Genomic DNA, 126,440 nt, shown 5'->3' with positions numbered 1-126,440 from the left:
GAGCACTCAGATCCCTCATGTTGCTCCTCTAAACCTTCTGCTGCCCCATTTTCACTGCGCTGTGATGCCCCGTCCCCTCCCTGCCCTCTCTGGCCCTGTGGCTGGCCAGCCATGCCGGCCCAAAACCAGGCACAGGGTGACAGCTCCTCTGTTGTGACACAAATATCCCCATGAAATCCCCCAGCCCCGAGCAACTGGCCTCCACCAGCGCTGGAGGGACAGACGTGTTTTGGCAGATGTGCAGACACCAGGCACTGACGCTGTAAAAAATGCAAGTCCAGAGGAGGGCAACGAAGCTGGTGAGGGGTCCAGAGAACAAGTCTTCATAAGGAGCGGCTGAGGGAGCTGGGGGTGTTCAGCCTGGAGAAGAGGAGGCTGAGGGGAGACCTTATCGCTCTCTGCAACTGCCTGAAAGGAGGTTGTAGCCAGGTGGGGGTTGGTCTCTTCTCCCAAGTAACAGGCGACAGGACAAGAGGAAACGGCCTCAAGTTGCGCCAGGGGAGGTTTAGGATGGATATTAGGAAAAAATTCTTCAACGAAAGGGTTATCAAGCACTGGAACAGGCTGCCCAGGGAAGTGGTGGAGTCACCATCCCTGGAGGTATTTAAAAGATGGGTAGACATGGTGCCGAGGGACATGGTTTAGCGGTGGTTTTGTCAGTGTTAGGTTGATGACTGGACTTGATGATCTGAAAGGTCCCTTCCAACCTAGATAACTCTATGATTCTAAAACCCACAATTTTCAGAGCTGCTGTGCCCGAGGCGGCAGTATGCACCCATGGCGCCAGCCTCAGGAAGGACAGACATTGTCACAACAGGGAAGGGGACGAGATACGGGTTTGTGTCTCTGGAGAAGAGGAGTGGCCACATTCTGTGGCCCTCGCCCTCATCTGCAGTGCCAGTGTGATGTCCCTTGCTGGGGTTTTTAAACTCTGGATAGGTGAACTTCTAGGAAAGGTTTTTCAAAGAGTCGATGCCACCATGGAGCAGAGAATGGGCCCGGCAGCGGTGCTCCATCTGGGTGAGTCCAGCTCCGTCTTCTCCAGTTCACAGACACAGCTGAATGCACCCGATCATACACCCTGAAGAATGAACTTCTCCAACTACAAACAGATAAAAGCTATACATAACCTTGGAGAAACTACTTTTTGTTTCACAAAACCTCAAGATGGCACTACATAACAAGATTTGAAGCTCCAAATCTGGTTGATTTTTGCAGCCAGCCTGTCACGGCCGCCCCGTGAGACACTTCATCGGACAACACCGGTGCATGGTGTAAATTAGTTTTACTCTTGTGAAGTCTTATTTTCTCAAGAAGGTTGAACTGATTTTACTTACGCTGAGTTTTGTCTAACTCCATCAAAAATAACAAAAGGCGGTGCAGGGAGCGATTACTTTGCGCTTGATTGCAGTTATTCTAAAATAAACTGAAAAAAACCCAGCTTTGATGTGTGAAAAAAACCAAAACGCAGCCTAAGTTCAACAGATAAAACATTGTTTTATTGACAGCACATACTATGGCTTGGGCCACAGCTCATTTTCTGCCTCTGACGTACGTTTTCTCTCTGCCCTGCCTGCAGACAGGAGCTCCAAGGTTACAGCCCAGCATGGCCTCCACTGCCGCCCTCCCCATGCCCTCCTCTTCCCCGGTGTTGTGGACCTGTGCTGTGCCTTTGGGTCATGCCCAATCCTGGCTGCGGTGTACAGCTGACATCATTTTGGGAAGTGATTTTCTCTTTTTAGAGTCCACTAGGATATAAAAGCTCTACCCACTAAGTAAGTCCTTTGCAACTGCTATTGGGAGCAGAGTTTTCTGCCATTTAAAGCTTTTGAGACAGGTGAGCAATCTAAAATCAGTGTTTCTAATTTGGACTATTCATTGACAGTGAATGGAAACGCTTCTCACTCTAAATGGCCAGCAGAGGTGCGAAAGGCTGGTCTCACAATCACATCCTTCTCATTTCACTCCACTAGAAAATAAGGTAGAGGGTTGTTTTTGATAGTGTTTTAACATTTGAACTCTAGCCCCACTGCACAGGATTTTAATATTTTAATGTGTGTTTAATAACATATCTTCTATGCATTTTGTTACCATATACAGATGTAAATCAAAATAGGTAGTTAAAAATATACTTTAATTCAGCTAAAACATGGACGTTTTGCTGTGTGGATTTTATAGTTTGCTAAAACCCCTGGTTTCAAGGAGTGGTTCTGAGATCAAACATAAGGGATCAGCTTTTGTGCTCTTCTTAGGAAGAGTAAAGTACTTTCTGTGAGAAAATACTTATAATGAGCAGAAGAAATGTAGCCATCTGAGTGTCTCTTGTTTGACTCATGCATTTCTTTATCTGTTTTCCCATCCTTCTCTTTCCCCTTTGTGTTAATGTTTCTGTTGCATCAGCTTCTTTTTCTCCCCCAAATGACCCAAATCCTATACATTCTCCACCCATGCGTGTTTCCCAGAACTGGATTTCTTGCCCTGGCGCAGCAAGCCTGAACAATCCCAGCAATAAGCCTTCAAGGGAATAAACTTTGATCCTTGAAAGGCAACTAAAAGGCAACTAAAAGCAGTGTACGGCTCCCATCAGACACCTAGGTAGCCTGATTGATGAGATTGCTGCTGCTGGGACTGAACTACACCCGGTCCCCCAGACCAGCCATGGCTGCCCTTATCAAGCTCAGCAGCTCCTTGTGCGGCTCTGATCCTACTGCCCGTGTAGGGCATGGCTGATACCCTGGTGCCCTGCTGATCCTTGCCAGCCCTGCTTTCACCCACAGCTCTCTGGCCGGCTCCTCGGCACTTCTCCGAAAGTCTGTCAGCTCGCTGACGAGTTTGCGAAGGGCATCTGGTAGTGGTGGCCACTTCTCTGCCGGCCAGTGTAGGCTCCCAATATAACAGACAACTCAAGAGAGCAATTTATCTCAAACTAAAACGGATGCCTGGGATAGGCCAGATGCCTGAAGTGATTTGAGATTACGCCCAGTGTTATGCATCTTTGGTATCTTCATCTCTTACCCCCTGGCTGAGGCTTAGACCATATGTGGATGGGAGCTGGATTCAGCCCTGACTCATACCCGTTCAGTGGCAGGGCTGGGTGAACATCTCATACACAACTGCTGTGAAGCCTCCTGACAACTCTTTTGGACATTCCTTCTTCCCTTACAGGTTTTCTGGTTTTGTTTTTGTTCGTTTTTTTTTCCTCTCACCAGATCTGAGCAAAATCCGGACCCTAAGCAAACCCACAACTTTTTTGGGAGTGTGAGTGAAAGCCTGAGCTGCAAACCCCCCTTCCCTCACTGACATTTATGCATTCCTTTCACCGTTTCCTCTTGGGGAATCTGTAGAAAATGGGATAGTAATGATGCGCCAGTTACCCGCAAAGTCCAACAGGGAGAGCCTGGCTTGGGGAGTGAACTGGAATGCTCAGCAGTTTTCTTTTTCATCAGCAAAAGTTTGCTTGATGATGAGTGAGACCCAGCAAGATTAATTACTTTTCCTACAGTTAAGCCTCAGAGGCAAATTCATTAGCTTTGCAGCTTCCAGGTTGGTTATCCTGGGCGGTGGGCTCCTTGCATACAGCATCGCAGGTTGCTAGCCCCTGGCCCAGGGTTCGTAGAGGCTAATGGGCGAGCAGGAAAGGTTTGTGCTTGGTTCTGAGGTGTGTCAGAGCCACAATTCATACATGGCAATCTGGAGCAGTCGCCCCTGCTGACACTGGTACCATGCAAGATAATATTTATTGTGGAAACACACATACACATGCATTTTCAGTCTACGCACTGCTGTAAAGAGAGCAACACAAAAGTATTTTTTACAGGTCACAGCTACCTCTGGGAGTGATTTATAACAAAATAATCTTTCAGCATCAAATACTCCCTGACAATTTCTAGAGGACCAGTGTGGTCTTGCAGTGCAGGGACAGAGAGAGGGTGTTTTGTACAAGGATGACATTAAGCGCAAGTATTGCTGGGGAGAAAAGAAGGCAAGGTGTGCTCTGGGGCTTCGCAGCTCCGTTCACTAGTGGGTATTCTTCCAAGGAAAGGGAGGAAAGGAGAGCGTTTGCAAATAATGAATGTGGAGGGGGGCAGATGTTACGTTAGGTAGTTAGTAAAGTGTCCAGCGCTTTTCAGTGTAAGGAGTATTGCATTGCACTTTCCCACCTGTACAAAGAGAGCAACTGATTTTAAAGCAGATGTAGGGGAAGGCAGGGGGTGCCGCCATACCCCTGTGATGGACGTAGCTGTTCAGTAGCACAGACAAAGCACTGAACTGATGATGGCATTCTGAGAAGATGAAGGTGATAAAAAGGTGTTATTCTGAAACCCAATGGCAAAGAAATGTCAGTCCTCCATTTCGGTCTCTGCTTCTGAGATAGATGGAGGCTTAACTTCAAACTCCCATACAGAGCAGTCTTCTGTCATTTCAGAGCCTCTCAGGACCAGCCAAAACTGCTTACTCATCAGGATAAGGACAAAACCCTACAGGTTTAGTATCTGCCAGAGAGAACACGATTCACTACCCCCCCTGAGCACTTTATTACAGAATTAGGTCTAAATTCACAGTTAACCCAGAACAAAATAACCAAAAATAGAAATGGTTTTTCAACATCATCCCACTTAAAGTTAATGAACTGCAGCTCAGGTCTGCCCTCACTGCTCTTGGACATTCATCATTGCTAAAAGTAATAAATCTTCCTGGCCAAATACAGGCTTTACAAGCAGGCAGATTGCATGCTCAATTAGTCCAAGGAAATTGGTCACTTTGCTTAACCCCTGCCGTTTGAAATGTGGAGCCCCGCTGCTGCACCGTCCTGCCAGAGCAGATCATGTCTCTTCTACTGACGGAGCAGCTGGGGAGGGGAAATCCTCCGTCCCAAGCCAGGGACACAGCCGTCCCCACCATGACTCACCTTGCGTGGAACAGAGGAGCTTCCCTGGCTCAGAGGCTGATGCAGCAGGATTTGCCTGCTCTGGCCAGTGTGGCCATTGGTTTCTGAGCCCCGAACACTTTTGCTTATATTCTCTACTAAATAACAGCCCATTTCTGAATTCTCAAATATGATCTCCCCAGAAGAAGAGTTTCCCCTCAGAAGATGTTTCAAGGGCAGGAGCGCAGGAACAGATGAGGGCAAGCAGCGTTTTGATGTTTTGACAGTGTGCTGTGTTTTTTAAGCATAGCCAGTAAAATACATCTTCTGGCTCCCCCAGCACACTGCAGTAAGCCCAGCCTAGCCCACCATCTGAACAACTCCTGCGCAGACTAGGGAGAAATCTAGGTTTATCCTTCAGTTCATGAAAAATGCCTCTTGAAAGTCATTGTTTTCTTGACACTATAGCTTCACTTTTCCCTGTCTTCCTCATGAAGCTGAATTTCTTCTCACTTTGCTTGACCCCTGTTTAATCCCTGCTTAGCCATTTCTATTTTTGGTTACTTTGTTCTGAGTTAACTGTGCATTTAGACCAAATTCTTCACACAGCATCTTCTCATTACAGAGACATCCTGGCTCACCCTAGTCCCAGTGGCTTCTGAGGCCCCTGCTCTTTATGCAAAGCTAAATGATGAATTGTGTTCCCACTAAACACCCTTCCCACCAGGCTGCCTCCTTTGCCCCTATCTTGGTCCCCTCCATGACTTAGCGAAGGTGTGACTTTGCCTTGGTGTTGCAGATCAAGCTCAGGTACGGCCTTTTGGCTGCCCTCCTTTTCCATGCTGCTTTCCCTGCCTTGGGATCGACAGATGACGGCCCTGCAGAAGCTTGGTTATTGTTGTTATTCCCTCTTATGGCAAGTCCCCCGTGTGCCAGATGTCAGCAAAACTGCTCTGGGCTGAACCTCTAAAGGTCACCTAAGCTCTGAAGAGCATCTTGTGTTTTCACATGACAGACTGTCACCCAGAAGGAAGAACTAAAATGAATTGCTGGCCAGGGAAGAGCTTAGACATGCTATAAATACCTGTTTATGCTCCAAACAATGGTGATGTTTTTCTTACCTATCAAGCCCTTTTATCACATACTTCACGGATTGTGGGCCTCCTATACTCAAAAACTTTCTATTGCTTTAAGAACTGGAAAAAAGGATGAATGATATTGTCAGCATTCACTAAAGTACCAGACATGCAAATGTAATATGAATGGGGTACTGACCTGGAGCAGATGGGCACTGCAGGTACAGGGAGTATTTCGGACAGCTTTAACCCAGGCGGTAGGATAGTTGTAGTGCAATAGCACGGGGCTGATTGCAGACTGCAACACATGCCTCAAAAAGTAAATCCTGGATCCATCAGTCCCAGGACAGCATTTAGCTCCCTTGTTCAAAGCTACGCCCACAATCTCTGCCTTGAGTGCCATGAGGATGTTTCCACACTGGAGAGAAGCAATGAATTCCTTCAACAGATACACGGCAGAAGCTTTGAGTAACAGTAGCAGGGTGGTGAAGATCTATGTTTGCCCTCCTCCCTTGCTGCAGATGAAGAAGGTGATACACAAAAATGTGGATGGCAGCACTGAAGAAAAGGTGTGTTTGCTGTGCTGGCGTGCATAGTACTGACACGATGCGGAAAACTGAGCTGCACAGTGATGTGGTGGATCACAACGTGAGGGAGCTACCCTGCCACCAAGGGACATGGCTGGTGCTCGGCTTGGGGACAGGCCAGCACCTGGGACCCTGCGTGCCATGAAGCAACTGCTGTGATGAGGCAGCATCTGCCCTATCCGTGAAGGAGAAGGAGTTCAGGCTTCCCAGTAACCGGCTGGTCAGAGAGCTTTTCCTTTTGAATGGGAATGGGATTTCATCTGCTGCACATGGAGGAAAAAGCTGTTGGATGAGGAACAGTGGAAGTCAAAGCTGAAATAAACCCAGTAACGGCTGTCAGACTGAAATGGGGAGGAGGAGGGGAAATTGTTAGGGAATAATTCTTGGAAATACTCTCATCTTTGGTCCTGAGTGCCCACATTTTGGCTTAAAGGTGGCTGCTGGGGTGGTATATTCTACATCGCTCTGCTGGTAAATACCCCATTTCTATTGGTGCAGCCAGCTGGTTTTGAGTCAGTTCCTACTGTAGAGAAAATATGACTTAGACTGACTTTCATACTTTGAAAAATTAAATCTTATATCTCCCTAGCTGCCTTTCTGCCGTGTGAGAAGCTGGCAAATACTCATTTAGTGAATAATTTCTGTGGTGGCAGGAAGAGGGGAGCCTGCGTGTGGTGCTTGGTTTCAGGATCGCTATCTCACTGTCTCGGTTTAACAATGTATGTTGAGCAGCTCAAATTTTTAGCATGTCCGTTTACTATAAAGGCAGATTGCAAGAGTTGTGGGAAGGAGGGAGAAGTTTTCAGAAGTGAAAAAAACAGTAGAAACACTTTAAAAGTGGTGCAGGTTGAGCTGAAGCAAAACATGGGAGAAAAAGAGGGTGGGTGGAAGAGAGGAATCATTACCACTAGCCTTCTTCAGTTTCCATCGCAGGCGTGTGCTATATATTACTAATTTAGCTGCATGAGGGAGCCACAATTTCTTTAAAACATGCCAGGACTCCGGTTGGTCTCTCAGCCTGTAGTATCCAAACAACAAATTGTGTCCCAGCTGGGCTGTGTTTATCAGCTTAAAAGGAACTGATTTTCTCTTCCACAGTCAGGAGGAAAGACTTGTCTGACAACAAGAACTGAGATCGACTCTTTCTCTCAAACTCCCTGTAAATGGGCAATTTCAACCATTTGGTTGTCCATGTGCCGATTTCGGCTCTGCTGGCTTTGTGACCTGTAACTGGTGGCACATCCCTATCGTCCAGTCCCATCCTCATTGTCCATCCCTGTCCTCGTCCCCATCATCCATTCCACCAGCAGGGTCCATCATCCCCTTTTATTCACCACCACCATCTTCTGCACAACTAATTACGCTTTGACCTCTTTGCCCAGATGCACTGGCTTAAGTGAAAATGACTCTAAGCTGATTTGAACTGCACTTAAACAGGCAAGCAGGAAGCCTTGGCTCAAATAACTAGGTTTAGCCTTTTTTTTGTGCTTGTTCTTGCCTATTGTCTTTCAGGTCGGTTTTCATGGACTGCTAACTATTAAAGCACAGTGATTTGTACAATACTTCCACTAGTCTTGCTATTATATGTGGGTAAGAATAAGATACTGTATCTAATCACAAGTATTTATTTATCCAATTATATAACATATTTACTTGTGTGGCTATATAACATATAATTTAATTTGTTCTATGAAAATAGTGAGCCTTGCTTACTAGATTTGCGTCAAACCATCTGAACATAAATTGGAATTCAAATAAAAAATCACATTACTTTAAAGTATTCTTATTTAACTATTGATAAAATTGCTCAGATGGGCACAGTGTAAATGACAGTAAAATTGGCATTTACAACAGACCTATTAGACAGAAGGGAATTGGACTGAGAAAAACAAATCGATTTTTTTCTACACTGTGCTTGAAGTGAAAACTGCATACAGAAGGGTTCTACTCATTTAAAAAAATCTCGGTCAGTTGATTGGGGGACAAATGTTTGCTTTTTCTCTCTGTCTCTCCCCCTGGGGGTAATCTCCCAGGTGAGGGCTGGGGTGGAAAGTGGCCTCCAGCCCTCCCCAAGGCCCCTGTTTGACCTGATGTCCCCAGCTTTGGGATGATGGCCCTCAGTCCCACTGAAGTGACCCCTACATGCCACTGCCGGGAACACACTCAGCAGCATTTTCAGTGCTGCCCGGCGGCTCCTGGTGCTGCAATGTGCACCCACCTTGTCGTCTGCTCACAGTGAGCTGCTGCCGAGGGCTGGGGAAACAGCCCTGGGACCGTCTGCATGAAAATCTGCACGAGAGTGTCTGAAGAGCAGCTCCTCATGGCTTAAATACAAAGCATTTTTATTTTTGGAAAGCCCCTGTCCTTACAGGTGTGGAAGCGCAGGCTCCCCTCCCGTTCTGCTGTTCTAACTCCGAGGGCTACAGACGTTTGGTGTTTCCAACCCACAGCCGTGACCCACAGCCCCGGGATGCTCGGGGTTCCCAGAGAGCCGCGAGGCAGCTGCCGGCTGCAGAGCTCTCTGCAGGTGGCTGGCTGGCCTGCAGGATTCCTCCTCCATGGGATTGTATCTCCTGGCCAACTTTTTGGGTTGTGGAGCTTCATGGTGCGCTCACCCTGGCTGGCAGCAGGCAGCCTGTGCCCCCATGAGCTGTCACGCCGGCCCTGCTTGCTGGAAAACAGGAGGTTGTTGACTTCAGATCTCTTTGGCAAGACAACTATTGAGTGCCCCCTTTTCCCTCCTGCCTTAACTGGTAAGATTTGATATAAATGAGTTGCCACGCAGAGCTATATACAAAAGGATATTATATGATAGGGAAAAGGCAAAGCCAAGCATTTGGCTGAGTTTAGGCTGTTCTGTGCTTTTCCAAGCACGATAAAATTAACAGTATTATCTCTGTGTGTGCTAGCACTTGTGGAACACTAATGGTGTCAAAACAGCAAAAGAAAATGAGAACAGGTTTGGGAAGACAGCAGAGTGTTATCCCTAGAAGAGAAGATTTGTGGTTTAATTTGAATAGCATCATCTTGGAAAGACTCTGCCCTGGATGGAGAGTAAGTTATTCTGAGAGAGGAACTCTCCTGCCCATTTCTATCTGTAGGAAGAGATTAAGGAGGACAGCGGCAAGGATGCTGCTGGAAAGCAGCACATGGGGACCTGAAGTTGCTTAGCGGTGAATATTTCCTCACTTTTATTTAGCTCCGGGGCATGGGTGATCTCTATCCCTCTCTGCCCACCACACCCGTCTCAATCTGCCAAATACATTTAGCTCTTCTGTGAGCATAAACAAACAAATAAAACCAATGTAAATATCCACGGCAACAGTTTGGTTTCATTCATGGATGCTTTTAGCAGAGAAGAAATAAATTGGATGCTGTCTATCCAGGTTTCTTGCTCAAATCTGGATTTTCTGGTGAACTGCATCTGGATGAATCTTGATTTCTGCAAAATGGAAACACAGTAGAAATTTTGTCGTTTGCAAAGCCATAGCCAGCTCTGACCTCCCTCCTGATGGCTCCCACCACAGATTCTCATGGTTGACATGAGGCACCCCCACTGAGTTACAGCAGTTTTTGTGCTCTTGAGCACCGAATTTCATCCTTCTCTCATTCTCTGGGCTGGCCTTCACCGCCACTTCCATCATCAACTACGCTACAACATCAACTATGACATGTCAAACAAGAAGGTGGGATAAATATCCCAAAGCTGCTTTTGGCTTTGAGGCTTGGCAGCCCTTACAATTACCGTGACTTGTGAGGAACAGGGGGGATCATGAGCTATACAGTAAGAAAACAATGCAGCGGGGTACCATTTCAGTGCCAAATTTTCATGGGTTGGATGACACAATCATCTCAGCAAGGCAGAAGCGTGAGAGCCACAGAAACCCAAAAATGCAAGAGAAAGCACTATGCCACAGCACTAACTGCTGGGAAATGCTGTTCCTGTATACGCAGCAGCAGAACTCCATTAGAGCACGCCGACCCCACTCCAAGAGGAATAACCTCGGGTTAAACAGCTGTGAAGTGTAGATAACCTGGGGTTAGCTTCGTCTGTGGAGGGTGCTGCTGCTGGGTGCTGGTTACTTAATCAAGATAAAGTTCAGTTGATGGTGACTGCTCTGTTAGGCTGGCTGACATGAACTACCCCAGGCCAGCTGCCTTGGGGGAGAAGTCTTTTTTTCCCCAGCACTGGTTTCTTTGTGCTGGGTCCCTGAACATCTCACCCCATGTGGGCTGCTACGCAGCCACGAGCCCATCGGTGCTTTGGAGCAGTGTCTGCCATGCCCACATTTGGAATGATAGCTCAGCTGCCAAAAATCCTGATAATAATGTTCTTTGATCATTCCTTTCCCCATCATTCCTCTCATGTCATCTCTGTGGGGAGGTATCTCAAATGATGAAAGGTTTATAGGCAGAGGTGATATTTCTGATCTGAACAAAGGATGCAGTTGGGAAAACCAGGCGGACTTTGGGCCAAGCCCCTCTCCATGCTGCTGTGCAGCATGGGGCAGTGGCGGCTGCTGAGGGAGGCCAGCAGTCCCAAAACTCCTCCGTCTACTTTAAAACGCGGCAGCGGGTGCAGTGGAGGGTATCACCTCTCCCTGCACATCTGGTCTTGCTTTTGGGAGGGCAGGAGCGTGTTCAAAAGACAGAGCCCAAGCAGAGGCAGGATCCTTCCCACAGCCGCCTGCATTCCCGGGGCCGGAGGAGCCTGGCCGGGGGCTCAGGGCGGCTGGAGGGACACTCTCCTGCTGGGGGTCTGCGCCAGGGCACGCCGCCCTGCTCCCCCTTGGAAGGCTGAGCAGGATGGGGCTGCCACCCTGCTGGGGCACCAGTGCCATCTCCCTCCCTGGCACTGCGACGTGGCTTCTGGGAGACCAAGTTTGTCATTCTTTTTTTCCTCCTTTTAAGTCTTCCAAACAAGAACTTATGTGCAGCCTAAGCAAAAAGTCCTGAGGCTGCACCTAGCAGAGAAAAGAGCTACAATGACTGTATACGTTTAATGGCGGATCATAAATGACTGGTGATATGTCAGCTGGAGGTCTTCGGCAGAGCAAGTCTTGATCTCAAAATGGTAGCTGCCACCCGTTATCTGCAATGAAACGAATGGAAATACTTTTGTGTCTTTGCTTGATGGCTTTTTTATGTCCCAGGTTTGGAGATTTTCCTTGTTCCTGTGAAGCAGGAACTTGTGCTGACAAAAAGGAAAACCGCTTGCAGCCGGCTTCTGTGAGGTGACTCCCAGCTGCCGGTGCAGCCTGAACGCTCCCAGGCTGCTTCCCAGGGCTTGCTCTCAGCTCGGCGTCTGCTGCCCTGCTCCCACTGCGGTCAGGAAAGGCAAGGGCCTAAAGACAGAGAGGCAAGCTCGTTCGCATCTTCCTCCTTCTTCACCTCTTGCTCCTTCGTAACTCCTTGTGCGGACAGTACAGTCGCAAGGGGACAGCACTGGCCGACAGCCTGGTTCAACCAAACACAGGTACTGGCAACGGCGTCTGCTGTGACCTCCGTCAGACCAGGTTATCTCTGTTCCCTTTATTTGCCTTCCTGCCTTTGACCTTATCCACCTAGATTTGCGCTCGTAAAGAAGAGAGTGATTCCTTACTGCGTGGTTTCTCTTCTGCAGTCTGTGGAGGCATACAGGCAGTGCATTTTCTGACCAAGTCGGGAAAAAAGATGTAGTTCAGATCAATCCAGGTTGTTTTGGCTGGGACAGCCCCTCGTGGCTTGGAGTTATTTCACCCTTTCTAAAAAAAATCCATCTATAGCCAATGCAGCAACAACTAAAAATATGTTTTGAAGAAAAATCAAAATATTTTGATGCTTTCCCGTTTGCTCTGTCACTGTGAATGCTCTGTAAGTGTCATACGAGTATCTTGGGACTGTAGACACTTATTTCTCGGGTGCTGGTTTTGGGGTGGTGTCTGTCTGGCGCAGGTCCCTGGCTCGGCAGCCAGCGCCCGCTCCCGGCACAGCCCAGGATGGGATCTGCGGGCAGGAGGCTTTGGGGGGGTGTGGGACACCCCAGCACGGCTGCCCCTGCGCAGCCCTGCTGCACATGCATTCTCGGGGCAGAGCTGAAGATGGCAGCAGGAATTTGGTTTCCCTGCCTGCATTTTGTCCCCGTGGGAAGCGCCGCTGCACTAGGGGCTGCTGCCGAGTGCAAATGGGGCTGTGATAAGGGCTTAATTACATTGCTCCTGGGGTCACTGCGGGGAAAGACAGACTCTTCTCCCCTTGCATTTAACCCTACTTCGTGCATGAAGAACACTGAGGAAACCCAGAAATCTCCATGTGGTGATCGCCTTTCCTAGGGAACCCCCATCTGGTGCGGGGACCATGGGCTGTACCCCCAGGCCCACGAGCTGCCTGCTCGCCCGTGCTCCCGGATGGAGTGACATCTCCATGCGACCTCCGATGGCTTTCAGGAACAGGCACCACGCGGGTTTGCAGTGTGCAGCTAGAAAAAGAAAAAAAAGGTCAAGATAAATATGCATTTTGCATGCCGGACGCCTTGCTCGCAGGGGCTGGTTGCAGAGGGGGCTGGCCACAGGTGGCCGGAGAGGGGGCACTGCCAAGAGCCCTGGACGCTGGGGTTTTGCTGCTTTACCAAAGGAGGATCGTGGCATGAGATCTACCCATTTTATAGCAGTAGGCAAGGGAGGGATGCCTGGTGCTGTGCCAAGTATTGCAGTCGTGAGCGCTGGACTCTCGAGCCAAGGAGAGAGAGGCCAAGGAAGACAGCAGGAACTTTATTCTGCATCTTAATTTATAGATGTTTCCTTAATCCTCTCACAGTCCTCATCTGTTTGAGAAATCAGGTTCATATGTCATCTGTAATGTCTCCTTCCAGACAAATAGCACCACAGGATCTGCAATTTCCATAAGTGTGTTGCACTTTGGAGACGGAGATACATGGGACGCTTCAGCATAGCTTGCTTTTAAGTGCCGCAGGATTTGCCTCATCAACATGAAGGTCTATTCGCTGTTCAGTGCGTGCCGCCGGTAATAGTTTCAAGTTGCTCAGGTGCATCAAGAGCAGAAGAGCCCGTTGCTCCAGGAAGGCACTGTCTGCTGATGCATTGCCCAGATCCTCATTTAGAAGGCAGAAATTGAGAGGAGGCCTCAAAAAAGAAAAAAAAAATAAAAGGCAAAGCAAAAAAAAAAAGAAGCAACCCCATAAACTTTACATAATTTCCTGGGTTTCATTCATTTTGCTGTAATTTTACACATCTTCACATTAAGTGCTTATATTGTCAGAGAAGCACTCAGGATAAGTAATGTCACTCAGCGAGTCACAAATGGAAGCCATGTCAGCTGGCGTTGCAAAATGGATCTATAACTGGCTTTTTGTCCCTCAATTTGAGATGATCTAATTCGATTTCTGTGATTTACGGCTAGGAGGAGGATGCTCACCATCCTCCCGCTCCCTCCATGCACCCGGGCTTGATGTCTTCCCCTCTTCTGAATATCCCAGGTTTTGGAGCTAATTAGCCTCTGAGAGGGGAGCGCAATTATTTCCTGCCTAAACTGATTTGTACACCACTAACTGGAAGAGGGAATTTTTTTCCCTGTCCTTGCTGACATCCCAGGATAACAAGTATCACTCATGCCAGCCCTGAATTTGGAGATCCTGGTGAAAATGCATTTGTAAGAAAAACGAGCGAGGCGTTTGGGGTGAGTTATGGAGACCTGCAAAAATTTACCGCCGCAACATGGAGCTGCCAGTGACGGCAGCGGCGCCCGGCGCCAGCCCAGGCGGCTGCTGCTGCTCAGCCGCCTCCTCTCCACGTGTTTATTTACTCGCTGTAGCTCTGACACAAAACCTCCCGCATCCACCGGGCTTCAGTGGGTTTCAGCGGGCTTCAGATCAGAGCTGTGACATATAAAAATAAACCCTCTATAAAATCTCACAAGCTACTACTCTGGCAAAGGAAGAATCGTCGCTTAACGTGCTATGTCTGATTTATCAGAAGAGGTGTTGCATTTCAGTATCAAATACGACTGGTACTGAGATAACCATGGACATAGGGCAGAGGGCCAACGCATTCATCTTTGTGGACAAAGTATGTTGAGGTCCCCGCAGCCCGCTCTCGCTGGCAGTGGAGCAGTGGCGACCCTGCAGACCTGAAAGCCGGGGCTCTTCCCAGCTCACCCCGACCAGAAGCCGCAGCATCAACGTATGAAACCCGTTTGCTTGAGCAGCACGTCCTCCCCTGTGCCCGTGCCAGCCGCTGCACTTTCCCATCCCCAGTATGGGGGCAATGTGTGAATGAATGAATGAGCTATGCGGAGTCTCTGGCTGCTGGGCTGCGAGGCCAGCATCGGCCGTGCCGTGGCTGCTTGCAGGCGCTGTGTGTGCCCGGTGTGCTGGGCAGGGGGTCAGTCGCAGGCACGCAGGGGCTCTGCGCTCGCCTGGGCACTGCTGTAAGTCACGCACGTCTACACGTGTGCACAGGTGTGCACGCACGCACCGCCCCGACAGACTGACCCCATTGGGAGCCGACCTGCTGGAGAGCAGCTCTGTGGAAAGAGACCTGGGAGTCCCGGTGGACAACAGGATGACCATGAGCCAGCAATGTGGCCCCAAGGGCATCCTGGGGTGCATCAAGAAGAGTGTGGCCAGCAGGTCGAGGGAGGTCATCCTCCCCCTCTACTCTGCCTTGGGGAGGCCGCACCTGGAGTACTGTGTCCAGTTCTGGGCTCCCCGGTTCAAGAAGGACAGGGAACTGCTGGAAAGGGTGCAGCAAAGGGCTACCAAGATGATTAGGGGACTGGAAGACCTCTCTTATGAAGAAAGACTGAGGGATTTGGGTCTCTTCAGACTGGAAAAAAGACGGCTGAGGGGGGATCTTATCAACACTTACAAATCATTAAAGGGTGGGTGTCAGGAGGATGGGGCCAGGCTCTTTTCAGTGGTGCCCGGCAAAAGGACAAGGGGTAATGGGCACAAACTTGAGCATAGGAAGTTCCACCTAAACATGAGGAGGAACTTCTTTACCCTGAGGGTGGCAGAGCACTGGAAGAGGCTGCCCAGAGAGGTGGTGGAGTCTCCGTCTCTGGAGACATTCCAAACCCGCCTGGACACGTTCCTGTGCAACTTGCTCTAGATGAGCCTGCTCTGGCAGGGGGCTTGGACTAGATGATCTCCAGAGGTCCCTTCCAACCCCTGCCATTCTGTGATTCTGTGACCCCAGTGATGGCACTGTGGGGGTAAATCCACTCTGCCAACCCAAAGCCTCTCTTAATATTCACAATATGCAGTGCTCTCTCTCACCAGTGCTGACCTGTGGAGGGTGTGGGTACGAGCTGCTGAACTACCTGCAGGGTCCCAGCGACAGCGGTTTGGGCACGAAAGGACCTCCCAGAGCCACCGTGGTGGAAGGTGCCATATGAAATGGAAGATGGTCACCCCTCGACTTGCTCATCCCATGGATGCGCATGTCGTAGCTCTGTGAGCAGCCCTAGGTAAGCTCCGCCCTGACCTTGTGAGCCAGGATTTTGGGAAGAAAAGACGCGGGGCTGCCTTTGTGCACCCTGTGCCCCAGGCCCCCACGCCACGCTCCCCTAAAATTCAGGCAAAATTTACTGCTGGTGGTCGGCGGTGGCAGGACAGACAGACTCCTGCCACAACCCTGGCGGGTCGCTCACGGCGTCCCGGCACCCTCTTCCCTTGCTGCGTCGTGCTCAAGTCATGAATATATGTATTAACTACAGAATAGTCTTAAGCAAACATTTATCTTGCAGAGCAATGGCTGTTGTTAAAGACTCCGGGGATGGATGTTTAGGAAAACAAGCCCATTCGAGCGCAGCGCTGGAAATGAGGATGTTCTCACAATAATTTTTTCCTCAGGTTAACAGTTTCCAAATAAGCAGGTGAAATGGTCTGAGGTGATTAAAGCAATAGAGAAGATTAGTTTTGTTATATATAATCACCTTTGCTTCTCTTTTATGTGTGGAGTGATTTTCTCAGCAGGGTGCCTTATCTATTTTAGGGAACGTTAGACTTTTTTTTCTTCTTTTTTTTTTAAAAATGTAAATCAGGTTTTTAATCTTTCTGTGTCAATTTGATAGACTGTAATAGCAATTCTGTTTGGTAGTAGTTTCCCCCCTTTCCCAAGCACTTCTTTGCCTTTAATTGCCTTAATCGTTCTAATTTAAATAAATCCGGGATCACACCTTGACTGGTGGAAATTTGCTGAGGATCTGTGGTGTTTGGCGTGGAGCTGCTCCTTCAGAGCTCTCTGTCAGCTCTCCTGGGGTGTGGGGGTAGGTGGGAACCCAGGCGGTGCCTGATCTCGGCAAAAAGAGGGTGCAAATGCTGGACCTCCTCTAGGATGGGTTATGGCTTCATCTCAACTCTATTTCACTCCTGCTCCTAGAGGGAGCAGACACCTCCTGCCTCCTGGCTGCCCCCATCTTCTCAGAGAGATGAAGTTTTAGGTCAAAAGAAGGCAACTCTTGAAATTCACGTGTGCTTTTTTTGACCGTTGCAACTTTTTCTAGTGGTAGATGCAGTGCTGGGGCACTCGCTTCTGCCAGATTTCCTCTCCCTGTGCCTCAGAGGAAGGCACCGGTTTTAAATCCTGACTTTATGTGATGCAAGGCAGCAGCAGCCTTTTTCGGCAGAGCTCGTCTCTGCCACCCTCAGCCCTCTCCTCATTTTGGGGGGAGGACGCGGCTGCACGTAAGGGGATGCTGCCATCCGAACCCCTGTGCTCCTCGCTGCCTGGGGGAGCTGCAGACCCTCAGCTGCCTCTCCGCTTCGGATTACCGCCAGAAAGAAGGGAAAAGTGTAATTTGGCATCCTCACGCATTTTATTGGTGAGCCAAGATAATTTCACCCTGGTAAAACACGTCCATCCATCAGTCCCTGGGCCTCGGTGGGGCATTCTCGCTGAAAGACGCGACGTGGAGAGATGCCTCCGTCAGTCCGGGATGTGTTCATGGTGGCGCGTGAGCCGACACAGCCTGTCAGGTACACGACAGGGCGCAGAAGAGCCTGAGAAATGATTTCATATAGACCACTTGGAAAACAGTCCCCGGAGCAGCCTGGATGAGAAGGGATCCCTCAGGAGCGCTGGGAAATGAGCCTTCATCTGTCAGGGACATCTTTAGGAGAAGGTGGAGACGGCCGTGGGCTGCCTCCTGCGCTCCCCGGCTCTGACGGGGGGACCTGCGGATGGGGACGGGTCCCTGTGTTTGGGATGCTGCCTGCACTGGGAACCTCCTAAATTGAAGAGGAGGTAGAGAGGGGATTTATTTCCAAGGAAATTGTGTCCAGAAGGCGCAGGGCCACCCAGAGACTCAGCCCTCCTCCCTCAGCCCTTCTCCCCGTGGCCCCCAACCCAAAAGCTGTCGAGATGAGGCGGGGGGATGTCTTTTGATTAAGCCAGCATGGGAGCACTCGCTAGCTCTGGGGTCACCACCTGCTTTTGTAGAAAAGTTAAGTGTTATTGGGAAATAAAGAAGGAAAATGCTAGATGATTATCAGGGAGGAAAAAAAGGTTACAGTAAAAAAAGGAATTAAGAGAAAAATAACAAGTGGACCATTATTAGGGAGGGAGATGCAAAGAGATAAGGGGCGGGGGGGACACACAAACAGCTAGTACAGTATATTAGACTTTGGTGCGGATGTAAGTATAAAATGCTCCACAAGTCCTGTAATTGAGAAAATCCATCAAATGTCCTGACAGCTGTTCCAGCATTTCCAGAAGCGATAAAACTTGAATTTATTTCACTTCTGGAAAAGGGGCAGTATCACCTTCTGGCGGCTTTAATGAAATGCCATAAAATTCGAGGAAAAACTGTGCTGTAAAGTAATAAAAAAGGGCAGTCAGCAGCAGGTTGTTTGCTGAAACACTGTCGGAGGGGACGGGCAGACCTGCTCCTGATGGCCGCGGCACCTAACCCGCTGGCCCTGGGGGATGCTGCGTGCCCCGGACCCACTCCCTGCAGCTGGCATATCTGCAAGCGGCCGGAACGGAGCCGAGCACGGATGGGTCTTGGCCCTGGCTGGGATGTGCTGAGGTCACGGAATAACCAGCGTGTCCAAAGCTCAGGCAGGGCTGCAGAGGACCCAGGACAGGCGTGTGTGGCTTCCACCTGCTGCCGGACGGTCTGGCACCTGGGCCAGCTGGGAGCAGAGGAGGGCTGCCAGTGCAAGCACCGAGGAAATTGTTGTAATTTTGCTTTTTTGTGTGTTTTTTTTTTTTTTAACTGTGTCATTTGGTGACAGGAGAAAATGTCGTTGCTGCAAAACACCTCCCCTTGTGTGATACCTGCTAGGCAGTGTGCTTGTTTTCCTATTTAATTTGTTAATTGAAACTAAATTTGTAATACAACATTTAACTTATTTGAAGACTCCCAGACTCTGTAATTTAGCCCTAATTTTTTGGCAGGAGAGCACACCTTTTGCATACATCTTTCTTTTTGGCTCCCCATCATCTCTCACATAATTGCTGAGACGGTTTCCTTCCATTGCCTAATTTTGTGTAAATGCCGCAGGCACCTTGGGAGCCAGCGTTACTACCCCCAGCTGGCAAATATTATGGATCTAGGTAATATGTTTAAACAAGAGTGGGAGGAGACGTCTAAAAATAGAAGAGAGGGAAGGAGGGGTGCTGGCCGTGCAGAGGGAGCCCTCTCCTCCTCTCGCCGCTGGCAGGGGTCAGGAGCAGGGGCTGCTGGTCACACCTTGTCTTCCCCAGGTGACACAAGGCGAAAGTGGCCAGGAAAGCAGAGCGAGAGCCACTGTTTTGCTCCCAATGAGGGCTTAGCAATGTCAAATCCTCCATGCCAAACAAAAAGCTCAGGGTAAGGCCATAAGAACAACCTGGCTAACGCGTGCCCCAGTTGTCACGAGCAGTAAAACACTCTGTGTGATGCTGGTTTCTGCTCCGGGACCCCCCATGGCCATGGCCACTGCTGTGCTTCTGTCCGCATCTCTCACTCCCAGACACCTCCTCTGGCTGGTGAACCTATGGGGAGTAACTGGGACAGCTGTACGGGGTGAGAGGTCTGCACTTTGGTCAGGCTGTGGTTTCCAGTAGCTTGGGTGGAGGATGGACCGCAGGAATCATGTGGGAGTGGGAGTCTGCCGGAGGGGGATCAAATCGCGAGGGGCATCTCATTGCCGGGGTGCACGAGGTGGGGCCGCTCGTGCGCTGCAGCACGGCAAGCGCTTCCCACCACACACCAGAAAACAAAGACAGACACAAAAAGGTGTTTCTGTGAAAGGGCTACAGAATTCCTAAGTGGGCTTGTCTTTTCCCATGCACCGGTGTATATTGGTCAAATCGGAGAGGCTGAGCCCTGCTGACAAATGCCCGTGCTGTTCGCTCTGCGTTCCCAGCCCGAGTCCCCGCTGCTCGCAAGGGTGTTGAAATGAGCCAGGGAATGATTGCCTTCAGCTGGCGATGGGAATTCGGAGCCTTTTTTCCCCGATAGGTGAAATGCAGGTTGTGGCTTTGGCTCTCTTTCCGCACGCTAAAATCCTGTCAGCGTGTGTGGGGGGAGGCAGGGCCAGCCTGTGGTGTCCGACTGGGAGTCACAGCCTTTCCTAGACTGCTCCTGGAAAAGAGCTTTTCCCACAATAAGTAGTCTGAGACATCCCATGACTTCCAGTAGGAATTATTTGAGTGTCAGGGAGGGGATTTCCCAAGACTTCGGTGACAGCGTATTAGGGGCTGATAGTAAAATCCCCCCGGGCACGAGCAGGGCAGAGCTAACCCCCTCAGCGAGGATCGGTGCCAAGCTGGCATGGCACCGGCAGAAAATCCGGCTCCTGCCCAGCCGTGGGAAGGATCCTTCTGATTAACGCAAAGTCCAGTTTTCTGCGTGAAGGTTCCCATGGCAACCAGGCTGCGAAGATTAAATATTTAAAAATATGGAAGCGATGCCGGCATGCGAGGTGAATGCAAGAACTTTGGGGCAAGCGGCGTCTCCGTGCTCCATCCACGCGGCCGGGTTGTGGTCCACACCGGTGTCCTGCAGCCCTGACACTGCCACTGCCCTGCCCATCGCCCTGCCCATCGCCCTGCCCATCGCCCTGCCCGCCAGCAGCGCTGCCCACAGCCTCCGTGGGGCACGTCCCCCCTCTTCACATGATTTCCCACAACAGAAACTGCAGGGCACGAGGCCACCCCCTTTCGGGAATTGCTCCCCTTGATACCAGTGGTCCTTAGCAAAGGAGGGGGGAAAATGCAATTTAAACCAAGACCAAACCTTCCCCAGGCCTCTGCCCAGGGAAACGTCATTTGTGGAGAACTTCAAAGCGGTTCCTGATAATTTGGGGTGGGGAGAGCAGACCGAAGAGCGCTCCTGATTTGCCTTCATTTTACAGCGCTGCTGTTGGAAAGCGCTGTTAAGTGAAATGCAAATACTCTGTGGGAAGTGATCAGTTTAATGATATTTTGATGGAAGGTTTCTAATCCACTAGAAATGAGAAATCTGTTCTGACCTCCTTGTTTTGTTTCTGACATCCTGCTTTACCCGAAGTGCATCGCGCGGGTGGCACTGGCACTGCTCACCGCGCCAAGACCATTCTTCCAACTGGAACGGTACCCATCCCACAGTGAACCACAAAATACCGCTTACAGCAACGCAGGATCTTCACTGGGAGTCGCACATTTCAAGCTTAAGGTAGTCACCTCTCTTCCCACCAGTCAACATTAATTTACGGATACAGCGATTGAATAATAGTGGTAAAACTAAAGGAAAGCAGTGCCAGCATCCGGGCATCCGCAGAGAGGTACAGATGGCCTCTCCAGACACGGTGGAGCTTTAATGGCACCACAGGTTCAGCTCCCATCTCTGGAAAAGAGATACCTCATTTCTGAAATCACTGGAAAGTTAGGGAAGTTGCGTTTTTAACGGCACCCGCCACACCTATATCCACGTTTAACGTTTCAGCCTTGTCTCTAAGGTAAGGAAAAGTGAGGCTCATTAGAGGCTCTTTTTCTAATTAGCTGCTGCAAACAGATTTTCTTTTATAAATGCCTGAATGTAAAGTTATTTGTGTACCTAATTTCTTTTTTATGTTACATTTATTTTTAAGTGTAATTCACTAAGGCTTAACATTTGTAATTCTTGCAGGGGCATTACAACCAACGATGCACATTTATTACAACCCCTTAAATTGCCGCATTTTATTTCCATATGCTTTTGAATTGCTATTGAGCTTGTTTTGTGCTCTTCCCATCGTTAAAGTGTATTATTTTATTGTACATAAATGGTAAATAATTGATACCTGCCATCTGGTGCTAATCATCCTGCCAGCCCTATGTCTCCACCCTGTCCTTCCATCCCTTGCTAGCTCTCCCCCATCAGCTCTTCCCCTTTCTTTCCCAGTTTTCTCCATGTCTTCACCCCTTTGCTCCCCAGAGGTGCTTGCAGTGATGTGCTGCTGAGAAATGCGCTGCCCTTCATCTCTGCTCAGCCCAAACCCTCCTCTTCCTCCCCTACCCCTCTCAGGGGAGGTGATTCCCCTGGGGATGCTCATCCCACCCTCTCTGCCCAAGCTCCCATCATTCCCATGGTCCGGCCAGTCCCATCACCCAGGGACCACTGGTGACCCCTGGCTGGAGCCGCTCTGCCCTGACACTGCTGGGCTCTGCTGCGTGACTCCTGCGGCACCCACGTGCCTCTTTACTCTTCCAGAGGAGGCCTCCTTGCCTGTATTTTCTCCTGCGTTAGCAGCCATGTGTACAAACCCGCAGGATACACCAACACCTGATTGCGGCCCTGGGTTTCTATCGGTATAGGCTGTGCTGGAAAAAGCAACTGGGCATTACGGTGCTTAATGGCAGCAAACGTCAAGTGCTGGTGGCTCCAGAGAGAAGCAACAAGCCAGAAGCCATGGTGACAAGGTGCAGTGACCACCTCCTAAGGGAACAACACGAAGTCCCTCCAAACCCTGAGGTTGCTCAGTGGTGAGGTACAATGGGCTACCTACACTAAAAAACACATTTGCAAAGCATCCAGTTGCCGAAGGCAAAGAAGGAAAAGCCCAGAGCTGCCTACAACCAGAGTGCGCTTTCTATAAGTGAAGCAATTTTGTCTCTTAGCCTGAATGAAATCTTTCCAGACATAAACCCCTCCCTTGGAGGCAGGTTGTGAGGATGGAGAATTTCTGTCTAAATGGATAAAAGTTTGTCAACGCTGTGAGTGACCAAAAGCAAGGTTTTATAATGGGAAGAGCTGGGGAAAATTAGTAGCCAGCATTATTACCAGCCCAGCCGATAATAACAGCTTGCGCTGTGCAGATACGCGACCATCCGTGCTGAGCTAATTGTTGATAAAATCCTAGGGGTTATAATTAGCCCCGGTGGGACTCCTCGTGCTGCTGAGCCGAAGTGCGTACCTCCCTCTCTGCAGGGGGGAGCCGCAGGGCAGGGCGGTGGCCCAGCGCCCTGGGGGGCAGGATGCAACCTGGTGGAGCAGCCGCCGCCAGGCAGCACCGGCCCTGGAAGAGGGAAGGACAGGGGCGCTTGGGAATAGACGAGCCAGTGCTTCACCCCGTCCCCTCTTTCCCACCTTTCCACATGGTGGCCGAAATGGGCTGTTAATGACAATTTTCCATTCCGTCCTTGCCAGAGCACGAGCCCTCCTGCTGCCTTTACTGCCTGAGGGACAAGGAGGTGTCGGGATGCTGTACCTGTCCATCTGTCCGTCTGTCCACCCTGGGCACTGTATGCCGGGCACAGATGCGCAACTGCTCCTCTCTGCTCTGCGCAGCATCGCGGGTGCAGGCGTGAAGCTGCACGTGGTGCCCGACCCTTCCCGCAGCCCCCGGCACAGCCCTGGCAGTGTCCCTGGGGATGGGGTAGAGGTGGCCTTGGTCCCCTGGCAGAGCAGGTACCAATGGCACCTCGGTGGGTGGTGGGCTTTCTGCGTCTCCCTCAGTGCATGTGTGTGGGCAAGTCAGGCCAATCCTCCGGTGAAACCAAAGTCTCTGCGTGGCCGCAGTGGGTGCCAGCCTGCAGGGACCGCCGGGGGATGGGGCTCTGTGGGCTTCTGAGGTGGCAGAAGAAGGGGAGAGAGGTGGGGAAGGTCTGTGTGCCAGCGCTGGGGCTCAGGTAGCCCCAGCTCTGTGAAGGGGAGGTCACTGCTGGCCGTGGGTCAGAGGCAGCAATCTGCCTCTGAATATTGATGACCGACGGTCCTAGGAGATGGGAAATAGGCTGAAGGCTAAAGGCATCCCTCCTGATGGACTGATGCCTGCAGTGTGTTCAGTAATGAACCGAGCTCCTTTCCATACCGCCTGTATTTTAGTGCACAGGGAACAGCCCTACCAAACGTGCCTCGAGCAACCGACTCCCGGAGAGATGCAGATGGGCTTTACTCTGCCCTGAACACCCTTTTTGGCAATCTTGTTTCACTGGGGGACCAATCGATCAATAATTAAAACATGGGATCATTAAAATCTCATGGAAACCTTCTCTGAGTCCTCACAGTGAAATATATCAGCTTCTCTACTAACTACACCGCTTGTCCTGGTTTTGTGATGTCCCTCAAGCACGGTGATCCGACCACAGCATCTTGCTGCTGTGGAGAGACGGAGACGACAGCCTCCAGGAGCACCAGTTGCTGGCGGCTCCCTCCGGGGCCCTGATGCATTTCCAGCATCGGTTGCATCATTTGCAGAGCGGCTGCGTGCGGGGATGTGCTCAGATAACGTGCATGCCGGCTTTCGTTTGGAAAACAGGGCGGTTTTAGTTACTTACATCCACCAGAAACTGGAAGTCCCAGGTCCCCTCACAGCTGAGCAATGCACCCACTGCAAGCCACCCAATGAGCAAGAGCCACCGTGACAGCCCGAAGTCCAGTGAAATCCCACCACGGCGGAGGAGAATTAAAGGCATTTTACCTGTTTGCTGCCAGGTAAAAGATGGCCTTGTAAGAGTTGAACCTGTAAGCTGGGCCCTTTTTTCTGTATTCAATAAATCTAGTGATGACAATAAGATGGCAGTTTTCCTACAGAAAACACAGACTTTTCCCAGGCGTCTAAATGTCAAAACACACCACACAGACTTTGAACCCAGAGTGCCCCCCCCGGCTCCTTCTGGCAGAACAGAGCCCCTCTGCCCAGGGACACTTTCCTGGGCGCACTCAGGCCTCTGAAACACTCTAGCTAAATGGCATTCATTAGTTCAGGGGAATTTCTTTAGAGGAAAAAACCCTGTACTGGAGCCAGGCGCCACCAACCTGTGATTAATAGCAAGTGGTGGGGTCTGCACTCGCCAGCGGGGGGGGGGGCAAAATGCTCTTTCACTCCCAAATGTCTTTGGCACGAGCCTTGGCAGCTCTTTCTAAGCTTTTCCTGAAAACTAGCTGTCTTGCGGGATTAAAAGATGCTGCTGCGTCAACAGCTGTGCTTACGGGAGCAGGTGAGACGCAGCCCTGACGTTCCCAGGTTGTCCGAGCAAGACAGTTCCTGACCGTAGCTTTGCCTGGATGCTAATATTGGCTGCCGTACCACATCCTCTCCATCCCCTGGGAATGCAGGGGAGCAAGCTGCAGGGCAGGGAATACCACCCTCCTCCAGCCACACGGCCACAAGCCCACCCCTGCAGGTCCCCGCCGTGGGAGCCCGTGTCCCCGGGTCCCCGTCTGCGCCGCCCTGCAGCCTCTGCATCCCTGTGGGCCACGAGCATCCGAAGAAACGGCAGCCGCTACCAAGGCTGCCGGTGCCCAGAGCTGGCACCGAGGCCGTGGACGCGTCCAATCCCTCCCACGCCCCCGGCGAGGCATCGATGCTGGCAGCGGTACCCGCCGGCATCGCAGCGCGCCGCGGCGACGTTGGCAGGGGCTAGTGTGGCAGCTCCCGGACCTGAATTTTCTCACTTGTGTCTGATGGGCTAATTATTATTGATTGACATTTTTGGAGTTTTTGGGGCACTTTGGGGGGGAAGAGCAGAGTGTGGGAAGAGGAATATGTTGACAACTTTTTCACATAATCCTTTCCAGCCCCCTCATTTTTCAGTCAGCCATGGAACGTGTCCAAATATCTGGGATTTTAATAAAATAAAAAGCAAGCGCATACTAACTCCTTTGAAAAATACAAGAAAACTCACAAACAGCCGTTTCCCTCCTCTCCGGCTCCCGTGCCGCGTGGCTGGGATGGGTGTCCAGGGGGGTCTGGTGGTGATGTGGGGAGGCTGCCACGCCAGGGCAGCTCTCCTGGCCCTGTGGCCACCCTGCTTGGGTGCTCAGGTGGTGTTTGGTGTGAGCACCTTCCCCTCCCTCCACAGCCACCGGGCCCCACGACAAGGAGTATTTATACGACCGTCCTCTGCCCACACCAGGAGCTGCATGGCATCCTTGGTCCTTTTACGAGGGAGGGAACTGGTGGTTTTGGAGCAGCAGCCCTGCGTGCCCAGCTGCCTAAAGCAACGTTTTGAGAGCCATAGCTGCTGGCGTGTATTTATCCTCAGCCCCGCGTGGAACCCCGCCAGGAGCTGCACCTCAGCACACACCATTCAGGATCCCCAACGGGCTTCAAGCAGGTTTGTCACAGGAGAAAAAAAAAAATAAAATAGCTCTTTGTATTAATAAGCAACAACCTACTTCAGCTTAACTGAACCGAAGCAAGCAATTGGTATTGCACGTGCTATAAAGATGTAGTTAAAGGTGGTTACAAGGGACAAATGATTGTGTAGTGGATACACGAGCATCGGCATACGCGATATCTACCTCAGCTGCTTTAAATGCATTTGCCCATGTTAAACCACTGCTGCTGGAGATTTTATTTCATTATTATTAATTACTACTATTCTATTATTAGTAATTATAACTGTCATATTACCTTTTCTAGGATGCAAACTTGTGTACGGTAAATACCTAACTAGACAGCTGGATTTTAAACTGGCATCAAATTTTCCTTGGAAATGGCAACCCGAACTGCCTGCGTGGCTGGGAGGCATCGCTGCGTCCTCCCTGCCACGGCTGCTGGCACGGCAACGTCTCCCAAAGATGCTCCCTTTGCGTGCTAATACCGCGAAGGTACAATCCAGACACAGCTGGAGCCCTGGCTCCTACGAGATATTCAAACCTCAGCCTGCAAACACACACTCTTTGTATTTCCCCCGGGCAGCTTGCTTAGCCTTTAGGCTCCCTGGGTTTTGAATTGACTCTGCCTTTTGAGTGGGAGTTTTAAGAAAAAGAAAAAAACCCCAGCAGGTTGAAAGCAAAGGAGCCGGCTGTGCTGACTAACCATTTTGATTTAAGGCGAAAGTGGGAAATACGGAGAGAAGAAGTGAAGCCCCTGCTTTGTGAGCAGCGCATCGGCAGTCAGCGGCAGCACGTGCTTAAAATGGATCCCGAAACCCGCTGTCCTCAGTTAAAGATTATTAATGTTACTTAACCTAAACAAGACCGGACGGGAAGATTTTCCCCCAGCATGGATTAGTCAGTCAGGAGAAAAACGAAATTCAGCAGAAATCCTCTTAGTCATTTTTATCAGGGGTAGATTTTCACATCTGAATCTCAGCTGCCAATTTGCATGGATAATCTCAGATTAGCTTCAGTCCGTGGTTTATTTTTTCCCCCCTTCCTAAATAAACGCACTTTTGCAGTGACAAAGGAGACGAACAATTCTGTAGGAGAACGGCTGTGACATCTAAATAACAATGATAACAAAAGTCCATCTAAAAGCGAGCGGCCAGGGGCTTTTGGCTCCCCCCCCCCACTATGCATTATTCATAGTAGACAACAGGACCAAATGTGTACGCTCCCTGCGCAATTACCAGGAGAACATATTCAAAGACATATGCTGGTGCCTCTTAGTGAAAGGAGATGTGCAAGTACCCATTATTTACTAGGCACTGTTATAAAATCTGCAAGTTTGACTCCAAGGCTGCCGCTTAATTGACTCCCCCTGGTAGCTCTTGTCATCCATCTAATTCAAGCCATGCGAAAGCCTGGTTGTTGTTTTGTGTGCGTACAATACGCTGGCTGCTTTGGCACACGCTGCTGGAAAGAAATGTGGTTTGCATCAATTAGCCTTTTTTATAGCAAGGCAAGTGGCTGAATGACAGGGCATCTGAGAAGTACGTAAAACTTCAGCGCTTCACTCAAAGCAAATCATGGCTGGGGTCGTCCGTGTTATCATCACGGCTGCCTTTGGCCCTGCTCCTCCTGAGCACAGAAGCCTCGATAAGGATCATCTGCTCAGCTTACTGCCTTCCTGATCCACTAAATATATTTCCTGTGAGAAAAGCCTTCTGTGGGATTTATTAAAATCAGCCTCCTCAAATTCATCTCTGCAAACTTCCTTCCTCTTCCTCCCGCACTGGTTCTCTCTGTGTGCCGTAAGCTGCAAGGATCTCTGCACTGATTCCTTTCCGTATCCCCTTTCTGGGCAGGCAGTAACCTCTGCGCACGTGGAAATAATCTTCCTCCAGTCATCCAGACCAGTCCAGCTGTTTTTCTCCCAAAGCGCATCCCCTGGAGATGCACGCCCCTTCAGAAACGACGTACCGATGGGTGGTGGCATAGAAGCACCACCAAAAGCACCAGAGGAGGATACTTTCCTCCATCCCCCTTCACAGCTGACATGAAGAAATCTGGGGTTAAATGACACCTCGGTGTAATTTATGCGTGTCTCCTCTCAGCCTTGCCCTCCCATTCAGCCTTGCACCAAACGGTGTTTCCCCCGGGCTGCCGTCTGTCGGGAGCGCTGACCTCCAGCCACGCTGGTGCGGCAGAGGCCAGGTAGCCCACGGCACCCGGCTCTCCCCGGAGGGACCCTAGAAAAAATCAGCAGCAGACGCGCTGAGGATGCACAGGTATGGCAAGGTGGCACCTCTTTCCTTTTAAAGTGGGAATGCCCTAAAAAAGGAAGGTCAACAGTTAAACCAAGTTTTGTGATGACAGTATAGTACTGTTCCTTAGCTGGTCAAATAAATATAAAAATCTGTACGGAAGCGCTCATCCTCACTTTGAATAAGAAGAAATTCAATTAAATCAGCATATTTTTGAGAATTCATGTGAAATACACGTGCTTTTTTTTAAGCAGCCCTGCTCTCTGCAATGCTTTGGGAGGTAAAGCATCACTCCCGGCTTGCCTAGGCTGGGAGGAGCGACAGAAGCGGCGATCTGGTGTGCTTTCCACGCGAATCCTTAATGTAGACATGCTGCAGCACCGCAAAAGGGAATTGACTTCACTGCAAATGAAGCAAAGCCTTAAGTGCTTTGTTGAACAGCAGCCGAGCTCTTTGGTAATGAACAACAGTGACAAAAGAAATAAAGAAGCAAGCCATGATAGCCTGATGTGGTTGCAGTGGAGAACCTGTTGTGGTGGTTGCTGGCGTGCGGGGTGACATGTGAATACAGTCTATCGCCACACGTTGCTGCAGTCTTTCACCAGAGGCTATTTTAAAAACCTTGAAGACTTGGCAATTAAGAGGACCTCTAATTGAAACAGAACAACGGTAGCATTTTAATTGCCATGCAGCCCCCCCTTCAGAGCATCGTGGTCTAGCAGAAACCCAAGGTTTCTACAAGCAGGTTTTTTAAATCGTACAGAAGCCGTGTCATGCATGTGCTTTGCCTCAAGAGCGGTTTGTGTCCGCGGGGGAGGGACGAGTTACTCCACAACACCAGGGCCACACATAGGGGTAGAAAAGACACACTGCTTCCATGGGTGACACTCGCCCTGGAAACCACCGCGTTGGAGGACAGGGAAACCAACTGCAACCGCTGGGCGATTTAAAATGCGTTAAGACATGTTCTGGAGGCCAGAGTTGAGCCTCCTTAAAACAGACCATTGGCTGCTAATGATTAGCAGCCGGACAGGGTTAGGGAAAACCCACCGGTGTTGCACAAACTGGGACGGTGGTTGCACAAACTGGGACGGTGGTGTTCTGATGTGCCCTATGGTGGTGCTGCACAAGTTGAAGTCGCACCAAAGAGATGAACAGAACCAGAGGTCAGGATATTCCTTCCCACTACCCGGGTTATCCTTCGGCTTGGTGACACCGACACAGAGCTCTTCAAGGAAGGGGAGACGTTCATTCCTCCTATGGCTGGGAAGAGGAACACCCTAGGTAACATGCAGAGTGATAATAAGTGGGGTTCTTTACTTCGGGGGTGGCAGAGCACTGGAGAGGCTGCCCAGAGAGGTGGCGGAGTCTCCGTCTCTGGAGACATTCATGGACACGTTCCTGTGCAGCCTGCTCTAGGTGACCCTGCTCTGGCAGGGGGCTTGGACTAGATGATCTCCAGAGATCCCTTCCAACCCTACCATTCTGTGATTCTGTGATTCTGTTTCGGCAGCAGTCTCACCCCAGCACAGAGACATGGCAACGCTGCGAGGACGGGGACCCTTCAGGGGAGGAGGGCGATGCTGGAGGCACCGGGAGCAGTACCAGTGTCCCCTGTGGCGTGTGCCAGGGCCCGCGCTGGGCAGGAGCTGCTGGCAAATATATGTTGTAATATATTAATATACTTTTATAATTCCTTTCATTTCCGGGAGCCCCAAGACATGCCGCAGCAGATAATCCTGCTGATTAGCCGAATCAAAGCTTTGTGAGCAAAAACTGCACGCTATTTAGGGAGCTGCGCAATACGAAATCGATGTATTGAAAGAGCGCTCTCCCCAGCTGCTGTTCCACAGCCCCCCTCCGCTACCCATTTCAAGGTACAGTGACATCCAAAGAACGGTCGCGGTGGTGTTTTCCATTGCTAATTATTTGCTGGTTCTGGGCTGGATGGCGCTCAAGACATAAAAGACACCGTCCCTTCCCCGAGGAGATGAAGACCCAACGCATGGAGGGAAAACAAGGGCCAGGAGAGGAGGTTTCTGCTGCAAGACACCACACCTGGGCTGAAGCCGCAAATGCTTTTCAGGAACAAGTTTGCAAAAAACGGCGAGCAGGTGCCTGGCACGAGGGGGGAGAGAAAACACAGAACAGTGGATGAAGAATAGAGATGTTTTCCTCTACCCAAAAGCTGTATCAGGAGTCTTAATCGAAAACCAGCCGAAGCCAAACCCCTTGCTGCGACCTTGGGATTCGCCCCTTGTTTCTGCAGAAAAATCCCAACGTTGGGTGCTCCCATCTGCAGGTGGTTTCCCCTGCGCGTTTCAAAACTAGGTCCTGGTCCTCCTCAAGGGGAAGCAGATGGCAACAGTGGTGTCGGGGGGAGCAGCACCCCGCAGGACCCCCCACACAGCCTTTGCAGCACCCATGGGGGGGCACCCCCAGCACCCTTGTTTTCATCCCCTCTCGCCCCGGCAGCACCGCGGGAGCCTGATGCTCCGCCGCGGGAAGGACCTATTAGATAATTGACTGTATCCCCTGCCAAGGCAGGAGGCAGTCTCCTGACAGAGGCTGTAACAGATATTAAACATACTGCTCTTGATCGCAGCAAAAAAAAGGCCACTGGAGTAATTTTTTTTTTTAACCCACTAAGTAAAAGCTTTCTAGCTAATATTAATAGGTTTTATCTGATGAAAACGGTACATTCATGAGGGAAGGGCTTTTCTTTTTTTTCTCCTCCATTAAACTTTCGAAGAAATGTTTTAATTTTTTTAAGCTGTCATTGATTTTTTTTGTAAGCAAAAATGGACATGTTCAAGCAGAAAAAAAATCCATTTCATTGTAAACCAATTTTCATTTAGGAAAACATTTCAACATACAATTTCCAATTTGGTCTTGTCGCATCCTCCTTGTCCTGCTGTTACACAGGTCAAAGCGTTACTGCAGATTGATAAAGGTGCAAAAAAGTGAACTTCTTTTAGTGATAATCGGAACATTTATATTTGTTTCCAGACAGTTTTATCTTCCTGCTTTCCTCTTTTTTCGTCAGCCCAAGAGACTAACGCCCTCATGTAGCTGCACAGTGGTGCCAAACCCATCACGGGGATGTTTGTCCCTCTCCCTCTGCCCATTTCTAAATGACCTCCTCAAGCAGACACGGAGCAAGACCTGTATTTGGGTGAGCAGGCACCAGCACCACCACTGCGGGTGATGACCAGCAAACAATTCCCCTGGTGAAACCAATCCCCTTGCTGAAACGCTGCCTGTCCCATGGTCACAAAAGCCACGGTCCCCTCAGCCTTGCCTGGCGGGGGGCATGTGGGATGTGGAGCCGGACAGGGGGGCAGCGGGGGGCAGAACCCCGGCGGGGTCCTGCTCTCTCCAGCCCAGAAACATGGGATCACCAGCATGGCAAGTCACTCTATTCACCTGGATAACGTGACCTGCTGGGCTTTCAGGCACGGCAATAAATAATAACAAATAAATTAATAATTATTATCAATAATAACAATAATTTTAAAGTAATAAAGTAAATACCAGCATTGCCGGCGGTGCCAGCACTGCACCTTTTAGCCCTGTGCACCTTGTGGCCTCATTAGCCCCAAATTATGTACAGCCAGGGCCATGTACGATCCAGTCTCCAGCAGCCAGGGCTTCCCGCAGCCTGCAGCCTTGGATGTATTTTGCAGTTATCTCCGTTTGGTACCAACTGAAGGAAAAGAGGGAAAAGGTGAAAAGCAAGGAAGCGGGCTCCCGCATTGTTCGTCTCCGAAGGCGGGAGGGAAGCTGCAGCTACAGCCCGCAGGGGCACCGTCTGCCGTGAGTCAGCAACCAGCCAGATTTACTGCCGATTGATTAAATTAACATTTGTTATAAGCCAGGGAAGGGAGGAAGGGCGGGGGGAGAAATCCTCTTCACGGCTCTTGAATTATTTATGCCCTGGAAGCCTCCACACCGTGCTCCGGGCAGGCGGCAGCGACACAAGCTGCAAGTCCCCACGCGTGGGACAGGCTGGTCTCCCGCAGGACCTCCCGTCCCCTGACGAATTACAGCAACATGGGCTGGTATGGGGTGTGCAAGATGTGCTGCTCCAGAGGGCATTTTCCTCCCGTTATTTTGGCTAGGAGCTCTGTTTTCCCAACCATGGCGTGAAGGTTGATGGTAAAGCACCTCTGGGTTTCTAACCCAGTCTTCACTGAGTGGCGCAAGAGGGAGGGCAGGTTTGTGTGGGCAGGGGCAGGCATGGGGGAAAAACTCAAGCTGAATTCCCACCAATTCGATGTGATGTTTTTTTCCCAGGTGCCAATAGCGAATCTGGATGGAGTCAGCTGGATGCTCTCAGATGTCAGCGACAGCTGCCTCCCTGTGCAGCGTGTGCCCCGCGAGGTGCTGATTTCGGGACTGGGCTCCTGTTGCTCTGTGGGGGCTGTCCGGGCTCAGCACGTGCCTGGCGGGGAGGGGGAGAGAACGTGGCAGCACTGGCGAGAGACGTGTTACACAGGCAGTGCCTGAGCGGGATGGCCCTGCCGGGAGAGAACGTCCATGCAAATCTGGGCGCTCCAGCCACCAAGCCAGCCAGGAGCGGGGACCACAGGTCTTTTGTTCTCGTGGCTCACGCCGGGTTTCAGAGCCAGCCCCGACGCAAGACCATAGCCCTGATCACAGTGGCCATCTATCTGCAGGGTTGGTGGCTGGCCTGAGTGAGAATCACAGAATCATAGAATGGTTTGGGTTGGACGGGACCTTAAGGATCATCCAGTTCCAACTCCCTGCCATGGGCAGGGACACCTCCCACTAGACCAGGCTGCTCAAGGCCCCGTCCAGCCTGGCCTTGAACACCTCCAGGGATGGGGCACCCACAGCTTCTCTGGGCAACCTGTTCCAGTGCCTCACCAGCCTCACGGTAATGAATTTCTTCCTAATATCCAATCTAAATCTCCCCTCTTTCAGTTTGAAACTGTTACCCCTCATCCTATCTTTGCACCCCCTGATAAAGAGTCCCTCCCCAGCTTTCCTGGAGGCCCCCTTCAGGTACTGGAAGGCTGCTGTAAGGTCTCCCCAGAGCCTTCTCTTCTCCAGGCTGAACCACCCCAACTCTCTCAGCCTGTCCTCACAGTGAGGTGCTCCAGCCCTCTGACCATCTTCATGGCCCTCCGCTGGACCCGTTCCAACAGAGAAATAAGGCAACTCTTCCCTTTCTGCTACAGACTAACATCCTCCGTGCAAACACCATCAGGATGCGTTTCCTTTCCGCCGTCTGACCCGCCCAACGGGGAGGATGCCATAAGTCCCTCATCCCCTGCAGGGTGACAGGCAAGAAGCACGCTCCCCACAGGGATGGGGACACATGGCGGGGACAGGAGAGCAGAGGACGGAAAGGAAGAGCCACCAAGGTGGGAAGGCAGCAGCAAAGGTGACCCCGGGAGCAGTGCCACCTCCTGTCCTCACCAAGCCTTCCCGAAGCCCAGCCACTGTCTGTGCCTTTGCGTGGTCTCACCCCACAGCCCACATTGGCATGTGGGGGCTCCCTGGCCCCCCGTAGCCCCGGACAGCCCTCCCAGCTCTCCAGAGCCCCAGGCTGCCATGCAGCTCCCCGGCATCAGCAGGGCATCCAGCGCACCTGTACCGGCGAATAAATTTAGGTATTTAAACTCCTCGTTACGGTCGGCCATCAAATATTCATAGTAACAGATAAACGAGGAGAGGAGGGGTGAGCCTATTGCACAAGGGCTGAAAAGGGAAATAACTTTTTACAACCAGCCAATTAAGTTATAAATCTGGATACGTCCAGGATTTATTTAACGTGCTCTCTAGATGTAAGCACGCCACAGTTGCTGGGGGAAGCCACAGCTGCAAGCGAGGGCAGGAGGCGTGCGGTTTGTCCAGCCCTGGGCGAGAGCTGGAGGGGACGGTAAGAGGAGGGGGGGGTCAAGGAGGAGAGGAGCCTGGTGTGGGGTATGGGCAGAAGTCAGCGAGGAAACTGAGGAAAGCCCCCTCCACAGCCTGCAAGGGGACATGGGGGTGCATGGTGGGGGGATGGCAGCAGGGCTGATGCCTGCTGAGCCGGGGCACCAGGCAGGTCTCTCCTCTCCCACTGCCCAGCTTCATCCAACCTGCAGGACGCTATAATCCTACCTGCTGGGATTTAAGTTGAGGGGTCTATTTGCTACTGCGGCACAAGATGAAGAAGGTAGCAAAAGCAGAGAGATTAGCTCAGGCCACCTGGCCCCTTCCCACAGATGCCCAAAGGGCCATTGCCCAAGGACTGGTCTCTCTCCCCAACAGCCCTGCCATCCTGGTTTGCAGTGGTGTGGCTTGAAATACTGCAGGGAAAAAGCCACATCCTTGACGTGAAGGGATGAGACGTGGCACTAGGGAGGGACCACATCTGCTGGCACCAGCCAGAGGATGCCCGGGCAGCCCCTTCGGCCCTGACTGCACCGCGGGGGCGGTTTGGGACTCCCTTCTCCTCTGAGCAGCTGCTCTGCCTGAGCTCAACCTCCAGTGCCTGGAAAGACACCGGCAAGAAGCTGTTTCAGATTTTCAGTTACCAGAGAGAGGGCGGCGCACGGAGGGAGGTGCCGCTGCCCTGCTCCCTGAACGGCTGGCAGGCACCGGCACCCGGCAGGTACGCAGCAGCCCCGGAGGTCATCAGCAGATTTTCCTCCATCACTGGAAAGGGGTGGACGGGGTGGGAAGGCTGTTCTCTCGCTGCACACCCCTTCCCCGGAGCCCTCTCCCCATCCCCGCTTTCCCCAGGTGGCTGTGCCCACTTTTCCCACCGGCCGGTGCAGAAGCCCCGCAGCGAGGGGGAGCCTTGGCGAAGCTCATTTCTGTGCAAGGATTTTCCCTCAGCCAGGCCAGGATTTTCCTAACCCCCAAAGGCCCAGCATTGTAAAGGTCAAGGCGTATCTCAGCAGCGCAGCGCATCCGGCAGGACGAGCGGATGCCTGGACCCCTCTCCAGTGGCCGGCACAGATTCCCAGACAATATCGCTTCGTGAAGCTCCAGGTTTTCTGCATCCCAGGGAGCAGAGCTGGCAGGGAGGGTCAGAGGCACGCCAAGGGGCGGTCAGTCAGTGATGAAGTTTCCAGTCATATTCTATTTTAATGTTGAGATCCTCCATTTGTTCAATTCTTAAAGGTGACCCACAAAGGAAAGTACAATTTGGGCTCATGCCCAGTGTTCGCTTCCCTGTGCTGAATAAAAAGACCTGGAAGTAAGTATTTTTATAAAGCTACTTTTTGGCATTAGAAATGTGGATCCTTGCTCTACCTCAAGACTCTGGGGAGGCAAAAGGACTCGCATATGGTGCAGTTACAGAAACGATAACGATGTGAGCTGAGTGGCTGAGAGGTGACCAGAGCAGGCTGTTTGCTGCCCGGTGTTTCTGTTTGTTTTGTTATTAACATCACTTAATTTCAATGGCCAACTGACATTTTGGATAAAAAGCCTTTGTTAAAGCTGTAGCATCCTTCTCACTACTATGGTAGGCTTTCCACAGCCTCGTCCTCCATCTGCTTCAGCAAAACATATTGACTATCACTTCCATCAGCTAAAAAAGCAAACAGGAAAAATTTTTAATAGCTTTTCCCCTCCATGACTTTCATCATACAGAAAAGACACCTATGATACAGCAACACACAGAAGAAAAACCCCATTCCAGACCCCAGGTGACCCCAGGGCCGCCCCGGCTGTGCCGGGCTCTTTGTTCTTCCATGAGCCACGGGCGAAGGCGAGTGCGGTCCTCCCATGAACACATCCCTTCCACAGCACAGGCACCCCCTGAACCCTGTTCTGGGGCAGGATTTGTGGGTATCATCCCATCAGAGGCCACTGGCATGAAGCCTGTACTTCTCTGTGCAGGCTTTTGTCTTGATCTGCATGCGTGTCCTTGGAGCCACATCCCCACCACCCCTGCAGGGACACCCCCACCCCCCTCCTCTCGCCTTTCTCTTATTTCCAGAGCCACTGTTAAGAGCCGGTGTAATTTCTGACCCCGTGTGTATGCCTATACAGTTGGCAGTAAAAACTCTCAGAGAATTTAATCGCTAATAGAAATCCACTCCCTGTGGGGCTGACACCGCTCTTTGGTGCATTAAGGTTTTTCTTGTGCTGCCCCCACCTTTTCCAGTCCCTGCTGCTGGGCCAAGGCTACTGCCAGCCCTGAAGTGCTTGCCCCGGGTGTAGTGTGCCAGGCGCGCGGGCAGGCAGGGGGAGGGCAGCGGCGCAGGGCTGGGGACGCTGCTGCAGCTCTGCCTCTGCTGACTCACGCCCGCCGGACGCTCCTGCAAATCCCTCTGTTTCCTATGCCGCTGGAAAGGTACCAAGAGCATTAGCATTGCCAGACCAATCTCTGCAAAATAAGACAGCCTGATCCTTGCAGTAGCTCCTGTTACAGCCCACGGCTCCCTTCCCCGTGTCCTCCAGCCACCCGTCTCGCCCGGGCCAGGCAGCCTCCCTTCAGTGTGTGCTGTGCGCCCGATGTTCAAAGCAATATCCTTGGACCTTCTCCAAAAAAAGGCCTCCAGACCTGGTAAGCCGCTGCCATAGCTTCTTTACAGCCTGTTGTTGCCCCTCCCATGCTCCTGTCCTCCAGCGAGTGATGGCTCCTGCCTGTTTGACCCATCCCATGGCACTGCCTGGCCATGGGCATCACTATGTCCATGCAAGGACCAGACAGACAGCAAAGTGGCCTTCAGCAACACCAGAGACTCGGACGTTGGCCTTTTGTTGACACTTGCAAGCATAGGGAAGGCGAAGGCTGGCCTGTCCTGCACCCCGGGAGGCTCACATCCCACGAGCTCCCCTTCCCTTCAGCCGCAGGCAAGTGATTTATGGCCTCTGTGCCTCCGTTTCCCTGCCTGGGACCCAGACACGCATCCCTCCCTCTCCAGGCTGCTGTGACGGTGGCTGTGTTTAAAGTCTGAAGTTCCTGGACACTATGGCAACGGGTTCATACAAATACTTAGGGCTGAGCCACCCTTTGTTTGGGGTTTCTGGAGCTCTGGTGTGACTGATGAGCTCTCACCAGACCAAAACCATCTCGAGCAAACACTGCCGGGGCCAGGCTCCTCTTGACGTCAGTAGGATTTGGACCAGGGCCCATCTTTCAGAGGAGGCGAAGCCAAAGCTGCTTTTAAACCGCACTGCTTCTGCTGACGGCAGTGAGGACAGAGCGGGGTGCAGGTCCACAGTGGCCCTGGTGGGGTCCTCCAGGGATGGAGCTTGACCAGATCCACTCACTTTAGTTCACTCCAGCATGACAGATGGCTGCTGGGACCACTACCTTTCCCCAGGTCTACTGGCTTGGGCAGAGCATCCAGCACTCTCCCTGGCCTGAGAGCCTCAACTGTTGCTTGGGAAGATGGGGCTTCCTCTGCCCAGCTCCTCAAGCATCGCCCATCATCCTTGCCTGACTTCTGTTCCACCAAGGTTTCCTGAGGGGACAAGGTTACTGCCACCAGGGTCTGCTGACACCTGGGGACTGAGGGGGACTGAGAGTCTACAGAACCAGCTCTGGTTGGCATTTGCACTGTGGGAGACACCAGAGAGACCAACCACAAGACCCCATGGTCCCAGAGGTCTCTGAGTCAATACTGCAAATGCCAAATAACCAGCAGGCTGGGCTCTCCCAGGGTGTCTCCCCTTCCTGTTGGGCATCCAAGCATCTCCCTCCCAGTCTCAGTCCATGCTACAGCGTCAGAGACACGGTGAAGGTCTGTGGACAGAAAGCAATTCCTTCATTGCCTCTTGTGTCTCCTCCGCAGCCTGCCCTCCCCATGCCCCAGGGCTGAGCTGCTCCTGGCTCTGGCTCCTGCTCTCCAGTGTTTGGTTTATACAGCGGCCTCCCTGTGGTCTCCCTCATCCAGAGGCTCCTAGGGCCTCCAAGCCACCAGCCCATCCCTCAGGCTGCCAGAGGGGCAGTGGGTGTCCAGGAAGGGCCCCGACCTGCAGCAGGAAGCCCAGTATCAGTGTGTCATGGGAAGGGAGCGCTCCTCTCCCAGCAAGGCAGCGTTCCCAAAGAAGCACACGTCCATATGCCTGGTGCTCACTTTTGCTGTCCCCCAGCAGCAGGACCCCTGTCCTGGAGGTGCTGGGGCTCAGCGCACCTCGGTCCCCTGCCGCCTGGGCAGAGACCACGCCAGCCGCAGTGTCCAGCAGTCAGGATCCAGCCAGGACAGGCGCGCAGAGCCAGGCTTCGGGCACGCTCCCCCTGCCCTGGGACAGGCAGAGCCTTTGCTGATGCTCCAGCCCCACTGCTCCAGGTGCTGGCCATGGACTGGTGGTGGTGTTGCTCTGGGCATGGCTTCCCAGCACCCGCTGCACGGGCTGATGGCTTTGGCTCCGGGCTTGCCACGTGCCTGGGGTACTGCTCCAGGCTGGAGGTTCCCGGGCAGGATGGCAGCGTAATTAACTGCTAATCTTCCTCCTCCCTGGATTTGTTCAGCTCCGCTAGGTCTCCCTGCTGCTGCTTCCAGGCATTTCATTGTCTCCCGGCTCCTTCCTGCTCACCCTCTTCTGTCCCAGGGCTGCTCTCCAAATCCACCAAAGCTGCTCCTTGGGTCTTACACTAATTTTAACAAAGGCTCTTCCTTACCCTGGGGATTTTGCTAGTGTCTCTGTCAAAGCTGCCTTTGAAAGCCCCGCTACTCACGCTCACTAATAATTTAGTGTTTGGCTTCTGCATGGCTTCCTACTGTTCTCCTGGCTCCACCGGTCTCCCTCCTGCTTCACTCGTCTTCTTCCTCACGCAGGTTGGGAGCAGGAACCAGTTAATATTTGATTTCCCCCATGACTGCTGTGTCTGGGAGGCATCGAGGGATCAGCGACAGCCGCCCAAGGAGGGAGCGTGAGCCCCCCTAGAGCTATTCGCAGCCCTCCCAGATGTCTCACTTCACCTCCTTTGTGCCTCGTGATGTCCTGTCCCCCCGTCCCTCCCCACACCCACCCCCCCAAGGTCTGTTCTCCCTGTTGGTAATTCATTATCTACATTTAATGCCTTGCTGACGTCCTCCCCTTTGTCTGATGGTGAAACTCCGACCAGATGTGAAGCTTCTTCTGTTACTAATGGCAAATCCTTTTGCAATAGCTGGTTGGAAAATGGGGAAACCATTTTCCTGAAATAAAAACTGAAACGCTGGACTCATTTTCATTCTGCGGGTCTCACAAAGGAACAGGTTTTGTTTGGCATTATCTCTACCTTTTTTCAGAAAATCACTCTTTGAACTGTGGTTCAGAAGATGGGTTTGTATTGTCAGTACTTGTGTTGCAAAACGTTTCTCTTGCTGTCCCGGTCTAGTTACTATTGCTCTCATGGTCCACTTTGCCTCTGAAAAAAAAAGAAAAGGGGGCGATAGAGAGGGAAGAAAAAAGTGCAAATGCTCTGTTATGTGTTCAGACCTCAGAAAACTGGGGTCACTGGTAACATTCCCCAAAACACCATTTCCCTCTGTGCTGAGCACGCCCGGGGGGATGCGTCGATGGGCTCCAGGAAGGGGGTGAAGCGCGGCTGAGAGGAAGGTTTCTGGTTAGGCCTCAAATTGTGTTTTTATCATTTGGCATCATTTCCAGAGTGCTTCTGCAAGCTTCCTTGCTGCCATATCCTTGCTTTGGGTGCTGCACCTGGGGAGGAATAACCCCATGCACCAGAACAGGTTGGGGGCTGACCTGCTGGAGAGCAGCTCGGTGGAAAGAGACCTGGGAGTCCTGGTGGACTACAGGATGACCATGAGCCAGCAATGTGCCCTTGTGGCCAAAAAGGCCAATGGCATCCTGGGCTGCATCAAGAAGAGTGTGGCCAGCAGGTCGAGGGAGGTCATCCTCCCCCTCTACTCTGCCTTGGTGAGGCCGCACCTGGAGTACTGTGTCCACTTCTGGGCTCCCCAGTTCAAGAAGGACAGGGAACTGCTGGAGAGGGTGCAGCAAAGGGCTACCAAGATGATTAGGGGACTGGAACACCTCTCTTAGGAAGAAAGGCTGAGGGATTTGGGTCTCTTCAGTCTGGAAAAAAAGACGGCTGAGGGGGGACCTTATCAACACTTATAAATACTTAAAGGGTGGGTGTCAGGAGGATGGGGCCAGGCTCTTTTCAGTGGTGCCCTGGGACAGGACAAGAGGTAATGGGCACAAACTTGAGCATAGGAAGTTCCACCTAAACATGAGGAGGAACTTCTTTACCCCGAGGGTGGCAGAGCACTGGAAGAGGCTGCCCAGAGAGGTGGTGGAGTCTCTGTCCCTGGAGACATTCCAAACCCGCCTGGACACGTTCCTGTGCAACCTGCTCTAGGTGACCCTGCTCTGGCAGGGGGGTTGGACTAGATGATCTCCAGAGGTCCCTTCCAACCCTATGGTTCTATAATTCTATAATAAGGTGTTAGCTTGTCCCATAGTGCCACCCCCACTCAAAGTCACCCTCAGCCAAATTATTGTCAAAATACAGCAGCACCGGACGCTACTCAGTGGCAGAGCTTTACAGCAGCAGCAGCAGAGCTGCGGTACCCAAACAAAGGCCTTGAGAGCCTGCAGCCGGAGCCACGCCACACCGGGCCAGCATCTGAACGGCGACTCTGGAGCTGGAGGGATGCAGATAAGGTGTCAGCATGTGCCCCTTTCTGGCGAGCCAGCACAGACTGCACTTTCGTCTTGCATTTGGGCCCTGTGTGCTGGGATCTGCACCATCCTTTTCACTGAGACAGGTGGTAAGAGGAGATCCTGGACGGCAGGAATCCTGAGCACTGCCAGCAAGCTGGGAGAGAACCGTCCTCCCGACCAAATGCTTATTCTCATCACTACAGATGTGCCTATCTATGTTTTTCCTTCAGATGCAAGCATTCATTTTTGCAGCTAGTCAGAAATACACTGACAAATGCCAGCCTGAAATGTTTAATCTCCTGTTCAATGAACTGTCACTGAACCAAAAAAAAAGATCTGCAAGGACATGCCTGGGCTCCTGGTGGATCTGCTCAGAGCCAGGATTTGAGGAGCCTCCCAGACTTGGTCGTGATATTCTTCCAGTTGACAGGAAATCTAGCTAGTTTTTAATTTTCAGTCTAATTCAGAAGGATTTTTGCTTTTAATTTCTGGATATGATGCCATATCCTGTGAACTGGAAAGCCTGTGCACCAGCAAAGCTGTGCATTAGGCCAGGGGAGGTTCTTCTGTCCCGTCACTTGGGATGAAAAAGTCAAGGAACTTATTCGATACCCCAAAGAGCTGAAACAATAAACAGAATATGCAAACCGCAGCCACGCAAGGCGGGATGAACACCTATGCTGCCCGAGAGATGCCATGGGAGCGGGTGCAGCAAGGACACTGGGTCACCACCATGAGATGGTCTGGGGTGGGAAGAGCAGGCAGACAGAAAAGCTGCGAGGGACGGCTGTGGGGAAGCGCGAGAGGAAGTGTCTGACAGGGGCTGAGAAGAAGGGAAGAGAGGGAGAGATGCGGGACCATGCACCAGCAAAAACAACCCTGCAGTCATGAGCAAAGACATTTTTCCTCATATGATTTTTTCCATGTGCAAGGAAATGTTTCTTTGTGAAGGCAGAGATTGTCAGCAAAGGCACTTCCCTTTTTTTTTCCCTTTGCCATCACTGTCTCTTTTGAAGGTCTGGAGCCTGCCAGGCAACGCCTTTTCTGCTCACCACCACCACCACCAAGGAGAGGTGGCCATACAAGGAGCGACTGACCGCAATGAAGCCGTGGTTCATTGAACTGCCCGACTCAAGACTTTTGACCTGGGAGGAAAAAAGCCCTGGAAACAGTGACAGCATCTTTACCTAGCTTTTACCCTGAAGCTGAAGGCAACAGCAAGGAGCACAGTGACAGGAACAACCAGGGCAGCCTCTCCTGGGCCTTCCGTCCCCTCACCTTGGCTCACAGATGTATTTTGCTCTTAAGAGCAGGGCTGGTGGGTCTCATGGGGTGAGATGGGCACTGCTGAGTGGACGGTGGCAGCAGGAGATGCTCTCTGCTCCCCTCTTTTTTTTCCTTCCCATTCTTTTTTTTTTCCTGGAAGCCTTTGCTGCTGAAGTGCCATCCTGGTCAGCAGGGGCAGAGCCGTCCTGTGTGCAGAGGTGCCACCGGCACGGGGCATGTGCCAGGCATTGCTCCTCCACTGTGCAGTGAAATAAAAGTAGGTCAGGAAACTAGGTTTGGCAGAGCTGAGGACTGGACTGTCACCTCACTTGCCATGGCTGTGGGAAGGGAAAACTGCCAGCGCCAGCCACCAAGCAGTCAGAGCGGGCAGCCCCTGCCCTCCCGAAGCCACGGCACCATGTACAGCCCTGCTGCTGCACCCGCCTCTGGCAAAGGATGAAGATCTCTGCAGGGACACTTCAGGTCTTGCAGGTTCCCCAGCCACCAGCTGCATTTGCCTGATTGATAATTGAAGCAAACTCCCAAGCACAGGGTGAAGGCACTAATTGCAAATGCCCACTGCCTCCCCCAGAGTGGCACGGCATGCCCCGCAAGCCAGCACCACGCTCCTCTTCATCGGAGGGGTCTGCCACTGGCCACAGATAGGGGAACAGAAATCACCGCATGGGGCCCCCAAATATTCGACTTTGCCCTGTTAGTGAGGCAGAAAATCACCCATGAGGCTGCTGCCTCCCACAGCCGAAGGAGCACTCCTTTGTTTAAGACACTGTGCAGAGCCACCACGTGTGTTTCTGTGATGCCCACTCCAAAAGTCCCCTGAACATCTGGGGGCCTCAGGATGCTGGGCTCCGGGATGGGACTGGACTTTGCGGGTCAGGGCAGCAGAGAGGATTTCTAACTGAGGAGGATTTTCATCCGGGGACTGCAGGCAGAAGGGCTGGTGTTGGCACATGGTGAGTTTCTGGGAAGAGAAGTTACCTGTGATAAACCCCTCGTAAGGGAGGGAAGATTCAGACCTTGTCACCTGCAAAGCAACTCAACCTATGGAGACTGTGGCTGCATTTTGGCAAGCGAGGCCCTTCTGCGTCAGGTGGGGGTGGCAGCAGCTGGGGTTGGGCAGGGAGGAGCGGGACAAAGCCCCCGCTCCCCACAGCAGCTGGGGCAGGCAGCCAGAGAAACACGGACATGGCCGGCACCTATTGAAACCCCCATCCCCAGCTGCCCCCCAATCCGTGGCTCCCCCTGTGCAGTCGCCCATGGAACTTTTCAAGGGGCTAAAACCGGTGCCGCTCCCTCCTCGCCCCCGGCTAATTGCTTTAATGCATCCCGAGGTGGCCGCCCTGCCTCCCTCCCACCAGCGGCTCATCATTTATTCACAGGGCTGAAACCCCCCGAGCAGCATCCCGCTGGCCGTCACGCTGTGGGGGGCTGATGCGGGGCGGCTGGCCGGCCATGGAGAAGGATGACATCATTTTTGTGCCGGGAGCGAGGCGCGCGGGGCCCCAGGAAAGGCTTAGCCCACTTATCTTCCGACGTACACCTACAATTTTCCCTTTCAATCTCCTTCCAATCTGGCTACTCCCACGTGAGTTACTAATATAGGACACGCAACGGGGCTTCTCCCCGCCTGGTCTATCCTCATCTATTTGACTAATTAGCTCAGTTTCGCTTGGGGGGGCGTGGGGGTAGAGGAGGGGAGAGGGGAAGGAAAAGGAGGGGGGGATCTTGTCCAAAATCCACCCTTCTGCTGCATCTTCCCTAAGCCTAGGCTGGTGGAGCCGAGCATGGTTCTGCTGACGCCAGCCAGCAGGACCCGCTGCGGGGCTGGTGCTCGGTGGCTCTAATGCCACATCCAATGCCCTGCAAAACGGAGGGACACATTGGCCCCTTCCCACCCACCCTGCCAAAACACCTGCCCACAGCAGCAGCCCTGCAGGTGCTGGGGCAATACTGTCCTTGCCCTGGGGACATTACAGACCCTGGCTGGTTGGTGAGGCAGGGCAGGAGGGGAGCAAACAGCAGAGGGGTACTAATTTGTTTTCCTCCTGCCCTCTCCTGCAGCCTGTCCCCATGGCAGGTCAGGGACAGACAGAGGGTTTTGGGGGCTGTCCCCTGCCCTGGCAGGGAGTCCCTGACCGGCCAGCGCCAGGACCCACCAGCACCAAAACTACCTGCAGCCAGACCTGTGGCACGTGAGAAGCTTTATGAGTCATTTGTCGGGGAACGAGTGGTTAATTACCATGTGCCACCGCTGTTAACCTCTGCAAATAAGTCTAATTATCACAGATTAATGAACAGAGCACAGCCACATCCGAGGAGCCGTCGCTGAGGGTCTTTCCAGGGCCATATTTCATTATCTTTCTGAGCGCTGCCGTCCTGCCTCCCCCGCTGTCCCCCCCCAGCCATGCGCCCTACTGATGCTTCAGCTGGTCCCTGAGAAATGTGGCCCCACGGCTCCCGCGCTGCCACAGCAGTGGAGAGACCCCCAGGGGGGTACCAGGGAAGACACAAAATCAGAGGCCCTGACGGCTCCCAGAGCTTGTCCCACGGATGTCAGCATGGACCTGCAAGGATGCTCGCATATCAGGGCCATCTCCTCACACCGAGTTATGGGGAGCACCGTGATGTTTGGATTATGCCTACCCCAGAGGCCCCAGCTCTTGCGGGTAAATAATCAGATGAGATCCTCCTATCTCATCTGGGAAAGAAAAAAAAAAACCAAAAAACCTTAAGTGTGTCATTAGCTCTCGTGGTTGCAGGGAAAAGCTCAAGCGAATCTCACGAGCTGAGAAAGCAGACAAAGGAAAAAGAGACCAGGGTTATTGACTTGTTTTTTTTTAAAAGCCCACTCCTTCCCCACCACCACCTTACGAGAGCCCGTGGCCAGGCAGAGGGGAGTCCTGGCCCCCGCCGAGGGACAGGCAGCGGCACAGGCAGACACCTCGCAGGGCACAGCTGCAGGACCAGGCTCAAGGCGGCAGGAACGGCAGAAGGCTGGGGATGGGTTGGGATGCAGCCTCGAAGAGAGGGGCATTAATAAATGATCAGATTTTACGATCATGTCAGGAAAGCTTACACTTCCAGCATTAAAATAAATAATGAAACATATTTTTTTTAGCTATTCTGGCTTATTTTCAGCACTTGCTGAATGGCTGATGCTTTGTTATGGTTGCTTACCCAGCACTCAAGAGCATCCTTTCAGATTTGAACCAATTAGCCCACGCTCACCTCCACGAGCGCTGCTACAACACACGCACACAACTGCCGTACTGAGGCTCCTGCACCAGCAAATCAATGGAGCCTTTTCTTGTTACCCTGCCTGAATTTAAGACGTCTCTAGCCCCATCTTCACGTGGTCTGAAGCCCCATCTTCACGTGGTCTGAAGCCCCATCTTCACGTGGTCTGACACTGGGGGGGTTTGCCAGCGGAGAAAGGAATTCTGCGCATGGGGATGTGCTGCCTTTGCAACCAGCATCTTACTGCCCCGCAGAAGAGCCCTGCTGGCCTCGTCCACGTCGGGATTGAACGTGTCCCATCACCTCCCTCTTGGTGGTTTTGCTGCCGAGCAGCGCAAATGCGTCCCCGGCTTCAACACGCTGTCACGGGGAGGAAACCAGCAGATGCAGAGGAAGCTGAATGGGCAAATGAATGTTAAAATAATTGGAACCACCATTTCAGACTTGATGAATATGTTGCTCAAATTACAGCTCTGCCTTGAAAACAAAACAAAACAAAAGCCCCGATGAATGTAACATTAATTTAATAATAGTGAAATTTGTAAATAACGTAACACTCATTTAAATGGTTGCTCATGCAAGATCTCTCGAGAGGAGAGTAAGGGACTTTATAATTTTGGGGCTGGGATGACACATGTTCTGTAAAACGTGATGTTTTATTCATCAGGTCCCCCAGGAGTTGGCAGGGCAGTGGGGCCGGTGGGGCTGGGACTGAGACACTCACAGGCAGCCCCCAGCCCTGCCACCGGCCCCACGTGAGCCCCCTCCTCCTCGCTCGTCCCTTGGGTTTACCAGGCACCGTCCCTGCCCGTGTCCGGGTGCTGCCGACTCCTCTGGGGCTCCCCCATCCCCAGTCCCGTCTCCCCCATCCCGTGGGCAGCTACAACACCCACACATCTCAGACGTCTCTCCTCCCTTCGCTACAGCATTTATTTAAATGTTTTTCTTCACCCTCCACCACGAGGTGGAATTAAATTCACAGAAAAACAAGAAATGCAGTCCAGGGCCAAGCTAGTAATTACTATCAAACCCAGAGAAAACCAGAGCAAAGATACTCACTTCGACTCTTTGTCCCTTCCATTTTTTTAAGTTGCCCTTTTTTATCCTTTTACTGCTGTGAGAGCCTATTACCAGCATCTACAACTTCCTTTCACCAAGGACCTCTGGGTTTTTCCCTGCCTGCTTCCTCTGCTTTATTTATTGACATATTCAATAATTCAGAGAAATCTTATTTTAAATGCAGAGGGCAGAACTCGCCCCCAGGTTTAAAAAACAAATCCTGTCACGTTTGGCAAACAGCTGCACACAGAAGGCAGACATCAAACATATATATCCAAATATGTAAATTCAAAGAATCAATAGATACAGCATATTCTTTATTTTCATTTTTTATCCAGAAATAAAAGCTCACGCGTAACATTATCATAATATTGCCGTATTGATTTCCTTGCGGTAAGGAGCATCCTATGAGATGTGCCCCCGGCATAAGCTTTCTTCCCAGAGTGAAGGTCAGCCTGCAGCCACGGGGACTATTCTTATGTGACCGAAAATGCTTGACAGAGAGCTGATTTGCAGGGCTGGGCTCTAACCTAGCGCAACCAGCCTTCCTCCTCCTCCTCAACCCAGGAGGCACCTAAGTGCCAGCTCAGGGAAGCCCTTACGCACGGGGTTTTCAGTGCGATCCCATGGCACCCAGGTGCTTCCCCAGCGGAGACCTGAGGTCTGAGGTGGTGACACGAGGGCTGAAGCCTGCAGATCGGCACCCACCGTTCATTTGCCCCCCAGTCTATATTGATCCTGTGCACTAAATTTATTCTGCCCCAATATGCTATTCAGAACCTCTCCTCTTTTATAGCCTGTAGTATACTTATTTTTCACTTCCCTGGTGCCCACCACGTTACACAAACTCACAGTTGACCAGCGCTCTCCAGCCATCACCTGCCATGTAACTGCCCAGGGCTGTTTGTAGATAATTGAGAAAGAAATGTAAAAGCACTGAGACGATTAAGATATACACAGCTGGTGTCACGAGGAACAGGAAAAAGGAGCAAGCACTGAGTACGTAGGAGAGAGCAGCCTGTGCTGTTTCATACTGACTCATCCAGGACCGTTTGCCTCCAGATGATGCCAAAGGCAAAGAGGCTGCACTGCAAAACCACCGGGCTGTGCCTCTGGGATTTCTTCATGCATTATCATTTTCATCTTGCTGCTGTCGGTTATAAAATAAACGTGTACATCGATACAGTAGTGGCAAGCAAGCGTCTGTTTTGAAGAGATGTTGGCATTGTCTTATAAATGTCAGCAGCTGAACAGCAGCAGGCTCCGTCACCTGCTACCACTTCTATCGCTTCCCTTTTATTAAAAATACATATTGACAATAAAAGCTCCAGCTAAAAAAAAAAAAAAAGCCCCTCCCTCCCCAGAAAAAAGACCTTGCGCTGCTCTTCTTGGAAAATCTTTAAACATGTGCCCTGCAAAATGACCTTACACATCTTCTCCCCTCCTATGAATGCCATTGAAGTACGCTTTTAAAACCAGGCAGTAAAAAGTGGGGCTGCTGTAAGCAGTTTAATAGCGGTGCTTCTCACAGCCGCTGCCGCAGCAAATGTTTGAGCTTTCTAAAATATTGCACTTTGTCCAAGCCGCCATGGTCCTGGCCATGCCGTGCTGTGCTGTGCCGTGCCGTGCTGTGCCATACCATTCCGTGCTGTACCATACCATGCTTGTGCTCTGCCATGCTGTGCCGTGCTGTGCCATACCATGCCGTGCTGTGCCATGCATGCACATGCGGTCAGTCCCTGCCCCATCCCTGCAAGCGCTGCAGTGGTACTGGGCACGCACGGGGCTTGTGCCAGAGGCGGCAGGGATGGACACGGCCTGACACCAACGCCTGATGCTTCTTGCTGAAATTCAGGGGCGCTGAGCGCGGAGAGCTATGCTACCCCTGGCAGATGGGAGCCGGGCTGGAGCTGCTCCTGCAAGGCTGTCGCTCACTTCTCTGGGTGCCGGTGGCAAGGAGAGGTCGGAAGCTGACCAAAGCACTGTGGATGGCACTGTTATATTTTTACTACTGTACGGGTTTAAATTATTTTTTCCTTTTTGGTAGGTGAATTAATTTTTAATTGAAAATTATTTTTAAAAGTGGGAATCCCTCTCCTTTCTAGGTAATACAGGAGAGAGATTTTAGAGTAGCATCCCATGAAAGTAAATGGGCTTTATTTCAACAGTCCCTGCCTAAAGCCTCACTGTTTGAGTTTCTGTCTCTTCTTTAGTGCTTTCCTTCACCAGGTGTCTTGAGGAAAGAAGGCCAGCAATGTTTTAGGAGGGCAGCTTACTGTACACAGCCCACTGGGCGCTTCAGGCTCTCACGCATATCTCAAGTTTCCAGTGGAGATGCTGTTAAACAATGGTCATGCCTGCAGTTTGCATCCCTTTACACCTCTGTAAAGTCCCAAAGCCTTCACAGAAACCCTAAAGAAAATACATTGTTCAGGAACATGAGCACGTGAACACCGCCACATAAATGTCAATCACCACGAATCCTAAACATCGGCCATTTATAAACTATCCAACTGCAAGTCAAATTGTTTTATGGTTAGAGGAGCATTTAATATCCTATGAACAGTTTAAAGTTAGCATTTCGTATTCAGTGATTAATGGCACCATATTGTATTTCAATTACTATGAGATACTTCCCCGTAATAAACGATGACAATAATATTCACATTAAGTCAATAAAAAGCATCTTGAAAGTGTGATGTATAAGTGCCATTATCACAGCTCAATGTGAAAGCATCACACAACAAGTTAGCAACACTGATACAGAAACCCCAGCACCCAAAGGTAGATGTTTGTGTGAAGCAGAGGTATTGCCCTCTAGCTCGGGAAGCCCTACCAGCTTCCTCACTTCATAACACTTCATGAACTCCAGCCTGGTACAACTTCGTAAACTCCAGCCTGGGAGCTGATGAGATGGGCATGGCAAGCACAGACATCCTACAGTCATTTCCTAGGCACTTACGGCTGATAAGAGCTACACAACAGGTCACTCCAAAGCCCTTCATTCTCTCCTTCCACGTGAAACCTCAATAACTGAAAAGAGAAATTATTTTTGCTCATATTGTTTTAACCTGCTTGCTTGCTTTTTAATTGCTAACACTGATTTAACTTGAGTACCCAAGAGCACACCGACAGGAAACAGCTGCTTTCCACAGCCTCACACCTAGAATATAGTTGCATTCCCCATCAAGGAGTGGAAAACTGAAAAAAATAAATAAATGAAAAGCCAAGAAAACATTCAATTTCAATAAACAATGAATTGTTTTTGTCTTGGCATCTTAATTTGTTTCATTTGACTAAAATAAAAAGACACTTGGCTTAGATGTCAAAACACAACAGCATATATCAAAAATTAGATACAACATTAAATGCAATCTAGAAAAAGATAATGATAAATTAATAACTGTTATGAACCATGTATTTATAGCTAGCAGAAAATGTAGTAAAATGAGAAGGTGGAAGTAAAACATTTTTGCATCATGGAAATGACAATTCTGTCTCTGTCAAAAAAAGACATTTCACCATTATCAAAACAAAACAGAAAAGCCCAAATTATTCACTTTGACTTTCCTGTTGAAAACTACATCCAGATTGGCACATTCTCATGAAATGCCTGAATTTCAAATAAAGCTGCATGTTCTTCAGATGAAAATTCACTTCTGCTGGAAACCTTTGCAGCCACCCCTGCTGAAGGGCATGGGAGAGCAGGAGCCTCTGGTCACACTTGGCACCTCTGTCCCTCCGGTTAAGGATTCGGACACCCTGACTGAGACCCACACACTCCCTCTGCTCAGTGGAGGCTGGACTCAACAGTCCCCCTGTTTCTAAGGTACAATATAAGCAAATTTGTCTCCCCATTCCACAAAAAAGCAAGGCTCACCCATTGGTGCTACCACTAAGAAGCAAAGAGCAACACACCAGTAACAGTGATATTTCATAAAACTCTACATGGACTTTTTCTTTAAAAAAAGAAAAAAGAAAAGAGAGAGAGAAAATAAAACATTTTTCTTTGCAGGTCAGCTTTAATGCACCTGGTGCGGGGATTGCAGGAGAGCGCAGAAATCTCGGAGGGAGCCATTATCCGTAGATCACCGCCGGGGCAGACCATAACGGCCTCTCCCGAGCTATTAGAGGCAATTGTTTCAATAAGCATTCATCCTGCAATCAATGGTAAGACAAATGGTGATGCCCCTCCAGACTCCCGCCAGTCTAGTGGGGAGGACACAGCCCTCGGGCAGCGGGTCCCCAGCGTATGGGAGTGCCTGGCCTCACCATGGTGGCCTGGCTGGTGAGGACCATGGCAGTGCTTGCCACGCAGGTGGACCTGCGGTGGCTGGTGCCCTTCTGAGGCTGGGCAGCTGTAGCTGCCCACCATGGCCATGGGCGTGCTGCTTCTGCATGGAGGCGCCTCCACCAACGTGCTCTGCAAAAGCACTGCTGAGATATGCGGTACCCTGCACCATGACCACGCAGCTGCAGCCCTGCATACAGACTGCCTCAGTGCTGTTTTATAAATCCCTGACGTTATGACCAGTGGCTTTTATTAAAACAAATACTTAGACAACTTAGACCTGGCTAGAGACCCCAGCACTGCCTCCTGGTGCCGCAGCAACCAAGGTCTGCATTGGTCCTGCACAGACACATGTGGTGACCACGTGGGCTAAGCTGAGGACCCCATTGTGTTGAAACCCTCCCATGGTGCCTGCTCATTCTGGGACTCGGGGATCTTCACCCAGTTTCCTGCAGCCAGCAAGCACTACGCCTGGGGACATGCACTGTGTCAGCCATAAGGATCAACTCACCACAGTAACATCAATGTAACTTTATTAACTGCCTACTCTGCTTTGAACGGGAAAATACCAGCTGCTTCAACAAGCCTGTATTTAAGCTTTTCCTTCCAAAGACGGCTCTATTTTGTATTCCTACACTTCTCTACCAGCCTGTCCAAAGCAGTAACAAAACATGCACGACAAATACAGGGGCCGTGTGCCCTGACACACACTCTGTCCAAGCCCAATTTAAAGTGGAAATTACCCGTAGAAAACAAAGAAACCTCCATAGTTTATCAGTCCTAATCCAATCAATGCTGATAATGTAGATTACTAATAATAGTACGTAGCTCCCTTCAACACAAATCAAACTTGTACTGCTTACTGTACAGATGAGAGATGGAGGCCGACGTAGCAGTGAAATACAAATTGAGTCTCCAGGTCAAACCAGGCCATGTCCTGATCATACTGCTCCTTGCTTTTCAAGTTTCGTATTATTTATTTCTTGAAACACATGCTCCTACTTAAGCCAATGGGAAATTTGCCATTGACTTCAAAGGGACCCGGAGCGAACTCCTGCAGCAGTCACTCTCCTTAAGGAGAAGGACTGTGCATCCCCAGTTTTGGCACTGCACAAGCAATCCCGCCGGCTTATAAAGCCATGGTCAGACTTAACACCACAAGTGCTGGGTGAAAGTTTTTGCAGGATTACTCTGCTAACCTTCATCATGGCAATTTACAAAAAACACACCCAAATTTGTGCAGAATTCAGTGAACAGATTCATAAAAATGATTAAAAAAAAAATATGCATGCTGTAGTGGCTCTGCCCAGAAAGGGATGAGTCACAGTTTCTCAGGGCACTCTCTGCAGCAGGACTACATGCTTGAAAAACGCAAGAGGGCAGAGGTTCAGCCCCCACAGTCAGTGTCCCCAGCAGCCCCTGGTGAACTGAGGTCTACCCAGGGCGGAGGAGATGAAGGGTGGGGAGTTTGTGGCCAGGGCTTTTCCTTCTCATACGAACAGGGGAGGGCTCATTCCCCAGCAGAGTTGTACTGGCAGCAGGGGCAAGGCAGCACTGTATGTCACCCGTCCAGCCCATGCAAGCCCTTGTGATTCCCCTGTCAAAAACCCAGTGATGTCTTTGCGTGATGCCATGGAGAAAAAGTGATGTCAGAGAGTGAGGAGGCCGCTGAGCCTGCTCGCCTGCTTCCAAGAATCTGCAAGAGTTTCTGGAGAGACATATGTCTCCCTCTTCCTTTGCTCCTCCAAGGCTCTGCCTCTCTGTCTCTCAATTCCTGGTTTCAGAAATCAGCATGGATCTACCAGGCATGGTGGGCATCTGCCTTCTGCTTGGCAAAGCTCTGGCAGGAATGATGACATCCAGCACCTCTACCCTCGGCCACCCACAAACCAGGTCCCAAGGCAGGGAGTTGTAGACCAAGACTCTGATGTCCTCACCTACCACTTATCACACGTGACCTTTTCATTTCCTTCCTCAGAAAGAACAACCTCCCAGCTTGCCTTCTGCAGGTATTTACCTCCCATTAAAAAGGAGAAGGGAGGTTGTGTTGGTGACTTCCACTTTATAAAATGATTTCTCCCACCCCTTATAAAATAATCTTATAATATTCCCTGTGGCTTTAATAGTAACAGCCAATTACTCACTGGTGGCAGGCATTGCTACAGGTAGAAAGGACAGGGATGACAAACTGCTGGCTACCCTGCTGAGCACTGCCCCAGAGGAAAGGACAGTTCAGCCAAACTCCTCGAATTCCCAAATCAAGGTGGGCAGCCAGGAGTCTTCTCCAGCCATGGAGGGCTCTGAGGGAGCAGGTACAATAGCTACAGGCCAGTCCCTGAGCATTAATCTGCAATTTGAGAGGATACTGGGTTTATTCTGTGTTCTGACTTGCTTTGTGACTTTGGGCTAAGCTTTGTCTCTCTCACATTTAACCTGTGAGCTCATTTTGTGCAACCAACACCCCTGGATGAATGGAGCACTCTCGGTGTACTGCTTTTCTACCAGCAGCCAGGTATCCATCTGACCCAGTGATGCAGCGTGCAACATGGACTGAACAGGTATGAGATGCTCCACTGAGTGCTGCTCAGGCTACAGATAGAGCCATGCAGACCCTCAAGGGAAATCAAAGCCAAGGAACAAAGACTGTGGTGGGAGAGAGACCCAAAGATAACTCTCCCTCTTGAACAACATCCATTTTCCTTTCAGCAGGCCAGAGTTGCCCAGCAGAAGAGGGTTAAGCCCCCAAGACAGCTCAGTTGTGAGCAATTTTTTTTACAGAGTATGTCTGCAGGACCTTCTTCAAAGGTCTGTCTTTAAGCAGGGTGAAGGCTGAGAGAGGGAGAAGCTCTGGAAGCACAGCTGGTGTTGGGACGGGATGGGGCTGCCCAAGGGAAAAGCTGTTTCCACCTTTTTTTGTACAACAGCAGTCCCTGAAGAGATGCTCTTTACAGGGGGAAATGCTGCAATACCCAGGTGATGCCCCTGGGTCACACCAGCAGAGCCCAGATAAACCAGAGCAGGGACCCTGGCCCAGGGCTGAGTTTGGCTCCAGTCTCTTTGTATGAAGCCTGGCCACTGCTGTGGGGTTTGTGTATGCTTGTGCCAAGTTAGGTATTTTATTCTTCATGCACCTCTGTTGGGGAACATGAAAAGCAGCAGGCAAGCACCGCCAGCATACCTGCATGCACCCAGCACAACTCACTCTGGCAGGCGAGCTCGGAGCCTCAGCTTGCTTCCCTGCACTCCAGCATTTCCTTACTAATTCCCACACCCGTGTTTGCCTGAGAGTGCCACATCTTCAGCAGCTTCTCATAAGGAACACCACTAAGAGAGAAACCGCAAGAGGATGTGCAAACAGCACACTAAGAGAGTCTTGCAGCTTTCAGCCGAAGACAGGCTTTGCTTTCAATGCACTGCATTTCCCTCATCTGTGAAAAAGTTAAGGGAACAAAACCCAGCGATGCTGCTCTAACTCCTGCTTTCTGGAGAGCCCTCTCCTTCCTGCAGGCACCAAGTGCCACAGGTGTTTGCTGCAGCACTGGAGGAGAGCCATGCACAATAAGCCACCCATGCTGCACGTGCTACCTGTGCTGCAATGCCAGCTCTTCTTAAAAGGGCTCTTGCTGGCTAAAGCCAAGACAAACCAACGCTTTATCCAGAGTAATGTGTGTAATAACACAAGCCATTCCCTGCTCACTATCTGCTGAACCATGCCACCGGTATCTTCCTACTCTATTGTAAGGTTTCCTACAAATTACCTGAGCACAATCCAACTCGGTCATTAAAAGGCCACCAACCCAGAGATACAACACAGAAACATGTCTTTCTCATGTCTGCTGACAGCCACACAGCATCTCCCAAGGCTGCTGGGACACCATTCCCAGGCCACTCTCTTCAGCAGCATTACTTCACTGCCAGCAGGAGTGTCTACAAAGTGGACACCTTGGGTGGAAGCTGCAAGAGTCCAGCCTGAGACTCAGAAGTCTTCCTTGCAGCTCATTATTATTTATTATTTGTACTGTAGAAGTACCTGAGAGCCTACTAATATGATCAGAGACTGTTTATGTCAGATACTGAACACTGACAGAATAGCAATGGTAACTGCCCTTGCCAAGAAGTTCAGAAACATACAGATCACTTTGGGCAGAAGCAAGGGACTCAAAAGACAGCAGAGGGACAATTAGATCCAGATGGGTTCAGACCTCTCGGCAGGACCCAAAGGAGATCACATTTCCCACCAGTAACACCGGAGTTGTACCTATCTGTCTCTGGGAGCTTTGACCCATCACCATACCGCTGTGAGCGTAGCTGCAGTGCTCTCCTGGACAGCGCTGCTTTGCATTTAGGCTTTGAAAACTGGGAGACAGAGACCAATCCTAATGCTAACAGCCACAGCCATAAGATAAAAATGATTACAAGAAATACGAACACCCTACAGCACATGAACAAACCACAGAAGATGAAAACTCCTTCCCCCAAGTGGAAATTCAATCCTGTTACATGCTGTATGTGCTCGGTGCCTTTTCAGATCGAGGGGTCAAAAGCCTCCAGGACAGATCCAGATCAGGCCCTTCAACTATGATTTCTAACTTTCCCTTGAAGCATCAGGCTTTGTTTTTTGTTCCAGTCCAGAGGATTTAGCTGAATAGTTTCTGCTGCAGGATGGCACATTCTGCTTTCCCACCAAACACCTTCTGTGTCTGGCTGCACAGTCAGCCTGCACAGTCCACTGAGACTTTTTGATGCCCTGAACTATGATTATGGGTTAAACACATTCATCCCTAATCCGGGAGGGTGCTCGTTAGCTGCTCTGCAATTAAACTCATTGCAATGTCCGCAGAGCACTGATTTGAAAGGGAAGAGGAGCCAAATGGTGCCTGTTTTTAGGAAGGAGGGGAGGCATGGGAACCTGCTGTGTCACACTCTGGTCCCCCCTTCCATTGCCACAGACCTGAGGAGTGGCTGGTGGCTCACTGGAGGCCAGGAGGCACCTCCACCCAGGCAGGCCCAGCATCGAGATCCCCCAGCCGGCTTCACAGCAAGTCCCATCCAGGCAGAGCCAAGTGCCATCAAGGCTGATGGCTGCAAGCTATGGCAGGATGCTAGCAGCCATGCTGCTTCCCAAGATGGAGACGGGAAGGGAAATCATCTCCACACCCTGTGCCCTTGGGATGCTGTTTCTGGGCTCCACCTGCCAGGAGGCGGCGTAAAATGCTGAACTACCCTCCAGGTCACTGAAATGCTCCTGTGCAGGGACAGGAGAAGGATGTGGGGCCAACAGCAGAGGCCTTTCTCCAGGAAACTGAGGTCTGAGGAGGTGGCGAGAGGCTGGGAGGACGGGAGGTATTCGACTGCAGGAGGAACAGGGGATGTCTGGGGCCTGCAGAGGGATGCTTCATGCTGGGAAAGGAAGTTGTCTCTCTTTTGGCTGCTTGATGTTGATTGGGATTTTGGTTCTCATCAGCGGTGGACATGGACGCAGATGCACAGACACATTTGGGTATCGGAAAGCAGCAACTCTGAACAGCAGGGTGGCTTCTGAGCTTTCCCGCTGTGCTTCTGGCAGCCTTTTTCCAGCCACACCACCTGGCCATAAACCACCACCACAAGTCCTTCACTCTCCCACCAATAGCTTTCTGCATCCACTCTTGGAGAGGGTGCAGCTGCAAATCCAGGCACACTCCAGTGGGCTTCTCAGTGCTCTTCCTGCCCTTTGCTCTTTGCAAGGCTTTACAACCAGTGGCAACCCCAACCCTACCAACCTGCAGACACAGCCTCTTCCTCTCCAGGAGGGACACTGACTGAAGAACCAACACCTTTGAACACCCCTGTCACAGGTTTCAAGCACAAGGAAAGCTGTATTTGTTCACAATTTGAGATGGGGAAAGGAAGAGATGCAGCTGGCAACGTAACATGCAGAAGTGATGGTAGAAGAAACTGATAGCCTAGACACCCGGAGAAAGTGCTTTAGCACTTTTGTTGACTACGGAGAAGACCACGGGCTTTAAGATGAGCTGCATACAGGGGATCTCACTGTAGCTATTTCATTGGTACCAAACGGAGTGTATCCAGTGAAATATTTAAACTATAAATTGATATACTACCTGATTGCTTTACGGCACCTTGTCACTACCCAAACCAGAGCAATGAAACACAAACCCAACACCCTAAAGTCCCCAGCAAATCAGCCTTCCCTGTTGGGTCCCCACTATCCACCCCTGGCCATTGCTCCTGGGGGCAGCAGGGCTGGAAATATCACAAGGGCAAGCAACCAGTGTGACAAAATTGTGATTCTGTGCACACCAGCAGCTTGCAGAGACCCAGCCAAGCACAGGGGGTGATTCTGTGCTCCCAACTTGGAGAGGGCAGAAGAGGTTGTTGCCAGAGGTCCTGGGGCAGACAATGAGAAATTCATGCTCTTCCCAGAAAACAGTGAAGTTACCTCTTCTCCTTCTCTAAAAGAGCAGAAGGAACAAGGAAATGTTTTCTTTCCTTTCACTAGGACTAACCACTCCCATTGCCCCCGATGCCAGAAAAACAACCCCTTTTTCTCAGGTGCCAAGACACATTGGCACTATTGCACAACCAGCTGTACTACCTGCCTGCATCTTCCCGACCTTACAGCAAGTCACAGGGACGATGAAATTTGGGGTTGCCTAAAAAATCCTCTCCCTGTCCAGGCTATGCTCTTTACCCATTACGGGACGAATCTCTGCTACGGCCAAAATGCCTGTCTTTACTCCCTGCAGGTCCAGCCTGCACCCTTTGCCTGAATTTTTATGTAGTCCTCTGTGCCCTTGAGCCCAGCTGTGCAGCAGTGGGGAGGTATTGCTCCTCCTCCACCTCTGATTGTGTTGCTCTCCGTGATGGGTGGTGTGGTTGGTCTGGAGCAGGGAAAGTGGCTATCTGCCAAGAGTAAGGTCAGCACAGCCTGGGAAACGAAAGAGAGCTGGATAGAAAGTGCCTTCCATCACCTCTGGGTCAGAACAGGTAGATGCTACCTCAGGTGCTGGACCGATAGCATTACACCCAGCATATCACCACATTCATTTTTTGTCTAGACTTTTCTACTTCTGCCAAGTGACAACCCCGTTCTGCTTTCTCGACTGACCTCCAAAGCAGAATACCCAAGGCAATAAAAATGCAATGTCTGCCTGGAAACCACCCAGGCAAGCAGCCAGATCTGTAGCCCAGCTCTTCACCTCAAGGCTCACAGCCAAAATCCTGCCCTTAAACACGAGTCCCCCTGAAGCCAGCCAGAGCAGCAGACCAGTATCTGCTCACTGGATCCGGCCACCAGTTACAGTGCAACCTGGGCACAGGCTGGGAACTTAGCTGGTGTAAAGCAGCTGAGCTCCACAACTGAGAACAACCTTCACCCTGAGGGTGAAAGAGTGGCTGTTCCGATAGGACATGCATTCAGCAGAAAATTCAAGATAAGACAGACACGTAGAAAGATTTTAATTGACTCAAATGAGAGTTACTCAATAGCAAGCAGAGGTGACTATCAAGGCAGAGGGGACTCCTGGACTGACTGCGTACACCGAGCTTTGCAATAAACTAGAGCATGAGCAACCCACATGTTGCACAGACCAGGTCTCCTCTCACACCAGCGTTAGAGGGGAGCTTGGGCATCATAGCACTAAGCTTTCTACACATTAAAATGGTAGTTATGCTAAACAAGGCCAGAAGTATAGCACCAAAATGTTTTTCAGCCACAGGAATTACAGAATTTGTAGGGAAAAAAAAAGTATGTTTAGGTAGCTCGCACCACAAACCTTCACTGCTTTTGTCCTCTATTTCCTTGCCTAGGTCAGAAAACGCCTCTGCATATGCATATGGCCTTGTTCTGACAAGCTCTTCAGGATAAATGCTTATCAAAAGCTTTTTCTAAAACAGATCTTTCAGAACTTGCTCAGTAAAGGAGCTGTGTTATGATACCCAAGTGCTGCTTCTTTCCAGATCCACCTACCTTAGTCCAGCTTTCTCCTCTCCTGTCTTTACGTTTTCCCTTCCCAAGGTGCTCAGGAAAGGCACTGCTTTCCCAGATCAAGGCATGCTTGGAATTGGTAACGACGATCTGTAAGGCTTCTCCAGCAGTGCTCACTGCACTAACCTTCCCTCTCATCTTCCCACTAACACATACATTTACACATTTATGGGTATATTTACGAGAAAGAGCAGTTTATTATTCACATCCAGTCTCACACCTGGCTTTTCTGCTAAGCTAAAGGTGCCAGAGACGGTCCTGTTTGAGACAGCCTGCAATTCCCTAGGTGAAAGGTGGGAAACAGGCATCGTTTTCACAAGCAGCCCACAGGAGACATCCACCTTCCAGTGAGCTGCCCCCAGACCATCCAGACCTGCAGCCTCAGGGTTAAACCCTGAGCAACAGCTCCCACGAGCCATCTCACTGCTTCTGCAATGCAAGCACACAAACTATAAGTGGTCTTGCAGAGGTGAGACCATTTATTTGAGAAAATTGCCTAAGTCCAGTCTCTCTCATTTACCGCAGTCCCTTCAGCTACAACTTCATTTCCCCCTTTCCCTCTAGATTTTGACTCAAACTGGAGTGCAATGTTTACTCTGCATTATTCTAAAGTTCTGACAGTGTTGCTTGTGCCAGCACCTACAAGAATTTGTGGTTGGTGCAGCCATTATCTGAGCTTTCTTTAGAGGTTTATTCTGAGAAGCTTTCTTCAAAATGGCTTTCAAAATCATTATCATGGAAGAGGGAATTTGTCTTCATCACACAGAAAGAAAACATACCATGAACTAATTAACACTGATGAGTTTTGCTGCCTCATACTTTCACATCAATCTGAGTGGGACACCCGGGATGAGACATGTGTGTACTAGTGGCATTGCACCAATTTACACCAGCTGAGGCCTGGGCCAGGCACTCTTCTGGTTGCAGAAGGAAGACAATAGCAAGCGGAGACATCTTAGTCACTTAGGGCAAGAGAAGTGTGATGCAACTGCTCTAAAACCAGATAGCTTAACAACCCCTGGCAGCATCTGCTTGCCCCGATACCCAATCCAACTCACACAGCTGACAGCCCACCACAAAAGGGCCCCAGAAGGATGTCTGTCCAGCACACTGGTGGCTAGACATGGCCCTGGCAATGCAACTGATGGGACTACAGGGCCTTCCAAATTTGAGAACAAAAAGAACACATTTCTTCTACTACTGGACAGCCACCCTCCCACCCCCAACCATCTTTAAATGAGCACACTCAGTTCTGCAATCCTTCCAAAAGCAGAAATGCAACTGTGCCCAGTGCCAGAGTAATTTTGCGGAAGCCCTGCACCACACTAACCATTTAAGGTCAAACAGCTCATTAGCCAAGCCCAACTAGCACTCAAACAGGGCTCAGCTCACAGTTAAGCCTGGCTAAATGGCACAATAGATGTCTTATTAAACACACAAGCATTTTTGGATAGCCTGGCCAGATTAACACTCAGCACTGCCTCACAGGCCAGGCTGCTGCCATCTCCACACAGGCACCAGGCACCATGCGCTCCTCACACCGCCTGCTCCTGCTCAGGGTATATTCCCACTCTGCCTCCTTCCAACACCCTCATCAGCTGCGCATTTTCTCCTAGCCATCTGTGACTGAGAAGGAAAACAGTGCTTTTCCCTGTGTGGCCACCCTCGGCCCCTAGGGACTCAAGCGCTAGTGGCTGCTCCGTAGGCACGACTGCTCGGCCCTGTCCCCTTCCATCCCCTCCGGTGCCGGCGGCGGGGAGAGGGGCAGCCCCCAACCGCCACCCAGCCTGTCGCCGGCAGCGGTTTAACGGCCGACACGGGCAACAGCGCCAAGCCAGGGCGCAGCACCACCCCTCACCGCGCCGCACTCTACCGCTGCCGCGCGCCCCGACGCCCCCTTATATAGCGCCCTAAAAATAGCTCGCCGCGCACCGCCCCACGGGCCGCGGGGAGGAAGGCGGGAGCCGCCCCGCCGGCCAATCGGACGCCGTCGCCGGCACCCCGGCACCGCCCCCCGCGCCGCGAGCGGCGCCGCCATTGGGTGACAGTGACTTCAGGCGCGCCGCGGGCCCGCCCTCCCCGCCCCGCTGTTTACCCTACATGGTCACGCGCTGCCTGAGTGGGCCGCGCGGCTGCGTGAGGGGAGGGGGGCCGGCCGTGAGGCGGTGGCGGCGGCGGCGGCGGCGGCAGCGGCAGCGGGGGGGGGCCGGGCCGGGTTTGCCGAGGGAGGGTGAGAGGAAAACCGGGGGGTGGGGGATGTGGTCTCCCGAAAATAAAGAGGGGAGGGGGCGGGGAGGGCGGGCGCGAACGCGCATAGCCGCGGCGCGGTGCGCGGCGGCGGGGACGTGCCCCGGTGCGGCGGCCGCGGGGTGCTCGGTGCGCGCCGGCGCCGCTCGTCCTCCTCGGCCCGGCCCCCGGCCCTCGCCGTCCCTCCGCGCTGATCTCTCTCTCTCTCTTCTCTCTCTTTTTTTTAAAGTGTGACTGAAACAAAACAAAGCCAAAGGGACGCTGGATCTATCATTGGTTGATTTTCCTCCTTCTTTTTTTTTTTTTTTTATGATCAAAAACATCCCCCCACCCGATCAAACAAACACACACAAAAGCAGAAAGAAAGGGTCTTGCTCAGCAGCAGCATGGATGTCTTGGCTAGTTATAGTATATTCCAGGAACTCCAGCTTGTCCACGACACCGGCTACTTCTCAGCTTTGCCATCCTTGGAGGAAAACTGGCAGCAGGTGAATCATTTAAATTACTCCTGTAAATCTCTTAAGTGCAGACAGTTGATGCATTGGGGCTGCGTTTCTGACTTTATTTTATTTTTGTTCTTTAATTCAGGGTTGGGGTTTTTTTGGTGTGTGGTTTTTTTTTTTTTTTTTTCGGCATGGGTAGACTATTAAATCTCTATATTTTTTACCATGACAAACTGAGCAGTCCATTCAAATCTGTCTGCCTTCAGTCCTTTCTGAGCACGCCTGGCAGCACCTGAGATCCGGTGGCATTCTTTAGGGTTTTGTTTTTGTGATGACTACTATTTTTATTTTATTTTTGAGTTTAGATTTTTTTTTTTGTTCCTTTAAACAAGGCTGATCACTTCCAGCCAGTGCTGACAACTGGCAGCTGGTGGAAACAGTATAGATCATTCTTATTTTCAGGTAATTAGTGTATGTCAATAAAAATCGTAGCTTAAATCTGAGATGGGGGGTGGGCAGGTGTGTGGAAGCACTAGCAAAAGCTTTTAAGCTAAATTTTATAACTAGGGAGGTGACTTATTTTTCATTCTTTTTTTTCTTTCTTTTTTTTTTTTTTTTAGAAGATCGGGAGAAGCACATACTTCTTGCTGTATCTTAAAACAATGACGCCGTAGGCTGGTTCCAGTAAACCAGTGTGTTTTGAGGCACTGTGGGGTTAATATGCAGACAGAATGAGGATACTTTTAAAGATGGAAATCAAGTATTATGAATACATTAAAATGATGACTGGTGGCGTGAATAAATAAGACCAAGGAGAAGAGTAGGTTACAGAGAAAAGAGTTGTATAAAATGAACTATGAGCCCAAATGCCTAGATCTATAAATAGTTATTGGCTGGGATACTGAGGGAAAAGGAAAGACAGGACATTGTGAGACAATCCTGTTTCTTGATGTGATTTTCTGGCAGAGGTGATACACCAGGCAAAATTCTGGAAACTAGTGTCTCTTTAAATGAAAAAAAAATCTGCTGGTGAGTAGGAATAGTGAAGTGTGGCTGGGATGACATGTGGTGCTAATGCAGCGCATGGACCCGTGGCACTATTGGTGTAAGAATAACAAGCTGCTGGATTTCATCTTGCCAGCATTCACCTTAGTCTTGGATAGCGCAAGGATAGCATGTGTTAGGTCTCCAGTAAGTGACAGCTTGGGATGTTCATTTAATTTTTCCTTAGAAGTGCGTATAGGGAGAAATGTGGACAGTAAGGCTTCAGGGGAGCACTCGGGCTGTAGCTTTGTCATCCATCTGGACCAGGTCTGGATCTTTAAAGGTTTACCCTAGTAAAATTGTTTTGGCTTCAGCTGTGTGTGCATATGTGCACACACACGAGAGGTTTATTGTCAGCTACAGTGTGAACACATTCAGGGTTTAATTTGCAAAATGACCGATCCAACTTTGCTTTATCCTCTGAGGGGGAGGGGATGGTTTTTGTTATTAATATTCAGCTCGCACGTCCATGATGGTCACATCTGCTTTCCTTTTATATTTTTTAACATGCTAATTAAACTGAAGAGGTTAATATAATTTGATTAAAAAAATTAATTTCATAGCACCGTTGTTGTTGGATCACTTGCATATTCAGTTGCATATTAGTAACAGTCAGACAGTCCAAAGCGAGATAATCTGTTGACATAGCCAGCATGCTTTAGGCAGTACTGTGTGTGATACTCTGTCTCCTGCTGCTGCCTTTTATGCGTGGAAGAGCAGCAGTTTCTTTTGTACAGTACAATGTACCTACCCAAGCCCGCTGCTACTATTGTGAAATTTAAACTCACACTTTTCTTGGTTAAACCCCACAGATTCTCCACATATGTTTGAAAAGAGAAGTTGAAAATAATTTATTACATTTTCCTTTATTTCCCCTCAAATCCTCCAACCAATGCCTGATGTTTCATAAGACATCCTGTATTTACAGTTTGTTTTTATTCCACTGTTGCTGCCTGGACTCTCCTTGCAAACAACGGGGAGGAAAACTGATGTATCAGTGGTGGGAGCAGCTGAAGCTGGCTTTACAGAGCATGCTGTCACGCAGGCTTGGCAGACCCACTGACACAGAGACCCCAATTTCATTCTTCTGAATCACTTGCAAATGTAGCCAGGTCTTCGGGATTTATTTATTTTAGGGAAACTGTAGCAACTTTGGGACATGGGATGTGTGTGCCTGTGTATGTGTTTCTAAAGGTATCCCTTAGAACTGTCAGGCTGCAGTCTGAGACCCCAGGGAAGACAGCTGACAGGGCAGTTACTGATCCCTGCAGGAAGCGTCGGGATTGGGAAGCAGCAGCTTTAATTTTGAGTGAAAACAGTTGAATGGTTTTGCCTCTGCTCTCATGAAGAGCTCCAGTGCCATACCCGAGCTCCACAGAGCTGTGCTTCTCCCAGCAGCAAAGCAGCACCCTGGGAGATTACTGCAGTCTCTTAAAGGGGGGGAAGTAGTTGTGTGGGTCAAGAGCAGGCTTCCTTACCGTGTCATGAGCTCCATTTGTTTTGTGATTAGCAGCTACTTGTGCTTGATGTGGAGAAGTTAGTCCGAGCCAGTTCCTGCTCCTAGAAATGGTGTCTACTGTGGTAACCTGAAAGATGCACTTGGAGCATGCCTTGGGGTGAAAGTGTTGACACAAGTCCTCTCTTCCTTTTCTCCTGAGTCTGGACCGCACTTTTGTAGCTGCTGGCTGAGGACTACATAGCTGGGGCAGTTGCTCGTGTTTCGGATTGTGAAACACCCATCACTCACGGAGGGCACTGACAGCACAGGCAGGTTGCTAAATGCTTGCACACAGTCACCTGATCTTCTCTTCCTTTTTTCCTTCCCACTGCAAGAGAAATGTGAGCAAGTTTAGTATCTGTGCTTTTGAAAATTAGCATTGGAGTTGAATGAGAGCAACCCAGCAATATGTACAAAACAAGCAGATTTTGTGTAGGAAGAGATTGTCATCTCATGTGTAGGTTTCTTTTGTAGGAGGAAAAAATACAAACAAAAAAAAACCCCACTTCGCCCTGAACATAGTTTACGTTGTAAAAGTGGAAATACCTGAAGTGGAAGCTGGAGCCGAATCCAAGATGTGTTTTGCGTTATTTTAAAATACATGTTTGGAAGAGAAGGCTTGGTTCTAGGAGCAAAAGCTTAGCTTCAGTATGTCAGCTTTGGGTATACTACTTCAGGCAAAACCACTTTTGAGGTCAGGAAGGTTTTTTCTTGGAGTGGGGAGGTCAGGATCTAGCGAGTAATTCATAGCACAACTTCATCAGGAGAGTGAAGACTTTGTTTAGTCTTTGTTTAGCTTTTCTAGCAGCCGTGAGCCACCATGGCACTGAGGGAGATTAAAGGAAGAGGTGGTCTCTGTGCATTGGAAAACGAGGCATTTGCTGTACTCAGCTGGCTGTTATCTCAGCATCTGTATGTTTCTGCCTGATGCATCCTCCTGGCTCTGATTGAACTGTCCTAGTTGCTCTCTGTCCCTGTGAGCTGACTCTGCAATTCAGGACCAGAGTGGGGGGAGATTTCAGCACCTGCGTGGCTGCTGTGATGCAGTGGGAGGACCTCTGGCCACATATGCCGTTGCTCCGGGGTAGCTGTCTGATGTGGCATCCCCGAGATTGGAACCAGACTTCTAGGAGAGATAGCACGAGGCCGAAGAGTGCCTCGTTACTCTGCAGAGGAAGGAAGTGGGTAGGAGGCTGTTTTTGAGGGAGGCGACTGTGAGGAGCTTAGCCCGTGCAGCTGCATGTGGCCACACTCTCATTCAGTGTGTCAGGCTGCAAAGACGGGGAGAGCAGTGCTGAGAGTTGGGAAGGGCTGGACATGGGGCTTCAGTCTGTTCTTCCTGCTGGGCCTTTACAATGTCATTTAGGGGGTCATTAAAAGATCAGTGTGCAGAAGACATCTTTTGTAGTCAGATACGTCTCTTTGTAGGGGTACCATTTCAAACCACCCCTGTTATCCTTCTCTGTGGGCCCCTTGGGGGACTCAACTCACCATCCTTGTGTGGAGAAGGAGTCTGATCAGGAGACATTTTGGGGCTCTCTTCATATTCTATGTGGGCCATAGGGCAGCCTCTAGCATGGCAATTCCCATAATATCAGAGCACAGGAGCACAAAGAGCAGGTAGATGCACAGGGTCACTGTGCGTGTAGCTGACGCAAGTATATAAAATCAGCATGACTTAGGGGCCAAACCCTGGTTTATTCTAAAAAAGCCAGCCTTTCCCACGTATGTCATTGGGCAGAATAGGTCTAATTGGCTGGCAGAAGTGGAAATAGCATTATATCATTTGCCTGATAACCATTGCCCGATAACATTTCCTTTTGCCTTGGCTGACCCTGTTGCTCTCAGCTGCAGCAAACAATGATCATTCCAAGGGAGATGCACGTTTCCGGTAAAGCATAGGATCAAGGAAGCCTTTGTTTCACTCTTGACTCTCATAGAGCCTTCTTTGCATATTTTTAATCAAGTTTTCAAGCCTCAGTTTCCCACTTTCTGAAGTGACTGATGACAACAATGCTGAGGCATGGTCTTTGTGGGACTGGGAGGCTGAGTTTTGACCCGGTCTGGCAAAGCGCTTTGAGATCCCTGTGCTGTGTGAGAGCAGAGAATCCCGAGGTGACTAATCTAGCAGAACTCTTACATCTTAATGCTGACTTCTGTTTGGCAGACAGGGTCATTTTCAGGCCTATAGGAAAAATTTCCACTGCTACTGGAAAGGAATAAATCACACTGGAGAACATTCCTACCTCCCCATTGTCTCCATTGTTCTAGTTTAATGGCGTAGTTGGCCACTACATAAACTAAACCATCTCTTTTAATATTGCTATTTCATCTTGGTTCCAGTCACAGTGTAACACATTTCTTAAGTGCTTATAGTACATCATGCCTCTTGAGAATAACTTGCAGAAATGGTTGACTTCCAAGAACGGTCACATGTGTAATGCAGTGTATTTCAGACTCTGAGCACTGGTCCATTTATACCTTCAGGCTCTCTGCTTGCTCCATGTGCTGAAACCATGCTCGGAGAAAGAGAGGAAAGACAAACTTGAAATTGCTGTCTCTATTGTTTCATGATTCCTTAATTACAGAATCTGTTGCTATAAGTGATTATTTCTTGGCATTATGAAAGTGTAGAGCCCCACAATCCACATTACGGGTCTTAAACATCTGATTATGTGTGTGACTTGTGTCAAGTGATTTTGAAATGAGGTAAATACCTTTAAGCAATGCTCACTCATAATGTGGGTACTCAACTAGAAAATATTTTCTCTTATTTGTTTGGGATGCTTTAACCTCCCCTCCCCCAAACTCACACTTTTCTGTATGTCCTATTGACTTGGCAATGCATAGGTTAGAGTAGGCTACATAAAAATCATGATATACAGCTAGCCTGCAATATGATACTTCCATGTGGAAATGGCAGAATGTCTTCAATTCCAGGCAGTAATTTCACACTTAAGCTCTCCAGGATGTAGCCAAGGGATATCTTCTGGATATTGTCGTATTTTTTGAGACTTTGTCAAATGATTCTCCACTGAGAAACATCCAGTGTGTTGCTTCTTCATTCTGCATTAGGGAACATGTTATAGGGAAGTGAGAAGGAAGCTGCTTCTGTTTGACTCTGTAGCTGCATATGAACAACCTTGATTGCAGTTGTCCTTATAAAACAAAGGGGGTTTACTCACTGTCTGAGCAGCATTGGTGTTCAGTACATTAAGCAATGGGGTGATAGTATACCTCATCTCCTATGAAGTTTGTGACATTCTACAGAGGGGAAGAAAAATTGTAGGCTTTTGATCACCATGCTCAAAACCTCATAAAAAGTTATTCACAGGTATATTGGTGGCGGTTTTCATGTTTGATGGTAAACCTGAATTCTGGAGAGTTAATAAAGGTGTTTTCAAGAATGGTGCTGAGTCCCTCTTACTTTCCCTTCTGTTTCCCTGGACTCTCAAGTGCCTCCTGCACATTGCCGTACATATTCCTCTACAAAGTCCCCACCACTTCCAAACTCCCAGCAACACTCAGGGGCTGGGAGTGCCATTTTTGTGGTGTCTTTCAGGCTCAAGTTGCAGGAACCCACCTGAATTGCTGAATTTCTTTTCCACGCAGGTTCTCTTTGTGTTATTGGGTGCTTCTGCCTTGGTTCAAATGAATCTGGATTCACTTGAACTGTGGGATTCAGCTGATTCTGTAGCAAACAAGCAAAAAAAACCTGCCAGGGAAAGAGCCTGCCCCCCTCCCAAATTTTCCTGAGTAGGGAACAGGTTTGGAGTATAGATGTTACACAGGTATATTCCCCAGCCTGATGCTGTTGTATTTGAGCGTGTCCTAGTTTTCTTTCATTGGCTTCAGTCTGTGACAAGCACTATGTGTGTTTTGAGTGTCTGAGTTTGGTGCTCTTTTGGCTTTGTCTCCTTTCCAGCATTGCCACTTTGAGTTAAAAAATCATGTGCCTGATTCCCAAGACACTGAGATTGTCTTCAAAGTCACAGACTTTTTATTTTTTAATTTTATGTTCTTTTTATTTTCTTCTGAGCCGCTGAAGATTTGTTTTATTGTCTTTGATTCTCAAAAATAAAAAAAGCTGGAATTTCCAACAGTTACTTAATTCCATCAGCATTAAGAAAATGCCACTGTTGTGGCATTTTGAGAGCTGTCAGTACAGAGATAGGTGTGTATGTCAGGAATAGCTCGCGTATCACTGTGTTCACCAGGATGTATTTGCCATCCCTGCTCTGGCAGCAGCTGGCAAGGAAGTCTGCCTGGCTATTGAGGTGGTTAGGCTGCCTGTGAGAGCAGGGTTCATGTCTTATTTCCCATCTTAGAAGAAATCATTTCAGCCTTTACGCTTAAAGATAGTTAGACATCTTGGATTTCATCAGGACACCAAACCTTTGCCTCTCAGTTCTTCAGCTACAAGATGAGTTGGCAGCTCTTTTGTTCTCATAGGGCAGCAGCGAGGATTCCTATTAGGATTTTGTGGTGCTTGGACACAGGGACTGGGGCAGGAGGGGGCTGTGCCAGGCTATGGGGAGAGGGGCAGCCAGCCCCTCTGAAGCTGCTGGCCCAAATCCTGCCACACTGGCCGGCGGGTGCTGAAAGTGCAGGACAGCTCCTGCACAGGGAGCCCTCAGTGGGGTGCGGCATTGCCTCTCTGAAAAAACTGAAAATAAGGATGCGAAAGGTAAGCTTAAATCCCCCTTCCCAGAGGTCTGTGTTGTCTTTGAGGCAACCTTTGCGCATCACTAATTTGACCTCTAGGTTTTTAAAAGTGTTAGGTGTAGGAAGCTTGGACAGGAAGGTATGATTTTTTTTTGTTTAAAAGGTTTAACATATCAGCTCTGCTGTATTAAGCTGCTATGATGCTCTTAATCCTTTAAAGCAGGTACCCGTCCTCTCCCTGTTTTTACACATGAAGGATACTTCCCCATTTCTGCTTAGTGCAACTGTGTATTCATTACGTGTCTTACTGTTTGGAGAACTATTAAGATGCATGTGGTATACTTTACAATGTACACTAAAGAATCTGAGTCATTTATGCACAGATTGTGTATTAATGCTTGCTGAAAGTCCAGCAGGCATACTCATTTAAGTGTCATAACAGTTTTGAACATGGTGCTTATAGACCATGTCTCACATGTCTTAATCCTCTTGATTATTTCCCAGCATTGTGGGAATGGGGAAGTACAAAGCTGGCTTTTAAATCATGTGGGGGTCAGCAGTGCCTACTCTGCAAGGGATAGAGAAGTAGGCAGTGACACAGGCAAGCTTAGGAGACAGTATGATTGATGGGGAGGGTTGCAAAGGAGAAGGACACTGGCTTGTGAGAGGCTCTTCTGAGACATTCCAATTAGTGTCCTGATTTACAAATCCTGCCCTTAAACCTGCAGCCTCCCAAGGTCGGTTTTAAAGGGACAATGGCATAGGGCTGATGTTTGACCATGATGGACCTTTGTAAACCAACGTGTTCGGACAGAAACTGTGTTCAATGGAATTATCTCCATCTACATAATTTAAAAAACCTTGGAAGCAGGGTTTGTGGTTTTTGGACAGGATTGTCTTGCCCACCTGCTGCCTTTGCAGCTCTCACGCTGCAGCGTTCTTCCTGTGTAACTGAAGTGAAGTGACTGGAAATCAAAGTGAAAATGACTGTTTGTTTGGATTGTGCGGTGGGGAAAAATGCATGCAGCATGACAAGTAAATTAGATTTTAAAAATGCTTTCACTACTAACAGGCTACTATGCCGTTAGGCATTTGGTTTTAATCCTGACTCTGGAGTGGCCAAAGTTCATTTTCAAGCATAAGGAAAGTTCTTGGGTTTGTAAACATTTGCAATTTCTGCTGACTTGTCTTCACTCCAGCCCAGGAGGGGAATCAGCATTGCGCTGAATTGCTTTGTGCTGTTGGGGGTGAAGTAAGGGACTGCCTTTAATTGCCTGTCTGTATTCTCCATCAGGGCTGCATGGAAAACAAAGATTCCAGTGAGCAAAGGCTGTAGTGAAAAATGGTCAGTGGGTGGAAGAGTAGAAGGGGGTGAGAGTTGCTCCTCTCTGCTTGCTTTGTACACCCGAAATGGACATTGGCTACATCACAGCACTTAGCTGTGATGTTAGAGACCAGATTTGAGTTGCTGCTTTACTTGATTCAGGTCTGCCCTTCCAGATTACATCTTGGATGTGAAATTTCATTGGATGATGTGGTGGCTCCAAAATGAATATATTCCAATAAAACACTTTAGATTGGACAAAAATGTAATTTATTTTTTTTAGAATATTTGGTTGAAATGTTTTAACCAGTTCTACTTTCTAGAAGTTTTCCTGAGGGCCTGGACCTGTTTTTGGTGTGGGAGACTTGGTTTGGCTAGCATCTTCAGCTTTGTTGCCAATTTTAGCCTTCCATTTCAGGGCTTGCGCCCCTGATGCTTGATTCATTTTTCCCAGCTATTAGCTATTTGGCTAGTAAAAGTTATCTATCCTGTGACTCTCTTGCATCTTTGGAGAACTGCAGCCACAACGCTACATGATGCTGTAAGCAATGTCAGGTTACTTCCGGTCTCTGACCTGGGCTCTTGCTCTCTCTCCCTCTGGGCAAGGGTCTGGCAAGGTGTGTTGATGCACAAGATGCACAAGGGCAGTGCAGTCATATGTTTTCCTCAGCTCCTTGCAACTGCTGGTCACTTCTCTGCTCAGCTGCTGCTGCTGGCAAGGTGCTGTGCCGGTTTGTTGGCGAGGAATCAGTGCACTCACCCTCCCTTGGCACCTCTGGCTCACCGCTGGGGCTGAGGTGCCCTACATCCCAGGGTGCAGTGTGAGGTGAGCAGCTCAGGGGCTTTGTTCTTTTCCTATGTCTGCACAGCGGTTTTAAGGGTGCCAGCCCTGCAGAGCTTGCTGCCTGCTTCAAACTGGTGAAAAGTACTAAACAATCCTGGTTTGGGGTTTGTTTTTTTCTTTTCTTTCTTTTGGCTTCCCCTGTCAGCCTAGAAAATTTATGCTGCTCCGAAGAAAACGTTTCACTCATCTGCAACCTACTACAGCTGCCGTGTGAGTAATAAAGTATGGAAAAGAGGAAGGGAAAAGGGAGAAGAAAGATGGGAGCTGGTGTTTCATATGGAAAGCATCAGCCCAGAAGTGGCTTTGTTTCTTACACGTGGACAGTGGAGAGGCTGCGATTGCTGCTCAATGGAAAATCTGTGCCGGTTAAAAGAAACCTCCCTCATTAGTGACTAGATCAGATAGGGAGGGACTTTGGTGTCTCTTGCTTTTATTATTAAATTTGTCTGCATTTTAAAATAATAAGATAGAAGCAAAGGACGCTGGACTGACTTGATTTGAGAATACAGACAGTTTAGGCAAAATATCTCTTTTCTGTTTCCATCTGACACTGCTGTCCCAGTTCACTCTGGTGGTGTCACAGCCCTCCTTCAGCTGTTCATAAGCTGTGCTGACACCTCAGAGTGTATGTGAACATCTGAAGGTTGTTCTACATCAGGTTCTTAGCAAGGTGCATGTTCCTTCTGTTTGTTTTTGGTTTCTGATCTTTCAGGATAGTGTAGAGTCATGTTTGTAGCCTTTCCTGCACAGTCAAGGAAACCAGGATCTTGGTGTTGGTCCTGAGAAAGGTGGTTCTGATATAACCAGAAGGCTCTGAGAGTTGTGCCTGTAAGAAACGTGGGGATTGCAGTCAAATAGTGAGAGTAAGGGGTATTTCTGTCTGATCAGACCATGCACAGGTGAAGGAAGCACGCACAGGTGAAGGATGCACGCACAGTTTCAGAGGTCTCCAGTAACTTGAAGGCAGAGACAGACTGCTGTAAGGGCTGACATGACCCAGTGGAAGAGCTTGTAAGGTGCTTCTCTAGCAGGTTTGAGAATTTCAGGGTAAATGGATGTCATGTGTGGTAGTTTGCTACTGTCTACTGCAGGAAAACAGCGTAGTTTTATCTTATCAGCGCATCCTTTAGCTCTCCTGTGATTTTAAAATAAAGATTGTTGTATACAACATTTGAAAATGGTAGGGCCTGGTTTAATCTGTGAGTTTTTTTCTAGAGCGAATAAGTCTTTTGGTGTTTGATTGTATAGTTAAGGTCAGGAGGAGCTTTGCTGTTTCCTCCATTGATTACAGGATGAAACTTTCCAGACACAGGCTGAAATGTCTTCCTCCAGTGCTTCCCTAGATGAAGATGTTTGCTTCAATCAGTGCCTCAGGAGCTGGGGTGATTTTGGGGTTAAAGAAGGTAATGTGGGGGCCTTGGTCTGCTCAGTTTGCGTGCCTCCATGACAGCCTGGTCCCATAGCACCACACTGTACTTCTGAGTTGGCTGCAAAGCTCATGTTCTCTCTTCAGGCAGCCCTGATTTTCTGCTCTCTCAAGACAGTTTTGTGTTTTCCGAGAGTGACTCCTTTATTAATCTTTCTTGGATGGTGGCAAACGAGTTTCAGGGTACACAGTTTAAATACTCTTTATTGAGTATGCCTAGCTTGTCTTGGGCTTTCTGAGCTTCAGTGGTTTATTTAAAACATGAATAAGCCCCAGTTGTTTGATACAGAACAGAAGTATGCCAGTGCAGTGTTACTGTCTGGTGTGAAGGACTTGGTAAATGGGTGACTTCCCAACATAGTTTCTCAGTGCTGAGAAGAATACCAGAAGGTGCACAGAGCCCTGCAAAGGCTGCATTGGGATTTCTTTTTCTGACATGAGAAAATCATGTTACATTTCTTTGAAGAACACATTTGAGGAAGAGCAAGGGAAGCAAGGCGTGGGTGGCTTCTTACTCCCAAATACCTCCAGAGCATGTGACTTTCAGAAAATGTTGAATGCTTATCTTCCAAGTCTTGAGTGCCTGTCAAGCTGGACACTGAGTGGATATCCGAGGTTGAAGACTCCTCCTCACTGGGACTGTCTCACATGGATTATCTTCATGCAGTGAAAGCTATACCAGCTGCAAGGCCTGGTAATTCAGTCAGTATTTTGTTTCAGCAAGCTGTATCTCTCGTCAGGTGTTATTGCACTGTGGTATAAAATGGGAATTTCTGTCTCCTTTCCATTTCTTTATGTTTAAGTAGGAAAGGTTAAGGAAACCTTTGACATTCAGTTCTGAATGCTTTTTGTTTTTGTAAATGGGAAGAATAGTACCCACGTCACGTTGGGGATTTCAGATCAGTCAGTGAGTCAGATCCTGGACTGATGCAAACTGATGCAGATCTACCAAAGTCACAGTGGCGATATGTGGATTTACACTGACCCAGTGTCCACTAAGTCACTTGACACCTTGCAGGAGAATGGTCTCTACAAATCCCGAGTCTTGTCAGGATGTGGAATAAATATCAGGATGTGAGCAAAAAAACGCACACCCGTTTTAATGATTTGATTAAAACAACATTGCTGCTCTATGGCTCTCATAAATGTATTTCCACTGGTGTCAGGGGGAGGAGATATTCTCAAGTGCTGTAATGAGAGATTACATTTTTTAAAATGTTGCACAATAGGCCACTAAGTTGTGCTCTCGCTGTATTGGTTTATTTCAGTTTTATAGTGAGCATGGCCTTAGGCATCCTATAAATACCATTTCTCCCCCCACCTTCAGCTAATAAATAATGGAAACTCTACTGGAAAGAAATTTTCTTTCCATGAAAGAGTGGGAGGTCCCGAGCTGCCCTCTATAAAACAAAGAATGTAGCATGATTTGTTATCTTTGGTTTTTCAAATGAAGAAAATGTGGAGGTGGGAGGGAAAGAGAAGATGTTTCTAAGCGCTAAATGTGTTCCCCCCCCAATACTGCAAGGTAGGACGATGTCTGGTGTGGGCATTTCTTCCCCCAGGACAGTAATACCCATCTGTGAAATGAAGACAGATGACAGAGGTTTCCGAACACTCAGTGCAGAGTAAGAAAGAAGGATCCCATTCTCATTTACCCTCGGGCTTTCATATCCAGCAGTGGAAACCAACCTGAAAGTGGGTGGAAATGAGTGTCTAAAGGAGCCCTTTCTGTAATTCAGTTGGCTGTGTGGTCCAGGGGTCAGACTAAATTATCAGAATGGCCCTTTTTGACCTTAAAATCCACTCTGTAAGTCTATCTTCTTCTAGACTTTTTTGCTCTGTTTTAATGATGTCAAAAGCTGTAGTGTAAATGTGAGTCATGAAGGGTCCCTGCATGTGCACATACGGGTGGCCAGACATGTTTGATTTTGAGAATCCATCACATGCGTACTGTGTGTCAGGTTGAAAATGTTTCTGTCTCAGAGGAGAGACCAGGTTTGTGGAGGTGGGGGCTTCCTCCTGTGCTGACTAGAATCAAAAGCGAGACCATGTCATGTCACGTCATGTCATGTCATTCACGTCATGTCACAGAGAGGGTGTGAGGCCACATTCTGACTGCAGCTTGACCTCTAAGGTTAGAGAAAGGTCGTGGAAGACCTTGTGTTCAGCAAGGGGGTCTTGCTGGCTAATTTTGAAGGTAAATGAGATTCAAGAGCAGAGTGCACGTGACGAAAAGGCATTTTCAGTCACTGCCTTCATCCAGCAGCAATAAACTGTGCATATAAGCAGATATGGTCCAGAAACAAATAAGCTCAGAAATCAGCACTGTTAGATCATGAAATTCTTCTGCCCAGGTGCTATTTCTTATTGTATGCCTCAGTGGTGCTTTCCAGTCTCATTTGAAATCCACCTTGCCTGAGGCCCTGCCTTCCTTGGAAGCATGTGCTAAAACCTAGTTTAGGGGAGGAATGTCTAACAGCCTGTTCTCTCTCCTGCCTGGGTCTAATTCTTCCCCCTCCCATATTATCTCTTTTCTCCATGAGCAAGTCCATTGCTTTGTTTGGGTTCACCCTGTTTATAGCTGCACGGTCTGTGACGCTTTCCCCATCTTTATTAACTCTTTCAAGGATTTTTATCTAAATGTGAAGTGAGACCCCTGCCCATTGACTGGAGATTATAACACTGACTGTGGAACAGACATGATAAATAGTAATAAATGTGCATGTCCCTTTCAATTTTGTCATACTTTCCATCTCTGTGTTCCTTCCAATTTTTCTGTCTATCAGATGCTAAGAATGTGTCCTCGAAGCTATATTGGTCTTCTCTGTTTCTTATCTATTCTAGGTCTCTTTTCAGCCTTACTGGATCTCTGCTTTGTATTGAGCGTGCATGTTGTTTTGCTGTTTCTTCCATAAATGCATTAATTTGTCTTTTTCCAAATTCAGTCTCAAGGATTTATTTCCTGCCCCTGCGTGAGTTTCTTTATATACTGCCTCTCTCTGCTGGCATCACAAAAAATTTCCTCCTTAAGTCCTTTTCCCTGCTTTTCTTCACAATGAAAGCTTTTTATCAGCTTCCTTAGTTTTTTTATTTGTTTTTATTAAGCATGTTTTTATAGTGAGGGCTGCGATCCATCAAAGTAAACGGAAACAAAAAAAATTGATGCCAAATTTTTGTTTGTTTAATGAAACAGATCAGACTTTAAATGAGATAAAGTCAAATTGATGCTGATGACGACTTGATGGTAGCTGGTTCCAACTTGTAGTTATTGACAGCAAGTCGTGGAAGATCTCAGCATTTTGAAGAGCCTAAAAACACAAATACAACTGTGGGGTTGAAAATCACGTGGCAGGGTTGCTGTGAGTTTGCTGCCCTTTGTTTGGGAAACAGTAGGCTGGTTAGCTGGTTAGTTGAAGACCACCGGTTTTGTTGTTGATGGGAGTGAGGTGGGTGTTAAATCTGGATCATGGTTAAAGGATAAAGTCCCCTTGAATTTCGGTGCCCACCCAGCATATCTGCCCTTCTCTTCAGCAAAGGGAGCTGTTCCGATGCGGACAGGGACCAGGCCTGCCCGAAACGCAGTGAGTTCAGCAGCGGGGTCCCACCACTGTCCCTCTGGAGGGCCCCCCCCTCTGCAACCACCCACTGGGGTGGGTGGCTGTGGTGGCTTCGAGCAGGGTGGCTCCCTGCCACCCTGGCCCCGCCACCTTAAAGGAGGATTTGCCAAAGCAGCTCGTGTAAGGCAAAGAAGCTTACCTGAGCTGAGGGGAGCGTTAGCCACTCTGGACTGCAAGGCACTCTTTGGTTGGCTTGGTGGGTAACCCCGGACTCTGCACCTTCCTGCTATGCTTGTCCACTGTGCTGCTTTTAACCATCTCTGCTCCTTTGAGTCAGCTTGGGCCACTCGCACAGCAAAGAAATACTTTCCTGGTGTTTCAGAAGATGGGCGATTCCCTTTCCTTCCTGTGGAGGAAAGCTGCTCACCCCATACAGGGTCTGATATGGTTATAACAAAACAGTGGGGCCTTGCCAGATAGCAATGAGGTGCACAGCTGGCTGTGGGCAGCAGGGCTGTGCTGGGTTTTGCTTGGTTCTGCCTCTGTGAAAACTTCTCACAGGAACTGTCATCTTTCTCCCCTTTTTTCAGCATGCTCTTAGGCTGTGGGTATCCCTGAGGGGTTTTTGTGTGGAACGCGAGGACTGTGAAGAAACAGGTCCTAAACCATGTGCTATTCCTAATGCAGTCCAGCATCCAAAAGGCCAAATGTTTTAACAGAAATTAAGGAGTGAAAACAAAGAAGGGACCTGCTACAATGAGCACCACGTGTCACCATCCTTATGACTTGATGGTGTGATTGCACTGGTCTACATCCTGGGTGTGTTCTTCCATCTAATGACTTCCTGGAAGAGTTGAAAACAGAGGGGGATGCAGAAAATCCACTGTCTACCTGGATGTTAATCAGTACAAAAGTCGAAGTTCAGAAATAAAATATGAATGAGAAAATTGTGGGAAAGCTGTACTCTCATTGCCTGCCTCTATTTCAGTACCGGGGACTGTGCCACCAAATTTGTATAGTCTGGAGCAGCAAAATTCCTTAGCAGTACCCCATTATATCAGAGGACCTGACACCTACAGTCCTGGAGGCAAAACTTGCAAGTTGCCTTTTTGAGGCTCAAATTTTCCAAGAGTAATGGCAGAGCGGTTTCAGCAGAGAAAAATACACACTCTTTCATCCAAGACCCAGAAGTTTAGAGCATTCAGATTTGATGTTTGATTTGATGGTTGGGCTTTGAATAGATAAGGTGCTTCACAGCCATTGCCCTTAGAGAGCAGGGAAGCTGTAGCATGCCCATTTTACAGGCCGGGAAACTGGGACACCCAAGCGTTTTGTTGTTGGAGAGAGGAAGTCACAAACGGAGCTTGAAAAGGATACCAGCTCCCTGATCTCCATTTTAATTAAATTCTTTCTGCAATTGTCTTCCCTGGCAGTTTAACTGGTGGAATGTGGTCTAGCGGAGGAATTTTTGGCTGCAAACTTGACAGGAATATTTTTCTGGGCCAGATCCTTGCTTAGTGTAAATTAAGATGACTCCACTAGCTACAGTTAACGGCACTAGCGATTTACTCCTCCCTCTGAGAATCTGGCCCTGGTTTGCAGACAGTGGGCAGTGTCATATAATTTGTTCTTTTTAATTTTAGTCTGTCTAGACACTTTTGCAGCACCCCTTTCTGGGAGGACTTTGTGCCAGCAGCTCTGGAGCAGCACCACACTCCTCTGGTGCAAAACGCTTAGCAGACACAGTGTGGAGGTGGCCTGGTGTGCTCAAACTCAGCATTTCACCTCCCTGCTGCAGGGTTTGGCTTTGATAGTCTCTGTGTTTTTTGGTGGAGAGAGAGGTGGCAGAGGGGGTTCATGGCAGGATTTCTGTGGAGTGAGAGCGAGTCTGTTGTTTTCCTCATTTTTGACAATGTTGTCCCAGCTGAATGCTGGAGAAAGATGGCTGGTGCTGATGCAGCATTTCTGTGGTAGTTTTTCTTTCCAGCAATGGATGACACACCTCTCTTTGCGGGTAAGAAGGTCTTTCTCCTGGTTTTAAAGGTCAATTGCTGGTCTTGTGTTTATTATTACAGTCAGTCCTTCCTCCCATGCGATCAGTATTTACCACTCAGCCTTTAGCTTCTCTGCTGTTTTCTTCCACACTAAGTTACCTGGCATAGGGGTCGTACCTCTCTAGCGTTCTTCAAACTCATCAGGAGGTGCACACAGGACCTAGTTTTCACAAAATCCTCAGATTTGCTGTCTGTGGTTAAGCAGGTGATTAGCTAGGACTGTTTTTCTTCCCCTTCCATTCTCTTGCCAATTCCCAAGTTACTGACAAGGATTGCCTATAACTGTGTTTGTCAAGAGCCAAATACAGAAGGGCCATGACTCTGGGTGGGGCTTAGGATCCGCGGTGATACATACCCTTTTACTACAATTCTGCTTGAACCCAAATGCACTTAACCCCTAATCCTCATAATCATTTTACAAAATTTTCTAATCATAAACCTTCTGGTAACAACCTTCTCTTGTTAACCACCTACATTTATGTGTCTGTATCCAGTCCCCAAAAGGAAGGGTCTTCATGGTTGCAGAAAAAAGCCTGGAGACAGGGATCCTAAAGTCATTAAAAACAAAATTTCTTTTTGAGAAAACCATAAAGCACACACTATTTCTGGAATTCCACCTGAGCTTGATCAATACAAATGAAGCAGAGCTCTCCCAAAAAGGCAGCTTGCATGGAAATGGCTAAGAGATTCTTTGTGCGATCTTAATGATTTTGAGAGAGACATTTCCCCTGTGAATTGCTGTAGGAGTTTGCACCCCTTCCCCCATGCTCAGCAGAGGCAAGAACATATGACTATCCTCATGTAAGGTAGCGCAGTGTTAATAACGCTGCTGTATTGATCAAATTGGGCTGCTTTGTCACCAGGGACATCTGAGACGATTTATTCTGACTCCTAAGGCTGTGTGCATTTTCCAGTCCTTTCAGTAGGCGAAGGGTGTGTTGTGCTTTTTGTCTTAGCTTGCAGGAGCGATGCTTTCAAAAGATTGCATGGTGTCCCACCATACACTGCCTCTATCATTTCAGCTCTCAGGGCTCCCACCTCACTCCCACTCAGAGCTGGACGTGTTTGAAGTTCAAAAATGCGTTGCAGCGACATCCAGTTGTTTGCCCTTGGAGAGCGCCTGGAGGAGCAGCCGCTGGCTGCTGGAATGTGGATAAACACGGGGTGACGGGAACAGGAGAGGCTTCCTCTTTGCTTAGAAAGTGACCAAAACATCAGTAAGAAAGCAGCATAGAAGGAAAAACATGTGCAGGGTGGTTTTGTTCCCTTCCCCCCCCACCACCCAGGCTGATATTCATGACCTTGTTAAAAAGATCAGTCTGCATTAGAGACAGCACGTGGTCATTTTTAAGCGTAGGGAGAACCGAATGTGGCTTTTATTTTTCCATCTGATAAAATGACAATTGCAGGTTTTACTTACAGAAAGCTCTGAGTAGTCTGAGGAGAACACGTTCACCTTGATATTATATTTATGAGTAAAAATGGTACAAGGCAAAGAAAGCTCTTAGCTCAGATGTAAAGAAGACTTTTAATGCAGTTTTTGCTTCCAGAAATGCACCATTACTCTTGGGGCAGGGTCACATTAGCAGGCTTGACAGGGAGGACTGAAATGCCTAGGATCACGCAGGGGCTTGCAGAGGCAATTTGACATGATGCTTCTTTGATAGGTGTCACGATCTCGCTGCTGGGTGGTGATGGGACATTTGCAGAGCAGGGAAGGGGTAGAGACATTTGAAACGGAGGAAAACCCCTGAGCCTTGCTCTGGTGATGATGGGAGCACCATGGACGGGACTCACGTGTTCAGAAGTGCTGCGTTGTTTTCTGCAAGGGCTCAGGATGGTGAACCAAGTCATGAGTTGTGCCTGGAAAATTGTGTCCTGAATGAGTAGGCCGGCATAGTGCTGGCTATAGCTAAAGCAGCACACTTTGAGTGCATTTCTCTCCCTTTCTGAGTCCCAGTTTGTGGACTGCTGGGACTGAAGCAGATTCCTCCAGCAGCTCCGGCCACCACAAGGCATTTTGGCTCTTGCTTCAGCTCTGATATCATGCAACCACTTTTGAAGCACAACTGCTTGGAAAGCACAACCACTTGGGAAACAGAGCCGGCTGGAGGCAAAGCAGCAAAGTGCTCCCAGGAATGTTCCGTGCAGAGCGGAGGCTCAGCCTGTGGTCTCTTGTGTGGCTCCTCCTCTCCTGGCATAAAGGTTACCTTTGTATGTTTATAACCAAAATAAAATTGCAGCTCCTGAAAGCTATAATTTGTACTTGAGGGAACATAATGTTTGTGTTTAGCTATTGCAGGGATTGTACCAAAGCATGGTGACAGAGGTCTGGAAGTGTTTGGGATGATGATAGCTGGCAACAGGCTCCACCTTTGGGGGCTACTAAAACCAGCTTTAGTTAAGCATATCGATGATAAACAAAATGCCACGGAGCACTGGTTGTACCATGAGGAAGAGGACCCCCCTCCTGCAGTGGGAGAGGCTGTCCTTCCTCAGTTGCTGCTCTTCCCCTTCCCACAAACTGAGCCAAGAGAGCCTGGCTGCGGTCTTCCAAGCCGTGACATTGGAGACTTCCATCACATCTCAGAAAAGACAATAGAGGGAAGGAATGGCATACAGCCAACCCACAAAAGCAGGCTTATCTTGTGAGATGCTACATAGGCTTAAATAGATGTCAAAAAGGGAAATTGGGGAAAATAGGACACTTAAGGTAAACTAACTACATTTTTTTAAATGTCTGAGTTGGAAATATGCCAGGTAACATGTCCACTGTTGGGATTATAATGACTACAAATGTTTCCTCTTTTCCTTGTTGGTAAGTGGGGTTTTGTTTCCTTTCTGGAGGGTGGTGAGGGACTGCAGTTCCCTGCACTGCATGTTCAGTAGTGAGCTGGAACAGTCTATGGCAGTTTAATGGGTAAGGCTGCAGCGCTGTCGATGTGACATCTTCCAATTCCTGGCATTATTATTTGGGTCTTTTCATCTCAGGAAAAGATGCATTTTTGAGTTTCATTTGGTTTACTCAAAGGGATACTTAGGGATGGGGCCGGGAAGCTGAAGGCCTCACAGCAATGTAGGTTCAGGCAGACAGGATGCTAAAAGCCTTGCCAGCAGAGAGATACCTTCATCTGGTATCATCTCCGCATGCTGGTGCTGAGCGTCGTGTTTGGTGTTGTACCTGGAACTAATTTGGGAACCCTCCTGGTTAATTTTGGGGGGAAAGATGCCAACATAAACTTGAGGCAGGGTCTGGCAGTTTTGCACAGTATTCTCCAATACGTTTCCAAGGATATTTTGCCAGGAGAAAAGAAGGTTTAAGAGAGAGCATGAAAAGGGACAGTGTCTTGCCTTGACTGTGAGGCTCCTGCCCAAGTAAAGAGTATTGCTGAGGAGATGCAGCGTGAAGAAACAAGGGATGGAGAGGGTGCTCGTAGGGAAGAGAAGCTGAAGAGAAGAGTCTCTTTGAGGTCCTGGAGCCAGACGGATTTCTGAGCAGGGCTTAAACAGCTCCTATCGCATCGTCCACCTTCAGAAAGAGTAGAGCTTCTCCTGGCCTCTGTTTCTGCTGATGCTTCACCACAGTGGTCAGCCTCTGGTTTTCACCAGCGTGCTTAAAGTAAGAGAGTACCATTCTTTGGGCCTTTCTGCATTATAGTCTCTGCAGACCTGGAGTCTGCAGGTACCCATACAGGGCATTTCTATGAAGGCACATCATAACGGTTTATCATATAGTTAGCTACTCTAACAAAAGAGAGTCCTGTGTACAGAAGCATCTTGAATTAACCATGGTGGCTGCTTAGATGCTGGGAAGTCACCGTATCTTCCAGGAATACCAAAACATCGCATTCCTTCTGGGCTATTTTCTGGCTGCTGTGCTATTAATAACTTTGTCCTGAAATAGCACTTTCATATTGCAGCATATTAAAATCCATAACAACTGGGTGGGTGTCCACAGTCAACAGACCGAAGAAGGCGAGCCAGCACGAGAGCCGTGGTTGTGTAAATTGGCTCACAGAGGTGTGCTGACTCTGAGCAGCTGGTGATCTGACCTGCCGAGCTTTCTCAAGTCAATAAATGGCAGGGCTCTTAATGGGATCGGTTTCCCATGCCGTGCTGCAGCCGGTAGCCGTACGGCCTGCTGGAAACCACGCTGACATGAGACTGATCTCGTGATCCTTTCATGAGGAGTGAGCAGTGCCTCGACCAATTCTGACAGCGCACCTTGAGTTACTAATGATATCCACAAAAGGCGCTGCCAGATCAAACATAGATGTTTGATCTAATGCATTTTGGGGATACAGGTCTCCTCAGATGCCTGTGGGCAGCTGCCTGGGTTGCTGCTGAACAGTTGGGGCAATACCAGCAGGCACTTCACCAATGTCCTCTGGCAGATTGCTTTTAAAGAAGACCATGCTGCTTTTATCACAGTGCGTAGCAGCCCAAGTGTACTGCCTGTGAGATTTGAGGCTGATCAAAATCGCTGGTGGCCGGAGTTTTGGAACAAGCACCTTGGCAGAGCAGTGTAGAAAAGAAAAGCAATGGAAAAACACCCTTGGCTGTAAGGGAGCATCCTTTAGAGGGCATCTGGCTTTTGAGTAAGAGGCAAGTTTATCTGCAGTGGGAAGTTCAAGGGTGAAGGCTGTTGTTCCTGTGCATAAATGATGAAAACTGGCCTAAAAGTGGCAGAAACCAGTTTGTGAATACCTTGATATAGACCGCACAAATTAAAAAAAAAAAAAAAAGAAAAGAAACAAATCCAAGCATCAGGATGCCTGAAGTTGCTGTTGTTTTTAAATTTTTCCTATTTTTCCATTTGGGTCACATTGTTCCTAATAAAGTAGACAGGATTTGTAATATAAAATAACCATCTCCAGCCGTCAAAGAACATGTCAAATTCTGCTTCACGTAAGCCACAAAGTTAAATGGCGCTAATCAAGAGCAGAATTTTCATGGAGTTTGAGTGTTGGCAAGGTCCTCAGCTGATGTAAACAGGAACCATGAAATCAGGGCTGCTCTGTGCTGATTTACCCCAGCTGAGAATCCGGTTGTGCTTCCCATCGCTTTGTTTCTAGTCTGAGTTTTTTTTCCTCAGTGTGATGGTGAAACTCAAGTCTGTTGTCTTCTCTTTTCCTTGCCCAGACTGGCATATTTATCGTGGTGGCACATACATGTTGTTCTTGTAAGATAACAAATTGCCCAAATGATTTAAAAAAAAAAAAAATCAAAGAAAAAAGCAGCAAATGGATTTTTGTAAATGTGCTTGAACAGTTGCTGTGCTCACAGTAAAGTTTAAACTTCAGCCAAACAGCCTACTGCTCCCTGCGTGGCTGGAGGCAAGCTTTGGTCCTATATGTTTATTATCATTTAGAAATGGTATAAATGCTCTTTTATTCTTTTTTGTTCTGACCTTATTCTACAACACATTCCCCTCCTTCCTCCTGCTTCCTGTTTCTCAGACGGGTCCCCACCTCTTCCTCCCCACAGCCAAAAATAATACAAAAGGGAACATACAAAAGGTTTTTTGAGCCATGAGATGTGATAATGAATGGGCATCATGTACAGGGTAGATACAGTAGTCCCACTGCAAAAATATTGAACACGCACAGTCTAGATGAGGAATTGCATGTTTTGGGGTTAGAAATTCAGTGTTATGCATCCTGTTGTTTAATATGTTTTTAGGTCAGAGCAGAAGAGGTGGCTCGCAACCCAGGACTCTTATGAAATGTAGCATATATTGAGTGTATTGATCACATCTCTTCTCCAGGTTTGATTTAATAAGCTAATAGTGAAGAATTGTGCTTATGAATATGCTGTTGCCTGAAAGTGTGAGAACACAACTGGTGTATACGTCTGTGTCAGCTCCTGAGAAGGAAACGTTAAGCTATCTCTGGATGTTAGTGGAACATCTCTAAAGAGTACATTTTTTCATTCATGATCCTATCCAGAGTAATTACAAGGAATCCAATTCTGCTGTGTAACCCCACTGCAGTACTTTGTAAGGATGAATCTTAATTGAGGATCGAGACTTAAAATATTGCTCTGGTTTGTAGGTTCCACAGCCGTCAGCATTTGCTCTTGCATATCCATTTCCTGTGAGAAGTTTACCACACTCTGGGACATGCTTTGAACCTGATCCTTTGATTTCAGCAGGAGTTAGGGCTGGCAATTCAAGGAGCTAATTGTGCCTTTTTGCTATTTATAATGCTAAATTAAAGCTGCTTCCAAACCGGACGGCAACAGGTTAAATACACACTTGATGAAGTTTGGAGAAAAGTTTGCAGTGAGGGCTACTAGCCAGCTCACTCAAAGCCATCCAGCGTTGTTATATAAATAAATGTTCTCTTCAGAAAGATTTTGAAACACACTTACATTGCATATATATAATTTCTCAAATGGTCATTGTATGTCACTCTGCTGTCCGGATTGCATGGCAGCACGCAGGGCATGCGCTGGTGTACAAGCACACGAGTTTTATCATATTTCGATACTAGCACAGTGGGCTGCCTGCACTTTTGAATTCTTGATTTGGCTATCCTTAATCCTTTGCTGACACTGATGCTATTTTTTGTTGTTGTGACTGGTTGCAGATATTTTTTCTGTCTTTATTAAACAGTCAAAAAACAACAAAAGGCCTCCAAAGCCCTGGTTCAGTGTTTGCAGATTTCTTTCATCCTTTTTTTTTTTTTTATCTAGATGCCTATCAAATTCAGCACGCTTAGCTGCAGTCCTTTGTTCAATGTCTCACAACTAGTGCACTGAAATTATCTATGCTTAGAGCCCAAATACCACAGATTTTTAGTGAACAAATTTGGCTTGTCCATTTAAAAGAATACTTGTTAGATAAGATATATTTCATTATCACTGAATTTGGGGACAAATCTTGATTTTGACTCCTTGGTTAGAGAACGGGTTCAGACTTTTTTTCTGTTTGAGTAATTTGTTTTACCACCTATTTCTGCTGGTGAAAATTGCTAATTTATGGCAAAAATGGTTTTGATCCTTTGAGCTTTAGAGGCTGATCAAAGTCTTTGATAACCCTGGTTACATCATGCCCCAGAGCAACAGGAAAATGGCTTGTGATTCTGTCCGTTAAGTAAATCCGCAGTATTTTTTACATTAAAATGTATCTTTGCTGAATGTGGTTGAGGCTTCTGATTTCAACATCTTTTATGCTCTGAAGAAAAATGCTGTGGAGAACATCCAGGGAGAAAGCTGTCCGGGTCGTGGTAGGAGAGTGTTTCTTGAGAGTGATGTGCGTGAATAACAGTGGATGGGCTGGTTTGGCTAAATACATTTCCTTAAAAGGTTCAGTCTTTGGGCTGAGAGCAAGGGGGAAAATGGGCACAGGCCATTATTATATTGAAGAAATTTGCAACCAGAGTCTTGAGTCCTGGGTAGTGTAGTCAAGAGTTAACAGACTTGTCCATTGCAGACTGTGGTGGCTAGTGAGAACCATTCAGCTGGTGTTAAGAGAGGACTAGCCTGATGGCTCAGGCATATGGTGAAGTTACCACAGGAAAGCAAGTCTTTGCATATAAAGTGATCTTTGCTGACTATGTGTGTGCCTGCTTTTTGCTCTTGGCAAAAGCCTGTTTCTTGGGCGTACAGTTCACTTGATTTGCTTCACATGTACAAGGGATTAAGAACATGCATGCAGATATTTACTATGAGTTAGCTGTCATTACATGTCTTATTGTTGTACTTGAAAAGTGGTTTTAGCTGTCTTTTTTTTCAATGAACTATATAATACGTGGGCGAGATGTGCTGGCACATACATAGCACCCATTTTTAAAAAGGGCAGAAAGGAGGATCCTGGCAACTGCTGACCTGTCAGCCTCACGTCTGTGCCTGGGAAGATCATGGAACAGATCCTCCTAGAAGCTAAGCTAAGGCACATGGAGGACAGGGAGGTGATTCAAGACAACCAGCATGGCTTCACCAGGGGCAAGTTCCGCCTGACCAACTGTCCTGGTTTGGGTGACACAGGATTAATTTCTCTTTCAGTAATTTGACTTTTCAGTAAGGTCTCTTCTAATGCTTGGGAAAACTGCATTTCTAGAAGACTCCAGTGTCTGAATTTGTGAAAATATTTACTTTATAGCTAGCTATGGTATGCAGGTTTCAAGGTCTCAGTGTTTCTGAGCTAGCCAGGTGCGGGGACAAGGAGGAACGAGACCTGGGCATTTGACCCAAGCTGGCCAATAGTATTATTTCATACCATGAATGTCACATTCAATATAAATTAGAAAATTTGATGAGGAGTTTTTCTCTTTGGCTGCAATCCTAAGAACTTCGTGCCCTGGCCTGGACCCCTGAGGCCTTCCCTTCCTCCCGAAGCTGTAGCGCTCACGGTGTCCGACGTTTGCTGTCCACTGCCGGGAGTGCACAGCCTCCTGCTGATAGAATTGGCTGAGCATAATCCTCATATATCTTATATTAGTATCATGATCAATATTGATTCTTTAGTATTATTAATGTTAATTATTTAGTATTATTCTATTAAATCTGTTTATATTTCAACCCTTGGGTTTCCTTGTTTTTCCACTTCCCCTTCTTGGGCAGGGAGGCCTCATCAGGTCATAGAATAATTGTCTAAACAACAATAAATTGTTGTGGGTTCTTCAAACCATAACGCCAACCTAGTGGCCTTCTGTGATGGGGTGGCTACATCAGTGGACAAAGGAAGAGCTACAGATGTCGTATATCTGGACTTCTCTAAGGTCTTTGACACGGTCCCCCACAACATCCAGCTCTCTAAATTAGATAGGTATGGATTTGATGGGTGGACTGTTCAGAGGAATTGGTCGCATCTAGAGGGTTGGTCAATGGCTCAATGTCTAGATGGAGATTGGTGACAAGTGGTGTCCCTCAGGGGTCCGTATTGGGACCAGTACTAATATCTTCATCAATGACTTAGACAGTGGAATAAAGTGCACCCTCAGCAAGTTTGCCTGTGACACCAGGCTGGGTGCTGCAGCTGACATGCCTGAGGGACGGGATGCCGTCCAGAGGGACCTGGACAGGGTCGAGAAGTGGGCCCCTGTGAACCTCATGAGGTTCAAGGCCAAGTGCAGGGTCCTGCAGCTGGGCTGGGGCAAACCCTGGTATCAGTACAGTCTTGGGGAGAAAGGGATAGAGAGTAGCCCTGACGAGAAGGACTTGGGGGTACTGATGGATGAAAAGCTGGACATGAGTTGACAACGTGTGCTCACAGCCCAGAAGGCCAAGTGTATCCTGGGCTGCATCAAAAGAAGCGTGGCCAGCAGGTTGAGGGAGGTGATTCTGCCCCTCTGCTCTGGTGAGACATCCCCTGGAGTACTGCATCCAGCTCTGGCGCCCTCAGCACAGGAAAGACATGGACCTGTTGGAGCAGGTCCAGAGGAGGGCCACAAAAATAATCAGAGGGCTGGAGCACCTCTGCTATGAGGACAGGCTGAGAGAGTTGGGGTTGTTCAGCCTGGAGAAGAGAAGACCCTGGGGAGACCTCAGTACTTAAAGGGGGCTTATAAGAAACATGGGAACAGACTTTTTAGTAGGGGCTGTTGTGATAGGAGAAGGGGTAATTGTTTAAACTGAAAAAAGGAAGATTTAGGCTAGATATAAGGAAGAATTTTTTTACAATGAGGGTGGTGAAACACTGGCACAGGTTTCCCAGAGAGGTGGTAGATGCCCCATCCCTGGTTCAAGCTCAGGTTGGATGGGGCTCTGAGCAACCCTGTTGAAGATGTCCCTGCTCATTGCAGAGGGTTTGGACTAGATGACCTTTAAAGGTCCCTTCCAACCAAGACTATTCTATGATTCTGTGACTAGGAGTTTTATCTTAAACTCTTTGCAATAGAAATGATTTGGTATTGCCTGAAACTTGTTCTTTTCGTTCATTTCAGGCTGTGGTTTTCCCATTTTCCCAAGTGTATTTTGCAAAACTACTTATTTTAATACTAAAATTCTGTTTATTTTATGCTGTCCCAAATGTTAAGCTTCTGATGTGCTGCAGCTTTTTGACAACTAGCAACTGCCCAGTAGAGGTTGCCAAGAGGAAAAGCTGGAGGTTTTGGCAGCTGGCTGGGAACAGATGACAATCTTGGAATAGATGGGCAAGAGTATTGCGTTTTGTTGTTGTTCAGGAAGTAATGAAGGCTTTTGGCAGTGGAAAGAAGATGCACCTTTGAAACCTTGTTTTAGTGTTACGGACAAAATAGCATGGCGTTTCAGGGAAGGCAGGTGAGTTTTGAATTTCTTATTCCTCTTAACTTCAGGGCTGCTCCATAACATCCAGTTCAATATTTGCCGCTGGCATCAGCAACACAAGTGCCACCATAGTTCAAAGCTTTTGCTGTTCTGCTGGAGAATGAAATACTGACACCGGGCACTGGACCTGGTGCTGCTGTTTCTTCTGAGCTTGAGTGAACTGTGGTGGCACTGGCCTTACAGTTACTGTTTTGGGTTGCCTTCAGGTTGAGGATGCTTTCCGTTCCTTTGCAGTCTTGAGACTTTCACAATTATTTAAAGTTAGAGATGAGGCCCCTTTTTTGTGTGCCAGTGGGAAGCAACGGGTTCACGATGGAAGTTGGAATTTGACCTTGACTACTACATATATAATTCTGCTTTGCTCGTATAAATTATTCTGCAAAGAGAATCCTTTCAAGTATTGTAAACAGAGCTAGTAGATCAGACCTGCTTGTCAACCACATTCAACATTTTCATTCTCTGTCACAGCCTGATCTAAGTATCCAACTTCTTAATTAGGTTTTGGATCACTTCCAAGATTAGTGCTTGATGTCCAATTATATCTGCAGTAAAATGGTATTTAGAAATAACTAGCACTTCCAGAAAAGAACTTCCCATGATTTGCTAGAAATTTTCAAAATCAAGATGTTATAAAATACTTCAGCATCAATAAAACAAAGGAACCTCGTGAACATGTTGATAAGTTGTCTTCCCAGACTTCTTGTCCTCAAATAATTTTAGGTGTTTGGGCTTTGTTTTACCCCTGACAGAACTTTACTGTTGCCACATTGTTCTGTCTCTACGTGTGCAAAATGCCCAGGAGTTTGAGTGCTTTAAAGATTTCACAGCATAGGCAGGTGCTTCTGAAGCGACCTGTGATTTTTCAAGAGCTTGTATGTGTGGGTCAAATTCTGATAAACAACATGGCTGACAATTGAAACCAGTTGTTTGCAATTCATTGGAGCAAGTTTAGATTTATACCCTGTGAACTGAGAGTTAGTTTTGGGTCATGATTTGGAATTGGTTTTCCAGAGCTGTCTGGACCTGAACCCAGATGCCAAACTTGTGTCCCTGCAGAGGCCCCTAGCCAATGCGCATGTCTCTCCCCCATCATTCTCTAAAGAGGAGACAGACACATCAGGTAGCTATGCTGCCGTGAGGCTTGGCACATTGATGATGGCGGTCGTCCCAGCTAGAGCCTTCCTGCTGGTTGCTCTCTGGGGTAGAGTGATGAAGTCAAACATCAGCATCGTGAGTGATGACTCCAGCTCCTTCATATCTGGATTTTGAATGTTCTGGGTTGCACTTTAACCTGCACAGCTGACAAGCACCCTAAAACTTAGTCTGTCTGAGCCAAACCGAGTATCTGCAAGTCGGGGAGGGATTGGAAAGTCTGTGGTTTGTCTTGTTGTTGCAGTTAGTAGCAAACTGTCTTGATTTCTGCTGTCTGCAGAATTAGGTGAGTGCTGAGCTCTGCTGAAAATTGTACACATGTATCACACCTCTACTATGAGAGGCACATGCTGGGTTTCTCTTGTGTTTTATTTCATAGTGGTGAGCATACTCAATGTGTTTGATAAATAATCTTTAGCAGTAGATGAGCTTTAGGTGAGCTCCAGAGGTAAGAATACAGGTAGATTAGAGGTCATACCTTTCTGAATTGACGGACGTACTGAACACGGAATTTTCCTGGATCACTGCTACTACAAATTCTGAAAGGACAAACAAAAAGTAGGTCCTTACCAGCCACAGGACAGCACAACAGTGGCTGTCTTGTACAGTCTGAAGGATCTGGTATCACATGTGGAAGTGTCATGGTGTGCAGTTTTCGTGTACTCTGCTGCTATACATGCCCCAGAGGTTGAGGTCATAGTATAATGTGTGGAGCAAAGACATGAGTTACTGGTGTGTAGTCAGGAAAGACAGAGTTTCTTGCAGGTGATGGAAATGTGCCTCTGATGGGAAAGTGAGCCTTTTTGCAATTGCATACAAAATTGAAAAATCAGACTGAGGCCTTGTTAGGGTTGTCTGCATGCCAGGCTGCCATCCTGTTCTAGCTGGCTTCCTGCAAGTACATGGGGTCTCGTGAAGTCACATCCTATTATTTGTCAGCCATGAATCATCATTTGTTTTAACTCGCTAAATTGAGGAGCAAGGTGCAAGGAGAATGACCCTTGTTAATCAGGGCAGATGCATTGAAATAGTGGGTCACTTTTTATCCCTAGCCTGCAAAACCAGCTTGACAGCAAACAGCAGTGTTACGGATCTTCTTCTTGTGTTCCTGAAGGGAGCCATCTTCCTCTTCCCATTGCAATTTTTGAAGTCTTAATTGCTGTAAATCCTACAGGCACTGCCTAAGAAAGTTCAATACCCACCAAGTTGCCTGCAATGTAGCAACCAAAGGATAGTCGCATGTGACGTGTATTAAATCCATTACACAAAGCTCCCTCTCTCTTGCGTAAGTGGTTAAGGAGAAGCTGGATATCCATGTCAAGAGCACGACAAGAGCAACTCACTCCTGTCTCAGGTATCCTTGGACCATTTTCCTACCAGGCTGGTAGTGGATGTAGGAGATCTACAGGGAGTCCATCAGTTTGGGTTCATACCTCTGTGGATAGTGGTAAATAACCTGCTGCTCCCACACAAAATTGGTAGGTTTTGATGCACTCGTTGGCAAATAACTGTGTGGGAATGGAGATAAAAGAACTCTCCTGCCCCTCCTGGTGGCCCACTGGGCTGAGTGGGGACCTTGGTAGTCTCAGACTGGTTTCTCCAGGTCAGATCTCAAGATGAGGGGGTGGGCTTAGTTGGCCTAAAAATTGTCTTGCCAGGGCAGGAGTGAAGAAAGCAGGCTGTTTTCAAAACCCTGGCTCACCACCCTCTGGGTGATTTTGGGCCAGGAGGAGGAAGGTCGCATAAGGTACTTGGCAGAAGCTGGGGAGTGCATATGGGGGAAGACGCTTTGTTTCTGCCGGCAATTGACCGCTCTGGCAAATGCAGCAGCAGGTAGGGCCCTGGCAGGGGGTAAAGGAAGGGCTGTGGCCGTAACTCCTCGACAGGCTTTGTCTGCCATGCAGATTAGGTGGAGGGCTTTTCTGGCTCAGCGTTGCTAGGCTCTTCCCCCCTATTGACTTAGTGGAGAGGCTGAGGGGGGCAGGAGGGAGGGACTGCATTATATTCTTTCTTTGAGTTGTTTTTTTCCCCCCTCTATGGGGAGATGGGCTTGATCCACTGGTTTTGGATTTCAGAGGCAGAAGGCAAGACATGACCAGCTGGTGTCTTGAAATGGCACAGGTGCAATGGCTGCGGGAGGGGGGAGCCAGGAATAATTACAGGTTTCTGAAGCATCAGGCTTTGCCTGAAAAGGGCTCATCGAGAAACTGCTCTTTATGGAAAATTAATGGTGAAGCTGGAAAAAACTGTCAGGCCCACTATTGTTGTCATGGGGTAGTGATGCCTTAAAGGAGCAGCACCTCCTGCTTGCCTCCCCTCTATGGGCAGCCCGGAGCCGGCGTGCAGCTTTCTGATCCTGCAGCAATTGAAATTTCATGTCACTGTCATTAGATTTAATGGCCTTGAGTCCCTGTCTCTTTATTTTCTTTTTTTTTTTTTTTCCCTTTCCATCCCTAATTTGTGATTACACTTGCTCTTTCCCTTGGAAGCCTTTTATTTATTTGTCCACTAAACCTGTTTCTGCCCCACTGGGTAAAGGCTAAGTGGGCCAGAAAGCCCAAATTACACAATGTGGGGAATTCAAAAGCATCGCCTCTTTTGGTGAAGATGGTTATTCCTGAAAGACTGTGAAGCACGTTTGGAAAGCAGCCCCCCAAACCTGGTAGGATTCATCTGGGGAGAGACCAGATCCCCCGTGCAAGCCGTTTCTCACGGTCCCAGAAAGGCACTTTAAAAAGAAAATTGAAAGGTTGCTTAAGGCAAGAGTACTAACTGGTAAGTGTCCCACCTCCAGGTCTGTGTGCAGACACATCATATGTACAGTGTCATACCTCTGAAAATAACCTACACGCTAAAGTATAGCTTGTTTCTGTTGCCATTTCATTGCTTTTTGTCCAAGTCCATCTCTGTGGGTCAGGTCTATAGTCAGCTATTATTTTAAAAAGAAACAACAGATAACAGTCTGACAAATTCAGTTCTGAACTCTGGAAGTCATCCCAGCAAATTGTATCTGCAACCAGCAGTGCTACATTGAAAGTAGTAATTTTGAGTTATGCAGTAGCTCCTAGAGAGCTGCGAGTGGCCTCTTTACACTCCTGTTGATGGGACCTTTCTACTCAGAAGGCAGGATTCTCTGTCTCTCCTCTGGTCATATGAAGCTTTTGTTTCTTGATCAGATGCTGGACTCTCCAGGTTGAGATGTAGTTGGGTCGTCAGCTCTCATAGCCTGAAAATTTTTGCCTAAAATCCCTTTCTTAATATCTCTATTGAGGAGTAGTTTTTAGAGGTTTCTAAAATGTATTAGTTAGAATGTCTCTTTGTCCAAGTCCTGTAAAATCACAGTGGTGGTATTAAACCAGCTAGCCTTTCAGGCAGCAAGAAATGAAAAACAGGACTAATAAACTCCATTAAAAGCTCCTCACACTAGAGCAAACAGTTTTCTATAAACAATAAAAGTTTATAATGTTGGTTATGGAGAACACTGGGCAGCGTGATTGTGCCTGGAGACTTTATTTGGGCTAGCTCACGGCACCTCAGAATAAGGTACATTCAAGTAGGAGGCGCACCCCATCCTTGTGCTGATGATCACTGCTGTGGACATCCAGGAACACATTTTTATGTGCCAGCCTCTTTGATTGCATCTTCACCTGCTTTTTAATAAGGTGCGCGTGTGTGTTTGTGTGCAAATCTGGTGTCTTCTACACAGGAGGCCCCATTTGACCAGATGTGCCAAAACCCCTCTAAAACTGACAGTAAGTCCTTGTTTTCTGTCTGTCAGGCCCTTTAAACAAGTTGTGGTGTCACTGGAGGTTTTTCTCTGTCTCCTGTCTTAAAATGCTATGTTTCAGAATTGTGCTGGTTTAGGAACAGATTGGGCCCCAGCTAACTACGCTGAGTTAAATTTGGAGTGAAAGTTAGTGTTTGTGAAGGAAGAGCAAGCAGTTCTTTGGAAAGGTGACTTTTTGTTTGTACATGGCCAGGCGATGGGGCAATTAGGATAGTTTATGCGGAAGTGACTGTTGGCCAGATTACACTTAAAATTGAGAAGGACCTGGTATCCATGGGACAATGTGCAGATTTTTTAAGAATATGTAGTGGATGCTTTTGGTTGTCGTATCTTCACTTCTACAATAATATCTGCTACCATACATGGATATTCCCACACTGTCTTGGAGCAGCATCAAACAAGTGCCAAATCCTCATGTCTCCCAGAATGTGACCACCTCACAAGAAGGTGCTGGTGTGCATGAGTGCTCTCTCTGAATGGCTCTGGACCACATTGTTCTCCTGCCCTAGGTGGCAGCTATGTGGCAACCTCTCTCTAACAGTTGTTTCTCTCCCTCCCCTCTCCCTTCCCCTTCTGCAGACATGCCTGGAGTTGGAGCGATACCTTCAGACTGAACCACGGAAGATCTCTGAGACCTTTGGTGAGGATTTAGACTGCTTCCTTCATGCCTCCTCAGCCCCAGATGCAGAGGACAGTATCCGACGGCTGGACCCCATCCTTTTACCAGTGGAGACGAGTACGTGTGACAAAAGCGCCAACATGGACATTATCCTCTCACGGGACAAGCTGCTGTCTGAGACGTGCCTCAGCTTGCAGTCCACCAGCTCTTCCACAGAAGGCTACACAGCCGTCAACCAGGCCCAACTCAATGCAGTAACCTCATTAACGCCCCCTTCCTCTCCGGAGCTCAGCCGCCACCTTGTAAAAACCTCACAAACTCTCTCAGCGGTGGATGGCACTGTGACGTTGAAATTGGTTGCCAAGAAAACTTCACTCAGCTCTGTGAAAGTGGGTGTAGCAACAGCAACCGCGGGGACAATAAAGAGCGGGCAAAGTGACAGTGAACAAGGAGGTACAGGGGCAGAAGCATCCCCAGAAAACAAGAAGAGGGTTCATCGCTGTCAATTCAATGGGTGCCGGAAGGTTTATACAAAGAGCTCCCACTTAAAGGCTCACCAGAGGACTCATACAGGTACTTGTGTAGGATGCTTCTCTCATCTTGTCCCCCTGCCACCTAACCGTAACCATCTCCTTTTATTCTCATTTAGAAAAGAAAAAAAAACTCTTCTGAAAGTCCAAGCTTCTATCTATGAAACAGGGAAATGGAAAAGATATGGTGGGCCAGCAAATGTACCCATTATTTGATAGAATGGAGGAGTTACCGTCTACCATTAACCTGTAGGGGTTTCATACGTCTTATGGGGCTTGATGCAGAATAATTTTAGGATACCTAAGGGATGTAGATGTATCATTCGTGTTAAAACTGTGGGCTTGACAGTTTGGGTTTTCAGCACTCGCTTCCTCAAGACAACTTCAAAAATGTTAATTTTAGTCAAGTGTTAATTGCTTTAAATAGAAAATAGGATAGGTAGGTTTTTGTTGCCTTTTGTATGGGTGAAAGAGAAAAATGTATTTCAGATCTGAGATATGTAGTTTAGGAATAATGTGTGCATGAGAAAGCATGTGTATAGATGCAGACATGTAGGTACATAGATGCACATACCCTTGAGATGCTCATGATCTTGGACTTCTCTGGTGGTAAAATACAGTGAGAACAATTGAAAGAATAGAGTTTGAATGGAGTATTCTATGTAGAGAGGGAATAGGATGTATGGGAAGATGTCAGGTTGTTATTGTGGGTAATATTTACTAAAATTGCATAAAAGCTCCACTGCATAAGCTTCTTGAGGCATACCAAATTGGCTTAGGTTTGGCTGTTCAGGATCCCCACTCTCCTGTCAGTTGTTCATAGTCCCCAGTAGCGTTTCGGCTGGTATTCAGTGGCGGTAATAGCTGTGCAGTTTGCTCGGGTTGCTGCTTTGTTCTGAGCTTCGCATGTGATGAGAGATGATAAATTCCCATTAGCACTCTCTTATCATGTGATTATTCTTGTTTCCAGAGGGATTGCTGTAATCAGTTTTCTCAATTTTACTGTAAAATGTGTGGTCTCTTACGATAACTGCACATTTAATTCACAATCTTATCATGCAGGCAGATTCCTAGAAGCGAGGTTGTTCTTGCAAGGTAGAAAATAACACGTTGGACCAGTGCAGTAAATCAAACAAATGTGTGGATTGTTAAGAGAGCTGCATCCATCAACTACTAGGCAGCCCTGTAAAAGTTACATGGTCTGAAGTATAAATCATATTAAGACATAAAAGGCTTTGGTTTTGATTGTTTTATGTGGGCTTTCTAGTGCTTTTACTGGGGATAGCCGCCTTGCCAGGAGTGACCTCACTTGTGATCCAGTGATTTGAAAGCCAGTGAAAGCAGTGCAGTCATTTTGAAATTAACATCATCGTGGTCAGGAGGCTCCTTGCAGCGCCGGTGCTGCTGTGCAGCTGGCCCCTGCCAGGGCTGTGCAGGGGGATGTCCCAGCCAAGGCCTTAGCAGGTGTCAGGGCTCCCATGAAGGCACAAATGTAGAGTGTGAGCGCTGTTGACATGGCAGTCTCGTCTGTTCAGATGTGACCCCTGCGTTCCTCACTGACCTGGAAGTGGTGGATCTTATACGGCTCTTCCTGAAATTAGTCAGGGATGTGACACCATCACCTAGAAAGGGTGAACTTTTGGAGTTTTTCCGGTTCTGTCACCCAATAGGTGGGGTTGTGGGCAAGGAGTCCTGAGGGTGCACTTGCAAAAACCACTACTCTTTCAACGCCTCCACTCTTTGGAGTCAAAATCTTGCAAGATTTTGCATGCTTTTTAACCCAGCCTTAGGCCTGGTTGAATTTTGTATCTGAGATCAAAACCTTTCCCTTGATAACATCAGTATGTGAAATCTTACGTTTTACAATAAATCCACAATGAGAAATATAGTCCATAGGACAAAGTCATTCAGACCTCTTCATCCTGCTTAAGTGCTCTGTTCCCTTAAAAATCACTGACCGTTGGATGTCTTAAATCAGAGCTGGTACAATCAAGACATGAAATCTGTTTATGTGGACCTCTGAAGGGGGATTTCCCCACAGGGAGCTCCTGCCACTGGTAAAAGAGAGGGATGGAGAGGAGTAACTATGGAAATTTGGGACTGAATTATAAATGGCAGGGCTGCCTCCTTTCCCGTGCACGCCTTCAGGTCTAGGGACAAGGAGTCCTTTTCTCCGTCAGTGCTTTGTTTTTTTCATGCCATGAGCTGAGTGTGCTGTGGGTTGCAAATGCACCCAGCAGTGCCAATGGCTAGTAGCCACTTGGCTTAGTCAGTGGCTGAGCCAGAGGGTCTGAAATGATTGCGAGATATTTTCCTTTGGCTGGTAGCTTGTTAGTATGTCATGCAAGAACAGTCTGCCAGTGCGGGCTCTGTGTAAAAGGGTGTGAGCGCCCTGACAGACAAAGAGCTCTCAGTGTGGGGTTCACAGGCAGGGAGGCAGATGCGGGCTGGTCACCCAACTTGCACATGCAAAGTCCACTTGCTGGATCAAAGGGATTTACTGCAGTGCGTGAAAACAAGAAAACCATGGGCTGGGGAGCTGGGGGGTGGAAGGCGGCGGAAGGAGGTTGCATTCCTTTCGTTCGTATGTAAGGCTGACCAGACAGACACTGGCTGGCGTTCCTCATTGCTGTGTGATGAGCCAGGCTGGGCTGGAGGCAATACAGACCGATAGCAGCTTGCTAGGTTGGAGCCGATCTTCTCTTAGGGCTTTACTTTGCTGGGAGAGCCCAGAGACAGTCAGCCCCCACACTGCACTTGGTGCTGTACAAGCCTCTCTTGTTACTCTCCCGCATCGCTGTAAGGCCCATCAATGGTTGAACTGGTTATGAAACCACCTTCTGGATGACCTTTGGAGAGGGAAAAACAATCATCTGTGTGGGAGAGAATTTAATCTGGAAGGGAAAGGGAAAAACATTGGATAGAAAGGGAAATGAAAATATTTGACTGAATTCAGAGCAAGCTGGGGCATCTGAAGCAAAGGGTGTGTAAAGGAGCTAAGAGCAGTGGTGGGACTGACTGTCAGAGGGTGGCAAAGAAGCCACTCAGGGGAGAAATAGCGTCTGGGACTGTAAACAGGAGGAAAAGGTGAGCTGTAGGCTTGGAAAGACCATGCTGCCAATGTGACGGTGAGGTAAAAACATCTAAAGAAGGAGCCACCAGGACTGGCATGGGAATCCAGCCCTAGCACATTCTCACATTCTTATACATGGAGCAGACATCAGTGCAAACAATGACATTTTGTCTCTTTTGAGAGACAGAAATTTTCATCCAGCCTTCACACATGTATGGAGATGAATCGCCGATGTAATGGAGGGTGGAGAGGGAAGGAATTAGAATGAGCCACAATCCGGGTGTAGTCATTAGTACTTCCTAAATTAGAAAACAGGATATTGCTGGTGAGTGTCTGGATGCAAATAAGTCTAAGGGTGAGCTGGCTTGTGACCTATGGAAAGATTAATCATGGAACGTCACTGTGTCTCCCAGATCAAAGACCTCTGGGGGAGATTTCTATCTCCTGACAAAGCCATTCATATCAGGCTTCCTTGCAGTAATGTACAAGGGAAGGTATGAGATGGCATGGGTGCTTTCTGGCCAGAGATAAAGCATCACATATAAACTGACCAGGAAATCCTTAAGATTGTGATAGCGATAAAAAATGACCTCTAGGGGTTTCTGCTGGGGTTTGCATTTTATGAGTATCAGAAGGTTTTGGGTTTTTTCTTTATCCGTCTAAAACCAGGATCTGATACAACTTAAGCTCATGTCTGAGAAACAGCAGTTGGGCACCTCATGTCTATATTTAGGTTTCTAAAGCCTAAAACAAGTGGGAAATACCCATGTAAATAGATGTTACAAGTCTACATGCGATCTTAAGATAGCACTTATTTAAGTGGAGTTTGTTTCACATTGTCAGGACATCTTATTTTAAATTATACAGTTCTTTGATCCAAAGTGCTGAGTGAGAGTAACTAAAACAAACAAATCCACCCTGCAGGAAAACAAATTACTACATTTGCAAGAAAAAGACGAGAGACACAAGAGTATTAGAAAGAGCATTAATGAACAGGAAGGTTTTTAAAACAACAGAGAAGAGCTTTCCCAAAGTGTTGGAGATAAAAGAGGAAACATCCAGAATTTGGAAACGATTGGAAAAGACCAAACTGAGGAGAGTAGGCCGGATGATAGATAAAGAAGATTAATACAAAGTAAAGGAATAATAGAGAAAATAAGACTATCTGTGTCAGTGGTACCACCTGAACGGGAAGCCGCATTGCTGTATTGTGTTAGTGTGGTAGGACCCGTGAACAGAAAGCCAATGAAGAGAAAGAAAAAGCAAATGGCCAAGCACAGCACCAATTCTGCAGGACGCAAGGTATTGAATAATGACTTAGGGAAAAGCATTTGGGAGGACAGTATAGGCAGCATAGGATAAATGAAAGCCAAAGCCCAAGATTTTTTGTTGTACAGAAACTCATGGCTTTGTAGCGAGTCCCCAGCTCTGTGTGCAGGGCTGCACGCCAGCAAGGGGACACAGAAGATGGAGGATGCTGAAGTTCCCATGGCAGCAGCAGAAGCAACGGGTGAATTTGCCACTGGAAACGAGAGCAAGGGAATTGAGGGAGGAGGGGTGTGTGAGGAAGACCTTCACTCAGGGCTGGATTTGTTTTGGGGTACAGTTGCATTGACAAATTGGAAAGATGTGTTTCGTTGTGGGGCTGGGGTTTTTTTGAAGTTTTTTGGGTAAAAACATAACAAGAGTTTATCAAAGCTGATTAAAATAAGCTCTTTAAAACTTTCTGGTTTTGAAGCCTTTTAGCCATTTGGCAAGTTTGGAGGAGAGTGTTGTGATTTCACTGTGGATGGCCAGAGCGTCACTTCAGTATTACAGCGAGAGCTTAGGCTGAGGAAATGAGCTTTGTGAACCTCCCGGGCGGCAGGAGGACAAACCTTGCCAAAAGCAGCCCTTGCCATTTAAAACACCAGTGGTGTTCATCTATTGCTTAGTAGCCAATACGTGAATCCTCAGTCCTGTTTCTGCTCCATCATTTGCCAAATCAATAGCACAGGACAGCCTTACTGTTTGGGTTTGAAAATATAAATAGGTATTGTTTGTTTGTTTGCCATGTGAGATGATTTTTGGCACAAGGGAGGCCTAGAAAGTGATGTTTGCTGTCTGCTCAGCAGCTGCAGGAGGGAGAGTGCAGATGCCTCCAAGTGTTATGGCAGGCTGTCTTGGTAAGGCACGGAGGAGCCATCTCTAGCTTGTCATCTAGTGTTTTCTTTATAACCATCCACCCTGAACCCCCATGAGGCACCTAGCAAGGGGGTGAATGATAGGGATCACAGAGAAAGACTCAAAGTAAAAACCCTCAACTTGTCTTCTGCCGATTTGCCTTTGTGTTGCTGCTGTCCCACAGTGTATACAAATGGCAGGTTAATGACAAGAAGCTATGATTTTCTTGCCCATTTGTCCAAAGCACTGGCACTTCTGAACTGTTTGAGGTCACACCAGGCCTGAATCAGAGATGTGTGCTCAGAGACCTTGGTTTAGGCTAAGGTGGGCTTGCTGGAGGAGAAGGGCCTGAGCAGGCTGGGAGAGCTGAGGCACTCTGGGCAGGAAAAGCCAAGTGCGCTACCTCTTGTCTCAAAAGCAGGTGCCAAGTTAGGCTTTTCCTAAGCACAGAGTGAGTATTTGAGTCTGGGTCATATCTGGGCAAACAGCCACGAGCCTGGATGGACCTCTCCTAATCCAGAACCTGCCTTTCACACCCCATGCAGACATGGACCCACACACCTACATAGCAGCAAGCAGGAGCAGATGAACTGCAAAGCTTCGTGGAAGTTGACCTAAATACAGCGGACCTAAATACAGCGTCCATGCTTCTGCCAAGGGTGGTGGTGTCCCAAACAAAACCATGGGCACCATGGCGTAGATGGTGCCCACGTATAGCAGAGACCAACTGCAGGTAGGGGGACCAGCTAGGCCTGCATTAGCACTAGGAATAATGGCTGAAAAAATGTATTTAAAGATAGTTAAAGGGCAAGTTTATGATGAAGAGAATGCAAGGTGGATTTAAAGAATAAAATTGCTCTTTCTGTATTGCTGGAGTTTAGGAGAACATGTATTTGTGTCTTCAGAAAACTTCTGTCTAACCAGTTATTTACCACACGCCAAGAGTGAGTGGTGACGTGCTGCAGTAGATTGAAATGAATGAGAGACAAGGACATCAAGTCAGGGCAGTTTAAAGACTAGTGTAGCCATTTTGGAAAGGGGAAGAAAAAATACTGCATGGGACGTGCTTTATCCACAGGTCTCTGAGAGAGTCCAAAACCTTTGTGTCACTGCAGAACCGACATCTTTCCATAGGTCAGCTTTATACATGATAAGAAGACTTACTAAGAATGAAAAGCCTTTAAAACATTGCAGGCCAGTTCACAATCCCAGCAGTCCCCATTTGTAGATAGGCACCCAAATGTTGCGTTGGGTAGATTTGCTCCTGGAGGTGTCTGGCCTTTGAAACCTGGGACTGAGAGCTGGGTCTGCAAAAACTGAATGCTGAAAAAACATTTGCAGGCGTGCTAGCTAAGCTGACGATGACAAGCATGTGTTTCAAGATAAAAGCTGATCCCCAGCTGAGTTCTGAAAGAAAGGTGTCCTCGCTGTATGGCTGTGTGCATTCAGAGGCTTAGAGGGGATTTATTCCTTCCTCCTGTACGTCTGGACTCTTACCACCAACAGAGAGATCTTAATAGATTAGTTTAGTTGGACAATTTTGCAGTGTCATTCTAGCTTTTTATGATGACCATAAGCGATCATCAGTGCACTAGAAGCTTATATTATTTCTTGGAAATGAATGTTTTAAAAATACAGGCATGCACATCTTTTGTTCAATATGTAACTGCATGGAACTGTATTATGGTTGATTTTGCATAGACTTCCATTTGGACCTCTTCTTGTTGGTCACCTGTAACTTTGCAAAGCTTTTCCTTCTTCAGAGTGAAATTTTCCACATTTGGTCTTTTTCCAGTGTGGTTACTGTTTGTTATTTTAGAAGTTGGAGGAAAAATATTTGGTTTTGAGGAGAATGTGGCATGTGTGTTGGGGAGGGGCAGGGAGAAAAGAGCTGTCCTCAGTGTAACAAGTTTAGCTGAAAACTTGGCCTGTGTAATGGAAAATAGTCTTTGAGTAGAAGACTTCTATCTGTGAATATCCGGGTAAAAATTAACTCAAATGTACTAAGCTATGATCTGTTGTAAACTGACTTTCATATGAGTGTGGTACATGTGATACAATTTTTTCATTAATTCTTTGCAAAACCCATAGAATCCCAAAGGCAATTCTTTTCCTGGGCTTTGTTTGGCTTTGAATATGTTTTAGGAAATATGTTTCATACAGAACACCTCTTTATTTTTTAAAATTTTCTCCCTGAAGATGCAGCATCACACAACAATGGAATTTCATAGTACATTTGTGTCCTCCTTTATTTACACTCATCTGGCAGCATGAGTGACCTGGGTGATTTCCAGCTGGGTGCTTGTACCTCCCTTAGAGCTAAGGACAGGTAATCATCTGTGCCTTTTCCAAATTCCAGATGAGGAGACTTCCTAGCCGGTAAAATTAATTTTTACTCACTGCCTTATGCTCTTGAGACCAGGCTGCTTGGTTCACCAAGGTTTGCCCACCAGTGTTGCCAAGACGTTTTTACTGAGCCTTGCTCAGCGTGAAGCACCAAGGAGCTCCCGCACCGCTGGGCACAGCCTGCAACCTCCAGCCCCAGGAGAGGGAGAACGCACCAGAGAGGATGGGATCTCGCTCAGGAACATCCCGTGCCTGCCACCGTGTAGGTAGCCCTGCCCTGACACCAGTGCAGCCTTGACTGCGAGAACTTGGCAGTGTGTTTTTTAAGCCCAAGCACAGTCCAAGCCACCTCCACCCCCAAATCAAATCCAATATCTGAATGAATGAAAGCATCCTGGGACTTCTTCCATTTTTTAATTTTTGTGGTTGACAAAACTGGGAAACAGAAAGGAATGTATTTTATTTTTGCCTTGTGTTTTATTCCTGTGCTGTCTCTGCCAGTATGCATCTTTTTTTTTGGTTCGTCTTTCTCCAGTTTTTCAGTGCTGAAAGGGAGAAAGTGAAGTGATACATAAGTGGTGAAAAACATCAGCACTGTAATAGTTTGAATAAGCAAAAAACCCACGTTCATTAGCAAAAATATGGAGCAAAATGATTTAAAATCATAGCATTTGGAAAAGGGGGTGTCCATTCCTCTTTTTCATCGGTTCGAGTCCCTGAAACACACTTCTTATATTTTGCCTGGAATATTTGCCTTTATATTCTGCCTTGAATTTCTCATAAACTCTTGGCCTAAAACGCAGGTGTCCAAAGAGCACATCCTTGGTGCACTGCGCCGGATTATGTAAATATGTGCCATGTCCCATAAAGGGCTCTCTTCATTGTTCACCCTCCAGGGTAACTTAGAAAAAACAAAGAGAAAAAATATATTTCAGGGTCCTGGAAAAATCTGACCCAGTGAACTGCTGAATTTTTCTCCTTTTTCATCTGTTACTTTTGCCGCTGCTGCCTTGCCTTGCATCTTTGAGCTCACAGAGCTCCACTGAATCTGAAACTAAAAGCCCTTATTAGAGGAGATTTTTTTTAAAGTTCTTGCCTCTCCTCTGGGGACCGAAGTAATGGCAGCTTGAAGCAGCGGAGAATGTGTAATTAGGGCAAACAGCAATGCCTCGCATGATGGGGAGAAACAGGAGGAGAGGAGGGGAAGTGCGCAACAGCCCGCATGCACAGGCTGTTACTAGGAGACCCCGGCATGAAATGCATGAGATGCGGGGTGCTAATGGGCCAGCCCGGCCGCCTGGGTACCAGCCCGACCTGCTGCACAGCTGCTTCTGCCCTCCCGTTGCCAAGCAACTCCATCCTTATTTTTTTTCCTTTTTTTTTCTTCTTTTTTTTTTTTTTTTTTTTTTAAATTTTCCTCCCCTCCTCACTCACTCATTCTGGAGGCTTAATTGGGTAGTTTTGCTGCTGGTGTTGCTGCCGGGCCCCCGCCTGGGCCTGCTGCTCAGCTGCTGTCCCCAGGGCCCGGGGCTGGGGGAGGATGTGCCGGCAATTAGTGGGGCAGAAGCAGGGGTTGTGCGCCCAGGCTGGCGCCGGCATCCGTCCCTCGGCCCCGCTCCCCGACAGCCAGGAGCTTCCTTCGGAGGGGAGCTGCGGAGAAGGGGTTTGAAAGGGGAGCGGTGTTTCGAAGGCTTTATCACTCTCAATGGGAGTCTTGCGTAGACCCGGGGAGATAAAGCATGGCGTTCCTCCCCGCCTTCAGTGCTCTGCATGTATGGCAATGGGCGTTCATTAAATGCGTCCTCTCAAGGAGAGTAGAAAATGGGAAATTTCCATTTCTTTGAATGTTGCTACATGCTTTGCTTTTCTCTGCTTTTCAGCTAGGCAAGTGGGCTTTGTGGGGGTGTGTTAGGTGCTTGTGTGTGTGTAAGACATAATGCTGCAAAAATTCATTTCTTTTCTCGTCCTGAATGGCTACATACTGAGGACTGCTGCTGACTCGGTAGACAAGCTTTGGCAAGGCCCTTAGGGACTAATCTGGTGCTTTGAAGTTTGTAGAAAGACTGATTGGACATTGGGTCTGGTTCTTAACCTCCTTTCCCCCATCTCTAATATAGACATAATCAGAGCCATCTCTCTGTAAGGGCACTGCTGACCTTTTTGTATGAAAGGACCTGTGCATTGTTCATGGAAATGTATTGCTTTTACACTTGATCATCCCTGCCCATCTAAAAATAGGTACAACCTTCTCACATTGTGTATTTCACAATCCTGTCACATTCCTCTTCTGCCCTGTACTGTCTCCTGCCAGCTTTTCTCTTGTGCTTTGTCACCCTTTCAAAGCCTTTTCCATCTTTCCAGCAGGTGGCAAAACTGTGAATAAAATGCCTTTTTTATTTTTCCTTTTTTCTCTTTTGGGTAGAAAGCATTGGTGAGCCACTTACGCACCGACCACTGCCCCGCCCCCCCCCCCCATTCCTTTGTAATAATAAAAATAATAATTAGGCTTTCCATTCTCCAACAAAAATCAATTAGGAGTATATTGAGGAATGAAAGGCTCAGAAAAGTATCTGAAATTGATTTTTGTAATTAGTTTTACTGGTTGATGGGTTGCACGCACATATGCTTAGATGTTCGCATTGATCTCCAGAGGATGTGTGTATTAAATAGCCTGCTCTTCCTTTTTGCTGAAGAAATGAACTTATTAATCTTAGAAAGAGGGTGATGTGGTTGTGTGCTGAACTGCAGCTGCTCACTAGCTTTTCTGTAACCTCACCAGCACAGCAGCTGCCTGAGCCATGTGATGATAACTTGCTGCATCTAGTGTGAAAGTGGGGGTATTTAACAAGCAGCAGGTCTTGGGCTGCTCCTCTTCTGTGTCTCATATTTGACAAAGTGTGCGTATGTAATGAGGGTGGACAGGCATGGGTGTTAAGGAGACCTGTCTGGTTAGATTCCATTTTTTCAGGAGTCCTTAAAACTGAATGTCCTTCAGCTTCTATTAAATATAACATAGCTCTCTCCGTAAGAAGAGTGACCAGTAACATTTTCTGTTGTGCCATGTGCTGTGTGCTGATGTTCAGCTAATTAGAAGAATTATGGCTTGGCTTCATTGGTATGCCATGTATGTAGCTTGTAAAGCTCTCAGGGACCCTTGGAGATGAAGAGTGCTACATAAATATAAAATATTGTTAATGTGATGTTCCACATTAGGCATCCCATTGTGCTGTGGCAGACTTTCGTAATAAAATGCAAAGCAAATACAATTGCCTGCCTAGTGTTTCTGTGCAAAGCAATCTGGGGGGCCGCTTCTCACCAAAAACCGCACTGGCTTCTGGCATTTCTGAGTGACTTGTGTCTGCACTGACGACACCCCTGTGGGCAACAGCCTCTGAAAGATGCCTTGGGTCATCCTGCAGTGACACCACTGCTCGCTGCAATGCCATGGTCCCAGTCACTAGCCTGGGAACAGCAAAAAGTCCCAAAAGGATTTTTCAGAAAGGGTGGCAAGCAAAATTAGTAAAACACTCTCTTAAAAGCCAGTGGGACTACTTGATTCTTCACACATTTCTTTGTGTGGCTCAGGCCCCCAGAGCTTTCTTGTAGGAGAAACCCAGGCAAGAAATCTTGCATTTAATTCCTTTTTCAGTTGTAATTTGCAGTTTGTCTGGTTCTCCAGGAGCACCAGTCTTGGAGCAAGCATACTTAAAGCTGTCTTTCAATACATATTTTTAGACATTGAGGCTTTTAGAAGTAGTTTCATTTTGAATAGTTTTTAAATCACAGATTTTAAAAAGGAAGGAAATGTTTTGTGTTTCTTTCATAGAACTTTTTTTTGGATCCTGAAACTGTATGTAAATAATTCATGGTGGATTAGAACACATGGTGATTTTTCAGGGGATGTTTCTGTTGTTTTCTTAAAGACACATTTGCTTGCTAGTTTTGTGTAGTTATGTAACATGATATTAAGGAGCTCTTAAAATATAGTACAACAAATGTCTTATTTGAGTGACCTTCAAAATGTGCATACAGACAGGTTTGGGGTTTTTTTCCCTCGGTTTCTTTGAGCATTTTCGTCTAAATCGCTCATACTGACAAAAGGAATCCCATGACTGTACCACATTTTAGCACAGAGAGATACCAGCAAGGATTTTGACTGTGATTCTCCTCTTTCTAGGGTTGCTCTGTCTTACTGAAGTTTATTACAGGACTGGAGTCTTAAACGACTTGATTGTTTTACTAAGTGTACTGTAATCAACATATGTTTGTGCTGTGGTGTTTAAGGTGGGGTGCAGGGGAGGGATAAGGAAATAGATACAGATGGATAATCATAATATCTTTGTTTACTTTTAATTCTGTAAAGATACAGAGTGAAACTCAAGCCTTAATGGGCATTTTTCCAATGACTTTGATGGAGCCAGGATTTCACCCCACAGCGTTGCCAACTTGTGCGATCTTATCATGCACAGCGTTTTCTTCTTAAAGTCCCTGCTTTTGAAATCCAAGGAGTAGAGAGCAAACTCCTTTCCCTGTATTTCATAATCAATGTTTCCAGCCTGCAGGGCTGCAAAGAGAAGTTTAAAATCATGACCCTAGGTTACCTACAAAGCAGAAGGCAAATGATCTCTAAATATTGTTGTTTTCTTCTTTAAAATCTCATTATTTCTGTGGGAGACTGGACTCATGACTTTTTAACCCTTGGGGGTGGCAATAAATAATGCAATATAAGATGTATAATATTCCCAGTGTCCGCTGTGTGCTGTAGTTTTGTGATCATGACAGTGTCCTCAGATGATCTCAGTTATGTACCTCTGCATCCTGGAACCTGATGTTTCTACTAATCACTCTGTTGAAACAGGCACTATGACATGTTTGTAGTGAAGCTTCTTTACTCCCCATACAAAAGAAGTATCCTTGGGACCTTGAGGGTGCCTGTGGGATGTAGGTGGCAAGGACAGGGGGTGTCTGGATTTTGAGAAGAGACAACATCCCCACTGCTGTGTTTTGTGAGGGAATATTTATTGTGAAGGCTTGTATAGGGTTTGCAATCTAAGTATGCGTTGGAGAGAAGACCTGACATTCTCTGTTTTGTGCCTGGAGAGCAAAGACAGAGCTGCCTGCAGCTGAGCTGCTTGCCTAGCCCCCTGTACCATCAAAGGAGCGAAATTCACTTCCAGTTGAAGTCTGACTGGGGTCCGATGTGTCACACTCTGCACTTGCCTTTGCCTCTCTATTAGCTTGATAAAGAGCCATAGGTGGCTATTCCAGACAGTGGCTTTCGAGTTGCATGAGATGAAGCTCACCAAGACGGCCCAAGGCTGGAAAATGGAAGGAGAAGTCCCAAAGCCCAATGCGGTGTCTCTGTCACAGAACCAGGCAAGCTCTATCAATCATGTTTTGCTGAGAACCTGGTATGTGTTTACCGTGGTAGTGTTGCTGGGATCGTGTGCTTGGCTCTTTCATATTTTCAAATGATAAATTTTTGGCATTCAAGAGAAAGCTATACCAATAATTTGTTTATTTTTATAACTAGGTGCCTAATATTTAGAGTCTTGTATTTGTCTTAGTCACCAAAAGAATAGCGACCTGATTTTAGGACTGCCAAAGTCTGATGGATTTTTATTATGACTTATAAATTCTAGCTTCATTATTGCATGTTTCCCATAAATTTGCAAAGGTTTGTGTTCCCCAGTTACCAGATTGGACCAGGCTAGATGAAATAAAGAGGATGGAGGGCCAGACTGTACTGAAGTGTGCTTGGGAGGTACTTTTAGGTTGTGTGAGGTGCCATAAACAGAAGTGGAACAGAGAGCCTATTCCCCAAGCATCCCAGTCTCAGGGTATGAAAATACGCTCCGGGAAGATGAAAAGATTAAAATGGGCTATGGACCGCAGGACAGAGCCACAGTGAAGAGAGGCTGCTTCGCAGAAGTACGCAGTCACGGTGGACTGAAACCCTAAAGCATATCTGAAGGGATAATAGCGTTTCTGTACCACTAACTTTTCTGATGATAAGGTCCTTCTAGATCAGTAGGTTTCAGCACTTGCAGGCGTGTGCAGGCTGCTTCTCGGGGATCCTCAGCAGGCAGCTAAGGATGTGTCTGTGTGAGTGTTCTCTGGTGATCCAGAGTCCCCTTTTGAGGTGGGTCTTCTGGTTGCCCCCGTTCACTGTGCTTTGGTTCAGCCTGGCTGGAGCGCACACATGGTTTTGGATGGCCTGTCCCGGGAGGTGCTCTGCAAGTGCACAGCTGGCACACTTCACCTACGGATGGGTTCAGGCCACAGGACCAGGCTGTGGCTAGCCAGAAATAACACCCTTCAAATGCACGCGGTGATGATATTGGGTCCTGCATACCCACTGTTTCACAAATCAGCTTGCCTTCACTGCTCTGCAGTCCTCTCTGATGCACATGCTGCCCAAGGAAAGGAGTGTGGTCAGTAAGCTTGAAGTCACTAGGTAGCAGTCTCTACCTTCCAGGGAAAAAATTAGAAAAAGCTGAAAGCCACTGTTTTGGGTCAGTTCTAGAAGATTTTCCATAAGTGAATGGTACATTGTTTTAGCACTAGTGCTCATCTCAGAAAATTGCATAATTCATTGCTTGGATGTATGTCTGCATTGCTGGCTGCCTGCCCTTCCAGGTGCATTTGTGGATGTGTGAAAGCTGAACATACCACACGGTGTGGAGCACGTTCTGAACTGAAACAGCTGAGTATTTAACAGCTGCATATCTGGGTATCGGCTTCTTTTCGGATGGGCATTGGCTTCTCTCTTGAGTGCATTTGTATAAATGTGGGTTTATGGATTTGTTTAAGCACTGCACAGATCCTTGTGTTGAATAAAGGTGACTTAAGGAGTAGAGCTTCCTTCCTTGGGAGTGGTTCACAGGCACGAGTTTTAAGTGTGGTTATTAATTTTGAGGAATTAGAGCCTGAAAAAAGTCAGTGTGGCAGAGCTCTGTGATGTTCTTACTTTTAATTGGATTTTGAAGCTCATAATTAATTTGTTAAAAAGGGGGAGATCCTGGCCCTGTAGAAATGAGTGGGAGTTTTGCCATTGCCTTCAGCAGAGGAGGATTTCACCATCTATCTTTTTATTCTCACTAATCCTCTGCAACAACAGAAGAGCAGCCTGGCACGTGAAAAGAATCCTTCCCATTTCTTCTCCCTGCCATTGCCAGTAGTGAGGTAGGAGGACCGTCTCCCCTTCTCCATGCCCATGCTTCCTACATATGTGCACCTCGGCAAGATAAGCTTCCATTTCATCTTCGGGTAAGGTGAAAGCAGCCATTAAAGAAGCAGTTTGTTCTTAGTCTTCACGTGCAGAGATACGGAGGTCTCTCTCCTCCTGCCCTCTCATGTTTTTGAGTAGCTGCAGGAGGGCAGGAAGTCTGACCTCTTTGAGGTCTCTGGGTCAAGGAGCCATCTGACATGGCTTTAAAGGTCATTGTGCTCCTTTGCATTTATCTTGTGCCACGCGGAGCACTGTATGCCAGCGTGCTGTCTGGAGCACAAAGAGGTACTGTCTGACATTTTGTGGAACAGCTCTTGGGTTACAGAGGAAAAGCATCTGAAAACCAAACTCAGCTCAGGGCTGTGCAAGGCCAGACCAGGAACATTTGAGAGAGGAGCCCCTGCAGCAAGTAACGGAGATATGTGGCATCCCATGGCTTTACCAGTAATCATGCTTGGCATTTCTGCCTCTCATAACCTATATATAGCACTATACATTTTCAAAGCTCTTGACAAATGTTAACAAACCAAACTCAGCTTCAGTCCTAATAGCCCTTGTTTCACAGAAAGCCCAGGATGTTTTTCTTTCACCCTTCTGCTCCGTAGGCGACTGTATCCTTCAAACGGGCTGTACCTGCCAGATTTGGCTGAGCAGAAGACTGTCAGTCTTCTGCATTTGCTTTGCAGTGTGTGTAGCAAACGTACACTACAAGGCAGTTTGTCTGCCTTGCTGTCTCCACTCTAAGGTAGGCACTAGAGAGCGTCAGAGAACTGAGGAAGCTGAATTGTCATCGACGCTTGTTTACTGACAGCTTTTAAAAATAACGCATGAACTGTTCAGACAAAACCGGTCTGCCACCATAGACATGACCAGGGCTGGGGAAATCCGTTTTCTCTGAGCGGGGAGAGCAGATGCAGTATGCCAGGTAGGACGTCAAGGGCTGGGAGGGGGAGAGCACTGCAGCAACTGCAACTCCAGCATCTAGAGTCAGCACTGGTGGTGGTGCTTGAATTACAGTTGAGTAACCGGCACAGAAACAGGACACCAGCACTTGGCTCACTAACAAGAAGTTTCTTGCTTTTTTCTTTTCCCCCTGAAAAAATCCTATTAAAAGAAAAAAAGAACAAAAGGCAAGTCTGCAGAGATGACCAGGCAGACACAATCTGAGTGGGGTGGTGTTATTGTTGGCTCAGTCCATTGCCCTGTTGGGCATTTTCCCGTGGTGTACTGTGGCATACAACAGAGACATCCAGGCTGCCCTTTCTGCATTCAGGGACAGAGGGACAAATGGGTATTTTGGCGAGGTCTTGCCAGCTGCTGCCCCCTCTTCATTGCTTCACCCCAATGAATCCTTTAATCGTGCTACTGAGCCAAAGAAACTTTTCGAAGGCCAATAAAATGGTTCAACTACAGTTAACGTCTCAGCCCACTTTGCTGTTCTCTCTGGGGTGGATGACCACCATGCAGCAGAGCTGCCTGCGCAATAAGAAGTACACAGGAACTCACTCATGAAAGAACAAATGTTCTCTGTATTTCGATGCAATTCTCTTGCCCTCTTCACTTTTCTTGCTCTTGTGGCCTCTCCAGTTTGTCACCTTGAAATACATAGGTCTCCCATAATCACATCTCACTCCTTTACTTACTGAATAGAAATGCTAAATATAGAAATCTGCGTCTCTGCACTGAGAAATTTCTCTGCTGTGGCCAAGTGATTGTTTCACGTGACTGGCATAGAGAGGTCATACAGCCTGAAATTTCTGTTTGGTCAGTGGTAGGATTTTTAAGATCACCTTCTTAGCAATTTTATGAAAAAATAAATAAGTAATAATCCCTTCTCTGTTTATAATTCCCAGTTTAGAAGCTCGGTAGTGAAAGTGATTTCTTGTCTGTGTTTTATCTTAACTCCCTCCTCTTCTAATGCATCCATACAGTGCTAACTGCGTGGGGAATAGTGACATGCTGTTTATATTGGAGGAGATGTACTGGAGCATTTGTTCTGGGGGAGATGGTAAATTTGCATGCAGTTGAATACACGTGCACTGCATAAGTAAAGGGGAGGCATGAGACCTTGGAGTTCTCCATCAGAATGTGTTAATGGCCCCACGGATGTTGCACCATGGCAGACTTTGATCCACAGAAACTGGTTTGCATTAGAAGATAGGTAAATGTGAACACAGCAGACTAGAATCTCTCCTGTCTTATCAGTGCACTGTTTCACTGCCTTCAGTGGTATGGTTAATATTTTGGGGCAGAATAAGAGCTGATAAAGGTGTAGTGCAAAAAGCCTGAAGGACCAGCTGATTTAAAGAAGACAACATTTCACGTCTCACGCTCACTGTCCTGATGCATAATTTCTTGAACCAAGAAACAAGGAATAGTTTTTCTTGTGAGAAGCAACTAAAGAATGTGCAGTCCTACAGGGAACAGATGTGAGTCTGGCCATGTGAGGGGTAAATGGCAGCCAGGATAAAGCATGCGATGCAGTGGTGGTGGTCACTCTGGACTGATGCACACCTGCAGTGTGTTAAAGTGTTTGTACAGCCACTCACAGCTACTGCAGTAATTCTTCTGGCAAGAGCAGAGTGAGCTGAAAAGCTGCCTGAAAATCAGGCTCCAGACACACAGCAGGACAGGCATTTGGGGATGTTCTGAGGGCTTCTTTGTAGAGTAGTTGATTGGTTTAGTTAGAAATGGGAAATAAGGTTGTGCAAGAATTTTAGCAGTAAAATTTGGGCTGGATCCATCCTCAGTACAATGCATCATAAGCCTTAAATTGTCTCCATGCCACACTGGCCGTGAATTGTGTGAAGGGCTAACTGGCGCGAGTGGGACAGAGGTGAGGTGGGAGGACACAGGGCTTGCAAGTTGAGTGCTCAGTAATCCTGCTGCCACGCTGACTGTTCTCTCCTCCCCTCTGCAGGTGAGAAGCCTTACAAGTGCTCGTGGGAAGGGTGCGAGTGGCGTTTTGCACGGAGTGACGAGCTCACGAGGCATTACAGAAAGCACACGGGTGCAAAGCCCTTTAAATGCAACCATTGTGACAGGTAATGCAGCCTCCTAACACGGTGTTCAAGCAACATGTGGACTTTGAAAGTGGCATGGGGCCGCCAGCTCCCTGAGACAAGAGACCTGGCTCCCAGCAGAGGGGCCTCTTCTGGCCTCCTCTCCCACTGCCTCAATCCCCAAGCCAAAGACAGACCCTCCACTCTGCCCCTGTCCTCTCTGCCTCAGTGACCAGGCAGGCTGGCAGAGGGGGAATACTTCCTAACAGCCTAAGCCGTTTCCATGCCACAGCACAGAGAAAAATATGGGACCAGATGTAGGTCTGACTGAAAGCTGCCATGTCTGCTGTAGGCACAGAATTTGGTCCATAGAGCAGCTGTTCTTAATACTCCCGAAGCAGAGAACTCCGGAGGGCCCTAGACCACTTCACTGATGAACCTCTCAACAAAGCATCTCCAGAGCTTTCCATCTCCTAGTTCTATGAGCCTAGTGCCCTCACAGAGGCAGAGCTCCCTCTATGTGCGCTGCTTCAGGGACTACCCCAGGCACCACCGCTGGCTCCCCCTATTTCAGCAGGGTGGTTAGCAGAAGCTGATGTGCCCCACAAATACATGGGTATATGACTGGGGGGATGGGGAGTGTGTGTGGCTGTTGTGCCACAAATCTATAGGAAATGTCTAGGAGAAAAGCACTTAATTTCTGTATGGTCATTGTCTTCTCTTAACCACTGAGTCCAGGGCTCCATTCTTCCCCAGATGAAATGGGGAGAGTCAATGGAAGACAGCAAAGGACTTGATTTTCAAAAGCACAGGAGTGATTTAGGCACATCTGACAATACAAGTTCATGGGGTTGTTTTGTGTAGCATCAGTGATCTCTGCACATTCCTGCTAATTAGTGAATCTTTTCCTACAGTTTTAAATCTCACCCTTGACATCTATTTGGTGTGGGAATACTCTGCACTTTCATTCTGTGTGGGCCCCAGATTTAAAAGCCTGACAGATGCCCAGAGCCTGGGTTCCTGAAGAGCCGGTCATGCAGCAATCCTCCTCTGGGCACTCAGAAATGAGGGGCCAGTTTTGCCTGGTGAGCTGAGCACCCAGCAGCTCCCAGTGAGAGCCGTGGTTGCTGCCGTTCTCTGCCGATTCCTTTTTGCAGTCCTCACTGTTTTAGCTGCTTGAATGAATGATGAACTTGTCTGAAAAATCTGGTCATCCTTGCTTGGTGCTAGGCAATTTTGAAAGCTGGGTTCTTTGAATTTAGAAACAAAACCAAAAGAAAATCCTCCTCCCCATCCCCAGTCCCAACTGATAGGAAATTAGGGTGGAGCAAAAGCAATTACCCCTGTAATGACTCTTGACAGCACTGACAGGATCGAACAATAAGCACTTCTCCCCCTCGCACCCCCCCAGCTGGAGATTGGCAGTGCCCTGGGTGAAACCTGGATCCACTATTGAGTAATCAAATAATGTGCTTGCATCTGAACATGTTATCCAGCTAATCCTATTTATATGTATTTTTAAAAGAGGCTTAAGAAAATTACCCATCTTTTTAATGCAGCAGTAAGGTTCTCTGCTCTGATAAGGAAACGTTTTGTAATACAATAAAGGCTCTAGGAAGCCTCTGGGTACACCAGACCAGCAGAGAACATGCGTGGAGAGAGGATGTGTGGGACATAAACAAGGGACCCCATCCTTTTATGGGAAGGAAATTCGATCATTTTCACATCCTGCCGTTCCAAGAGCTTCATCTTCTTGAGTGCTCTTCTCCCCTTGTCTCCCCTCTTTCCGTCCCCCTTCCCCCACAGAGGGCTTCCTCTTGGATTATCTTTTGTTTTATCCCTGGATTATCTTTTGTTTGCTCAGAATGAGGGACAGGATAAGCTAAGTAGGGACCTCTGGAGTTCTGCTTTTGTATAAGCACCTCTGTGAAGGCGAACGGTTATGTTCCCTGTTTTAAATGTAAGGCATTGCCTTTCTCTTTTCTTTCCTCTGAAGAACAAACTAACCATCCTGGCCTCACAAACACACGTGCACACACATACACACAAAGCCCCAGGGTTTCTATGTCAGGACAGACAATATTTTTAGCAGACATCTAAAGAAATACAGTCAGTATTTTGAACTTCTCAGTCTCTTTCAGCCCTTTGTTAAGTATTCATTCTTCTCCCTCTACATATTATCCCTTATTACCTAGGTTTTTTCTTTGGCAGCCAACTCAAGTCACTGAAGTTGAGCGATATACTCCTGCAGTCATCTAATGCATTTTCTGCTCTTCAGCTGAATCTGTAGATGAAGGAAAAATATTTATAAGGAGGATTCTTCTGAGGACTGTGCACTGTTGAACTCCATGCACGTACCATCTGTGTGTGGTGGTAGGAAACAGATACGTCTTTAGTCTTCCAGTCACTTGTTGCAAGCTCGTAGAGTGATGGTGCCTGTTCTTCTTTTGGCCCACTCTGCCATACCACTATTTTTTCCTTCTTTTCTCATTCGCAGATCTCTCTACTGCCATCTATTGCAGATGTCACCTCAAGCAAGCACTAAAGCACATGCCTAAATCTGTCCTTAGCTATTTAGGCAGATTTTTAATGTTAAAAACGCTCCTTCCTGAGCCCAGGTTCCCAGCTGGGGAACAGTTTCTCCATATTTGAGCTGCTACTCTTTATTGCATCCACCATTACTGTCAGAAGTTTTGGTCACTCACTCAAGACATCCTGGCTGCTATACTTTAAGGAGCATTTTGGAGCTACTTTAACAACAGTGACATAGCACAAAACGTATGTCTGCTGCTGTTCAGAGGTGGGGGCCGTACCTTGGCAATCAGAGTATGAAAGCGGTGATTCAAATAGCAAAGAAGAGGAATGTTGTGCATACAGCCTGGCTGCAATTCTCTTTCCAGGCTGTTTTCAGATGTGTTTGTGTCTGTGACCTCCTGGCAGACGTCAGAGGGGTGTTAATGTTCTCTGTGTACAGGTCAATTTTAAAACAAAAGAGATAAGAAGGCGTGATTCTCTTCTCCTGCTGTCCCAGCCCTATCCCAATACCATGCAGCCCACAGATCACATTGCTACTTATAGCTGGCAAACTACCACTGGTTTGAGTGGCACCATATGTACTGCAAATGGTGTGTGGTTTGGTGGCAGCAGGGGAGAAAGGAGAATCAGCTAAAGCGGTGAGGAAAGCAGTGTACAAGTCCCTGGTGCCTTCCAGACACCAGGGCTATGCTGGTTATTAGCATTCCCTAGGAATTATGCTCTTCAGAAACACAGGCTAAGGTTATGCTCTTCAGACAGTGCAAGCCCTCAGCACTCCAAGGGGAAGAGGATGACAGGGTAGTGGTGCTCGCTTGTTCTGCGTAAATATGTGTTTAGGAGATAGCAGCTTAGTGCCAGACTATTGGAGTATATATTCCTTTGTGTGTGTGTGTGTGCGCGCACGCATGTGGTTTCCTTTTTGACAGCAAGCTAAGAACACACTTAGCTGGAATGAACACATCCCACAGTGGAGAATCTACAGCTGTTAAGAAAGATGGCTGAGCAATATATTCTGTTCTCATCATAGTTACCTTCCCTTTTTCTCCTGCAGAGGCTTCAGTGCCGAGCGGTGCTGTGTTGCTAAGGAGATAGAGCAAAAAGAGAAAGTAAAGAATCATGTTTGGGAGGAGGGAATTTATGCATCACGCATCACTGTATGACTTTCAGAATTAGAGTATCTTACTCTGGCATAAACTGTCCTTTCTAGGAAGAGCTAGACTGGGAGAGGGATGACGGGGAGGACTGTGATGGACTCACCTACAATGTGCAGAGCTGGTCTGGAACTGGAAGAGGTGTCAAGCCAGAGGAGTGGAGCAAGGTCTTGTCTCATGGGCAGGACTAGAGACCAGCAAGCTGCTGTTTGTTTCTTAATTTGTGAATAAAGGAGTTTTCCTCAACAGTTTATCCTGTGGAGCTTTTTCCACTGTTGCCTCTAGTTCCAGAAGGAAAAAAAATGCGTCCACTATCAATAGCTTTTTTTGTCAGTGTGATTTAGCTGCAGAATTTTATAGGGACTGTTTTACTGTTGAAAATAAATGTCTGCATCCACCAGTCTTACCAAGAGATAGAACTAACCAAACTAGTCAGCAGAAGAATGTGAAGAATTAGTATTGTACCATTTTCTTAGCTATAAATTAGCAATTATGGTAGCATTTTCTTAGCTATAAAAATATTCTAGGGCTGAAAAATATACTAGATGCTAATACTGTGGTTATTGATGTGAAACAATGTATTGAATCCATATTTTTAACAGATCTTGCTGTGCTGTGACTCAGCATACTTTTTCCTGGGTTGCATCTCTAATAGAGACAATCGGAGAGGAAAAGCCGTGCTTGGGTGGTGGTCTTATGACTAGTCCTAGACTGAAGTGCCAGCTGGTGCATGTCTTTTTGGCAGCCACTCAAGCTGTTGTTTTGTTTTGGCAGCCCTTGTAGCCAGAGCATGCTGCTTTCTCAGTTTAGACTGACGAGAGAGATGTTGGTCCAAGGGTGTATTTTGGCACCCTAGGGCTAGAAAATTCTAGTTGTGCTGAGCCTGCTGTGTTGAAAGCCAAGCGTCCATTGTCAGATTCGCGTCTGTCTCACTGTGCTTCATGTAGGAGCTTGGAGGAATGCAGCCTCCATCCTATTTTGAAGTCTTTCTTCTTAATTTTTGCCACTCTGAAGGTATTAACCCCCTTGAAAGCTGCTACAAATCAGTAGAGAACAGCTGACTTGATCAGAGCTATGCTTATCCACAGAAGATGAGTATCTAGCTTTTCTTGCGAAAGTCGCCTTCTTATGAAATTTCTTTGCCTTAAAAATGCACCTCTCGATCGCTCACCTCTGCATGTAGATGCAGATAGATCGCTTATGCAGGAGAATACTGCCAGCGGGACAGAAAAGATCCCCTAACTATTTAAAATATCTCAATTTTTATAGTTCGTCTCTTTCTCAGCCTTTCTCTGCTTAGGGTGTTTGTCCTCTGGGAGTTTGCCTTTAGATTGAGTGTTCTTTTTTTTATCTTTGGTTTTTGGCTTTTTTTACGAAGTAGTTCAATTCATTTCTTTCTGAAAAATATGAAATACTCAACTACTGCTTTTTTGGAAATACATTCATTGCCCATGTATGAGCTATCCAGATTCTCACAATAAGCCATTTGGATATTCTTCAGACCGGTATCGGTGGCTCTTTTATACTCTAAATCTGTGGGGCAGGCAAGTCAGTTCTGGAAGTAGCTTTTCATGGTGCCCTTGGAGCCTACAAAAACAGTTTACTCAAAAGCCACAGGTATGTGGGGCTTTGTGAGATATTTATAATAGATGGGTTTGCTGTTAGTAAAAATAAATAAGCCAGTGTCTTATGGCTTAGGGTGGAAAGAAGGCAAGCCAAAATTTACAGGGTACTTGGAAACCTCCCGTTTTTTAGTGCTTGATTTGAAGTATCTAGTAGAAGTTTAATTTTTGAGGGTGTCTGAGTCCTGCTGCTCTGACAGTCAGGTTCCATTTTAGGGCTTTGGGGTAAGCAGACGGAGCCACTGCCCGCTTGTCCTGCGGTTTGCTTGCTGGTGCCATACATAACTTTAATGACACTGTGATGGCGGGTGTGAAATGGGTTGGTGCTTTCAATCCCATTTCTAATGGGTATGAAGTAAAAAAAAATATTCTTGCTTCCTGACAGTCTCGACAAAATGGGGTCTATATTGAATGACAGGGAAGAAAAGCTCTTGTCCTCCTGAGAACTTATTCCCCTGATCACTCTGACAATATCTTGGTGGTGTAAAGTGCCTGAGTTTGGGCTGCTGTTCCTGCTGCTGAGAGTGCCCTGCAGCATGTCTACTACAAGGCAACTGTTCTGGAATAGTAATTCCTGATTAACTCTTTGTGGGGTCGCTCTTCTCCTGGAGCGTGTTTTATTCTGAGTATCTTAACCCACTTCCCAAGTGGATTAAGTCATTTCAGAAGGCGGCAGTAATAAGCCTTTAGAGAGGGAGTTAATCAAGAATAGATGCTTCATTTCAAATTCATGCCCTACCTTATTCTCTGTTATCTGCATGTTTAGACCAGCCCTTAGACTCACCTAGTTCTCTAGGGTTGCAGCTCTAAGTCCGTCCTATCAGCATCCATCTACATGTTCAGAATGTCAAAACGTTATGTTTTCTTATGAGATGGAGAAAAATGGCTTTGTCATTAAAGAAGTTGAAAGCTGAAGTCCTGGCATTTTTTTCTGGTTTTACCACACTTCTTGTGTGATTTACAATTTTCTTGCCTTTTCTGTCTCTCAGTTTTCACTCTTACAAAATAGGCATAATACCTTATCTTCTCTCAGCATCCTTCAGGGAGATAGCGTTCATCAACATCCACATATTACCACACAGATTCCCAGCAGAGAGAAAGGGAGAGATATGTAGCCTGACGGATTGTCAGCCTCCAAACTCTGAGCCACCTTTCCTTCCAGTTTGGAGTTATAAATGAGAATTCAGCTTTCAAAACCAGCATCATACTTCGGAGCTTGTTGGAGGTACTGGGCACTTGAGAAAGCTGGTGTTTTTTTAAACAGGTGTTGCTGAGTACTTGAGCAAAACTGACTTGTTTTATTTCTTTTTTTTATATGTGCACACATATTTATACTAAATATTTGATTTTATACTATGGGTGCATAGATGAGCACTCTTCCCTGATGTTTGACTATGTGAAACAAGGGGGAGGGAGAGGAACAGAGAAAGGAGAAGAGTAGTGTATTTAGCTGCCAAAGAGCCAGGATAGTTGGCCATCTGTAGACACAGAGATCAATCACACAAGGTTTGGTTGTGAACCGTGGATAATCAAAGGTATGTCTCTAAACCTGGATATATATTTCCTCCTATACATAAGGAGGAAGGAGCAATAATCATGTCTTCCCAAATCCGATATCTATTTCATTCCCAATTGCTTTATTTTGCAGGTGTTTTTCCAGGTCTGATCACCTCGCCCTCCACATGAAGAGACACATCTAAATATCAGTCAGCTTGGCATGGATGTTGTCTGAGCTAAGTGTTGTGAGATGAAAGTGGAACTCAAGTTACAACGCGCTGCCTTGCAGGAGAAGAGAACTTGATCACGTGTAAACCTCTGTACAGAGACCACACGCTCACACTGTCATGCACCCAATTATACTTCAATACGTACGTCGGTTCTTTATGCCTTGCCCCAGCTGGATGGGAGAAGATGCAGGCGAGGAAATGGTATAGAGGTGAAGTCAATGAGAAGGAACAATTGCTTACAGTACTTCGTCCCTCTCGGATTTGTTTCCTGTTTTTGCCAGTGGAAATCAAAGAAAAAGGAGGAGGCTTCCCTGCAGGTGGACGGCAGTCGGAGGGGCTTATTTAACTTGCTTCTCAGTGCAACTCAATAGGATAATATGTTGTCTTGAAGTTGCATATTTGTAGCACTAACTTTCTTTTTAAATAGATGGGGGGAAACAATGACCTAGAAAACCAAATCCCAGTTTGGTAGCCAAAATTAACCTCTTGGTTCATTTGTTCTTTGTCTGAGAATTCCTAATGTTCAGTGCGTCAGACTTCTCACAGACACTTTGACCTGTCTTGATTTTGGTTCTTCTTCCTAGAACTGAGCTCTTCAGATCCTTTTAAGTCAATACCAGTGGCCTTAATGGCAGTAGACTGTGGAGTGACACTTGTGACACAGATATCCTCTTTTTGGCCTGAGTTTATGTAGACTTCACGGAGGACTATATTTTTGTTGGTTGTTTTTATTTTAATTTTTGTTTTGGCTATTGCACAACATATGCACTAGGGACTCTGGAAGCTGCTGCCATGATGGCTAAGTGGCCAAGGGATAGACCCCTGAGAAACAGCACCTAATATCTCTGTAGGCCTCACCGTATTGCCATAGCTAGGACTTCTTGTTTATTTGTTGAACAAAAAACTTTAAAAGTTTACTTGGAAGCTTAAATATTTTTTTCTCTTTTCTCCACGAACAAGTGATCTTCAGAACTCCTTGTCTTCACCTGGATATCGGTCTGGGACTGGCCACACAGGCATGACTACAAGATTCCTTCCACATCATGTGAGCACGTTAGCCACAACCCACAGTGACTTAGTGATGAATTATGTTGCTTTTTCTTGCTGTTCTTCTATTAACCAATTTAAAACATTAGACTTTTGTTTGTGTAAAGAGCACTTGCAGACATTTTAATTTAAAGCCAATGTTTGTTGAGCATCTTTCACACAAAAAAAAAACAAGCCAAAAATCCTACTCCAGTCTCTGAGTGGGAGATCAAGAACCTCTTCCAAGTACAATGGCTTCATTCAGCATTAGCCTTTTAAAGAAATTATCAAAGTCCTCCTTTTCCATTCATCAAGTTGATGCTGTAGCCCACTCCTGTACGAAAAAATGTAACAGTGTGAACGGTGAAGGAAGGGTTGGATTTTACATACAGCAGTGAGGCTTTTCCAAATGATTGGTCTAAAATATTACTAACCTAGAGGTCCATTTTGGCGTACTGTGTGAAACGTCAAGGAGAAGTGGAGATCTCATGCCCACCCTTCAGTCCTTTTGATAATTGGATTTCGTTGGCTCAAAGTGGATTAAAGTCTTCATTAGAAAATAGAAAAGAAAAACAAAAAAATGTCTCTTATCATAACTTGCATTTGAAACTATTTGGCAGTGGCCCTGACTCCAAAGACTGCATTTAGGACCATAAGAATGGCCTATGCAAGCAGGCAGGGGGTCATTAGTTTGTATATTTTGTATATTCTGGGACCATCCCTACAAGATGTGTCTAGAAATGAAACAAAATGGCGTGTGGTCCACAAATGGTTGCTGCTCTTTTATACTGTATTAGCCAACTGCCCTTCTTTGACTGTTTTGACTCATTGACTGTTAAGTATTTCCCTTAGTTTATGTTTCAAGAGGTAAAACTGTACTCTTAGGGGAAAAAAGAACAAACAAGAAACTCAATAGATATTTAAGAGCCGTCACCGGGATCCTTGGCACTTGAATTCTCAGCCTTTTGCAACCTTTGGTTCCAGTGAGAGAGTGAATTTACTCAAAAGATGCTGGTTTTCCTCACAGTTTTCACAAAACACTGTGACTGTCAACCGAACACTTTGGGGACAGGGGGGAAATACGATGTCTGGCCCATATGGCATGAAATATGGACCAAAATCCAACCGTCTTTTAGGGACAATGATGTAACATTCGTGGTAAAAGCATGAGAGAGAGCAAGAGAGAGAGTGGAAGAAAGAAAAGAAAGAAAGAGAGGAAGAGAGAGAGAAGGAAAATTGAGTTTATTCCAAAGATTTAAAACTAACCGTACTCTATATGTGTATATATATATGAATATATATATATGTATACATTTAAAAATTGCGGAGCACTGCTTGCTGACAATCTCGTATTTCTCTACTTCTGTATTTGCGTACTTTTTATGGCCATTCCACCCAGCTGTTCCACTGGGACTGAGGGCCCTAGAATCCAATTTGTGTTGGAATATATAGAGCATCCTGCCAGATGTCTAATGGGAACTGAAACCTCAGCTGTGTGAAACTGTAGAGCATCCAGTCAGTGCATTAGGTTAAAAAAAGGAAAAGAGAATCCTAGAATTTCCTTATTGTAGTGTCCTAAAGTGTGTGCTCTCAAACCCACCACTATGATATTCATTGGCTGTGAACCTACATAAATATCCTCCTTTGACCTCTGAACACACCTGCCTTTAGACATGCTATCAGTAGTCTGCAAACCTTAATCATTGACAGTTTACGTACCAGATTCTAGTTAAAATGGAAAAAATCAAGCAAGACTCTTTATTTACTTCCAGTTGTCATTTGTGGTTTTGTTGACATCTTATTTAAATTTGGCAGAACAAGGGCCCCATGGAAAAAACCCATGCTGAAATGTCTGATTATTTTGTTCTAGAGGCAGGCCTACAATCTAAATCATGGATCCAAATAGCCTAAAAAACATAGAGAAAAGGGGGATAAGAGACAGCCAGATTCCATGTTTTTCAGGCTCTCTCTGTAGCGAGTCTTGAACTCTGAAGTAAAATTTTGGGCTTTGGGACCATCTCTTCTGTTTGTAAAGGGAGATATTTTTCACCTGTATACATGGTGTATTCAGTCAAGCTCTGGACTTCAGTTTTTGGGTGCTCATATGCAAGTGTCTTAGTCATTACTACAATTGTGAACCATAGCTCGTATTTTGTGGAAGTCTCCATTTTGGAAAGGAATAATTAGCGACACATTCCAGGATACGTTTTTTACGATGACAAGTTTTGTTTCTTTGCAGATATTTTAAGCTGTACACTTCCAACTTGTGTAATCTGTTATAGCTAGATCCTTTTTAGGCCCGTGTCTCCTTGCTAAAGTTGAACAGTTGTCCTCTATTTGTAAACCATGAGTAGAAACAGACTAATGAGGAAAGGCTAATACTCTCTGTAAGGCTTCTTGGAAGCAAACGCATAGATAGATGATTTGGTAACAGTTGAGGACCAAGTTATCCAGCTGCAGAAAGGAGACACTTAATCTCGTTTCCTTCATGCTAGATTTATGTCTACTTGCAAAAGAGAAGCCATTATAAGAAAGGCAGATTGTGGTTTCCAAGGCCATGGAACAGTAGGATGAGAACAAATTGAGACAAAAGTCTCAAAAAATAGTGTACATAGAGGAAGCAACTAAAGCAAATGTGAGTTTTTGTGAATAGCTAAAGGTCCCTTCCAACCTGAACCATTTTGTGATTCTGTGAATATTTTGGAGCAGAGCAGTCAATCATAGAATCATGCAGGTCGGAAGGGGCCTCCAGAGGCCGTCTTGGTCAACCTCCAACTAGAGCTGGTTGCTCAGGGCCATATCCAGCTGAGTTTTAAATATCCCCAAGGATGGAAATTCTACAGCCTCTGTGCAAGCTGGTCCAATATTTGACCACCTTTATGGTAAAAAAAAAAGAAAAAAAAATTAAAAAATCCATGTGTCGAGTAGGAATTTTCCATGTTCCAACTTGTTTTCTTTGCCTCTTCCACTGTGCATCTCCAAGAAGAGTCTGGCTTCTCTGTACCCTCTCTTAGGTATTTGTAGACAGCAATAAGATCTACCCTTACCCTTCTCTTCCTAATGTTGAACCATGTCTCTCAGCCTCTCTTCATCCATCATGTGTTCCAGAACTTGATCTCCATGGTGGCTCTCTGCTAGACTCGCTCCAATATGTCAATAATGTTCTTGTAATGGAGAGACCAAAACCAGAGAGAATAGTCTAAATCAAGACGCACCTCATATGTGATAATGTGGATATAGTTTATTTATTCTGGGTTTTTCCATTATCTAATTGAGACAAGCTATACTCTATGTTGAGATTCTATTTTGAAAACTGACTTACGAAAAATCATTTAGGAAGCACCAGTATAAGGATTTTTCTAATCAGATTTGCTGAATCCATGTATTAAAATATGCTTATAGAAGTATGCTTTCTATACTGCCAGCTCAAGGCCTGGCAAGCAAAATTCTGTTTTTCCAACATAATCCTTGCTGGTTTACCTTAAACTAAAAAAATGTATTGTTTCACTCATACTACATCAAATATGATACTGTATTTTAGTCACTTTTTAGACAAAACCAACACTTTTTTCTGTTTGTTTTTCCCCTTAGCAGATAAAGAGCAACCTAAAACATCACATGGATTTTATAAAGATTGGTCTAACAGAAAAGGGGATTCTAGAGTATTTTTCATTTTCCTGGAGTTGTTCTTTTTCAATAGCCAGGACTCAGTCTAGAAAACTATATTACCTGGATAAACTGGCAAATGAAGAAAAGAAAGGACTGAAATCCTAGATTCTTTCAATGTCTTGGACAGTCCGATCTAACTAAACTGGTTTTTAAACAGAGGGTTGAATTAGGTGACCTCCAGAGGTACCTTCCAACATTAATTTTCCTGTGTTTCTATGACTGATTTATTTCAAAGCTCTCACTGATTAAGTGTGTATGGCTTCTAGTTCTTCCCAGCCTTGTGCTGGCAGAACAGACTGTTCGACAGGTCTGTAGGGTTTCGCTCAAACTCTGATAGTTTCATCTTTATTAAACTTTTAGTGCTTCTTCATGAGGGAGACTTAGAGAGGAGGAAATCTAAAAAAACCACAAAACCTTTAGCAAGCCAGTTTGAAGCAATATCATACCATGAAATGTGTCACAGCTGCAGGGACCAACCAAATATTATAGAAACAAGTTTGCTAGCCTGGAAGACCCATATGATGTCTCAAAAATGGTTTCCAGGACATGAAATCTAAGCCAACATATATTTCTACAAAGGTAAACATTAAATTTTTCTTTTTTTTTTTTCTTTTTTTCATTCATTCTTGTTTTCCTCATACTTTTTGGAAATGGATTTACTGTTTTTTTAGGCTAGCACTTTTTCACTTAATATGTGGAAAGCACTAACCAAACACAGATGGGGAAGAAGAACCTGAATGCAAGAGCCCCCAGGTCCTTGCTTTTGGAACCGTTTTAACTTCAGGAGTAAAAACATAACTAATCACTAGGGTGTGTGGCTAAAATGGAGTTGATCAATATGATAGTTGTAGTGATTGAGTGCAACTTACATGTGACCTTTCTGATATTTACCGAATCAGGCCGTCTCCCTCGTTTTTACTTGGCCCTAGAAAATTTGGGCTTTTTAGCTGTCTGCAACACAAAGGTCGCTCCTCCTATTTTACATAGTTTGTTTATCTGTGTACAAAAGAGGTCATAATTGGTGCTTTTGACAAAACCGATGAAAATCCAACTTATTAAGTGTTTCCTTTTCTCCACCTGTTCCCTTAATGTGTGTCAAAATCTTTACATTTAAAAAAAAAATACAAAGAGGAAAATTTTGTAAATAATTTCATGTTACTAGGCCAGCACCCAGTGGATCAAGGGCTTTTATTCTTGATTTCATTCAGGACTTGGCACCTCCTGGCATTCCATGCAGTAAGACTGTTTTTAAGCTTTCATATCTGGGTGACGCCTCTAACCTAACACTCTTTTAAAGTACTTTTTGCTGATTCCAGATAGAATTGCACTTGCAAACATCCCCACATACCAAGAACAACAAAAAAATGCTTGACAATAGCTCTATTTAACTCTGTCTTGAAAAATGAAAATTATTTCCTCCCAAGATATTACAACTACTTATTGGCAAGTCTTGCCTGTCTTTTATTAGCATTAAATCTATGCCTTCTTGAATGATCATTTCCAGATCAAGCTTGGATATTCTTCTTCCTTTTGTCACATTTGTATCTCTTTTTATTAATAGTTTAGGGATGACTACTGCAGTCTTTCTCCTCCACAGCTCTACACTGGCTTCAGTGGCAAGATTTAGCATTGTAAGAACTGTAAGATCTGGCCGACCAGGTACTAAGCTCTGTCTTGTAAAGCTGAGACTTTCCTCCTCCCTTAGAGGAAGAAGTCCAAGACATACTTGTGCTATATAAGTTACATAAATAATGATATAGTTGTATATATAGATTATATACATAAAAATGTGGAGATGGAGGGGCAGGCTGCCTTTAGCACTTGAAAAATGGATTTCCCTACCTGAAAACTTTCAAATGCAGGTGTCATTTTTCAAACAGGGTTTTATAGTTTTCCTTAATGCTTGTTAATGGCATTTTTGCTGTAATAATTAAAGTTGGAACTCTTCGCAATTTTCAAAACGAAAGCTTTGATGATTTTTTTTAAGTGCTTTGGTCCTAACTTCTATATACTGCCAGAAAACAGGTTCTCCACCCTGTCTCTGTGTGGATGTGGATGTACAACAGTATCCTGTATATACCTACACAGAAGAGGAATCTGAGCTACTGACTTACAGTTTGTAGTAGCCAACTGTGCCTATTGCTTTGATTTAGGGAGGGCACTTGCTGTTGCCATTGCATTTTAGGAATCACGTCAGCTTCTGTAGGAAAGTTTTCAACAACGCTGGGGAATAAATGTTGCTGTGTACTGTGAATGAGTAGGCTGCAAACTTGGGGATTGGGAGGGGAGGTGGGAAGGGAGGGGGACGAGGGCTTAGCATGTACACACTAAAAGTGAACTGGAATGGACAGAAAGGTGACATTTTTAGCCTTTATTGTTGGGCTCTCGGGGAAATGAAAAGCTAATACGCAGCCCCTGGAAGGCCTGATGGCTGAAGGGCTGATCTTTACTTTATATTTTGCAACATACATTTTACCCGTCACTCTGTATTTTAAACCCCAGGCCTGTCAGATTCTGGAAGTAGATCAAAACACTGGTTTAAACACTACTTTGTTACCAAGGCCATGTCTCTACCAGGGAAGTTGCCCTACCTTAAAATATCGATCTAGTTAAAATCACTTTGTAGCTGCACCTATTACTTGATTGCCTGGATGGAGTTTGCATTGGCATCCTATGCAGTTAAGCTAAAGTGTAAGAAACACTTCAGC

The 126,440-nt window shown here is 47.4% G+C and overlaps 1 protein-coding gene across 1 annotated transcript; it reads left to right on the top strand.

The window, feature by feature from the left end:
- Positions 1 to 60,946: 60,946 nt before the first annotated feature.
- On the top strand, positions 60,947 to 126,001 carry KLF7 (KLF transcription factor 7). The gene is made up of 5 exons (XM_063341365.1): positions 60,947 to 60,976; positions 61,223 to 61,481; positions 93,618 to 94,230; positions 111,921 to 112,044; positions 118,959 to 126,001. Exons 2-5 carry the CDS (start codon positions 61,380 to 61,382, stop codon positions 119,008 to 119,010), a joined length of 891 nt encoding a protein of 296 aa, XP_063197435.1. The 5' UTR covers positions 60,947 to 60,976; positions 61,223 to 61,379; the 3' UTR covers positions 119,011 to 126,001.
- Positions 126,002 to 126,440: the final 439 nt, after the last annotated feature.

The sequence above is a fragment of the Chroicocephalus ridibundus genome, chromosome 7 (assembly GCF_963924245.1).
Source record: "Chroicocephalus ridibundus chromosome 7, bChrRid1.1, whole genome shotgun sequence".
Taxonomy (NCBI): domain Eukaryota; kingdom Metazoa; phylum Chordata; class Aves; order Charadriiformes; family Laridae; genus Chroicocephalus; species Chroicocephalus ridibundus.
This window is presented reverse-complemented; position numbering and strand designations above follow the sequence as displayed.

Coding starts and splice junctions, on each gene's coding strand:
- KLF7 (XM_063341365.1), top strand. CDS start 61,380: ATGGATGTCTTGGCTAGTTATAGTATATTCCAGGAACTCCAGCTTGTC. Junction 61,482..93,617: donor TGGAGGAAAACTGGCAGCAG/GTGAATCATTTA, acceptor CCCCTTCTGCAG/ACATGCCTGGAGTTGGAGCG. Junction 112,045..118,958: donor AAATGCAACCATTGTGACAG/GTAATGCAGCCT, acceptor TTTATTTTGCAG/GTGTTTTTCCAGGTCTGATC.